Raw genomic sequence first — 121,896 nt, 5'->3', positions numbered from 1 at the left:
TCTCTTCTACAGAGCAGAAATTTTTAATTTTTATTAAGTCTAGTTTATCAATCATTTCTTTCAGTGGTCACACCTTTGATGTTATTTCCAAAAAGTCATAACCACACACAAAGCCATTTAGATTTTCTCACTTTATCTTCAAGAAGTTTTATAGTTTTGCAGTTTATACTTAACTCTGTAATCTACCTGGGATTAATTTTTGTGAAAAGTGTAAGGTCTATCTGTGCCTAGATTCATTTGTGTGTGTGTGTGTGTGTGTGTGTGTGTGTATGTGTACAGCTGTTCCAACCTCATTTGTTGTAAATCAGGCCATCTGGTCACTGTATTGTTTATTCCTTTATCAAAGAGCAGTTGACTATATTTGTACAGGTCTTTCTGAGCTCTTTATTCTGTTCCATTGGTCTGTTTTTCTACTCTTGCCAATATTACACTGTCTTGATTACTGTATATTTGTAATCAGTCTTCTTGCATAAATTCTCCAGCTTTCTTCACTTTCAATATCGAGTTTGTTATTTCTTCTTTGTATAACCATTAGGATCAGTTTGCCAATGTCAACAAAACAACTTGCTGAGATATTGGTTGGAATTATGTTGAATCTATAGATCAAATTGGTCAGAACTTCACAGTATTGTTTTCCCATCAGAAACATGGACCAGCTCTCCATTTATTTAGTTCTTCATAGATGTATTTCATCAGAGTTTTTTCAGCTTTCCACATACAGATTTTGTTAGATTTATACCTAAGTATATGATTTTTGGGTGTTAGTATAAACGGCAGTGTGTTGTTAGTTTCAAATTCTACTAGCTCATTGCTTGTGTATAGGAAAACAATTGACTTTACTATATTAACCTTGTATCCTGCTGCCTTGCTATCACTGCTTATTCATCCCATGAAGTTTCTAGTTGTTGCTGCTGATTCTTTTATATTTTCTACATATATAGCCAGGTCATCTGTCATCAATAACAATTTTTTTCTCTTACTCAATCTGTATACCTTTTATTTCCTTTTCTTGTCTTATTGCATTAGCCTGTATCCCCAGTACAATGTTAAAAAGCAATGGTAAGGTATGCCCTTGCCTTGTTCTTGATCTTAGCAGAAAAGTTTCAAGTTTCTCACTGTTACATATAATGATAGCTATTAGGGGTTATTTGTAAATATTCTTTGTCAAGTTGAGGAAATTTCCCTCTATACCTAGATTGGTGAGGTTTTTTTTAAATCATGAATGGGTATTTGGTTCTGCCAAGTGCTTTCTCTGTATTATTAACATGCTCATGTGATTTTATTCTTTAGTCTATTACTATTGCATGAATTGACTTGTGAACAATGAAATAGCTTTTGCATACCTGGGATAAATCCCACTTAGTTGTGGTATATAATTCCTTTTATCCATTGCTGGCTTCAACTTACTAACATTTTGTTAAGGATTTTTACATCTATGTTCATGAAAGATGGTGGCCTATAGAATTCTACTTCTTTGTAATCTCTGTTTGATTTTGGTATTATGGTAATGTTGAACTCATAGAATGAGTTAGGAAGTATTTCCTCTTGCTTCTATCTTCCTGGAAGAGAATTGATATTTATTTTCATTAAAAATTCACCAGTGAACCCACCTGGGCCCTCTTTTTAAGGAAAATTTCACTAAGATAATTGTAGATTTGAATACAGGTGTAAATAATAATACCAGGAGATTTCAAGTACTCTTTACTCAGTTTTCTCCAATGGTAACATCTTGCAATACTATGGTGTAATATCACAACTATGATATTGACATTGATTCAGTCTTCTTGTCTTATTTAAATTTCCTTACTCTTACATGTACCCATTTATGCATATGTATTTAGTTCTATCCTATTTTAATAAGAGTACTGGGTTTTGGGGTTTTTTTTTTTTTTCAATCTACAACCATAGTCAAGATACAGGAAAGTCCAGATTCCTACTTATCCTTTCTGTAGCAGTCTGGATACATTGGTAAGTGACAAAATCTCAGTAAATATTTGTCAACATATTTTCATTTGCTGTAATCCAGGAATGATTCCAAGGATTTTCTATATTCTGTTTTCCAAAAGTTGTCCAATAGGCCATTACAAAGGACTATAGTTGGTGAGGTTACTTTTGCATCAGAATTGCTAAATTTAGCATCTTGTTCATATACTGTGTCACATTTTAATTGTTAGAAGCAATCTTCTTTCCCCAAGTGAGACATAACCTATCTGATGTTACAGAGCTGAGCAATGGTACTTCACATCTATGATAGTCAGCAGGATGAGTATCATGTTTCACCTGACTTCTAAGAGTCTAAGGTACTGTATGTCTGCATAGTGCTTTGATGGCTTGAAGGAAAAGGACCACATAATATAACTTATTTATTCATTAAACAAGTTTTGAGAGACAATTATGTGCCACTTTTAATTGGGAATCAAAGATGAATTGAGCAAATATTTTGACAAATGAAACTTACATACTAGCCAGGAAAATGACATGTAAATATAATTAGTCATCTTCTCCACTATTCCTCTTCACAGTCCTGTGCCCAAACCAGGAAAATACACACTCACTAGTTACTAAACCTCATGCTTTTCCTGCCTCTGCCATTTTTCATGGTATTTCCTCTGATTTATATCCTTTTCCATTTTATCACCTTTTGTTTCCTAAAGTCAAACTCAAGTTCAACCTTCTTCATGAAGACTTTCATGACATCTCCCAAATTGGTGTTCTCTCCCCACTGATATCCTTATTATTGGCTTTAAAATGTCATACTTTGTACATGAGTTATTCATATCCATGTCTGAGTCTGAGCTCCCTAGTAGATAAGTACTTCGATGGCAAGATCTATATCAATGAAGCTAGGGATCCAATCAAACCCCCCACATGATTAATGTTAAATGCAATAACATTCTGACATAGCATGGTTAATTTCTACAATGATCATTACTCCTGTTTCCCCTATCTACTTCTCTACACATGAAAAGTAAGATGTGGTTATGTTGTGAACATTTTGTATAGACCTTAGAAAATGTGAGCCAAAAGTACAGGACAACAAAATATGCTTAGGGTTCTTTTCTAATATTTGTTTATAATCCCAAAGTCTACAAGCATTCCCAGATTTCCTGTGGTGAATAGCATTCTCCTACTTTCTAAGTTAAATTCCCCAAGGAATAGAAAGATTGGGAAATATTCTGCTGTGGAATGTCAGAACTGGAAGGTACCTTAGGGATCATCCATTTCAACCAACTTGTTTTAAATATAAGGAAACTGAGGCTCAGAAAGGGATGAGGCTTTTTCAATGACTCATGTGTGAATGAATGACTTCCTGTGTCACAAAGTGATTCAAAGCCAAGTTGTCAAACTGACCTTGTCCTTGCCCAAAAAACTTGTCTGGAGTTTCTGTCTGAAATAACCTTGGATGATCACAAGCATTACAGCAGTTCCTCTAGAAGCTTTGCTAAGTAGATCATTTGCCTGGGGTTACATGAAGTTGACTACCCTATATTGAGGGAAGTAGTTGGACACAATGTTTCATCAAAAGTCCCAAAGAGAGCTGGGTACGTTGGTGCAAGGCTTTAATCCCAGCTACTCAGGAGGCAGAAACAGGAAGACCAAGGTTCCAAACCAGTCATGGCCAAAAGACAGTGAGACCCTTTCTTAAAAAATAAGCCAGGCATGATGATTTACACTTATGGACTCAGCTACTTGGGAGATGGAGGTAAGAGAGTTCAGCTAGGGCAAAGTTACCATGAAATGTATGTGAAAAGCAAATTAAAAAGCAAAAGGACTGGAAGCATGGGTCAAGTGGTAAAGCATTTGCCCAGCAAGCTTGAGGCTCTGAGTTCAATGCCCGGTACTGCAAAAGAAAGAAAGAGAGAGAGAGAGAGAGAGAGAGAGAGAGAGGAAAAGGACAGAGGGACAGGAAGGAAGGAAGACAGAAGGAAGGAAGATGGAAGGAAAGAGGGAAGGAAGGGTGGAAGAAAAGAAGGAAGGAAGGAAGGAAGGAAGGAGCTGTTAGGAATAAGTCCACAAACAACAGCTAGCACTGATGGAAGACTACATCTTTAGAGTATAGATTCCTGGAGCTGGGGAAAATCTTGGGGATCATCTAGAAGGGAATGCAGGACTTGAACATGAGGGAGGGGTCTTGTCTTCTAGAAATGACCATGCTATTTACTGCCATATTAACATTGGGCAAGTTACTCTCCATCTCTGGCACTGCTTCCAAGTATATAAAATGAACAGGTGATAAATGATACCAAAGGTACTTTTCAAGTGCAATACTTTTCTATCTACAAAGTATCTGTTTCCTAGTTTGACAGGTGAGGAAATGGAGGCTTAAGTCTCTTTAGGTGAGTTGGTGGCTCAGTTGTGATCAGAGCCCAGGCTAGCTTTTAATCCACTGTCCATGTGGCTAAAACCATGCCTTCCACATTGCCCTATAGCCTTGTGGTTAATTGTGCAATTTCTGTCCCAAGACTGTTGTACTTGACCTCTTCTTTACCCCCGGGGACTGCTGGCAGCACTCAGAGTTTGAGCAGTCTTTGCCCTGAAAGTAGGGCGTGGGTCAGAGCACTGTCTTTCCTCTCCCTGTTAAAATGAAAGCAAAACAAAACTTCTCGATCTGGGGGACAGAGACTGAAAAGGAGTTGCCTCTCAACCTCTGCATATGAGACCTTGGCATTGCTTGCCCTTCTCCAGAGTTCTCAGGTTTCTGTCTGAGTTCTGCAAAATGAAGCCAGGTGACAAAGTTAGGACCTGAGTAAGGTGGCAGGACCCTGGAGAAGCAACACAGGGCCTAATGTAGAAAGACTACATCCAGCGTGGCTCAGAGAATGACTTCCTATGGGAGTTGGGTCACTTCAGATCTCATCTAGGGGTAAGGAAGGAGATGTACAGAAGAAAAAAAGAATTATGCTTTAAACAAAATATTACATTTAAGACTAATAACTGTTCTTGGGTCCAGAGACAGAAAGCATTTTCCTTACCTACTTCCTTTGAAATGCAGCAGAAAAGCTGTTTTAAAAGGCAATTGAAATGGACTAGCCCTGAATAGTTTTTCAATTGCTACCAAATCTGATGATGTTCTTATCTTTAAGTCATGTATAAGCTAGGTCTTTCATTTTTCTCTCAAGAGGAAGTCACATGGCTTCATAGACCCTCAAGTCAGGATAGTCTTTATTGATAATCTTCAATTTTTTGAGGTGACTTGCCCAGCATAACACAGAAAGGCAGCATCAGAGACAAGAATTACATGGACATTGCTACCACCTCTCAGTTTCCCTTCTTGATCATTGGAGACACATAAAAGGGTAGGAAAGGAAGCTATCTCCAGAGAGATATAGTAACAATTCCTAAGCCATTTTTAAAATAGGCTTCAGATAATCAGAACTTTGAGGTCAAAGGGTAACTTAAGGCCATCTGAAGTTGGCCAGATTGCACGCAGGTCCTCCAGAGAATTCTCTCCTTTTGGCAGTCCGAGGCAATGATGAACTCCCAGCCAGGCCTGTGATTTGGGCACAGCTCCAGCTCCAGTCCCCTCTAAATCTGGGCCCAAGCAGGGTCTATGCCCAAACATACGTTTTTCATCAGCGACCCTGGGACCTAGAGGAGACCTTAGACATAATTTAATTCAGCCCTTTCAGTTTGCAGTTGTAGAAAACGAAGGCCAAATTAAAGGACGAGACGTGGAACACTCACACAAGGTCACTTGGCAATTTAGGAAACACATGTCAGGGTGAAAGATGTAGCTTTGCTGTGACTGGGTTCCAAATACTGACTTTACTACTTATCAGCTAAGAAACCCCAGACAAGCCACATGACCTCCCTGAGAGTGAATGTTTTAATCTGTAAAAGAGGTAATCGTAATTACATTGCCCCAACCACAGTATCATCTTGATCATTAAACAAAATTGATTTGAAATAGGAAGCTCACTCTTCATGAAACAGTTAATGATAGCTATAATATTGCAATAATACTTACAATATGAGATCATTAGCCTGGTGGTGTGGTACACTCTGGCTATTCAGGAGGCTGAGGCAAGAGGATCACTTATTGATCCCATGAGTTTGAGATCAGCCCGGGTAACACAGTGAGAAAGCATCTCACATGATGATAATAATCATATTAGGCACGGTGGACTATACCTATAATCCCAGCTCCTCAGTAGCAGAGGTAGAAGGATCACAGCATAAATCCAGCCCAGAAAAAAGTTAGAGACCCCATCTGATAAACAAACTAAAGCAAAAGGACTGCGGGCATGGCCCAAGTGACAGAGCACTTGTTGAGCAAGCAGGAGGCCATGAATTCAATCCTCAGTGCTACTACTACTACTATAATAATAATAAAATTTAGTCTGATGACAACAATATTACACTTTCCTGAATGCCCCCCCCATGCCAAGTTTTTAACATGTATCATTTCTTTTTTCATACAGTGACTCCAGGAGGACTTTCAACTAACAGGCACATATTTAGAGCAAGTTTTAAGCCTGGTCAGATATACAGCAGGATTCAATACCATCTCTCACATGGTTTCTTCAACCAGAAGACGACCAGAAGTTTTCGATACGGACAGCTGGGCCTAGGCTTCTATTCTCAGGCTACTCTTGGCTCTCCACCCTGTCTTACTCTCTTCCTCTTATTGAGTGCATGGCCCTTGACTATTGAGAGCAAGAAACGATGATCCTAGTTACTAGAAGTGCACCCTTCCCTAAGATCTATTCTATCTTTGCCTTCTGCTTCCAATTACCCTTTTCTCTGTCTTTAGTTCTACCCATTGGTAAATACTCAGTCTATCACAGTCAGATTGTGTCTTCATGGATTGTTCTCAAAGGAACATGGAGTGCTTTCTCTTGGGAAATGGTGCTGGATTATTCTGAAATCTCTGTGAATAAACAAGAGCTTAGATTTCAGATGATCAAAGCCAAACCCATTGAGAGTTTCCCTTCAACAACCACATATTCTTGAGATTTCAACCAACCTTATCAAACTGATATCCTAGAAATGAGAAATAAGACTTTGAAGTCATCCAGTCCCACTCTTAGCTGGCCCCCATCACAGAGGCAAATAATAGCTAAGCCAGGTCTTGAACTCCTGTGTTGTGGCTTCAAAGACAATACTTGTTTTACTCCTTGCCTTGGGCACAGGAAAGGATTTTGCAAAAGTTCTGCTCACTACTTCCAGTGGGTACAGGTTGTCACAAAGCAAAACTTGGCAAATAGTTAAGGAAAGGACTTAAGCCTCCCATGAAAGCCATGGGCCTCAGCACACCCAGAACCCTAGAGAAAGCACCCAAGAAGTGCCAAATCTGAGGAATGAAGATGAATGCCCTGATGAGTCTCTTGGGTTTGCAAGGACCTTAAGTTGTTTCAAAGAAGAAAATCAAAACCAATCCTTTAGTAAACCCAGATTTTAGAACTCAAAAGAGCACAAGTAAGTGTATGACCTCAGGACAATCAACTCCTCTTACTTTTCTTCTTTTATGAAAGGGTGAACAGGAGTAGTATGGAAGGCCGTTTATATTACCTTGTGCTATGATCTTCTGTAGTTACCTAATGTCTCTGATACAAACTTCCTGATTTCTAAAATGAGAATTAATAGCTGCATGATAGGGTTGTTATGATAGTTAAATTAAATAGTAAGTGTGGAGAAAGGTAGTCTTTCATCTTGAACTAAGTATTTGATAGATGTTATTTGCTTCTACCAACTACTTTCCTTATCATTCTAATATTTTCTGCTCATCTGACCAAACTTCCCAGATAATTGATTGATTTTTTCAGATTCTAACCAAATTGGAGAAGGTTACTGAAGTCAGATGCACAAACATTCTGAGGATTGAGAGTGAGTTTTGAGTAAATTCTACCTTAAATGTTTGAGAAACAACCTGTAACTAGCAGGAGTTTCCATTTTTCAATGGCAAGACTCATGAGTTTGCAGTAATGTAGAGTTTGGCAATCTGTGGCCAAAAGATATTCTTAAAGCCCCTGCTTTCAAATGAACTTGTGACTAATTAGCAATGTATCATTTCTATTTTTTTATTCCACAATGAGAAAAAACAAGAGAAATTTGCCCCACCCCCTTCACTTACAAGTGGGTGATCTTACTAAACAATTGTTTCATGTCCTCATTGCATTGAGTTTTTGTGTTTGGGGGTCCATATGCCAATAGAGTTCAAGCTCAAGGATAATCCATATATCCAAAATCCAACACTCAACTTTATATTCTTCTTACACAAGATTTCTTTTGCCTAGAATCAAAGTATTTGCCACTTTGTGTTAAGTGGAGGAGGACGGAGGACTTGGGTACAGCCCACCAGCCTGTGCAGAAGCTGAATACAAGGTGGTAGGAAGAAAATAGGAGCCAGAATGTGTGTGGACTGGAGACCTTAAGACAGAGGTGGTGAGTGAGCTTCCAGTTGCCAGTATAAGGAACTACGCAAAATTTGTGACTTAAAAAAAACAAAATTAGTTCTCTTACAGTTCTCTCTTCCTAGCTTCACTTTTTCTGTGAGACCATTTGCATAATGCTTTAAAGTTTATAATGCTCCTTTTATATATATATCTATATAGACCCCTACATTTAAATCCCTGCAATAACTCTGCAATTCTGGAAAGCAGAAGTCTAAAAGTAGCTTCTTCTGGACTTTTAAGTCAAGTTGTCAGCAGGAAGGGTCCTTCTGGAGACTCTGGAGAATATTTTCTTTGTCTTCTTCGAGGCACTTATATTCTATGATTCATGGCCTCTTCCTCTATCTGCAAAATACATTATTCAAATCTTTCTTCCACTGTCATGTAACTCTTGATTCTTCCTATATAGCTCTTGTAAAGAGCATGGTGATTACCTGGCCCTTCTGGATAATCTAGGATGAACTTCCCACCTCCAGATCCTTAATTTAATCATATCTGCAAACTCCCTTCATTCTGTAGGGCAACGCATTCACGGGTTCTTGGAATTAGGACATGGACATCATTGGGGCCATCACTTAGCTATCACAGTAACAAGGTGACAGGTGGATGATGGCTGCCATTTTTTGTTGTTTTTTACTAGCAAAGCATCCCATGCATGGCTGTGTTTGCCTGTCTGAAAGCCAAACTCTTCATTGCCACCTGACACGAGGGGCCAAAATAGGACCTCTATCTTCTGATTCCAAGTGAAGTGCTCTTTCAGGCACATTGCACCCACCATGTCACAACTAAATTTACATTCATTTTTGCAAATAACCCATTCTTGTATAGATGGTAATTAATATTTGCATAATGCTTTAGAGTTTGTAATGTCCTTTTTATTTACATGAAATCATCTAAAGCCCTACAATAACCCTCTGAGACAGTTATTATTAACACGTTTTTACATATGAAGAAGCTAAAGCTCAAAGGAGTAAAGTGGTTTGACCAAGGTCACCCAGCTGGTAAGGGCAAGACCACAATGCAAATCTCCAAAGTTCCACTGTGTTCAGCTCTAAATAATGAAGCTACTTGTAAGTCCACTGTACTGGAGATGGTAGCTAATCTTTTGGGGTCCTCTGAAGATAATTGGAATCTCCATGTGCTTTTGAGAGAAAATGCATTTTTAAATGTGAAAGTGTTTGTAGCAGGATAACTCACTACTGTAGAAAGTTATTGACTGCATCACCATCGTCAACATCATCATCATTGTCATTATCATCATCTAGCCAGGAAATCAAGAGAATTCAACAGGTCAGCCCCTCTGATTTCTGTTTGCCTAGAACGTTGACCCCACTCTATTACAATCCCTGGGGACAATGTTGTAATAACACATTTCAGTGCTCTGTGGTTTGTTGGCCACCATGCAGGTGTGGTAGGTGGGAGCAGGGCCCTGAATGGGTAAGCCAAGCTCTTTGCCCTTGCAAACACAGTGGCCCTTTGCTTGGCAAAGCTGGAATTCCCACGCAAATTCACTTTGTGTGGAACAGCACTCACCCTTTTCTGGTGATATTGTGAAGTTCTAATTGTTTCCTTTCTCTTCTGTCTTTTCACTTTTTCTGTGAGACTATTTGCTGTACATGGCAAATCTATCTAATTGGGTGGGGGAAAGGGGGTAGGGACTAATAGGATGCAGACCAGTGAGGTGCAGACACTATATCTGAGTCCTGGCTGCTCTCTGACAGGTGGAGCTACACTTCACCACCCCTCCTAGTCCTCACCTTTTTTTAAGAGTAACCCCAGTCTTTTGAAATTTGCAACTTCAAAACCAGACCAGAGAATTACCGAGAGGAATAGCCAAGCTGCCCACCATATGTGGCTGAGCAGTCAGCCGGCCCCCACCTCATTTGAGTGAGACCGCCAAAAGCCTGCACGTGGGGCCTAGGCCACAGGACCATGATTAGGAAGTGCTCCCTGCCTCTTACAACGGCCACCCTCACCAGGCAGGGGTGACAGAAGAGAGACAGGTGCATTCAAATCGTCCTGGTTTGACCAAAGGAAATGAAGCCTTAAACTCAGTTCAGTCCCACAATGAGTCAGAATGGGGTTGGAGAGGGCGCCAAAGCCCTCTGGCCTTCTTCTTGGGAACTGTTACTGCTTTGGCCACCAGCCTTAGGAATCATGGCAGTTGACAAGGATCTCAGTTCTTGTGTTGGAGCTATGAGAGGCACTAAACTTCTTGGGGTCTCTCTTAATAGTTGGCTTTACCTGTGAACTCAGTTGCTTATCAGACAAGTCTTGTCTATCAGAAATGTGCACTTGTCACTAAAACTCTCACTTCTGTTAGCCAAGTACTACCCATGCTTCATGGTCACATCCAATCTCTTCTAAGAAGCCTTCCCTCCTGCCTGTAGATAAATCTAGGAATCTCCTTTTATCAGAACCACTTTTAAATCCCTTCTCTCCATTATTTATGTATATCATTTCAAAAATGAAAATAATTTCTCACCTATTAAGTGGGGCACCCTGCTAAGCACTTTCACACTTGCTGTTTAATTTGCTGTTTAGCTCCCTAATATTAGACAGAAACTCCTTGAAGACAGAGACTGTGTCTGACTCATCGCTCCATCCCCCTCCAGGCACTGTGCTCTCAATAGTTACTGGATTAATGATTTTAGAAAACAGCTTGAAACAATTGTAAATTGTAAATTGTAGAGAATTTTGAGTTAGCAAGAAATGAATTCCACAATTCCACTTCACAATCACCCCCAACCCACTACATCCTTAAACTCATACCTTCATACACCACTGAAATCTTCTTTCTGAGGTCCCTGTGACCTCCTCATTGCCAAATCAAAAGATCTTTTAGCAATCTTTATCCTTTTCATACTCATTGTGATCTTTGTACTGAAAATTAACTGCTTCATCAGTCTTAAAAGTCTCTCCTGGTTTCCACTGTCTGTTTTCTGATGTCCATACTGATACTTTAGATACTTTAAGATCTACCTTAAATCTCTATCTATTCCTCCTTAGATGAAAACATTCCTGGGGACTCATTTGGTTGGAGAACTTTCAGTACTATTCATTTCCTGTCTCCTGAATCCCTAGAAGTTCCACCTAAATCACCTATTTAGGTGGAGAACGTTAAGTACCACTCATATCCTAATGTCTCCTGAATCCATGGCTCCAACCCCTGCTTTTCTCCCAAACATCACCAATGTCTCCCCAAATTCCTACTTATATCTCTGATAGAGTGTTTTTTTTGCAGATCCTTTACCTAGCTCAAAAGAGAATTCATTTTTTCCATACCTCTTACTTTAGCATTACTAGTCTGCTCTGTGTCCTTTGCATTCAGCCCTGAATAGCTAAGATTACAGGCGGGAGCCACCAGCGCCAGGCTTGCATTCAGCCCTGCTCAAGAGTATTAGCATCTACTCCATTTATAAAGCTAGAAATCATGTGTGCCCACAGACACTTCCTTTCCTTCACTTTCCAATGCCAGTTAGATTCCTCTTGCTTAGGAATCACCATTGATGATCCACTGAGGCGAAATGCCATGGCTGGGGAACATAACACTGAGCTCAAGCTTCAACTCCATCCTCACTCACCCCTTACAACTACTCTAAACTTCTTATTTCAACATATCATTTCCTCCCACAATTCAAGGCCTTTGCATGAGCTGTTACCTTTTTCTAGAATGTTCTTCTGCCCTTCTCTGATGAACAAACTAAGTGTTATTTCTAGATCCCACTCACATTTCACAATTTGAATAAGTAAAGTGTATAGCACGAAGCTGATACATAACAGTCATGATCCTTACAAATAATTAGCTGTATTATTAGGCAGGTGCTCTACAACTTAATCCATGCCTCCAACCCTTTTTTGCTCTGGTTACTTTGGAGATCTGTCATGCCTTTTGCCTAGGCCAGCCTGGACTGTGATCCTACTATTTTACTCTCCCCCATTGTCCCCGAGATGATAGATGTGTGCACCATGCCCAGCTATTGCTTAAGATGGAATCTCATGAACAAATGTTTGCCCTTGCTGGCCTTGAACCATAATCTTCCTGATCTTTGCTTCCCAAGTAGCTAGGATTACAGGCATGTAATCAGCACTCAGTGGAATCTCTTTCTGTAAGGTGAGAGTTTTCACCATTATACCTAAGGTTTTCCCAACCTCTAACAAAATGAGGTTTTACTGCAGTCTGAATCTGCAGCCTCAGCCATTCAGCCCTGAAATTTACTCTGCCTGGAATTATTAACTCTAAAACTACCTTGGTCATAATCTCTGTTCACTGTAACCAAAGTCTAATTTGTCAATCACACAGAACTCCCTAAGAGCAAGAACTATTTCCTCCAATCCCTGTTGTGTATCTGGCTCAGGGCAGGCCTGGAGAAGGTACTCCAGCCTACTCATCTATAGAAACAGTGGAAAGAAGGCCTGTCTCCAGGGCTCAGTGTGAATGACAGGGACAGGGCAGGACACATTTCCAATCACAATGTGTTCTAATTTTAATGACTTTGTGAACTTATTTGCAATCCCATATTTATCCCCAGCTCCTTAGTATTATTATCCTATTAACAGCTTCATTTGAATTGTGGCCACTGCATTTCACACAAAGAGCACACATGTGTCTATTTAAATTTCTTTGGATTCTCTTGGAGAAGAGGTGTCTTTCTCCCACATTTGCACATTTAAAACTTATTTTTGACATCTTAATATGATTATTTTTGTTCATGTAAAGTAATGGAGCAAAAAAGAAAAATAACTGGTTGGGTTTCTTCCCCAAGCATTAAAAATAGGGAAAAGAGCCAATTCTTTGGAAGCCAGTTGTTTGGAGTAATATTTGAGGTCTTTCTAAGTGAAATGATCAGTCACTTCTGAAGAATAAAGAGTGGAGGATTATGGGGAAACCATGAACTCAGACCCTTCAGTGCACTGGGGCAGCTTTCCCAAACCAACATAATGAATGAAGGAACAGGAATGCAAATGTCAGTCAGACCTGACTTTACCCTGTCCCTTCCAGTTGTGTCATCTGGCAATTTCACTTCTAGAGAACTTAGTTTCCCATTTGTAAAATGAAGCTAATAGTGTTTACCTTATGGTGATGTTGAGAGAATTAAAAGGAGAAATGTATATAAGCCATACTGTATGTTTACTAAATGTAAGTTCTAGTCTGTGGTGAGGGTATGTTATAAGAGGATCAAAGCTACTTAGGTCCTTTCTACCCTATCTCATTCCACAAAGAATTTAAGATAAGTATGCTGATGCTTCTAATATGACAAGTTGAGATTAATGCCAAAAAAGAAAATGAGGCAAGAAAAGGTAAAGATGATGCAGTAAAATAGACTAAAAGATAAGATTGACTTACAAAATACACAAGAGTTCTGTGACCATGCCACAGGTATGTGACAAGGGTTCAGCAGGTGGAAGATAACCTGTCATCCAAGAAAAGGCCTGCTCTTCCTATTTGAAAAAACAAAACAATTTTTTTTCTGATAAGAAATGAGCATTAAGAGACAAAAAAAAAAAAACCTAATTCCCATTCCCTCCCTAATATTTATTTCACTGTGTGACCTTATGCAAATCTTGTCATCACTCTGGGCCCCCACATCTTAGTCTGTACACACAGAGGATTGGACAAGATGAACTCCAAAGACCTTCCTAGCTCCTAAATTTTATAACTCCTTTTCTGCAAAATAGCTACAGCTCCCTCCTCCAAGTATTTGCAATTCAAGTGACATTCTCATTGAAATTCTTCCGTATAATCTAACAAAACTAGTTCTTCATTTGGAAATACAGGTTTATTTCTTTCTGTCCTGCCGTGGGTTCCCCACAGAATTTAAGAAGCCAGCGTTCTCAGTGTAATAACCATTCATTAAACAAATCCTACAATGGGACCATTACAAGTAATTAATGCTAATTTGGGCAGATACGGTTATTCAGATAAAGGTATTTTGTTCTTAGCATTGAATTCTTCATACTCAATTCCTAATTCTGTTGACCTTTCATTATACAGTTGACATGCAATTCTTTCTCAATTTCCTTTGTTCTCATTGGGATTGTCTAAAGGCTGAGTAATGTTGAACATTCCAAGAGCAGCTGATGAAGAGGCTCCCACACTCTTCTCAAGAAAATCATTTAGTCAGAACATGATTCTGGTCTAGCTCATATGACATCGTTTCTTGATTTGTATTTTAGTTCATAGCAGGAACTCAATGAAACCGCCTTTTATCTGGGTGACAGGGATGGATGTAGAGAAGAGATTTGGGGGAACTGGAAACATCTATCCTCTGTTGGATCTACCTCATCTACTACTTTCTATCTCTGCAGAGCCTGCCCTCTTGCGAACCTCCCTCCCCTTTTCTCAGGAAAAATTATGAGTTCTCCTGACTTCCCATTGCATCTTTCATGTGCCCTTTATTTTCTAGACTCTCTGTGCCCTTGCTCATGGCAGCTCTTCAAACAGGAGCACATAGCCACGAAGACAGAGCTGAGGTTCAATTCCAATATGTATAGCTGCAAAGCTAGCAACTTAACCTTTACCAGTAAACTGAACCTCTAATAGTTTTTTTTACTGAACTCTGCCAACAAATTTTTTTTTAATTTCTTTAATAAAATATCTTTTTTATTTTTTGTATTTTCCAGACTTTCTATTATACCAGTGGTTCCCAAAGTGGTTTGCACATTAGGGTCATCTGGCAATTTTCTAAAACTTTCAAAGGATTTCAAGGCATACCCCAAAGCAATTAAATTAGAATCTCTAAGGATGAGATATAGCCACTGATATTTTGTTAAGTTACCCAATGTGCAGAAAAAGTTCTGGAACCACTAGCTTATCCTAGTGTTATAACTCAACATAATTAAACACTGTGTTATAATTACTCATTTGCCCCACTTTACAAATTATAAGTTACTTGATCAGAAATCCTATTTAATTAAATTTCTGTTCCCCCCAGCACCAAGCCTAAAAGCAGTAGCATAATGAATATTAGTAAATGATCACATTTGTTCAATTTAGTTTCTATCAATTAAATGAACATGACAAATTAAAAAAGAGTCCAAATGACAGAACTGGAGATACCTAATGTTTGGATATGGGAGCCCTGAAGTAGAAAAGGGAAAGAATTCGGACTGCATAGGATAAAAGTAAGGCATGTTAATAAGCTCTTTAAAATTTGTCCCGTCACAAGGAAAGTTAACCGAGGATAAGGAATCTTTGCTGTAATTCTGAAAATAAAATGGGTCTACGCTGTCAATAGTTAGTGGGTTAGACTTTAGGAACCAATTCCTGATGATCCTGAAGGGAATATTCTAGAATAGTAACCAAAGAAAGCCACAGAATCACATCCTCAACAGAAATTTAAGAAAGGATAAAACTACATATTGCTTTTAGTTCTTAACTAAAGAGGTTGGATAAAACTTCCACTAGGAACTACAAAGAGAATTTTATTTTTTCAAGCTGGCAATGTGGTAAGTTCCTGATTCTTTCTTGGGATTACAAAACAATCCATTATATCGAGTACAGGCTATAAATTCCAGCTTTCAGATTGCTCAGAAGATGATTTGAAAAAGCAGAAGGTAGATTGTCCAATCTGGCTGCTCCATGTGCCAGGAGTTATTAATTATGTCTGTTCTAATAACAAGAGCTGGGAAGCAGCAAACTCAAAACATGCAGGGAAAACAAAACAAAATAAGATGGTGGTTTGCCTTAATGAAAGGAAGTAAGAGGCAGTAGTTATAGCACCAGGCTCAGTAAGCTGAGTACAAATCCTGCCAGCAACAGATTTTAGCTACAATTGGGCATGATCACTATAATAGCTACAGAGCACATGAAATCCCAAAGGGCTCTCTAACATCTGCCCATGACCAATGAGGTCACTTTTTCTGGGCTTTTCTGTGTGGGTGAGGGAGGATTGGAGAAGTCAAGAGGAACTAATTAGGATTTACTGTGTGTGGATCATAGACTATGAGAGATGGATGGTACATTATAGACCAAATAAACAATTTGACCCTATCATTTCTATGCACCAATAAACTGAGTACTAGAACAGTTAACTAACATAACCCAGGTCACCAAACAATGGCAGAGTAAGACTTGAGTTTTCTCCATTTATCTTCTCTTTGACTACTCACTATCAGCCTCCTTTTCTTCCTTCTTAACAAAATGGCCTTCCTTAGACTCCCACCAGCTACCAGAATAGCCAGGAATCTCGCATAAGGAGATATCTAGAAGTGTTACTCTCCATTTGAGGCATGAGCCTGGATTAGCTCAGCTCAATGGATGGCCATCATTATCCATCTTTCTTAGAACTCTTCTCCTTATCTAAGCCTCAGAAATTCAGTTTCTGGGACAGTATGTCATCTCATTCATATGGTAGCTTCTACTTGGAAGGACAGCCATCATTTTACCAATGAAACATAGGTAGAGTTGGTCAAACAAGGGAGACCATCAAATTTGCCTGAGGCTGTCATCCCTGATCTACTAAAACACTAAACAGCCTGTTGCCTGAGGACAAAGCCTTGGAGGGCTGTGCTCCTCTCTGACCCTTTGGACTCCAAGTACATGGAAGCCAAGAACTGGATCTTATTCACCTTTATATCCTGACTGTCACTTAGATGACATTCACTGAATTATAATAAATGAGTGGGCTTGACACTTAAAAGAAATTAACAAGCTAAAACTCACAGAGAAGCAAGTTGGACTGTGAGAAGATGAGAATTTGAATGCAATAAGGGATGGTTTGAGAAAATCCAGCTTGAGGAAGAAAAACTCACTAGAGAAGTGAGCATAATCTTCAAATAGCCAGAGGGCTATCTTTGGAATGATGAAGAATAGAAGATACCTCAGGGAGGGAGAATTCAGATGGACCTAAGAAGCTTCGGGAAAAAGCAGAGAGCACTTCATTTTTACTGAAGATCCTTTTGGTAAAGATGTAAAGGAGGAAAAGGTCTGCAAGGGAGAGATGTTTACCCAAGACTTCTAAGTCTAAGGAACCTTAGCCATCTTGGAACAGAGGACATTGGTGGCACTTTCACAAGAGGAAACATTTAAAGTAAGGAGTAAATATTTGCACAAAGCCAAACTGGAGATAGTGGGTAGAAGAAATTAAGTTCAAGGGTAGAGCAAGCCCCTCCTACATTCCCTCTTCATTTAATAACAGTACTGATTATTGAGTTCTTCTATTTGCCAAGCACTGTATTATAACTTTAGCCTGACTGATGATAATCCTGGTACAGTAACAACAAGGAAGTCCCGTTTCATACAAGTTCAACTTGGAAAAATAAAGGAAATTGATTTTTTAAAGCATGCTGGCAAGGTTTCTTTGAAACTGGAATATTCATGCATAGAACACAAATTGAATACAAATTGAAACAATCCTTTTGGAGAGCCATTTGGCAATACTTTTCAAGAGCCATAAAACTCATCTAGTAATCTCACTCCTAGGGATTTACCCTAAGGAAAATAACACTAAAAAAAGAAAACTACCTATATGTTCAAAACTCTTAAAATAGCAAAACCTGAAAGAATCTAAATACCCAACAATTTGGGGATAGTTAAATAATTTATGATATATTAACTCCATGGAAAATTATGTAGCCATTAAAATGAGAAATGAGAAGACTTTGTGGCATGAAAAGCATATAACAAATAATGTTCAAGGATAAGAGTGGAACACAAACCCATACATATGTTCTGATTATAACTGTAAAAATACTTATGGTTAGAAATTAAGATACAATAAAGATATAAAAATTATTGTTTCAAAAAATTTGGTGTTTGGTCATTGTATATATTTTTTAAAATTGAAAACAGTGACAAACTCTTACCCTAGACAGATAAAAGTTGATACTTATAGCATGTAAGTTAGACAGCATCTTTTAGGTTCTTGGCTAACACTCTCATTTTACAGTTATGCAAACTAAAGTCACTAGTTTGTTTGTACCATAACAGTCAATGGCAGAGATGGGACTAGAATACAGAAGCTCAAAGTAGAGGATCCCTCGGAATCCTCCATTATGGGGACAGACAATGTATGGAAACACATGGAATGGAAGGCAAAAGGAAAAACATGGCTGCCTGTCATATAAATTCTTAAATATGGATAGCAAATGAAGTTAGTTGAGAATCCTCATCATGTCTTCACTGAAGACCAGCTACCTCATAGTAACCCTGGAAAGAAAAAATCTGGTTGTCTGCCTTTAAAATCTGGTTTATCTGCTCATTGTCCTCATTACCTCTACCCAAGGACACTGTCTTACCAATCATTCTGAAAACACTTTGTAGGCACTTGCTAAGCCTGGAGATGCAATGGTGAATAGAACACACAGAGCTCTTCCTCTAATGGCAGCTCTTATTTTATGATTAGGACAGATGAAGAGCCCACAAACAAATTATTGACTTAATCCAATAATGAGTATTATTTAAAAAACACCAGGAGAGGGGGCAGGGAGTATGGAGGGTAATAGGCAAGAGGGTGCCATGATCTGATGTGTGTGTTTGAAAGCTTACTCTGGCTGCCTTTGTTTCTAGGACAACTGCAACAGCATATCCTACCCCTACCTCCCCAAGGCTCCCTGCCTCTTCTTACTGTGGCTGAAGAGGTCTTTACAAAGTGTAAATCTGATATGACACTGCTCTCTCTGAAGACTTTCAAAAACTCCTTGCCAGCAGCACTAAGCTAAAGCCCAAGCACTCAATGCAGCTGAGGAGCTCTCTATAGTAGGCTTCCATATCACCTCCCTCCCAGCTGTAGAACACATCCTCCATCCCATACCACAGACCTTTTCATCAGACCCTCTTGAGATGCTTCACACTTTCCAAGGTTGGACATTTTTTGTTTTCATTTTTGTTTTCCCCAGTGGAGAGGATGAAACCCAGGGCCTCGTGCATGCTTGGCAAATGCTTAGGCCTTAGCTGTATCCTCAGCCCCAAGGGTGGGCATTTGAAAAGGCTATTCTTCTCTGCTATCCCCTTCTTCCCTCTTTGTTTATAGAACTCTCCATCTTTCTTTGAGGTTTTGTTTCCATGTTACTTCTTCTTAAAAGTCTTTCCTCATCTTCCAGGAATACAGATTAGTCACTGCCTTCTATGTGCTCATAACATGCTTGGTTCACATTTGTATTATAATATCTCATACTGAATCACAAGATTTGTATATGTATGCATATAGGATAATAAACTCTTGGAGAACAGAGACCATGTCATGTTCATGTTTTTATATTTAGAGCCAAATCTAAGTGGGGTACCTAACATTAGTGGATATTTAAGAATTTGTTGGTAGATCATTGGACAAAAGGATGGGTAAGTGGATGAATTTATTACTAAATGAATGAAATAAAAGCAAAACAAAAATGATTAGGTTTCTCTTCTTTGATAAGAAGAATTGGATGTAGTGATCTTTAAGGTTACTTCTAACTTTGATGTCCAGAGTCCAAGAGTCAATAAATCATAATAGAATTAGAATCAGAAATCTTTCTTGGCCTGGCCTCTTGTGATAACTCAAAGGGCTCCCAGGTTCATGATTAAGGATGAAAAAGTGTGTGGAGCCCAGCCTGCAGGCCTGCTGCACTGGAATAAATAAAACTTGGGCATAGGCTGGGTGTCCTCCTGTCCCAGTTGGCAACATTCACAATACCCCAACATACCTCCTAAGGGAAGAAACTTCCAGAAAAACAGGTTTTGAGCCAGCTCAGCAACAGCACAGCTATACATTCCTGTAAATTTCCAGGGCCACATGAAGTTCTGGGCAGGCATACGTAAGCCGCTATATTACACAGCTCCTGTGGCCATTTTTGCTTACCCCATCGTCCTATGGGTGTGGTGGTCAGGATAGACTTGTGCAGATTTAGTTCAGAGGTCAGGACAGAAATAATCCCTAACTCAGTTTTCAGTAAAGGAAAAGAGTGAAGAAATACTATTTCTTCTCTATCGGGCTAGAGGAGAAGGTCAATCTGAGGTTCAGTTCAAGCCAAGCTGTCTTCATGCCAAGGACATGCTCAGCCCTATGTTAGATACTATGAAGAAGAGAACGAAGAGTATAATGGTTTCTGTCCTCATGGAATCTAATGAGAAAAATCAGTAATGTGCCTACATAATGCAGGTAAGTTATATAATGCAGGCAGTTAAGAAAGAGAAATCCATGTGGAAGAAGGTGGAATGTTAGATAAGAAAGGAGGGAATATTTTATGAGGAAGTAAGTGTGTTCAACAGACAGAAATGGGAATTGAACATGAAAGTTAGGAAAAATGCTTGAACAACCATATGGAGGGAACAAAATATAAACAGAGGAGGTAAGTAGAGTGTTTGCAGCAAAAGGTAGGAAAGAGAAAGGAGGGAGATTTTTCACCATGTTGGAAGACATGAGATAGAAAGAGTCAGCCACATCTAGAAACCTGCCTCATTATTTAATTAAAAAATTATTCCATGCCAGTTTTTTGCCAGGCCTTGTTTCTACCTCTGGATGCCAATCTCCATTATTTAGAATGTATCCTGTGGGGAACAGGGGCCATTGGAGGGTCTTAGGAAGGGGACAAGATGGAAAGTATAGAGAGACTGGCTTCCTGACTGCTTCCCTTTCTTACTTGGATGATCAGTGGTGGGAGGAGCTTGAAGAGACTCAGGTTTTGTGAAGGGCTGGATGACCTATGATCTCTTCCTAGGAGATTCTGTGATTAACTGTCTATTTATAATCAGCAAAAGACATTTGCAGAAAATAGAAAAACATGCACCCACAGAGAGAGAGAGAGACTCCTAGAGCTAAAAAAATACAATCTAGAAGTCCAGACATCAAATGCACTGTTCTGGCAACAGTGGTAGAGGAGTTGGGTCCCTCAGACCCTAGGAATTCATGAGAGACTTCTGCCTTTACTCTGGAAGGGAACAGAGATCCTAGACCTATAGTCTCTTGTGCAAACAGCAGATTTTCAGGTCCAGGATCAATGGCAAGAGTGGAGGAAAAGAGGTGAATCAGAATCTGAAACTAAGAAAGAGAAATACTTCTAAACCAACATAGAAAAATTTTTTTAAGAGACTGAACCCTACCTTTCAAAAATGCAATCAGCATTAAAATTGTAATTTCCTTCTTCCCCTTCCTTCAGATGGAGGAGTTTACAGTAAATTAACTGGGAAATTCAGTGAGTACAGACATACCTTTAAAAGTACCCAAGAGGCAGAGATAGGAATGATCCAAGCTTTCAAACATAGACAAAGCAGAGAAAGAAGCCAGAAATTTAAACCTGCCTGGGAGGCTTTTTAAAAAATTTCTCTTGCAGATGTGTGGAGTTGTGTGGCTCTTTGCTATTTTTGAAAGGTTTTCATTTTGACTGAATCCTGGGGACTTTACTAGTCCTTTACCCTGAGAACTGTTCCAGGGCCTGGACCAGGACTTTCACATAGAAGAGTGATGGCCTTTAAACAGAATTGATATGGTAAGGTGGAGGGTGTGGCTTAAGTGGTGGATTGATTGCAGACCCTGAACTCAATCCCCAGTCAGAGGGTAGGGGGCTGATATGGTGAGTTCCTGTAGCTTCTGAGCAGACAGCCCACTTCTCCTCTACTTCAGCATTTGGTGGGAGTCATTCTGCTAACCACAGCCCTGTCCTGAGCTCCAGCAGACGTAGGTTCTCCTATCAACTACAGGCCATAGACTGTAGAGGAGTCATGTTCCCTGTCTGGGTATGAGTTTTGTTCTGTAAGAGATGATGAAGTTAGATACATTATCTCTGTGGCCCCTGCCAGAACTAATGCTCTGTGAAATGAATTTGTTCAAACACCAAACTGAGTAATTACATGAATCAGATTCTTTGCTTTTTCCTTTTTCTTCTTCTTTCCTTTTTTCCTCCTTCCCTCCCTCCCTCCCTCCCTCTCTTCCATCCTTCCTTCCTGTCTTTCCTCTTTGTTTCCCTGATACTCTTGAGGGAAAAATATTGCTCAAATGATAACTTTATTGTATACCAGACCCCATGCTAATATGTCTATGTTTATTTCTTCACTTTCCAGAAAACTGAAAGCAAGGATTAAAATGCTTCCATTCCCCCAGCAACTCCAATGGCCTAATTGGGAGTTTCTACAGATGTAGCCCAATTTTCTTCACCTTCTGCATTTCCACCCTGGATCTTAGAAAATGAGAGGCTGTAATCTTAATGATGGTATTAGGTGCTAATAGAGCCTGAAGTGCCTTATGAATCATCAAAGAAAGCTTAAATCATACTCAGTATCATTTCAGTGTTTAGCAAAGTGTGTTGTAATTTACTTATTTGGAAACCAAGAATCAGTAAATGATATGAATGGTATCCAGATGAACCAGAATTTTCCATTGCCTAGAATACGCCATTCTGTAGCCATTTTATGTAAATAGGAATTTACTTTGGCATTAGACTAATAATAGCCTTCAAGGATAGATTCTGCTAGTCTGGGGCTTGCCAACTGTCCAGCAATGTGTCAACTGCAGAGATTGTTGTCCACTCCAGTCAGGCATTGCAAGGGCCCAATCAGACTTCATTTCATAAATCACGGGCGGTGTTTCCATGGAGCTCTGCCCGAAAAGAGGTGATCTAAATCTTGCATGAGAGATGTACATCAACAGGGAGCTTTGCCTAGAACACTGTGACCTAAAAAATCATATTAAGGAACTCAGAATGCAGAATCAGTTTCAGAGACATCAAGTGACCTTGTGCAAGACACCTTGCATATTGCCTTGCCTACTGGACACCCCTGAAGAATGGCGACTGCCTCTATAAAAACCCTGGCCAGAGGCATGCCCCAGCCAGCAGCAAGCATGCTGCTTTTCACTGCCCTGTTTCTCTTTCTTCTCTTTCCTTTCCTTTCCTTTTTTTCCTTTTCGCCTGCTCCTTCTATTAATCAGCTTGCTGTTTGTTTAATTCTAGAAAGACACACACTGATTGGCAAAGGGAAATATCACCTAGTGGTTAGACTGGAACAATAACCTCACTGCATCTCCTTTTAAAGATCCTGTCCATTTTATTTTTTGATATTATTTAAATGAGTATGCTCATGATACATTTCTTGTGGCGTTTAGGGCCAGGAAGGATTTGACTGACTCTGATCCATAACTAATCTTCTTTTACTAGATAAAGAGGGCTGCATAATATAACACATTTCCTTTTTATTTTTTGTCTAAGCAGCTGGGAAGCTCAGAATCATGTTGTATGCTTCATTAAAATTATTCTTATCCTGGGTTTTCCTCCTCTAGCTGTCCTCTTCTTCCATGTCAGGGTCTTACTTTTATCTGTGTTTTAATTTTCCTCTTATATCTATGTCTAATATTATAAGTTACTTCAAATCCTTTTTGAAGTGAGTAACATGCAAATAAATTTTAAAAATGTGAACTCTTACAATTTATAGAAACTTTCTAGATAAGAAAATTGGTAAGATTAATGCTATTCTATGATGAAGTCTATAATTTCACTTTTAATGCAAATTAATCATTAATTTTTAAAAGCTTATATGTAATAGAAATGATGAACCTTTGCATAGTTCTCATCATTTATGAAGTAAATACTTTCCCATATATGATCTTATTTTTTAATTAGTGTTCACACCTTACAGCTGTGATTCCCACCTTGCCAGAGGTGACAAGCTCAGCAGTTTGGAGTTGAGCTAAGCCAGGTCTTGGTTGGTTTTATCTCTCAACATCATTTGTCTCTCATTGACTTCTTATTTAAACCAGCACTCCTCTCATTATCCCTAGGTAAGGTTTTTTGTTTTTGTTTTTGTTTTTACTGTTTCAATCAGAATTAAGGAAAGAGGCTGGTTTTACAGTTATTTCCCTTGCTGAGATGGCTACAGAAAGTCTAGAAACTACTGGTCTCAGCCTAAAGGATCAAGCTTGGCATGGTCACTCTTGGAAATGCTGAACTCCTTGTCATCCAAGGTTTCATTCTTCAGTTTAATGGGCAAAATACAGTTTCTAACGTATTTTTTCCTAGTAAGTAAATATAAAATATCTCTTGGATATTTGCCTAATATCCAAGTGACTTACAGAACATCAGAACAAGAGGTGTTTGGGACTGTCAAGGGGAAGACTGGATCACTGATTCTTAGGGCTCTATTTAGTGAGAAAACATATGATGTCCCTTACATTTAAAATATTAGGGTCATGTGTTTCCACCACATAGGTCAATTGGCTAACTTCCTTTAATGTGAATCTCAAAATAAGATGTTGGACAGCACTGCATTTGTATTTTTGTTTTCTGCCATTTCAGGCCACTCACCTACTTCCAAGTGCAAACAGAAAATCTTTGGAGATAGCTAATCCAGAAGGTCCATTACCTACAGAACCTTCTGGAAAGCTATATACCCTAAAAGAGATGTGCCTTGGTGATGATGATCCTCGTTCTCCAAGTTAGGCCAGAACCCATTCTGGTTTCCCATTAGGCCCCAGATCCTGCCTACAGTCTGGGGGCTGGAGAGGCTAATCTCAAAGGGCCAGAAATGAGTCAGTTTCCACGCTCAACATCAGGCGTGCGGCTTCCTGAAGCACAGACAAGGAAGTGCTGAATTTCAAAGAGCAAGTTTTTTTTTTCTTTGCATACCATATCCGGAACTGAAACCACCAATTCATTTCACTTAAGATCTCACACCACACTCAGATCATCAATAACATTCCAAAGATAAGATACCAAGGCTTTACCAATCCAGTAGTTCTGTCTCTCTCCTCTCTCATCTCTCTCATCTCTCTCATCTCATCTCTCTCATCTCTCTCTCTCTCTCTCTTTCTCTCTCCCCCCCCCTCTTTCTTTTCAGTGATGTTATTGAGATACTTCTTCTTTTTTGACTTATTTTTAGTCCTGACAATATAGAATCTGGATGTCTTTGTTTTCTTTGTCACTGTTTATGAGTACAAGGAATCAAACATCTGCTGAGGATATGACCATGCTCATAACTTTCTACTTTCCCTTGCCAGTTGCCTTAAATGTGTGAGTTACAGTCATAGACTCCAGGTCCCATCCCCGGGGCAACTGTACTGCTGAGAGCTTCCACACCAACGTGGCAGATCACCTCACTAACCCATGACAGCGGTTATAAGATGAAGTCTGTGGACAGATTCATGCAAACTACCCTCACAAACAGAAAAGCAACAGAAAATAGACACATTCTCCTGATGCTGTCTGCAGCATCAACCTATTAGGAGAAAGAAGGATCCCCACCACTTAAATAGCAGTACAACTTATAAACCACTTTCACATCCTTTCTCTCTCTTGATTCTTACCAGAACTTGTGAGATCAGTCACACAAGCATTATCCTCCCCATTTTAGAAATGAGGTGACCCAGTGCTAATGAAAGTGGAGAGGTGGGCCTGTTCAGTGATGATGAAAAAGTCAGATTAGACCCCAGATCTGTGAATTCCAAGTCCAGCATTCTGGATCCAAGTTCAACTGCCATTGAACTTTATATATAATGTAATATTACACCATGATCCATTTGTTGGAATTTTTAAATTTCAGGTTCTTGTAGGTCAGGGTCATTTTATTGGCATAACCCTGCCAGGCCTCTGCTTTCTCAATTCAAAAAATATAGAAATAACATTAATTTTAGCATAGCTTTCAGTTCTAACATTCTGTGAGTTCATGTATTAGTGACCACAGAATTCATGGGATTATCCAAAGTGCTTGCTAGGTAACATTAATTCCCAGGATGGTAGGAGTGTCAGACAAAACTGGTTGCATAGATACTGTGATCAAGCAAGTTAGTGAAAAGCAGAATTATTAAAAATCGAATGGTTGTTTTGCCTTATCCCTTTTCAGAGGCTTTGTCTACAAATCTTCAAGGCTATGAATATGCAACATTCCTTCAACTTGGCCCTAGAACATGGATCTCATGGGATGAGCATTCCATGGTGCCCATTTTGATAAAAGGGAACTTCTCCGATGATCTTATTGGTCTTTCAAAGCAGCAGCACAAATTCCAAGAGAAATTTTACAACCGTCCCAGCACCACAAATCCTTACCCCTTACCTCCAATCAGTGCTACACATGCTAGGCCATGCCATGTGGTCTTTCAAATCCAGTGCCACCTAAAGTTGAGCAATTCCAGCTGTACAATCTGGATCCCATCACTTCGGCTACAGAAGCTTTTTTGTTTAAAAACTCCCCACAATCCATCTGCAAGCAAGGACTTCCATATGTTTCCTGACTACAGGACTGGAGACAGTACCTTTTATTGCCTTGGAAATTTATGGCCTTTTCATGTCCCCAAGTGTAGAATCCCATCATTCTCCTATGAAGGGCAAATGCCCAAGGATTTTTCATTCTGCCTATTGTCATTGTGTTTACCATGGCCCTTCTATCATCCTTCCTTTTTAGATAAAGGAATTCTAGACTCTCAGAGAGATTTTTGGCAAACTGAAGGGAGTAGTTCCTCAAACTGCAGCAACCTCTTAGCTTGATTCTTCAATGTTAGCATCCTTATCATGACTTCTGTGGAACAACTTCTGTGATGAGGTGCTCACTGCTATCAGAGGTTTCCTGGCTCCAGGTTTTATCAGCTTAGATTATTTGGAAGTTCTTTTTTCTTTCTTTTATTTTATCATTTTTATATTTACTTACATGTGTATACATTGTTTGGGTCACATCCCTACTCCTCCTGTCCCCCCATTCAGAAGTTCTTAACCACACTGTCTCATGGGAATGTCCTCTTACAGTTGGTTCCAAACAACTCTGATCCTATATCCACAGGCATGAAATGGGTCTTCTCCAATCTGATAGGTGACTGTATTTATCTTAAACCTATGTGTTAAATGTCCCATGGGCTGGTTTTCCTTCAATTTCTTGAGCCTAACATAGCTTTGTATTGAATTCATCTTCAGTCATTTCTTCCAGTCTCAGTTGCTCTAGATGGCAAGTCTTTGGGATGTCATAGATATCATTTACCTCTTTCATTGTAGATTCTTCACTCAATGGCTAGACTTCCTGACTCAGGTTTAGGTCAACAAATGCCACAGAAAAATTTAGTGCTCCTACTTTTAACTTCAGCCATAATTTGTGCTTGGTTGCAGATTCCCAGCTGTATAATAGGCTAAGACAAATTATCTCTAGTTTTAGAATGACATGAAACTTCCTAGTACTGAATTATGCAAAGGAAACTTCAGAATGAAAGAAGGCATATAGGCAAACAGACATTTAAAATGGCCTTGGGAACGCTATTTTATTTGCAAGAAGAAAACGATTCTCATTTTTCCCTTGACTTCAGTAGATATTGTGCAGTGTTTATCAACCATTTAGTGGCCGTAAAATTTAACATGAACATTTCACCTTTATTGTCTTATTTATCCCCATAACAGTCCTGTCAGATCAGATATCATCGTACCGTGTCATTACATTGATTATTTTATGAGCACACTGGTATTTCTGAGGCCATAATGATGGGTTAGAATTTTCATCTTTTGTCTTATTATTGGAATCCTGGGTTGTGATTCAAAAGTTCTGGGTTCTAACCTCAGTGTGACCTTAGGCAAATCTCTTCCTCTCTTTGACCTTCAGTTACTCCATCTGTAATATGAAAGAGGTATGGGGCAAGCTAGATAATCCCTGAGAACCTGATTCTTGGCTAACCTCTGCCCTTATTTACCAAGAGAATAAAAGAAACAAAAACACAGCTAGATCCAGAAGGGCCAACTTATATTATTCACCATCCTCACAGTGTTTAAGATCTTTACATCCAAAAAAACAACACACCCATAATCCTTCAACACACCTCACACAGTGATGATGACTTTTTAATGTAGAAACCCTGTTTTGTTCAAGTAAAGAAATGTTTGAGAGAAAGTTCAAGTCCTGAAACTGCTAATGTCTTCCTGTGATGATATGTGGGACAGTGTGGGGGTGGGGAGCAATAAGCCAGACAGTTCACCTTAGGGGTAACCTCTTTGGTTTATGTAAAATACATGACTCAAAGCAAATTCAATCTTGTAGGCTGCCTTGCCTGAAAGAGGACACAGCCTCACTTAAAAAAATATTTGAGCCTTTCTTACTTAATCAGCTACATCTCTGTGTTCTATGTTGCGATGTCTAATTTCCAGAGGAAAGATCATTCTCAAACCACATAAATGATGATACTTTTGGGAAAAAAAGCAACCAAGAAGAAAACCCACTTTTGAAAGTGAAGATTTTGATATGAACTTGCCTATTGTTTGTGTTTTACACCCACATTCTTGATACCTATTATCTCTGAAATCATTTCAGTTTCCAAAAATCATTTGAAACACTCCTACACCTGGGGTTTTTGATAAACAGTCCATCTTCTACAGAGAGAATCGTGTGTGTGTATGTGTGTGTGTGTGTGTGACCAAAAAACAGAGAAAGATAAGTTGTGGGGCAGAGGAAGAGAAAGCAGGAGCACAGTTGGCCTATACACCAGGACCTACAAAGACCTGAACATACAAAGGAATTCTCAGCACAGGTCTTCTTCCATCTTTCTCTCTTTTGAGACTAAAAGAAACTTTTGGGTAACTTCACTCAGATGCCAAGAATAAAAATAATGATTAATATTTTTGAGCACTTACAATATCCTGGGAACCTTTCTAAGTGGTTTACTATATATGAATTTACATATCACACAAATTCTATGAGATTGATACTACTGTCCTGTTTTACAGATGAAAAAACTGAACTACAGAGAAGTAAGTTCCCCAGTTCTTGATCTGAATTAAATTCTGCCTATCATCAAGACTCAAGACTTCATTCTTTCAGTAAAATAGAATGTGGCTTTTTTTCTGAAAATCCCAGAGCTTTCTTATAGCACCGAAGCCTTTGTCCTACACTATAGAAATCTATCAAATCATTACTGCAAGACTTATGGTCATGGTGGAATTGACTCTACCCTGTTTTCCCACATCATAACAAAGTGCTTAGCACTGTGTGAAACTAGGGAAATATCAGTTGAAGAAATGAATGAAGAAACTCAGGTTTTAGGCCCAAGTTCTGTACCCATTGAATCTTGTGACAACTATGAATAACTTTTAAAGTAAAATGCCCCACTTACTTTTAGCCTCATGGGCTTTTTTTCCTGAATTCATCTTTGTCTCTTGGTTTATTATGGAAGTTGGCCTGTCCATCTGTCCTGTAAATAAGCTTGTAAATAGTGCAAGAGAAGGAATTGAAATCACATCAGTTCTGAAGTTTGTGTACTTATTATTGCCGAAAGTTAACTGCACTCAGGTTAACTTGATGTAGCTCATCTTAGCTTTCACAGAATTCCTTATCTTTTTAGAAACAGAGCAGAAACCTTAAGACCAGTGCCCAGACCTCATCCCTAAACCATAGTAAGACCTTACAGAAAACTCAAGATGCTTTGGATAAAGCTGTAATCTTTTAAGGAGTCCATCGTAATCATCCAAAGGTCATCTACTTTAATACTTTCTGACAGATGGTGAGAAAGTCTATCTGGCTATATTTGGGCTAAAGGTTTGATTTGGGTTGCAGTGCATCCTCAGGTTTAAAGACTACCAGTGTCAAGGTAGTAGACAACAGGGAGACTCTATTTTTGATCACATACTAGACATTTGTGTCTACCAAGCTATGGCAGGTTAAATTGATTGGTTAGCATCAGAAGAGCATGAGTCACCATTATCACCAGGAACAAATCCATCTGCTGGCACAGACTAGATTAAATGAAAATGACAACTGAGATTGGAGCATGCTGGCCTCCTTCCACCCAGAGTTCTTTAGTTCATGCCCAAACTGGCAGAAAATGTTGCATTGTGCTTACAATGATTGCCTAGAGTTTTCAAGTAGTTTGATCTCTTAATATTGCTGGTGGATGAAAGAGAGCAAAAAATGAACAATGTTTGAGCAGATGACAATAACAAGCAGGTGAAAGCAGGAGATACATGTCTGAAGGTCAAAGATAGGTGATACTTCCATGGTTTGAAAAGACAGAGGAGGGATGGTGGTAACTAAGAAAAGGATTAAACTTGATTCTGTGTATGACTTTAGATGTGCCACATGCCTCTAAGGGTTCCATTTCTCCTTTCTGAAAATTGAAGGGGTTGGGTCAGGGGTTCTGTAGGATTCCTTATACTTCTACGATTCATTGAACCCATGAATTTATCAATTCTTTCTCTGCCTAGTGTGGTTCTGTGGGTTTTCAGGTGAGCAGCAACTCTGAAACTTCTCAACTCAGCTAACAGTTTTGACATCATCAGGTAAAGGTCATTTGGGACCAGGAAAAGTATATCAATCTTAAAGTTCAAAGAGCAAGCTCACTTCCAGCCTCTGCTCTACACCTAAGGGATTATGGACAAGTTACTTCTCTGTCTAAATCTCTAATTCTTTCTCTAAAAACTACAAGTAGCAGTCCTGGCCCAGTGGCCAAAGCCTGTAATCCTAACCACCTGGGAGGCAAAAATCAGGAGGATTACAGTTTGAGGCCAGCTCCGGCAAAAAGTTTATGAAACCCCCATCTCAATCAGTGGCTAGGTGCAATGGTACACACCTGTCATCCCAGCTACATGGGAAACATAAATAGGAAGATAATGGTCCAGGAAGGCTTGGACATAAAGTCAGACCTTATCTCAAAATATAACCAAAGCAAAAAGGGCTAGCAGTGATACAGCACCGCCTAAACAGCGTAAGGCCCTAAGTTCAACCCCCAATACTGCCAAAAAATAATAATAATACCTATTTCATAGAGTCATCTGTGGGTCAAATGAGATTATCAATAGCCAAAGTGCTTTGTGAAATCTGGAAAATAAAAGGAGCTGAGTGGATAAGGATATTTTTCATAAAAATACAAATAATCTGTAGCTTCAGGGTCAATCAATAGGTATGTCAAAGGTAAGGAGAGACTGAGATGCTGTGCTCATCCCACCATGACAACTGCACTAGAAGCTCCCGAATCATTCCTTTCCTTAGTTACCATCATTGCTCCTGTCTTCCCAATCCAATAGAAAATATCACCTTTTTTTACATCTTTCCCTATCTCTAAGATCCAACTGGAATACCAAATCAAAACTCTTATGCAGATTTCACCATCCCTTTGTTAGTCTTCTAGATTTTCTAAAGGAAACAGCAGAGAAGACTTCCTACTCATGCGCTTCCCTTTGACTCAAGGGCTAGCCTGGAGGCAATTAGAGCTCCTAGCCAAAAAAACCCTGCTCCATCTCTAAGTCCTTTTTTGGCATCAGAGTTCTGGGTGCTCAGAAGGTGACCTGGCATTTTTCTAATGGCAAATTGTGAAGCTATCTGATAAGAATGGCACAACCAGTAGAAAACATGGCCTTTCATAAGGACTCAAAAACTTAAGGAACTGCCAGGAACTTTATCAAGTTCAGTTTCCCACAGTTTATAGATGCAGAAACTGAGCTCTAAAGAAGAGGAGCAATAATAGTGTCATTTAGAAATTGAGACATGTAGGACATCTAGAGAAATTTGTGAAGAGTCAGATGAAGAAACTAAGGCCCAATTAGTGCTGAGACCCATAATCTCTGATTCCAAGTTTAGATCTCAGTTCATGAGATCACACAGAGTGTACACAGTATGAACACTATGTATGTGAAATCTAGGTTGTGAGGATATGCAGGTAAACCAATAAGATATTACACTGATGCAAATTTGGGAGAGAATAAGTTTATATCTACATTGTGCAATTCCCACTTGACATTGTAAGAGCTACATCATATATCCCTGTATACAGGATGTAATGAAGTACGTAATTAAATTTATGATAGAGGTTTAAGATAACAACCAAGAAATACTTTTATTCCAACCCTGAAACCCAAAGGAGCCTTGTAAAGATCAGTTTTCTGTTATCAGGAGCTCATCTGTGAGGGTCCAAAGTTAGGCTCTTCTGAGTGCAGGAAACGGAAGAGTCCACATGAGCCTTTGGCCCAAACCTGTTGCTAACAACTGATTCTTAGGTAGGAAGCCCTCATTTGTCGTGCTTTCCAATTCCTTTGGTGTAAATTCTTCCACCGTGGCCAATTTCAAACTACCAATGCAACATCACTTAACATGGCGTTTGGAAGAGATACACAGCTGCACACCATTGTGTAATGTTTCTTACATACAACTATAAGAAGCATAAATAACTTTAAGACCACATCTAGTAATAAAATGTCAAAATTATGAAGTAGTGAGTTTTATATATTTATCAAAATTATTTTTAAAAAAATTTATTTTATTGTATTGTCTGTATGGCTTAATTTACAACAAGGCTTTCCAACCAGTTTGTAAAATTTCTGAACTTTAACAGTCAGCTCTTATAAACTGGAGCAAGCCAGCTTCCAGAACATCTTTGGGTTTGAATCTATCCATCAGCTACTTACGTGACACTGGATGAGGTTTTGAACTTTAGTTCTTTCAGTTGTTGAAGGTGACAATAATAACAACCTCATGGGTTACTGATGTCAATGAAATTGCTTTGCCCTCAAGGAGATCATGGTCTACACAATGGAATAGAAGACACGGACTGCAGAAGTAGAATCCCGAGCAAATTACGATCAGCTCAGTGGAAACAAAGAGCTTGGAAAGGATGGGAAAGGGAAAGAAGGAAGGATTCACAGAGATGATTGCGGTTGACTCACATAGTTGAGAATAGGTGTGGATGTACAAAGAGGTTCAGGAAATGATATTCCTTTTAAAAAGTCAGAGTAAGGAAAGCAACAGCAAAGTCAAAAGTACATGTAGTTGCCAACGACTTGAGATTTGGTGGAACAAAGAACATAGAAAGGGGTACTGAGGAGATTGTTGCAAAGGTGGAGACTTCTAGTTTGTGTTGAATGCTAAGGAATTTGCTTTATGCTTGCTAGGTAACAATGACCTGGGGAAATGTTTCTCTTTAATAAATGACACAAATCACCTTTTTGATTGCCTCTCATATCATCTTTATTCCCATTGCAGGAATAGTTAAGAATTACCCAGAAAGCAAAATACATTTTTAAATTAAGTAAATTTCCCCTGGGAAGAGGGGTGGGCAGGAATCCTGTGTTCAGGGATGGAGAGTTGGCATTCTAATTCCCCACTGAAAACAAAGTCATTATTTAAAGACTGATAAATATTAGGGAGGTTCAAGCCAAAGGCAGTATTTCATGTGTTTTGAATTGTCTGCTGCACCCTCTTGCATTATGCTTCACATACAAAAAAAGTCATTTGACCTACATCTTTATCTGCTTCAGTCTGAAGTTTCTATATATAGGCATCGGTTACAAATGTTGTTTTTTTTTTTTTCCTATGAAAAGGTCAAACCTTGCACATGTACTGTCAATGCAAAGCCCTGCTTATTAAAAAGCAGGCAGGCAAGGGTACAAAAGTCATTGAAATATTACTGCTGTGGCAACAAAACTTGACACTTTTCTGAAAAAGATATGGCCTCCAAACTTTCTCAGAGAAAAGACGGGGAAACCTCTATCTTATGATTACAGAGCATTTTCCTTCTGGGTAACACACTCTGCAGCTGCTGGCCCACATTTACAGCAGCAAGCTGGGACACTCCCACCCCCAGCTCTCTCGTGCATGTGGGTGCATGTACTTACCCCTATCAGAGAGATACTAAGCTCCGTGAACTCCTCCTCCTCCTCACCTCAACCCCCCATGGAACATCTGGAGGTGGAGCTGGGGAAGGTACCTTGGCCAGATAGATGCAAACCCAATTTGGGGTTTCCGGTTGTACACAGTCTGCAGCAACCACCCTTGACCAAGACTGCAACACCAGAGAGAGTTGAACTCTTACTTTTAAGCAAAAAGTGCGGAGGTTCAACTATCCCTCTGGTTGTCAAGTCCTCCCTGGGACTAATGCTTCAGTCTGAATGCCATGAAAACCCTGAGCTGCATCACGGAACAGACCTGCAGACTCAGTTGGGTCCTCTCTTAACAAGGCCACACTCTTTCCCAGAATGAAATTACTTAATAACTATATAAAATAGATGTGATATTCCCTTTTTTATTAACAGACAAGGAATTGAAGTTCGAAGAGAAGAAGCAACTTACTCATGTTCACTTGGTAGCTAAGGAAATGAACAGGGTTTGTGATAGTCTCCCTCTAAAATCAGACTCCTGTTGTTGGCAGCACTAAGGTGGTCAGTGTTGGCATATAAAACAGTAGATGACATCATGGGTACCTTTGGTTTAGTTAATGTCTTCCTGTTAAGATCAGCCTCACACAAGGACCGTTACGAAATGGGTATCTCTAAGCTGTAGTGAGTAAAGTATTAGATTGAAGGTCTGAAGAACCTGGTTCTGGTTTTAGATCAAATTCTATCAGTAATTTATTCATTCACTCACTCATCAATCCATTCAAAATGTATTTATTGACAATGTTCCAGGCCTCATTCTGGGCAAGAGGGACACAGTGTTGTGAATGAAACCTGGCACTTAGATAAGCTGGTCACTGCCTATGTACACATTGCAGATTATATCATTCTAGTATAGAGTAAGATTCTGATCCCTTAGAGTGTGACCCCCTCGAAGACAGGAGCTATATCTAATCAGATTATGAACTTCATTGCTTGGAACCAAGAATGTATTGGATTTTTTTTTTTTTTGGTGGTACTAGAGTTTGAATTCAGAGCTTTGCTCTTGCTAGACAGATACTCTACTGCTTGAGCTACACCTCCAGCCCTCTAATACTGTATTGGTTGCAGGAATGATCTGTTAGGTCTCCCAGTTAATCATTTATGAAAGTAAAAGATGCTTAATAGAAAGTACAGTTGATTTAGGTTACTTCTCTTTCATTCATTCTCTCTCTCTCTGTCTCTCTCCCTTTCTCTTTCTTTCTCTCCCTCCCTCCCTTTTTACCTTTCTTCCCTTTTACCTTTCTTCCCTTTTTAACATGGTCTTGCTATGATGAGCCCAGGCTGGCCTTGAACTCATAGTCCTCCTGCCTCCACCTCCTCAGTGCTGGGATTACTAGTGTGTACCATCATACCTGACTTGCTTCTATTTTTTTGACTAACAAAGCTATTGATGAAGCCCTGTTTTGGGGATCACATGTGCAGCAACTCCCTTATAGTTTCCACACGTAAACCTCAGGAGTCAGCCTCCTAATTGGCCTTGCTTCCCCCAATCTACCTTAGTCTGTCCTTCCTGAAGATCTTTGTCTCCTCTCCAAATCCTGAGCCTCTAAGACCTGGTCCTGTCTGATTCTACAAAGATCCATGGCTGACAACTAGGGAAGGACTGAGGCCTGTGGAGGTTGTCAATAGTGTGATTCTGAGATAAAGACAAGCTTAGATTTGGATAAAACAAAGACTGAGCACTTGTAACTAAATAAGAAAGAAAACTCACTCTAGCAGTTAGAGCTCTCCAGGGATAGTGAACTTCTTCATCAGGTAAAGACTTTTCCATCACAGGAGAAGTTCTCCAGAAGTGAAGCCATCACCCCAATGATTCAAAGGGGTTGAGCTTGGGTGAGGGCCACTCCTGACAATCCCTTCAACACCCACCTTCTATGACTCTCTTTCCATTCTTCATCATTTTAAGTATTAATGATGTAGCAAATCTTCAAAATTGCATTTCCCTTTCTCCCAGATGAGGGGTAAAACTTGAAGAATTAAATTTCTTTCTACTTTAATCTTCACCAGTCCTGAGGTTATGGTTATAGTGTTGGCACAAAATGGCTTTCTTCTTATTTAACTTTTAAAATTCCACTTGGGTACACTATTCAACCACTCCAAAGCCTTTCATAATTCCCTACCAACTCCAGGCTAAAGCCTCATCTCTTTTACCTGGCACTCAAGACCTTTCACTAGCAGGCTACAAAGTACCACCTTTTCAGCCTTGAACTACTCTTTAGCCACATCCTTGGTTCCCTGGTCTGTTAAATGCACAGCCTCTGGAATACTCCTCATTTTTTCCACCTCCACAATCTTCTCTACATTGTTTTGGTACCAGTCACATTTCTAATATCTATTTCCTTATTCCTTGGAGTATATTCTTATTTTCTCATGCTCTTCGAGATCACTGTCTGTGTCTTCACAACACTGAGTGCTCAGTCCAGCAGTCAGGTTATATTTATTCACTACAATTAAATTGAGTTGTAAAACATTTTTCCTTGCAGGGAAGCAGAAGAACATATTGTTTAAGAGGGCTGCAGTTAAACTAACTTAATGTGAATCCCACCTTTTCCAGTTACTGGTTACTGCTCAAGTTATTTATGCATCTTTGAAACTCAGTTTCCTCATCTGCAGGATTAAAGTAATAATAGTCCCTATCTCATATTTTGAGGCTTGCCCTGAGTTAATTTTTATGCTACTTCTGTGCTTGATATACAGCTATCCACTTGGGTGGTGCCTATTTATTTATTTTTCCCATCTCCTGGAATATGATTCTATTTTCCATATATGAATCATTTTAGAGTTTATAAAGGCCTCTCATAGGAGTTTTCACATTTAATCATCGCTGTGATATATGAGGTAGGTATTGCTATCCCCTGAGAGTTTTGGTGACACAGGTAAAGTAGGGGGAGCATGGTGATAGGAGCCTAAAGATTCTGGTTTTTAATCCACAATGTGATCAGCTGCAACAAGTTGGTCCCAGGTAGACCAATGCAACAGCCGGAGTACTGTCCAGCATATCTCCAGATAAGCTTTATCTTCACCTAAAGGGTCCCCTACAGGTTCACCCAGACCCAAAGCCTATGTTCTTGTTCCTGCTAAGCCCAAGAACGCTAATTGCTTTCTGCACCAGGTGTCCTCTCACAGATAGCTCAGTGAGGGAGATTAACTGGTCCACACACTCCCTGGAGGCTTTGCGGTTTCCTTTCACCTCTGCTGCTGAATGTTCTATGACCTTTGTTCCATCTCTTTGTGCAGACCTTCTTACTGCAAGACACCAGATAACAGTAGAACAGAACCTCTAAGTTAGAAGGAATGTTGGATATCATTAAGGAAAAAAATGACTTCCCCAAAGATCCCAATAGTTTATGTGCTCATCAAGACAGGGCCATATTCAGGCACTAAATAAGCAAGGACAGGACATTTGTTTTCTAGAAGCACACAGTATAGTCAACTTCATTCCACTTACTATCTCTAGTGTCTAACCCAGAGCCTAACACACATAGAAGGTGGTCCATAAATTCTTTGTGAATAAATGAGTGGATGAATGAATACCACCTGCCAGTCACTAGCTGAACTGACTTAGACCCTGAACTCTAGATGACAGTGCTGGAACCCAGCATGGCTCACTTTTCACCTCCTCCATTCAGACTCATAGTATGACTTGAGAAACAGCTTACTTGTTGCAAGGCTGGAAAAACTACCTGACACACAGTAAGGTTTGAGAAACAGCTAATAAGCATGACCAAAAGGAACTGCAAATATTCCATATTCACCTTGTCTATTCATGACTCACACATGGATTCCCAGTTGTCTGGTAGGTACTTCCTCCCTACTTCTATCCTGAGGTGACAGAAGCTAAGTGGAGAAGCAGAGTATGCAGCAGAAGATCAGCACTGATAAGACCCAGGAACTGCCTCTTGGGTTACTAGGGCTGTCCAAAAGGTTCCCATGTCCTTGCTGTACAAAAGGGAACAACACATCATACATATTGATTTCTGGTGAAAATCTTAATGTTTCAATATTTTTTCCTCATTTTAGCTCATTTCATAGAATGCCCAAAGTGGAAGATAATTGGTCTTAATAAGCTCTTTACAAGATAGTTGGAAAACTGAGAGGCAGAGAGAGAAAGTGAGTTCTCATGGTCACACAGCACGTAAGTAGCCAAGACAGACCTGGAACACATGCTTTCTGGATTCTGGTTAATAGTTCTTTCTGAGTCCAATGCTGCTGAGCTCAGCATTAAGACAGCAGACTAATCAAGTGTAAGTGTCTCAAGTGTGCTCACTGTGTATGACATTCCTTTCTCTCTTATGCTACTACTCAGTGTCTTGACTTCATAGAAATCCCTTCCCTCCTGACACTGTGGGATTCTCAGAGAGCTTTTATGTTCACCATGAGCCCCATGTGGTTCAAAGGGGCAAATGGTTGTGGCCTCAGAAAAATGGCAGCAGAACTTGAACCCTGGTCTTCTGACCACTAGTCCATTCCTTTTTCTACTCTGCATAACCAATCCAAATACATGTGATGGCCAAGTGAATGGTGATGATGGCATGGATGAATGAATAAAAGACTGACAAAGACATAATCAGTCATTCTCAGGTAACAGATTTTTACAAGTAACTCCAAACCCTTATTCAGGGAAAGTCCTTGCTTTTATGTTGCCATGATGTTCTACTTTAACTCCCTGTACTTGACACATGAAGGGTATATTTGGGGAGAAAGAAAAGCTAAGAACACCTAACTTCTATGTTCTTTATCAATTGTTGATCATATCCAACATGGATGCCTCACAGAAGCATAAAGAAAGATATGTAAATAATCCAAATGTCACCATCCAGAGATTGCCAGTACTTAACATTTTAGTGAACACCCATCCTTTTTCAGTCTTCTTTTTTTCAAAGCTTATATATAATTTTAATACATTTATTCTAAACCAGCTCTTTGGTAATCTGTTTTTGTCACAAATGTCTAGTAGCAACTATGAGTTTATATTTTGCTAATCTGCTAATCTCTCTCAAAGGACACACACACACACACACACACACTATTACCTGTCAAGCACTGTGCTTGGTAGGTAGATGGGAACCATTATACATCTCATGCTTTCCTTGCAGCAAGCCTGGAAGAGAGCAGTGCTCATGTCATTATTTTACAGAAGAAGGTAGCAAGGCTCAAGGAGATTATGTGGCATGATTATTTTTCTTTGTGTATGTGTTTGTGTGTGTATGTGAGTGTGGGTTTTTGTTTTTATAACTAACATCTTCAGAAATGAAATAGGTAAGCAAAATGAACCAATGTTCAAAGGGAAGTTTTCTTTTTAAAAATTTTTTTCATTAACATTACAAGGGAATTACATTGTGAAAATTTCATAGCTGCACTTAGCCTACTCTGAACAAGTTGAAGGGGAGTTTCTTATGGTTGAAAATTCGTAGGTTTTATTTATTTGTGATAGAGTGGAGTCTGGAACACATTGTTGTTATTGCATTTCAGACTATTTTCTGTACAATGCCTTCCTGACTTTGCACATGCTTGAAAGTTTTGGTATTTTGAGCTCATCCGATAACATAAAAGATACACATATATGAGCATGCCAAGTTCTGTTCTGCCCCACCTCTATTGGCACAAGCGCTGACAGTGCATTCTGTGGCCTCCATAGATGGGATGAGTGCTTGTCAGGCCTGTGGATGAGGTTTAATTTGATTAATGTGGGCCACCAGTCAGGACACCCTCTCTTGCTCAGCGAGGCAAGGGCTGCTGGGCATGGCTGGCTGGAGGGCCAGAGAGAGAGGTTGTGATTCATTTCTGCCCCAGGCTCCCACCTGGCAGGCCTGGTGCAAGTGTTGTGGGACCAGGGGAAAGTGAGAGGCTGCAGGCACCCGCCTGTGAGCTGGGCCTTGGGAGTAATAGCGAGAAGAGGGGTGAGAGTAGCAGCTGCTGAGGTCGATATTTATATAATGACTCTCTGGGTTTGAGGCAGGAAGTGAAACTGAGGTTGTGCTGAGACACTTTCCTTCCCCCACACCTCTGCCCACGGCAGCTCCAGAGAGGCTTGGGGAGAGCCTCAGCAGGTTAGGCCTAATCATGAACACACTCAGGTTTCAGCCTCTTCACTGAGGTGCTGGAGTCAAGGATCCACAAGGCCCCAGAGGTTCACCTCTCTCAGTGTTCTTGGGCTTAGTCCCTTCTTTCTCCCCCAGCTAGTTCCCCCTCACGGTAGGGAGATCCCTACTGTTCTCCACAGCTTTGTAGGAATGGTGTGAGGGTACATAGGAAAATAACTATAAAAGGTAGAGCTAGTCGCACATCTCTTCAGAATTCACATCAGTGTCTTTATTGCTTTTCTATGACCACTTCCAACATAGCTGTGGTTTCTACAGATGGTTGTTCCCTGACCTATGAACCTGCCTAAAGCAAACTTCCTGCCTCATTGCCCTTCTTTCTTTTCAAACATTAATACCTCTTCAAATTGTCTCATACTTACAAAGAATGTACCCTTGAGTGCCTGCCTACTGCCTTGCTTAAACTCAGGTTTGGGAATTCTATTCGTATTACTACTCTAAATCAAAAGGGTGTTTTACCATGATGATGCAACATCTCTATAGGCTTTCCTATAGGTTTCCCACCTTAGTATGGCATGTTCACAGCTAAAAATGTCCTTAAAATTTATCCAGTCCCTGTTTCTCAATGAGGGAAGAACCAACAGCAGCAGGAAGGAGTTTGTTATACCTGCAGAGTCAGAGGCTACACTCCAGACCTTCTAAATCAGAATCCTTATTTTAACAAGATGTCCAGACAAGTCACTGCTCCTTCCACTCTGAGAAGCACTAACTTAGCCCAAATGGAGGAAATAAAGGCCCAAAGAGGAAATTAGGCTTACTCAGGTCACCACCAGAGAATGCCTAGTGTTCTCCACAGCTTAGCAGAATGTCTAGTACACATCCTTGTCTTCCACATAAGACCTTCATAAAGATATAGTTCCAATGTCAATGCCAGCATTGTGAAATAACCAAGGTAATCTCTCTCTCTCTCTCCTTTTTACTTTTACTCTAAATTTCATTAATGGGTATTTTTTCAATTTATTTGCCTATTAGAAAATCAATGATTTTCCATTGTCTCCTTTGAACTCATATCTGCTATGCAGAGTTTCAGAGTCTAGTGTGCTTTATCAGGGATCCTTTCTCCACAGTTTCTTTGAAGGGGAGCTTCTGAGTGCTGGCAAGAAAGGAGAAATATGTTATCAGGTGTTTCAGCTACCCCTGACCTTGTCTAGGAACTTGCCAGGAAGTCTCTGAATGACAGCATATTTTAGAATCATAAAATGATAAAATTGGAAGTGATATCAGAGATCATTTCACTCAAAGCCTTCAAGTCTCAGATGGGAGAAACCAAGTCAAAAAGGTAAATAATTTGCTGGGGTTCATCCAACAGAGCATTTAAGGCAATTGTTCCAATGGCCTGTCAAGTCAGGACTCCAGGCTGTGTACCCCTCTGCCAACAAAATGCAATAAGCAAACTAAATAAGTAAGTCACATGGACCAGATGACATACACTCCAGAACTTTGGAGTAAGTCGTGAGTAAACCTATGGAGCCATCGTCTAGAACACATAGACCATCACAAATGGTTACTGAGTCGGAGGGAATGTCATATTGCCAAAGGAATTCCATCCATATGAAGGGCTACCTGGAAATTGTAAGCTATTAAATCTCACTTCCATATCTGAAATCTGTAGTAAAGAGTGTTGTCACAATGTAACAAATAAACAACAGAAGGGTTTTAACAGATCAATGTTCTTTAAAACTTGGTCTTGAGAGAGTCTAAGTAAGTTTCCATAGGAAACTCAACGATATCAATGTTCAGAGATTCAAAGTATCTGTGATTGGATTTTTACATCAAAGGGCAGCTTGGATGAAGAATTTGGCATGGTACTATGCCATCTTTGAAAAGGATCATGGAATCAATATAGTAATATATCTTTCACCTTCCTTGAATAGAAGATACTAACATAAAGATCTCTGGAAATCAGAAATCTAGGATCAATAAGACCATGTGACTTGGGTCTAATTTCATATTGTAGTGTACCTACAAAGTCCTGAAATATCCACTTTTTCGAGTGTCACTGAACATTCCTAATCATCACAGTGTCTTGTTTTTAGGTTACATTGATGGTTTCACCATCAGTGATGGTCAGGGAACCCTGTGAGGTAACAGAGAAAGGTTCCTCATTTCATACAAGGAACCCAAGCCCCAAGGAGCAGTGTCTCTCCAAAGCGTATAGCATTTGAATTCCAATTGGATTCCAGATCTACCTTCTACTACACGACATGGACAGACAGTAATTCTTGATAACTGCATATCCGTTCAGACGTTATAAAGCATCCATGACATAGGGACAAGCCAACTAATTGCTTCTGACAACCCACTGTGAGTGACCGGGGGCTATATTAGCGTTATCCCACTGAATTATAACAAGGACTGTCTGTGAGGAGAGTGACTTTTTTTCTTTCTGCATATTAGGAAAATGAAAAGGGCTTGGAACTTGTATATTGGCATGAAGCTAGAAACACATAGAGTTAAGACTTGAATTCTGAATCGATTTTACTTTAAAGCCTGTGTTACAGGTCAAGTATTTCTATTTTCTCAATGCTACAGTTAAGGAAAGGGACTTAGAGATGTTAGTGAACCAAGACTGTAAAGCTAATAAATCATAGACTTAGGGTCCAGATTGGAGTCACCTGGACTCCAATGGACTCTCTGGAACATAGAGACCTCAGAATAAGCAGGAAAAAAGGAAACAACTGAGCTTCCATTGGGACAAATATAAAGCAGTTCCCTTACGTAAAATATATCCGATTCTCTATTTACAAAACTATGGACTCCAGTTTATCACAACTCAGGAATTGCATTTAAGTTTATTTCATTTCCTTCCCATAAAAAAAAAATTAAGTTCAGAAACAGTAGTACTAGGTACAAGACATTTGCATGGATCATCTTTTTTGTCTCTTAATTTTTTTAAGTATTGATTTTCCTTTTATATAAGAAAAAATTAGTGACTTGTACAGTAACACACATCTAATAGTGACAGAGATCAGCTCTGACAAATATGAATTCCAGGGGCTGCTAAGCCACAAACTCACAGGAATGGTGAATTTCATCGAAAAGATTATAGATGCTAGATAGAAAAGTTGTGATCCCCTGTTCACAACTTTTTGAGCAGTATGTAGACTCAGGAAAATTGTGGCCATTCTTTCACAGACTTTCAACAAAAATTTAGTGAAAGCTGAGGATATGGAAAAAGAACAGGGAACTATTCAACTTATTAATTTGATGGAAGTCAGTTGATATAAAAATAAATTTAACAAAATTAGATTTCCTCAATCAAGAAAGAGCAGACTGACAGAAGATGTGACAATGCTTGGTAGTATAGAACTATGCACTTAATCAGCAAATCTCAGAAAAACAGAACTATTCCAGCCTCCCTTACCCCAAAGTTTGCAAGAGTTAATTCTAGAGTAAATAAAAGGAAGTACTACTTTGCATAGTAGATGGCAAATTCAGTGAGCATGAGAGATAGTAACTGGCCTGCAGCACAGATGCACAAATAGGATTATTTAAATACCGGGATCTCACTAATTCCATATGGGTTTATGTTGAGATCTTTAGTGTCACCTAGCCTAACCTACTACCTCATAATCATCTGGCATCTCCTTGGTCACCTCCAATGGCAAAGAGCTCACTCTCTTCCAAGGCAGAGCATACCAATTTTGACAGCTCTGTGTGTCAAGAAGTTCTTCCAACTTGGCAAGGTGGCTGGCCCCGGTAATCCCAGCTACTTGGGAGGTGAAGATCAGGAGGATCAACGCAAAAAGTTAGCAAGATCTCATCTTAATCAATAAGCTTGGCATGGTGGCACATGCCTGTGATTCCAGCTATGCAGGAGGGAGGCATCGGTAGGAGGACAAGGGTCTGAGGCCAACTCTGGATGAAAAATTGAAAAATAACTAAAGCAAAAAGGGCTGGAAGGATGGCTGAAGTGATCGAGCACCTGCCTAGTAATCACAAGGCTCTGAGTTAAAACCCCAATACTGCTCCCCTCAAAGGCCGTCCTTAGGTTTCAACAAAACCTAACTACATTTTTAAACTTATATCCATTTCTATATTTGAGATGCCAATCAACAAATCTAACTGTTTTCACTTTTATATGGATTTGGGTATTTATAACGGTTCTCAGTCATATTTATTGAAGACAATGTCCTGAACAGAAATCAAATATACCAAGTGGTTGTTTAGGTGGATTTCAAAACTCTTAAGAGTAATAGGTGTCCTTTCTAGTTTTGTAAGGCAAAAGAAATAAGCATTGGACCAGGGTTCAAGAGACCATGGTGCTAGATGGTTTCTGTGACTCTCTTGTCCATGTCATTGCTTCTGCCATTAATTAGCAAGTAAATCTCAGAGGGCAGGACCTGTAGGATTTCTGGACCACAGTTCTGATGACTGTAAAACAAAGGGGCTGAACAAAATAGTGTTTATTCTCCCTTCTGTCCATAATTCTCTCACTTGAACTTGATTAACCAGTGTAGTTCTGAGACCCACACCCAATTCTTCTGATACCTCCCTCAATATACCATCACTGGAAAGGAGTAATCTCAATCCTTTAAGGTGAATCAACATCTTAAAAGTGGAAATTTCCTTGACCTTGATGACTGGTCACTATCTCCTGCTCCTCCATTTCCTATTAAAGCAGGTTCATCTAGAGACAGAGCAGATTTCATCAGATTTTCATTTGTTTCAGTTAAGTTACTGACTAACAGCCAGAGAAAGGTAAATAAGTAGAAATCACTCAACAATCACTCAGAACAGTTAGAATTTCAGTTTTAGATCTTGAAACGAATCCATGTTTAGGGCCAGTGACCTTGGTCTTGTCCCTACGTGAATGGGATTTACATGAGCAAAGGTGGTTTCTATCTGTGGAAACTCTGTAAAACTGGTGAAACATGGGAGGAACCTCAATAGTTTTGGTAGAAGAAGATCAAGTAGCCAAGGGAAAGTACTTCTGTGTTTGGAGAGTTCCAAGTTCTCCAGCTGGTAGATGCCACACTTGAGACTAAAGCAGCTGTCTCAGGTGATCGTTTTGTGAGAATCTTACCTTCATGATTGGTTAAGCAGCTGCTACATGCCAGGTACTGTGCTAAGTTCTTCAATACATGCTTTATATCCCTTTTAGTATCTGTTACAATCTCTGAGGGGGCAGGGATTTCAGCCATCTTGTCCCTAATTTTATCTGATATTATGCATACCCTCATTTTTAAAATGAGGAAATTGAGACCAAGAAAGATAAATTGACTTGACCAAAGTTTTTTAAAAGGTGTGGAAATAGCAGAAGCAGCATTTGAGCCCAGGTTTTCTGATGTCAAGTTTATGTTCTTCCCAAAAAAGCTCAGATGCCTCTCAGCTTATCCACTTTAAAAACCTAAAATAAAATCGAGTTTCTTTCTAACAATATAAAATAAACTTTGTGGAACCAACATAAATATTTTATTGCTCCTCTTTTCTACTATTCAAAGCCTTCAGAAAGAATTAGTGACTATAAATTCTCTGCCCTCAAAAGTAACATTGATGAGATTTAAAAGGATTCCACTAAAAGTTAAACAAACAGCAACAAAAAAACTTGCCAATTTCATGGAAATTGTGAAAGTCTTTCTTAAAGAATATATTTCCCCAAAATTTCCTATGGTCCCAGAGATTGGCAGTTTGGAATGTGAGCAAAGTAAAAGACAGAAGATGACCTGTACGAAGGGAGTGCCAGCCCGTCTCCTAGTGTCTTCAGAGGCTCTTTGCCCCTCCTTCCTAGTTGTCTACCTTTCTGTCCCTCTCTCCTCCATCCCAGTTTTGCAAGAATCCAGAACACACCACTAGCTTCAAGTCAGGAAATGGGATTTCTACTCAATTTCACTGGCTCTAACTGGACAAGATCCTCTTCAATTCCCCAGTGCGTAAAATAGAGGTGTTCACAAAAATGACACCAGGACCCCTTTCCTGTCTGACACAGTCCCTCATTCTCTCATTTTTATTCCTTCTCTTCTTGCACCCAGCCCCAAGCAATGTGGCCCAGAGTTGAATCGGGGACTCCCCACCGCTGCGCTCTGGAGACTCGCCATGCAGCTGCAGGGCCACAACCCTGCTCCAATTTACCTATGCAGATGAGGCAATGAATAAGCAAGGTCTGCTAAAGAGAAAAGGACTCTTACCTCACGTTTTTTTGTTAGTATTTGCTTTTCCTAAGCCAAAGAATGATGAGTGACTAAGACAGTACCTTCTTCCCAATCCTCTCCTCCCTAGGGACTCAACCCTGCATCCTACCCGCCCAGATAAGATTGAGTTTAGATGAGAGAATTGCTTTCCATTTTCAGTGGGGTTTTCTATTCTATAGTTTTGGTTGGTCTTCATATTCAACACACAAACACACACACACACACACACACACACACACACATGCATATGAACTTATGTACACATGCATGCACATACAAACCCTCTGGGCTTCCCAGTCACTCTAATACTTAAACTGTGGTCAGTCAGTGCCCAGTGGTCTTGGAAAAGATAGCCCAGCATTGCTGCCCACTTGTGCCCTGCTACAGTCAGGTTTGCTCTCCTCAGCCACTCCCCTACTTTAACTGTCCTATTACTCTTCACAGTCCATTTCTGGACACTGGTGGGAGTTGGATCCACTTTTGAAGCTGCTGCTTCTAAAACATGTTCTCCATAAAGTCTTCCCTCATTGCCCCCTGCCCCTATTTAGAATTCCTGTGGCTTGTTCTAGACAGCTCATGTTTGATACAACCCAAAGGCACATTGGACAGTGTGCTTGGGCAGGCTGTTTGGAACCATACCATCTTTTTCCAAGTAGGCTGTGAGCTTTTTTGGGTGAGAACTGTGCCTGGTCCATCTTGATGTTCATCACTGGCCTGACTCAAGGCAAACACAAAATGTGAATGAATTTAATAACTTCAGGGGCCCAATAACATACAGGCACTTTTCCTTTCTATGGCTTCCACCTTGGGGAAGATATAGAGAGCTCTTTAAGGGTTAAATGAAAGCTTTATGATTCATTCTGGTACCACCCTAGGAAGCTTCTCCAGCTTCTGTTGACTTCTCTTGTTACCAAGCATAAAACAAACACTGACATCTCCCTTATACCTATTTTCTTGGTCCCCTAGGTTGCACTCCCTTGCTGCACTTTTTTCTTTCTGAACCACCATTCCTTGAATGTATTTATTTGCATTTCCCTCAACATGTGCCTCAATGAGTTTAATTTGTTTTTTTATAGTTGGCCTTATTGGAAGCTTAGATGCTAGAGCTCTTCTGACTCCTCCTTCATTTATGTGCTTATCAATTCATCAACTAACTAAGTGGCAGCCTAGACACAGAGGAATTCAAACATGAACGTGATCCCCTTTCCTAACTATAAAGTGATCCTACTGTCTAATAGAGGAAAAACAGTTATGACATCAGGTAAAATACCAAAAAAAAAAAAAAAAAAAACCTAAAGAGGAAACCAAACTATCAAAATATCATGTAGTTTGGGGAATTCTAATTGGTAACTATTCTCAAGAAAGGCATGACACATACCGTACAACCTCAATTACCTAAAATGAATTGTACATGCAGGATCTAGGACATGTACAACGGAACTATCTGTGGCTATAGATGACTTTGTTCTTTTCTTCTTGTGTGTTTACTTACTGTAATATACATTTTAACTTAAAAAAAGATTATTTTTAAAAACCAGTAAAGAAAAAAAAAGAAGAAACCTAATAATTACAATATTATACACCTGAGGAGTAAGGGTAGTCACTCCCAGGTAGGAAAAATAAACATATCACAGGAGAGGTGGCATTTGAAGCGGGCCTTAAAGAATAAAGCTGCATTTGCACTTGCTGGGCTAGAAGAGTTGGGCAGAGGGACAGAACACAAGCGAGGGCCAGAAATGGAAAAGTACAGGACCAGGAAGAGTGAGTAGCTCACCTGGGCTACAGTGCTGCATGCTCAGACTGGGAGCACAGAGGGAAACAGGAAGGTTGGGATCCAGATGGGGGTGGAGAGGAGCAGGAGGAGACTGGAGCAGGGAGACCAGTCAGGAGGCTTTTGCAACCTCCTGGGTGAGAAGCCAGAGGGCGGTGGCAGTGAAAACTGTAGGGAAGCAATGGGTGTGAGAACTGTTTCAACAGAGATGCCTAAATTCTTCCAAATCTCCTTGACTAATTCTCAATAACTCATATGCCTTATTTTCACTGCAGGCGCCACACTACCTTTCCCTGCCCCCTCTTTGGAAACTTATCTTTTTATCTTCCAGGTGCATGACTTTCTGCCCAATTACTTGTCTTCAACCCCTCAGAGCAGGTCAACCGTGTAGCTCAGAAGTCTCACTGTCACACTTGGCCTAGGTTGCTCCCGGGCACAGTCTCTGTCGTCAGTACTCTGTGTCTGCATCTCCAGAGAACAACAGCTCTAAGCCTCTCATAAGGTATAACCTGAACAAAGACGTTAGCACAGTGGCAGAGGGCATGAAACAATCCTCATCAGACTTCATCGTGAGCTAGTCCTGGATTCAACTCTACTACATCCCACTTTTACGGGTAGGTAAAGCAAGAGGGATAAAGATGACCGTAGCTTGTGCAGGGGAGGCAGAGGAGAAGGAGAAAGGGACTTCACTTTGGCTCAGGGAACCAACCCAGCTATAACCAGCACCAGTCATGAGACTCACAGGCCAAGAAAATCAGAACAGAGAAAGCAAAAGCACCGTTCTGCCTCTACTGAGCAATGTGATCTCAGGTCTCCTATCCTCTCCGGACCTCGGTTTTTATCTTCCATAAAATGAGGATTATGATATCTGCCTTCTCTGCCTTGCTGGAAAAAGGTAGGGGGGCACTTTGAAGATACAAAGCACTAAATTTCAGGTTGTTCTCATTCAACTCCCACCCCATTCATTAGATAGCTAGACATGGACAGCAGAGACTGTAGAGGTCCCCCTGTTTCCACAATAGACTCATCATGACTGACTTTATGAAGCTTCTGGTTCAGTCTCCTCAGCTGACAGACAAGGAAGCTGATGCCCAATTCCCATAGGGAAATGAATGGTCCATGGTCATTAGGTGAGTTGGAGAAAAAATCCAGGTGCTGAGGATCCCAGCCTAATCCTTTTGCTATCCCACACCCCTGGATTTCCAAACTGAAAATCTTCAGAGCAGAGTCTGTGGCCCAGAGGCTGGACTCATTTGATTCTTGAATTACTGGTGAATAGGTGCAGAATTTGAATGAAGGAAGAGCTTAGCCGAAGGCTGGATCAGACACCATTTCTTTCAATGAGTGTGTTTAGAATCCTATGTAACCATTTCCTAAGACCCAGAGCATTCATGTGCTTCCAAATTTGGGGTTTCCTATCACTCTTCTCTCTTCTGTCCTCAGGCACTATTTGGCTCCAGGACAGAAGAAAGGGTGATTCCCTCCTAATAGCTAGTTGCTAACAAGCATCAAAGGCTTTGTAGGTGCCAACCCTCCAATAAATATTTTATGTGGACCTCACCTTATTTCATCTTTATAACAACCCTGGGTGGTAAATTATCTCAGTACACTCATTTTTACAGGTTAAAAACTAAAACTAAAACTCAGAGACTCAAGTATCTTGAGTCACAAGCCAGTGCCAGGTTGTACCTCATGAGATCTACCTAATCACAGCACGAGTTTTCATAGGGACCTACAGCTTCCACTGCACATCTTGTTAGAATGGGCTCTCCACCCTCCCTAGATTCAGAGTTGTTGAAAGACATGGCCCTTTCACCCATTAAAATCTATAAACATAGATTCTCTGCTTCATCCACTACTTCATATGTTTTGGTCTTCTGGTTGACTCATCATTACACAAGCATTTTCTGGGGACAGCACTGTGCTGGGATCCAAAATGTGGAACCATGCCCTGCCTTCAAAATTTTGAAGCCTAGGCAGGTGTCACAAGGAGAGGTAATGATGTGAATATGGAGGTAGGAGAGCAGAGAAAGGGACTATCCACAAGAGGATCCAGAATGTCCAGGGCAGACAAGTCAGGTGGATGGTCTGGGCAGAGGGACATAGGAGGAAGAGAGGCTGGAGTTCAGGCCAGAAAAAGTCTGGGGCCAGCATTTGGGCATTTGGAGGCCCTAAGATTGCACTAAGGCTTTCAATTCTTCCCAGAGTTCTCCAGTCCTACTTCAACCCACTTGCAAGTGGCAGCTTTGCATGGTTTCTTGGAGCCTCAGTTTCTCTTTCTGTAAAACAGAAGCCAAGAATGTTGCCCATAAGGAAACCAATGTGAGGTTAGGCTAGGGAGATTGAATAGCAAATGCTTTAAGCTCCTCTAGGTTAGGATGCAAAAAGAATGCAAATCACAGTTATTTATAATGGCAGCAAACTGAGGCTTTGAAAAGACATTACTGTGGGCCGCCAAGCACTTTCTCTGGAAATCCTGAAAACCTGCTGCCTGCCGTAGGGCTGTGCCCAGATCCCAGCTGGAAGCAGGCTTATCTCTTCTCAGCTCCTGGCACTCCTTCCGATCCTGCCAGGATGTTCCTCATACAACAAACACTAAGCTCGCTACATAATTCCACCTACAGAGGAGGAAGCTTCACACCCTTCTTCCCCGCCCTCTCAGAGAACTGAGCTCAGTCCTAAACTCCTAGTTCATGACAGGCTCCTTTTTGTGTCATTAGCATCTCACCAGGTAGCCCCATCAAGGCTGGACCCTGGGAGCTATGAATGGCATGGCATAGGAAACAATCCAATGTCCCACTGGTCTAACACAGCCCTTCTCTGATAGAGTAGCCCCTTCCTACATCAGGCTTGTACTAGGCATGAAAGACTCAAACATCCAAGGAGTTCATGCGCAAGGCCAGACTATGGGGGCAGATGGGGTGGAAATGGGGGTGGGGGTGGGGGGTGTGTGGAGTGCTGACTCCAGAATGAGAGACCAGGACCAGGGTTCTAACGTCAGTAGAATTTCCTTTTCTAACAAAAGTTTGTTTCAACTTTTAAATCTTTTTCTAAATGCAAATGAAACCCTTTTTTCACATGTAATCTTTTATTGGAACCTATATATTCATCTGGAGCCCATTCACTGGTGATCGACCCCCTCAGGGACTTTAGAGAGATTTTAGAACAGTGCTTCTCAAATGGGCTCATGAATCCACAATAGACCTGGTTAAATGCAGATCTGGTTATGATTTAGAGGTGCAGGATAGGACCTGAAATACTGAATTTCTAGTAAGTTCCTAGTTGATGTGGATGCCACCAATCCATGAACCAAATTTTTAGTACCAAGGGCCTGAGCCACACAAAGTCTACTTTGAAAGTCACTGGTTTTCAGGATAGGAGGTGATGATCCTCCCCATCCCTGGAGATAATGAACCAAGGCTCCTGGATTAGATTCTCTTTCCCTAGGCTAAAGTCAGCTTCTCCCATCAATTTCAAACTAAGATCCTAGGTTATCTCTTTTTTTACCTCCTTCTGGCTATGGGTATCTGTCATCTACACTGGCAGGCTGGGGAAATGCCTAAGAGGCTGGCCATGGGGAAGAGCTTCCAAGCATGGCCAATAGAAATGTACAAAAGGTTCAGGTCAGTCCTTCTCCCCACCCCCACCCCCCACCTCCACCTGCCACTACAACACACACAGAGGAGAGGGGGGGAAAGAGAGGGAGGGAGAGACAGAGAGATCTAACTAGCAATTTGAAAGGAAGTCCTTATGACATCCACCTTCTCCCTTCCATCTCCTAACCCCAGTGGATAGAGGTCATTTTCTTCACATACCCTCTGTCTGCCAGGTCCACCCCTTTGGGGCCTGAGATGCTCCCACTGAGGTTGAGTATTTTTAGCTACACCATGTGGCTCATGCTTAGCCAATTCTCCCTGGACATTAATCTTGGATTCTACAAATGCCAGGTTTCCTGATCTAGGAGGCCCTGAGGTGATGGGGAAATCTGAGTGCACTGGAAAATGCAGTGCATGGCCTTTTGAGGATTTTGTTTGAATGCTGTGTATGATAAAAACAACAACAGTAACACCTAATACTCAGAAAATGTTTCAGGTTTACATAGTACTTTTCTCTGGCATTGTGGTATTTGATCTTCCCAAAAGGCATATGGGGAAAAATAAGGCAAAGACTGTCTTTACTTACATTTAATGGAAGAACCAGATAACTCGGCAACATGATCTAACTAGTAAGTGGTACACTTGGGCCTTCAGTTTCTAGGTGCAAACTTAGTGCCCTCTACTATACCCTCATGCAACCCTCTTATGGTTTGGATCTGATATGTCCTGCAAAGGACTCATATGTTGGAGACCTGTGTTCAGAGGTTTGGCTTTAAGGAAATGTCTGGATCATGAGTGCTCTGACCTCATTAATGGATAAATCCACTGATGGTTTCATAATCTGATGGACTATTGGGAGGTGATGGAAACTTAGGATGTGGGTTAAAGCAAGTGGATCTTGGGGATATGCCCTTTTCTTCTCCTCCTCTTCCTCCTCCTCCTCCTCCTTCTTCTTTTCTTTCTCTCTCTCCCCCTTTTTGAATCTCTCCTCACAATAAGATAAGTAGATTTGTTCCACTACACACTTGCTTCCATGATGTTTTGCCTCAACACAAGCCAGAAACAATGTACCCAAGTGATCATGGTCTGAAACTTCTGAAACTGTGGGCCAAAATGAATCTTTTCTCCTTTAAATTGTTTACCTCAAGTATTTTGTCAAAGATACAGAAAGCCAACTAACACAAATCCCAACCTTTTGCTTCTCCCTCTGTCTAGGTTTTGGTTTTGGTTAAATATTTCAAGAAGCAGTATCTATAGACTTGCATATGAAAAATCTGGGGTCATAATATTCTTAACAAATGGAAGACTAGGATGGGTAGTATGGCTCTGCTTGTAATCCAAGCTATTCAGAAAGCAAAGATCAGAAGGATCATAGTTTGAGCCCAGCCCAGGCAAAAAGTTAATGTGAACCCATCTCAACCAATAAGCTAGGCCTGGTGGCATGCGCCTGTCATCCAAGCTATGCAGGATGGATCATGGTCTGAGCCAAAATTGGGCAAAAACATGTGAGATCCTGCCTGAAAAATAACTAAAGGAAACAAGGCTTGAGGAATGCACGACTCAAGTGGTACAGCATCTGCCTAGCAAGCACTAGGATTTGAGTTCAAACCTCAGTATCACACACACAAAAAGTGGAAGACTAAAAACAAGGAAGAATGAAATAGCTTGTGTTAGTTAAAGTCCTGGCAAGAAGCAGAGAACACACTCAAAGCAGGTGAGGGAAGAGAGGGTGTCTATAATTTACACAGGTGCAGTCAGGCTGCACCCTGAGGCTTACAAGAACTGGAAGGACCTACCATCCCTCGGCCTGAAAGGACAAAGGAAAGGCAGTTACGAGAGTCCAGAAAGTGCTGATAAACTGTAATAGTAGCTATGGGCTTTGGCAGAGGAAGTGGCCATTGCCAGCCTAGATGATCCAACACCAGGCCAGCAACATCTCTATTATATCTATTGCCTTCCTACAAGGGAGTTTATAATGTGAATTCAGCTTTATCCCACTGAATTCTTACCCAAAGTAGGAAATTTTGAGGTTGTATACCATACAGAGCTTTTCTCATTTGGCCACTAAAGCAGTTACATTTCTTTTACTCAAGTAACCTGTTGGTAGCAATGGGTTGCCTCACCCTCCTTGCTAAGAAAACAGAAGGCTCTGGTCTCTTACTTATACTTAGCACTCAGAGCTAAGTATTATCTCCCATTCTTAATCTCACTGAATCACTATACTCTTGCTTCCCATCTCACTTTTCATTGCTTAACTATTTTTAGAACCTCATCAGGTAGAAGGCTGCAAATTGGTATGAAAGCTGTGAGCTCCCCAAGTGAGGGTCTACAGACCCACCCAATTCTCCACAAGGGAGGGAAGGTGGCAAGTCAGTGCTAGACCTCAGTGAAATTAACAGCTCCAGGTTATTTGTGTCACACCAAAGCATATTTAACAGCCCACTGAAAACTCACAGCTGAAACTCTAACCACTTACTGATTCCACTGAATCACAAAGAATTCAAGATTCTAAAGTAGGTGCAACTTTAGAAATGAATTGATTTGCTCTTCCTTTCTGTAGGGGTGCCAGTCCTAGAGTGGAAATCAAAATAAAGAATAACAGAGAACAGGAGTTCAGAATTTTCGCTCTGTAACCAAACTTTTTGAACTCAAATCTTGGTTCTAACCAATTATTGTGAGGCCTTGGCCAAGTCACTTCACATATCTGTGCTTCAGTTTTTTCATCTGCATGAGAGTGGTAAGGTACTTACTTGCCTTGTAGGGTTGAATAAGTTATAAAATGCTTAGAACATGCCTGGCAAGTAACAAGCTGTGTAACTAAGAAGACAGGAGCTGAATGTCAGTTACTTGCACACCCTGGGCATTCACAGGCTGAATTATGTTCTTGAGAAACCCTTTCTTTTACTATCCTGATGATGACACTTCTTGCTGGGAGAAGTAGGCCTGGAAATCCACTCTGGACTGCTTTTTGGTGTCTAAGTAGCCTCTTGGCAGTACCAAGGAAGAACATATCACCAGTGGCTAAACTCTTCTGACTGAGTGAAAAAAAAAAAAAAAAAACTCTGCAGACTTTGTTTTTGCCATGGCTCTTAGCATCTGTCATGGTACAGGGCTCCTTAGGATCTTGGAAACAGAGTCTGCCATACAACCTCAGATTCATGTCAGATATCTCTGCACCAGGCAGTCACTGGTCTCTCATTTCCTCTCGTCCTCTCTCTCCATCTCTGTGATCTACCTTCTGTTTGATCTCCTGAGGGTGTCTGATGATTCAGAGCATCTTCTCTTTGGTTCCACCCAGGTATTTTCCTTCAGACCCTGATCCCATTAAAAGAATTCAGTGAATCATTTGGCTCTGCTTTTCTGGGGCTTTGGGAGTGGGGAGACAAGAATGGCTGAGAAAAGGTACAAACTGCATGGGTACAAAAGGTTCTAATTTAGAGGATGAATTGCACACTGAAGATGAGGAAAGAAAGGCAGTCACCTCTTGACCTGAGATGGACAGAAATGCTCCCAGGACACCTGTGGAACCTCACCAGAGTAAGGATTGTCTTTAAGCACTTTATTCACTGCTTCCCATGCATTTGGTGCTCAACCAACAGTTGCTACTCTGACTTCTTCCTGCATGTGCCCTTAGAACAAATCCTTATCATCCTCTGGCCTAGGTTATACTCTAGCCCCTGCACCCACCCCTCATCTTCAGTTCTCCTTGCAATCCTTCCTGCATTGGCAGATAAGTTACCCCTCTGAGAGCCAGCTTCCATTTTCATTTCTGTCCTGTTTGAATACTCCCAGGTTTTCTGCAGGACAAAGTTGAACCCCTGGCTGGTCTTAATATCCATAGCTCCCCTGCTCAATCCAATTGCTGCTGTAATTCCTAACCCCCCACTAAGAATATCTCACCTCCAATCCCTGCATGGAGATCATGGACACTGAGCATTTATTCTCTGGGTAGCATTGTGAAAGTTACTTAACCTCTCAGAGCTTCACTTTGTCAGATGAGAGAATTTTCACAAAAAGAAAGGCATAGCATAGTATCTTGCACTCAAAGAGCTCAATAAAAAAATCAGCTTTAATTATAATCATTAAAATAAGAATGATGTCAATGATTGTCCTATCTCATGTCATCTCCACAAAGCCCTCTCTGATCTCCCATCTACGCCCCATTCCTTCTTTTAACATTTCCTTGCATTTGTGGCTATTCCCATAGACCACAGGTTATTACAGTGACTTGCTCACTTATGCTGTCTCCCTCTTTAGAAGTGAGGACTGTGTCTGGTTCACCTCTGGATCCTTTGCCTCATCTAAAAGTGGGTCTGGCACTTAGTAGATGTTCTGGAAAGCATCATTTCATTTGAATGTTACTCTGGACACTGCAGAGAGGGCCAGAATAATTTAATGGTGATACTGAACTTCTTTGGGGAATGGGGCCCCTCTTCAGAAATAGGATGGAGCAGCCCATTGTGAAACCTCACTGACCATGTGGACTCACAGCCCTAACTGGGCCACCTGAGGGACCAACTACCCAGCATTGTGAACTTTGCCCTGTGCTCCAACACCCTACTTCCCAAAGACAGCTCTTTCTGTTTACCAGAAAGACTGAGGGCAAGTGAGTCCAAGAAAGAAAATGAATTTATCACTGAGAATCTGCTTGGGAAATGGGAGAAGGGAAGGGAAGAGGTCCTATTTGCAAAGACTGGAGGAGGAAGAGGAAAGTGGGAGTCGGAGAGAAATGATCTGTGGCTTATGATTCCAGGTTCAAAAAGAAGATGCTGCCCCTGGACACAATTGGTCATATGGAGCTCCATAGCAAAGTGAACTTGAACTTACAGGGGTCCCAGATTTCTGACTCATCTGATCCCCAAGCCTTGGCCAACAGGCTCATGGCTGTCTCTGTCCTAAAATGACCTCATTTGAAATTCCCTATATTGCTATATAGCCAGAGCTAAAGCCTGGTCTCAAAACTGAGTTGCTCTAGGGTGTGTAAGTCAGTTCACTCACAGTAGCTGTGTTCTCTACATTCCAAACTAAAAAGACAGACTGGGCCTGCTGCATTATCTCCCGCTTTCCCCACTCCCCCGCCTCTGGGGTCTAGATCTAAAAGGAGCCCCGGGGATCATCCAGTCTAGTCTAACCCTGACCCAGAGAGGAAGAGTCACACCACCAGGCAGTGTCAGAGGCAGGCCTGAAACACAATATTCTGGCTCTGAGTCCCGTGCGTTTTCCACTACCCCAGGATGCTCCCACTGGCTATTTAATCCAAAGACATAACCCATGGAGAAAGGCAGTTGTGAAATGCTTCCACTTGAAGCCCAGGGCTGGCTGCAAGCCCAACTTCTTCTCTCTCAACCCTCCTAACCTAGTCTCAGTCCAGCAATTTTCATTCTCCTAGTTTGTGTTAACCCTTCTCCTGCATAAGATCAAAGCCTGCCTTCCCCTGGTCAATCCCGTAGGATGGCTTTTTGGCTCTTGTTCACACCTTCCCACACACCTCCACTGGCAGGACCTATTCACTGAGCTACTTCCTTGTACAAACTGACTCTTCCTTGCCCTTCACAATTACTTGTTAGCTCAGCAAACCAGTAGACCAGCTGTTTATTTTGATTTCAAGTTGATGCTTGAAGAGTTAAGTTTGTATTTTTTTTTTCCTTCCCTTGAGAAAGTTACTAGAGACCTCAGAGATTTCTGGTCTTTGACACTTGATTACTAGTTCACTGTGTCTCCATCTTCTGCTAGCTCCCAGTCTGTCCCAAGTGACACTGGGATGTACTGAAAAGAAAATGGAATGTTTTTCCAGAGGGAATATGTTCTCCAAATGGAGACTTGGGATTCACTAACCTTTCCCCAACCACCCATCCTCAGGACTACCAAAGCTTCCCTTATACCTGCTAGCCTGAATCATTAGCTCTCATGTTTGTTCTGCAGTTTTCTAGTTTACAAAGCGTTTTCATCTACCTCATTGTGTCCCCCCTGAAGGGTAGAAAGGACATATTAGAAAGGAAAAATCACATATTTCTGCTTATATTTGAAACTGATTTGACCAAGGTCATACAGTTAGAAAGCAATACAGTCAACCTGACTCAAAGCTCAATGCTCCTTATGATCTTTCTACTGCCAGCTTCTTCTTTTTTTAATCCATCTTGCAAATCCAGCTGAAAGGAGCTTACTAAAACACCATTTTGCTCAGACTACTCCCCTATTCACACAACTTCAGCAACTCCTAAATACCCACAGAATAAAATCCCAATAATTCATCTTATCTTTTAAAGACCTCCACAGTGGGACTCAAAAAGTACCTTACCATCATTATTTCCACTTCTCCAGTTTGTTGGAACACAGTATGTTTAAACCTCTGGGCCTTTATCCTGTGGCTTCTGAATGCCTTGACAGGGATCTATCATTCATTAAGTACTCTCTCCTATAGAAAATTCCCAGATATCCCCAAGCTCACAGAACTCTGCATTCTGAAATTCCACTGCTGTGCCAGCCCTACCCCTCACTGGGCCTAGAGAGAGACTGAGCACTACACAGGGGTAAGACTCACCTTTACCTGTCATGTCTCACCTCAGCCCAGGGATGGGCTTGATGTGTCAGAAAAGGGTTGATCACAAGTATCTTTTGGTGATGATCTACAGCAATTTTCAAGTTCAAGAAGAGTTTGATTAGACAAGTAAGAAACACAGAAAAAATGTATTGGTACAAAAATTTTGTTCCATCACTAAAATATTAAATGTACCCTTCTTTACTAAAGGAAGAGGAAGAGGTTGGAGGACCTCAAAATCACAGTGAGAGTCTCATTCTTATCTCTAATTCCTCGGGACTCCATAAGAACACTCAGCACTGTGGGTCACTCATGGTAACCTTGGACCATTTCTCCTTGGAGCATCAGTTTTCTCAACTGGAAAATGTTGATGACGAGCCCTTCCCAGGCCATCTCACTGGATAATAGAAGCAAAAGTGCTTTGTAAATAGAAATGCGAGACCTATATGAGAGAGGATTAATTTCCAAAACCACCCCTCTACCACCACTACCTCACCTCATCCCTGTGTATTTCTTCTGTTAAAATTCATGAGGCCAGTGGGATCTGTAGAGAGCAAATGTTCTCTTTTGTACCCGTGCTGTTGACTGATGGCTTTCTGATACCTGAAATGTTCCATGATCCTTGGACTATAATTAGGATTGGTTAAATTGGCAGAAGGAGTCTAAGAACAGCCAGCACAGCCATCACTAACCTTTTGGTTTCCCATTTCAGGAAACGGTTTCAAAATAAAACCTTTTTCCTTTAAAGAGAGAGCATTTGTGCAGTTCTTCACAACACACTGAAAGGAAAGAGAATTTCTCACTAAAAGATTGGGGAGTTTGTCTTTCCTGAGTTTGCTCAGCCCTTAACCCTGGAACATTCGTTCCAAATTGGAACTTGAGCCTTAAGGTTAAGCCAAGTTGGGTGGACTTCCTGGTGCCTCCCAGTACTGGACTGCCTGAACCTAAATGCCCTGGCCTGGGACAAATGTCCATGGCTGCAAATGGAGCAGAACCTCAGGGAACAGAAAGAGGTTTGAGAGGGAAGAATTTGGGGCTGAGGGACTCCCAAGTTCTTGTTCCCATGTCCTATCTGCCTCTAAGCTGGCCATAGAAATTTATACCATCCACATTTGCCTTATTTATCTATTTATTTTTAAACTAGCAAATTCAAAGTGCATATATTTATGGCATACAGCATGATATTTTGATATAGGTACACACTGTAGAATGATTAAATCAGGCTAGTTAAAATATGCATAACCATGTCATTTTATAAAAATGAAAACTATTCTTTACAATTTTCAAGAATACAATATATTGTTATTAACTATAGTCACCATACTGTATAATAGTTCTCTTGCACTTACTCTTCTATCTGAAGTTCTGTGTTCTTTGATCAACATTTCCCCTGTCCTCTCATCCTCTGGTGAGGATCATTCTATTCTTCATTCATTTCTCTGAGTCCAATTTCTCTACCTTCCACATCTCAATGCCATATTTTCACCTGAAATATACCCTTGCATTTCAGGGTTCTCATGGCCTGGCAGGCTACAGTGAACCATCTACCTCACCATCCCCTCCCCCAACACATTTGCAATCTTGCTTCGTTTGCCACCCCCACCTCCTCTAAAGCAGCCAAGATATTTTAAAACCCTTGTTTTGATCTTCTTTGCATATCAGTTACACTATTTCTGAGTGTGTTTATTTTTATTTTTTTTTCCGGTGGTGAGCACATCGCTTTAAGCACTTTGCTCACACGTTTCCACTTCCTCTCACTTTCCTGCATGCTTCTGTGGCCTCCAGGCATATGGCTCAAAGCAGGCTGGATGGTTCTCCTAGGTCTGTGAACTTTAATGGAGCCAGGGGAAGCAGGTGTTCCATTGCTCCTGACATCTGCAGAGGCCAGATGAAATTTCAGTTATGTTTCCATTGCCCCATTTCCCAAGGAAATAGCTCTGGTTACAAGTGTAGTGGTCAGAAAGGCCCTGGACTATACAAGACAGAGACCAGGGATTTAATCCTAACTCTGATACTGATCTTCAGCTAACCTCATTGGGCTGGACTTAAATTCTTCAAAGCCCCTATGGCTCTAACTTTCTAAGATACTAATCAAAATAAAAATGCAGCTCTATGAAATAGCAAAATAATTTATGTATTGAGGATCAGCATAGGGCCAGGACTTGGGATCAACATGTTGGAGATACAGGGATAATTGAGAAACACTGCTTTTAACAAATAATGAGTGAAATTTGTGGGATTAGTTATTCCTTTTTAAAAGAATCTTATGAAATTTGTGTGATATGGCTTGTGGGAAAATTCATGCTAAGCCCTGCTGGTGAGTCATGTCATACATCTAGGTTCACATGCTTCCCAAGATTTTTCATATCATGTCATACTTAGGAAGTGGTGTTCCTTGTACAGCACAGTGGGCAAATGGATAAGTCTGCACTTACCTGGTGGCAACCTACCTACTAATTCTGCTTGTGATACTAAGCCTTTCCTGGCCACTCCAAAGACTGAGAAGACAATTTGGAATGCATTGATTTGAAAGATTAAGGTAACTCCTTGTCTAACCAGGAAAACAATGGCCTTCTGGACTATAAAAAGCCCAAAACTCTGGGGAGGAAGAACAGATAAGAAGGTGACTCCTAAGTTTAGATCATGGGATTTAGATAGGGACTCAACCATTTAACAACTGTGTGTCTTTAGGAAACAATAAAACTCAGTTTTTTCTGTTTTTGAAATGGAAATTCCCATGTGGTACCAACAGGTATACATCTATTTAAATTTAAATTAATTATAATTAAATAAGATTTAAAATTTAATTCTTCAGTCTCACTACACATTTTAAGAGCTTAGTAAACATTAGTTACATGTGGCTTTAAAAAAAATTTATTGAATATTACAGACTATTGCCATAATTGTAGACAGTTTTGTCGGGTAGTGCTGTCTAGACAGACAACCAAGCCATACAATCTTACATATTTGCAATAAATCAGTCAGAATTTTGGCTCTAAAATTCATGTTAATAAAGCCAAAAAAATCAAAATCAGTTGTGTCATTCTCAATTCCTTGAGGGAAACAAAACTTTTCTAGTACTTATGCCTAAAAGAATTCCCCATATGGGGCTTTATAGAAAAGGTCACTCAGTGACACAGCAAAGAATGTCTTCAGAAACTACAAAAGACAGTGTAGTCGTCTCTTGAATTTAAAAACAAATTTCAAATTCAGTTTTCATATTGACTAACTAAAAACACTGAGAGTATTATTCACTAAAATTCAACTCTCTGAAACCACTTCTCTGGTGAAAGTTGGATACATACTTACCTGGTACTAGAGAGGAATAACTTAGGAATACCTTACCCCACTTGACATTGGTTAAGTGAATTTGCTCTAAGGGAGTGACATTTGTAATGAGGCCTGAGTGACAAGATGAAGTTGCCATTATAGATCTGAAAGCAGAGCAACCAAACAGAAGGAAAAGCAAGCACAGCTCCTCAGATTGGAAAGTCTGAGGGTGAGAAAGGCCAGCAAACATTATGGATGAAGAAGAAGGTAAAGGAAGATGAGGTTGGACGGGCAGTCAGGCCAGATCATATAAGCCTTTATAGTTCATGGTGAGAGATCTAGCAGAGAGATGGCTTTATAATTTATGGCTTTAAAAAAATTCGTCTGGCTGCTACCTGAAAAGCTGACAATAGGGGGCAAAAGTGTAGACAGAAGAACATGATGGTGGATTGAATTAAGATAGTCACTAGTGGAGATGGTGAGAAATAGTCTAACCTGATGATTATTTTAGATATAAAATCATTAGGATTTTAGGAACTATTAAACATGAGGTTTGAGGAAAATAAAGGAAAGTAGAGTGATTCTTAGTTATTTGCCTTGAACAAATATCTGGAGGACTAAGAACTACTTCCTGTGATAGGGAAGACTTGAGAAGAAGAATTGGGAATGGGAAAGGAGTAAATCATTAGCACTGTCTGGGTCATGATTTGTATGAAATGCATATTATCTTTTACCTTCTTCCTAAAACTAGAGTTATCAAGTCTGGAGCTCAAGGGAAAAGTCAGTTAAAGATAGAGATTTGGAGCTATCTGCATATAGATGGTATTTTTAAGTGGTGGGACTCAGAGAGTTTATCCAGGAGCATACAGACAGAGCATAGGCAAGCACCCCAGACCACTCCAAAATGTGATGTGGAGGAGGAAGTGCTACACAAGAGACAGAAAGGTAAGGACAATCCAGGTGAGCATAGAATCACAGAAGTCTAGAGTAGAAAGTGTTAATGAAGTGTGAAGGAGCAACCATGTCAAATTAAGCTGAAAAATCCAGTTAGTTGGGTACATTTTGGCTTTGGAAACATGTATGTCATTGGTGACCTTGATAAAGGCTATTTAAGTGGTGTTATGGGCCAGATGAAAATTAGAGCAGAGTTGAAGAGAAAAGGGGAGCTGAAGTAAAGACAGAAATTATAGATCTTACTTTAAAAAAATTTGTGACAGCATTAAAGAATCAGGGTATATGCTGATAGGACAGACATGACAGAAGAAAAGAAACTGATGTTAAAGGAAAGAAATAGAGAAAAGGAGATCGGATCCAGAAGATAAGTGGGAGGGTAGCTGTTAGAAACCATGACATTTCCTCTCTGTAATAAGAGGGAGATGGTGTAAATGGTATAGCTGTAGGCAGATTAAGGAGCTGGAGGTAGAAAAATGAAATAATTCTCCTCTGATAGTAACAAAGAAGCATCATTATCCCGAAGAATGGGAAGAGTACAGCACAGTAGAAGCCAAGATTGAAAAAGTTGATCTAGAGACTGAAAAGACAAAATTTTCTAGAAGTGTTATAGGGCCCTATATGAGAGGTTTATGACTACAAATGTACAATAAGCTGACCTGCATGGTCTGCAGTGGTTTTAACGCATTCTGCTGCTTAGGTGCAAACAGAGAAGGAATGAGAGTCATTACGTTTTGCCAGGATTGGTATTCAGCCAGGTACAATAAAAGGGAAACTCTCAAAGGAATTGAGCATGTTAGAGAGACTGGCGATGGCACAGAACTGAGGGAGCTTGCGTTGGAATAGGGATTAAGCCTAGCCAATCATGAATCACTGGGCTACCCATATGTCCACACTCTCTTCTGTGACTCATTCCTATGCCGTGAGTTTCCCTATAAGAGAGTTCATAACCAACTTTGCCTGGTTCCTGTCACATCCAGAACCCCCTTCAGGGTTACATAACCAGTTGGAAACTGAGTATCGGGCACCAAAGTAGTGGTGGAATTGCTCCGGAGTACATACACTCTGCGGCCAACTCTAACACGTTACTTTGTCCTAAGATGCAGTGTGGCCTGCAGGAAATAACTCAAGTATGCAGAGCAAAGACCTGGTTTGTGGTCACTTTCTGTGGCACTCAGCTGATGGGAAGGTTCTCTCACACTGTGAGCCCCTGTTCCCTCTCATTATACCTCTGCCAGCCTAATGCAACTTGGTACACAACTCTAATGAGATGGTGAATGTAAAATCACTTTCAAGTACACAGAATTAGGAGATGTGAAAATTTACATTATTACTATGACTCTGTAAGTGGCACCAAATGCAAATCTAAGGCATTTACCGATGTGAGATTTTGATTTCAAATGTCAGCAAATATAGGTCACCCTGGCTTATAAGCAATTTGTCTTAAAATTAGAAACTGATGAAATGCTTACAATGAAAGGCAGTGCATTTCAAAACAGAGGCAATGGAAAGCAACCTTTTCTCTTTTTTGTGCAACATCCTATGAACCCGTGGCTCTCACAGGCCCTGGAGATTGCTGCACGTGGCCACCCCGGGCATTTGAACAGCACAGAAAAGTCCCTAACTGCTCTACAATCTTGTGAGTGCCTTTACCTTTGCATACATCAGCCATCATCTCTGGAAAGTGGGAAGAATTGAACCATCTTTTACTCAACTTACAAGGCTATTAGGAAGTTTAGATCTTTAAAAAAAGAATATAATAGTAACTGAAAATTAGTCTTGGTGATTCTGAAAAAAGGCTAGTTATAGAAGTGAAGTGTCACTATTATTAAGTGTGAGGCAATCCTTCCCACTCCCATGGTGCACCAGGGCTAACATTGTGAGCTGTGTGACAGGCTATTTTTAAATTCCCATCTCTGGAAGCATATGGTCCTGCACAGTGCCAAAAAGAGAAAAATGGCCTGCTTCTGTCTGTTTGCCTGTTTGTTTTGATCTGCTGGAGCGTTGTCTATGTTCTTGTTAAAGATGATCACTTCTATTCTAAACTTGCAAGGTGAATCTTAAAGGTTTTCTACATTGTCTGAAACACACCAAGGCAATTCACCATTGCTTAGGTAATGATGAATTCTCTCCTAGGACAGTGGTATATTTACATATATTGTCTCCTGTGTTTCCTCAGTATCAATTAAGATGTTTCAAAAACAGTAGGATGATTCCTTTTCTCACGATTCTTTCTCTGCTTTGTGGTAATTTGGTGTTCAGTGGCAGCATTTTTAGGCATAATAATTTTTTTTTTTTGCAAATGTTAGAGCATTTAAATATCTCATGAAATGAAGAAGGGTTCTATGCTTTAATGTTACCTACAAAAAGAAAAGTTGCCTCAGGGCTTTCCTGGTTGTTCATTATTATTTTTTCTTTTGTTTTATTAACATCAGCTCCTACTGGCTGAAGCCCTTTTCCATGCTGAATACATAGTATGTCCATTATAAAATGTCTGCTGCCCTTTGCAACCAATCTAACTTTGCTCCTCTGTTTTTGGTATGTGGCAAGACTATTCTGAATCTTACCAAGCTTCCCACTCGCTGGATTTGATTTCTGTCACCAAACCCTTGGAAAGATGTCCAATTGATCAGGAAAGAGATGAAAACACTTATTTCACAGTTTCATGAGGCCTGAAATATGTGCAAGAGCAAAATCACTACATAAAAAACAAATAAATTCCCCAGTTGAAGTAAATAAGGATTCTACAATCCCTTCATTTTTTCTTTTTTTTTCTTTAAGAGCCAGGATCCAACTATCTTGTCTTTGGGTCAAGAGATAAATGAAAGTGAAATTGAAGAAGTTTCAGGGGACTTTACTTATTCAATGAAAAGGATGATGAGGATAACTTAGGAAGACAAGGCCTGTATCTTCAACTAGATGATGGTGGAATCAAGACCTTATAAGAGGAGCTTGAAGGATTGGTATGATACTGGGGGCCAAAAAGAAAGCCAGTCAGACTGAGTGTGATGGCTCATGCCTATAATCTCAGCATTTAGGAGGTAGAGTTGGGAGTGTCAGGAGGTCAGCCTGGGCTATATAGCAAGAGCCTATAAAAAAGAAGAAGTGGGGAGGAGGAGGGAAAGGGAGAAGAGGAACAGGGAGGGAGGGAAGGAAAACCTAGGCAGGAAAATTCAAAAGACCCAAAATTAAAATTTATGAAGCCAAAGACACACCCAACACCCAGAAGAGCTTCTTCCAATGACAGTGAAGCCCTTCATTAGACAGGTTCAAGAAGAAGGAAGAAGAGTACTGCTGCTGGGGTTGTTGAGCAGAAATTCTTAAATTAGCCCTACACATGACCAGGTGGCCTTCAGGATCCTATCTAGCTCTGATAATCTCTGATTACAGATCAGCCAGAAACTTCACATACTTTCTGATAAATAGACAAATAGACATGATGAGAACAATTTGGGTTTTCAAGGATTTTCCAATGTTGTATAAAGAAACTCCTGACTTTTTTGTTTTCCCTACTTGCCCAATTTAACTCAAATCTCAAATTTAGTCACCATGAGAGGAGGAGGGCTAATAATATGACTTGTCCTTCACTGCAATCAGAATGACCTTCCACTTACATGTAGTTCTTCATTTCCATTGGTCTAGTCCAAAAGCTCATTATCTCCAGCCTGGATTCCTACAGCAGCCCTTTTCCCTCTTGTATCTCTCTACTCATCACCTTTACATCTTCCCACATCATCATTACAACATCAGCTGTCATTAGTCTGAAATCTGCTTTGACTCTCCCTTGCCTGTAACTTACCTTAAATTTATAAACACACAACTCAAGCCTGACCAGAAGCTCTAACTCCAAGTAGATTGGTCTATCCAAAGTCTCCAGAGAAAATCCTGTACCAGTTGACTCAATTGAGCCACACCATAAAGTTGTCCTTTATCTTCTTTGTCCACTTCATCATCTGGCCACAGTTGCACCTCCTCCAGGAGGCATTCCTGGCTTCTCTACCTTACTGATGATCTCACTCTTCTCTGTACTCCTAGTGGGCTCAGAGTCTTTAATCATTAATTAAGTAGGAAATATTTCACAGCCTTGAGGTGATTATGTGTGTGTGTGTGTGTGTGTGTGTGTGTGTGTGTGTATGTGTTTCTCTTGGGTGTGACTTGGTTTCCCAACACTGGGCTGTAAGTTCCTAGAGGGTAGGGACAATCTCTTATGTTATTTTAAAATCCCTTAGAAGAAGAGTAACACTCCTTCACAGTCATAGTAGGCTTTAGAGCTTACAAAACATTTCCACATGTTCTCCACTCATTGCTCCCAACAACTCTGTGACATCTGTGAGACAGATAACGAATAGTATCTTATGGGTAAGGAATCAGGTTCAAAGAGCTCATCATGCCTGCAAGTGTGACAAGGTTTTTAGTCCGATGCTCTCCCAATAATAACTATTAAATGAGTAAATAAAATAACAGATCTTACAGTTCAGAAATGTGTGGGTTGTCAGTGGGAAGTACCCATGTATTTTGGATGATGTAGATTGACTTGGAAATCAGGCCATCATCTTTGTATGGATGGGCTCAGTTTGACATACAAATGGTCCATGACTCCGACTCCTCTTGTGTTCTGCTAATGAGAAGAGATTCCACGGAGAACCAAGACTTCTTAGGGATGCATTTGTTTAGGAGGCTAGATGGAGATCAGTAACCTGACATTGCTCTGGGCTACCTCTGGGTCTGCCATCTCCGGGCTTCTATAACCAAGGCAGACAGAAAGGATAGGAGCCTGGTGGCCTTAGGCACCTATTGGTTCTCAGTATTTTTCACTCCTTTAACTACTCAATTCACCCGAGCACATTTAAATAAATTAAAAAAGACTTTGAAAATATGTTTCTGTTCCTCTAGAAATTACCTCTGAATTTTCTAGTAAAAACATCTGCCAGCTTTGTTCAGCCAAGTTCCTTTCTCCCCTCTTTTCTTTGACAATGAAAGCAGCTTTGGTGCCAACACTCAGATCTGGCAGGTGTTTGATGACACATGTTCTGTGATAAATGTTGATTACATAAGTTCATTCAAGCTAGAACCTTAGCTTTTGAGGCATCATTGCTATCCTTAAAAACTATCCTTGAAAACCAGATGCCCAAGACACTCCACAAAGATCTATTTTATTCTTTCTTCTTCTGGGTTCTCTGTGTTCTCTCAATGTCTGGTGTAGTGGAGAAGTCAGGAGCCTGGTACCTGAATCTGACTCTGCCACAAGTAGGCTGTTTGGCTCTGGGGAAGCCACTTCTCTGCTCTGAGCTTTAGGTGTCTCATTTGTAAAATGAAGAGGTGGGAGCTGTGACTGCCAAAGTCTCCCTAAGTTCTGACATGTCCTGATGAGAGGACAGGCTGGTGGGGTGGGGTGGGAGAAAGCAATTTTAAGGAAGCAGAAACACATGCTTGTCTTTCCTCAGCCAGAATGTTCTTTACATAATGGAATTTGATTCCTTTCTTACTGGCTCCTCCTTCAGTGAGGAGAGAGGGTAAAGATGCAAGATGCAGGCAGGGCAGGGAAGCTGAGGAAGACTAGGCTGGCAGTAAAGAGGTACAGGCAACACTCATAGCCTTGACTTCATTGCACCTCCTATTTCTTTGTTAGAAATATTGTGTTAGACTAAAAGGAACTTCAAGATATCTGAAGTATGAAAACTTAAGGGGGAACCACTAAGAAACTTCCAGTCCCATGATTGTTCTAGTTAGAAATGGCATTCAGAAGCTTTAATTCTGTACATTAGATTATAGTTTTAGGGAAAAAAAAAATCAGAAAAAAATTTGCATATGGAAAATAAAAACAAGATCATCTTCCTGTTCTTCCCCCCCACCCAAAACATTCTACTAGTCCAAGGAGAATCACACAGTAGGCCTTTCTGTGTATTAAGGTTTATGCCCAAAGACACTCACACACATGCTATCAATTGATCTTCCAAACAACCCCGTGAAAGAAAACACTGTCAACATCTTCCTTTCCCAGATGAAAAAACTGAAGTGTTAACAGGTCAAGCTACTTGTCAGAATATTCAGGTTGTAGGTGGAAAGGCTGAGCATCAGCCCAGATTCCTCGCTCCTGGTATGGAACTCTGTCTGCTACTGCACTTCCAGGCATTCTTCCCTGCTCCCCCTTAGGTCTCCTGAGCCTCAGGCAGACAGCTGAGTCATGATCTTTAAGCCTGGATCAGAGGTCACATCTATGAGCTCAAAAGGACTAATACAGAATCACAGATTATCAGAGCAGCAAACACCCCCCAATATCACCTGAGCTATTGTCCTCAGCTGAGTACCTCTAGTGCTCTGGGATAAGGTGGCAACAAAATCAACGTGGAAATTCCATCTTGTACTCTTCAAGAGACTTGGCATTAAAAGCCCAAGTGATTCAGCAGGCTAATTCCTATGTAGAAGATCAGGAGGTACTTTTCAAATTAGACAGTTAACTTTTGCCTCTGTTTCTTCACAGATGTCTATTATCCGACCTAACCAATAAAATTTTGAGGGACTGAGGCAAAAAGAAATGTGACTACCCATGAGTCATTCATTCTTGACCTTCGGCATGTTTTGAAAATGTGTTGTGAAATGCTTTCCAATCAATACAAAACTGGGCAGAAGCAAGGCTGGGGGTTGTGCAAGAGGAGAAGCAGAACATTAATGCTGGGTCATTCAAGAGGCTCCAAACTCCCACTGAGAACAGAACCCCAAAACATAAAATCCCCATAACTAGTTTTAATGGAATCAAAGAGAGGACCAAGGTCAAAGAGGGGATTCCTTCCCTTGAACCAGGTCAGTAAATAGGAAAGAGCCCCAAAGTATAGCTACTCTCCAGCTAGCATGTCTATGCTTTTCTGTCAAGAGCCAAATCCATCATTAACCCCAGATTGCTGCTGAGCACCTCTTCTGTGTGCCAGACAGCTGCCTGCTTCCAGGCATTGCAAGTATCCTAGGTGGAGGCAACTGGCACAAGGGAAAGGTATGCAGAACAAGGAATCTGAAGACCCAGTTCAAGCCCCATCTGTCACTTGTAAGACCTGTGACCCTGGTAGTGGTCACGTCACCTGTTGGATCTCCAGTCCATTCCTTTCTACCAAGCAAAGACATCTTCTGCCCCATAGATCAAATGAACCTCAGGAATAATAAAGAATATGAAAACACTTTGTAAACTATACAAAGGTAAGGACTATTTATAGAAACTCATCAGTCTGATTTTGCAAACTCAACTGGAAAGAGTCTCCTATTTAAGGAATGCCTCTAGGGTTTTACTTGTGATTACAGGCAAAATTAGCACTGGAGATGGTTCCATGCAGATGACCAAGGTGAACATTTGAACTCTGATTTGTGCCAGTCATTGTTAGCAGCAGCTCTGGTGGTTGGTAAATGTTTAACAATTGGTTCTATGATGGTAAAAACACTCTGAAATATAAAATTTGCTGATTTCTGTTGTGTAAGTACTTGTACCATGGCCTATTGATTTCAAACCATCAATATGACATCAATAATGATGGAGATACCCACAGCTGGCTCCCAAAAGTGAGCTCCAGCCCTAGCTCACCACTGGAAATCTCTCTGAAAGTTAAGGTTGTTATAACAAACTCTGGATGTCTTGTTGATGTATGGGATCAAGTATTAACAGAAGTCACTGAGTTGTTCTCATCTAATAATTCAGAAATGGCTATTCTTACATTTACCTACATTTATAATTGGCATTTTGTAGCAAATCAAAATTGTACACGTCTTTATGGGCATTGTTGACTCCTCAAATATAGTTCTATAATCCTAAGAAGTGACTCTCAACTTTCAAATCTGATGACCTGAAAGCAGCAAGTAATGTGAGTAAAACAGAGCCAGATAACAAGAGTCAAAAAATTGGGGATCAGGTGTTAGCATCCCATCTATATGACCTTGTTCAAGTCACCTGTTTTCTCTGAGAGTCTCAGAGTCTTCATCCATAAAATAGTATCAGCCCTGGCTTTGCCTGCTCCGCAAGGCTGCTCTGAAATCAAAGGAAATAATGTAATTGCAAGAGTTTCAAGAAGAGCAAAATCCTATTTGCCTTTGAGTTGCTATTATTTACTTCAAACATTGATTACTAGGATTTGTGCTTCACAATAATCATCAATCTATACTGCTCTGGCCAAGCCCTGCAAGGAACTCAGATCCTCTCTGGAGTGTCTCTGCTAAGTATAGCCATGCTCAAGCATGGCTATGTGGCATGAAGTGAACACCACTGCGGCCTGTTGGGTAGCTCTATTGTACAAAGCAGAAGGACACTGGATACTTCTTTTGCCTGTAAACCTTCACTTCAATGATCCATGGAGGTTAAAACCAAGAACTAGCCCAGGCTCCATCAGATTAGCACTGCATCATCACCACTGGGAAGCTGGGCAGTGGAGTCTACTTAAAAGACCCAGCCAACGTTGAGGCCATCTTTGAAGCCAGGGTCTATTGGAGTGACATAGGGAATCTGCACTTTAAACAAGTGCTCCAGTTTAGTGAGTTACCGACAGGACTAGACAAAAAAAACCTCTGCATGATATGAAAGTTGATGGATTCTCTATTAATTCTATGCCAGGTATTTGATAGAAAGAAATGCTTCTTGAGGGAATTCTGGCTATACAGGGAGATAACCTTATAACCCACTTCCTATGCAGGTTTCTTCTTTCCCTTAATAAAATTTTACTTCTCCTACCCACCCACACATAGGATGGTACAGATACATATCTGTGCCTAGGGCAGGCATACAGAAGTCTGCTGAGGCCACTGTGAACAGAAAAACACTTCATATCTGCCACCTGGCACCTACCAAAAGCCAACAGAGACATGATTTCAGCCAGGTTTATATAAAGCACTGTCTAGCTATACTCTCCTCTAGATATCCTGAAGGTAAGTTCTATTGATCAACACAACACCTATTATCCCCATACCACTCATCAACATATTCTAAACTCGAATTTACTGAGCCATGTAAAACAGTGTGTTTTATCTCTGCATTCATCCATTTAGTTAGCAAATACTCATCAGGCTTCAACTATGTCAGATGCATGTATACAGTTGGAAATCTACAATAAGTAAGATTACAAAAGTCTTTTAGTCATTTAGTCTTGGAACTCAGCAGTCACAGAAGCATGCAGTAAGTATGACAGAAATACTTACTAAAGTATTTCACTAAATAATTACTAAAGTATTGCACTAAAGCAAACAGAGGAAGGAGAACATAATTAATTATGGTGGCCACTGAAAGGAGATCAGGAAAACTTCCCAGAATAGGAGAACATCAGGTTTGTAAAAGAGGAAGGATTTCCAGGCAGAGGGATACTCTGTACAAAGCATGCTCTATGTCCAAAACATGAAGGGGGGGAGCAGTGATGTGCACTGAGGGCACAGCAGCCATTGCTACTGGAGCAAAGCAGTTGCAAGGAATGAGACTGGAATAAGACAGGTGGAATTCCTCATTTGCCAGGATATGAGTGTAATTTCACCTTAAAAGCAATGGACAGCCTTTGGAAGATTCTCAAAAAAGATTAGATTTTAATTTTTTATGATGAGTTTCTAAAGAAGCAGTGTGGAAACAGGTTGAAATAACAAGAAGTTAAGTTTAGAAGCCATAGCAATTGTCTAGGTGAAAGATGACAAGGTCATGAATTAAAGCAGTGGTGATGGAGTTGAGGGCAGAGGAAGGATTTTAAAGAAACCAAGCAAATAGAGTCTCTAGGATAGATTGAGTGTGAGCTGGAGGTAGGGTGGAGCTATCTAAATTACCCAAAACTTTCTGATAAGGGCAGCTTTTATATGCAATGCTTTATCCCAGATAATGAACAATTTCAGAGAAAAGTTTGGAGTATGTTCAGTTTGAGATGACTCTGGAATCTAGGTGAAGAAAATTAATCAGAAGCTTATAGATGATTACAGACAACTGGAAGCATTGACTCAAAAATAGCAACCAAAAGGTATGTGAAGCAAAACCCAAAGCAGTTGAGTTCCAGCCTAGCCTCTCCTGCTTTGCAGCCAAGGGGCGCACTTTAGTCTCAAGATGAGGGAGCTCTAAGACAAAAATAGTGTCATAGAGGAGTTGGGTAAACTCCTTTGAGGTTATTCAGGGATACTCTTAGCCTCGGAGGCAAAAGAATGTGTCATAATAATAGCCACTTTTATGATTGAGAAATGCCCTGACATCCATTATCTTCCTAACCCTTCTCAACATTTTGACAAGTAGGTTAGGCCAGGGCCTGTGGTTATTCATCCTTTATAGGTATTTGGAATCTTACCAAGTGTTTCTTGGGAGAATACAGGCTAGGGTTACTTCCCTCCACTAGATAGACAGTAGGATAACAAGAGTGAAATGATGCTCCCCGGTTTTCACCCAGATCCTAGGGCACTGTCACCCCCATCATAATACTTGACCTTTACAACTGTCCTCTGAAGCAAGTGCATTTCATAGACACAAAACTGAGCCTCAGAGAGAGCACTGATAAGTTGTAGTCCTTCTTGCTGTCTTTGTAGACTTAAGAAGGAGAGCTCTCCTGGGATGGATCCCACAGTGCTTTATGGCTTGGAATCTTAAGCTCTCAGAAGGAGGCCCTATTTCAGGCTTCGACAACTCATTTACTGGCATAGTGAGATGCTAATGATAGAAACCACCAAATGGACAGTTTTAACTAATCTGATTTCCCCCTTCACTAATGCATGCAGCTACTTTCTCCCACAAAATCAGTAGTAGGTTAGAACTCCTTTTTCTTTCAATAGAATTCATCTGCTTCTGGCTTTACCAGACACAAGACCAAAGTCAGCCAGTTAATAAAACAGCAATCTAAATAATTTTTTAATGAGTCATGAAATTCAGAACAACTGAGAATCAAGGGGCCTCATTAGAGTGGGCTCAGATTCTCTTAGCCATGTGACCTCTTCCAAGACACTTCACCTTTTAGAGTGTTAGTGCAAAGTGGGTCAAAAAATATCCCTGCCCTGTCTTATCTCCTGGACTGGGTATGACGTTCTAAGATCATAGTTGCGTACTTTTTAGCACCTTGTGAGTATGAGGGATACTCAGTGCTCTCTGTGTAGGAAATTCCAAACTATAGCTCAAGGGGAAGAGAGGAGTGTAGGGAGAACTCAGGCTTCATGGGACAGCACTACTGGATCTTATACATGCATAGTGGCAGAGAGATGCAGGAGTGACACACACAGCTACACAGTGATGCCCTTCCACATATCCAGGTTGACAAGTCATCCAAAAATACAGCCAGAAACACCATTCAAAGAGTCAATTAGTCCAACAATTTTCTTCCCTAGGGAACATAAAGCTTACACACTTTCCATAACCAATCAATCCCACAAACCTCTTGAAACTTTAGTCATAGAATTTGCAAACTGCTAATACACATTTTTTGAAAGGTGACAGACTAGAGGTAGGAGGGAAACAATAGGCTGTTTGATATATGTAAGTGAAATATCATCGTGGTCTTTAAAGAATTATGATGAACTCTCAGTTTTCCACTAGGAAAGTAGAATTTTTAAATCATAGACAGTAAGATCAGAAAACTTCTGAGAGGCCATTTTTATAATCTATCCTCACCCCCACCCATTTTACAGAAACAGAAACTAAAACTCAGAGAGACATGACCTGCTTCCAGTTACACCACAAGGTAGAATCATATAAAATTATGAGTTGAATTCATCACTGCACTTAATTCAGCGAACACTTGCTGAGAGCCCACCAGATTCTGACTGGGAAAACAAAGATGAATAAGCCACAGAATCCACCATCAAGGAATTCAGAGTCCATTAGGAGAGAGAGAAGAATATGTCAATAATGGTCCCAGCACAGAATGGTATGTGCTATGTTACCAATACAAAGCATATAGGAATATATAGAATTTAGGATGGTTAATTCTGCCCAGGGTTATCGAGAAGGTTCCACCAAGGAGTGGCTATTTAAGTATACTGAGCAGACAAAAGTAGAAAAGCATCCCAGACAAAGGGAACAGAGTGAGCAGGGTATGGCGACAGACACTGTATATACAAAGAGCCCCTCACAAATAGTTGGGAGGGTTTATTGAAAATGCCACAGAACAATCTTGGGGGATGGCAATTGGTCTCAGCTGCCATTCTCCACTTCATTTGTCATGCTTCCAGGGGCTATGGCCCATGTCCACCTAATGGGCCAGTACAACACCTGGCCAAGTGCCGATGGCATGGTGGGGCTTAATGAATTCCCTTTGAAGATGAGAGGATTGTGAGGTAGAAAAGAATTTGCCACTCAAGTGAGTCAACTGGAACGGAAGGTGTGTCTTAGCTCCTGAGGCCCAACATTCTGGCTTGTTGACCAGACAGCTGGGGTCACCTCCCCTGGGGCCACAGGGTTCTATTTGGGAGTATCAAGTCTTTTTTTCAGAAGCATTCCTAAGCCACAACACTCTGGTTTACGCCTTGCCTTAGTTTTACCAACATAATTGATCCCAGAGCTCAGCATTTGTGGTACCTATTGGTTTCCTAGGGAGTGATGGTACTGCATTCAGTCCCCCTTGGAGCACCTGCACAGCCAAGCCCTCTGGGGAATAGCATAGAGGGACACGTAAGAGGAGACATAAATAGTGCTACACTCTGTAGTCATCCTTTTGGGTGCTCTGAGCTTCCTGTCCTGAGCTAAGATTTTCCTTTGGGGTTAGCTAAGGCACTGAGAGATAAACAAAGCTTTAAAGTGACTCTCCCACTAGCAGGCTAAAAGGATTTTCAAGTCCCTGGTTATTCTCACCTTCTGATATGTGTGTGTGTTTGTCCCAAACTTCCCATCAATGATACTCTTGTGCAGACTTTTCAAGGAACATGTAGGGAGAAGAGGAACCACTTGAATCTGAAACCTCTCTCAGGTATCTTCCCACTTATAGCAGGTCAACAAAATGTCAAAACAGCCAGGCAAACCATGCCAGGACTCACTGTGACAGGGGAAATCAGTCACCTTTGATATAGTCACCATTGAGCAGCAGCCCAAACAACCCTCAGTGACTAAGGTTTTTTCCACTTACACCTGGTTCTTTTGCTTTCACTACACAATTGTGTTAGCAAATGAGAGTCCTGAGTAAGCAAAACAGGTTCTTCACAGATTCTCCTGTAAGTACACATTCCTTAACCTACTACGGATATTGAGCCAGGGAACATTTATTAACCTAGGCTTTTCAAAACACACCTCCAAGCAATGTTCACCAAGGAGTTGCTATGATCTGAAGAGTCAAGTGTGTACAGAAGGAGGCAGCTGGCGGCTTGTAAGCAAATGAGAACTGGGCAATGAACAAAATTAAAAACAAGTCACAGATGCAGAAAATATATTTGGAATTTATATATCTCACAAGGATTAGTACCCAGAGTACAGGAGGAAAAATATCAACACATCCATAGAAAGGAAAAAATAGAAATAAATTGACAGACTATATCTACATGCAAAGCTCAGAAAAGGAAATGGTCCTTAAACAAATTGGAAAGATACAAAACTTCACTAATCATCAAAGAAATGAACATTTGAAAGCCAAGAAGATGCTATTTCACACATATCAAATTGGCCAAAAATTTGAAAGTCTAACAATATGAAGTGTTTGACAATATAAAGCAGCAGCAAAAGCAAGTACAAACTGACGATAGAACTATAAATGGATACAACCATTGTGGAAAGAAATTTGGCCATATCTACTAAATTTGAGGCTAAATATGCCTTATATACCAGCAGTTCTACTCCCAGAAATACAACCAAGAAAATTTGTTACATAAATACAAAGAGCCTTATATAAGGATTTTCACAGCATCATTGCTTCTAAGAGGGAAATGAAATTTAAAAGTTTATCAGCACAGAAATGCTTAATAAATTGTGACATACCTCTGTAAAGGGATATTATGTAGATGTTAAAATGAATGAACTCAAACTAATGTACCAACACTGGAACATCTAAAATTCTAACGTTGAAAGAAAAAAAAAGCAATTTTCAAGATAAATCAGTATTATATCATTCCTGAAATTTTTAGAAACACAAAACAATAGTATACACTGTCCTGGACACATACTTAAAGAATAAATGTATCAAATATTGACAGGACAGAAACATACCATCTTTAGGATGTTATTGTACTGGGGAGAAAGAGAAAGAGCTGGGAAGAGGTGAGCTACAAAGGAATTCAGTTTTGGAATTTTTTGTTTCTTTAAAAGCTTTTATGGGTATAAAGAAATGTAAACATTCTTTAAAAGTAAGGGTGGTGGAATATGAATGTAAGGGTGAGGATAGGTAGTTTTGCTGCAGTAACAGAACCCCTGAATCTCAGTGGCTTAAAGTAACAAAGTTTTGTTTTGTTTTGATTTGGGAGGGTAGTTATTTAGTTTTTTTTTTTTTTTAGGGGAGACTTGCTCAAACGTGACGGGCTGGCAAAGAGGCACTGCTTATTGTCACTCGGAGACCAGTACTGACAGAGGTCACCACCTCCTTCCTGATGGCTATGATGGTGGGAAAGAGAGCAATCACATGCTCTAAACTTGAGGTAATACAGTCACCTCCTTTCACAGCCTGGTGCCCAGAACTAGTTACATGGCTTTAGCCTGTTCAAGTGGCAATTTAATCACATGCATAGAAGGGAAGAACTTGAAATGTTTACCTAACAACACCAAAGTTGACTGCAATGAGTGTTTGCTACAGTATTCAGTCTCCTTTTTTAGATGTTTGAATTAAGCTTCCTACTTTAAAAAATAGGAGGGAAAGCCCTGGTTTTCAAATCAGGAGGCTTGAGATTCAGTCCATGGAACAGAAGATGATAGATGCTGGAGATGGTGGATGGGGGGGGTAGACAGGTTTGGACAGAAGCTGTCTGCCCTGTCTGCACCATAGGTCTGTTTCCAGGCCATTGCCACGATTGTCATATGTATATGGATACCACAATTGTCCCTTCTTCAAAAGTGAGCTCCACATAAATAGCCCCAAATATATTGACCTTCCTTGCTTTTGTTTATATTTTCAGAGACTGAGCAAGGCAATAGGGGAAACCTGATGCAAAGAGATGTGGTAAATACATAAATTATAAAATCCAAAACCTTAACTAAGTCCCAGGTCTACCACTCAACTTTTCTGTGACCTTGAGCATGCTACCATATCTTCAGAGTTTATTTTCCTCTTCTGTAAAATAGGCAGAACAATAACATTTACATCTCTGAATAGTTGTGATAAGCAAATGAAGTATGTAAAGTGCTTTGTAACTGCAGCATGCTGTACAGATGGTCACTATTATTAATGACCTGAATTTCGCTGCAAAGGAAGCTTCAGGCCAGATTTACATTTCTGGCCGACAATGACTCATACAACTTCCTTCATAAGAGCACCTGGTTGACAAATTGGACCTAGGCATCATTCTGTGGTCCAACTGTTTGAAGAGTCTATTGCTTTCCCCTTGTGAAAGTGGGTTTGGTAGCAGGGAATACACATTTCTGCAGAGTCCCCTGGGGACAATAAAGGGAGAAGGCATAATTCCTATGAGCACAGCCTGGGTAAGAACATATTCTAGGCCTAGATTGAAGCCTGGGATCCTGGGCCCCATCAATGGTTGGAGCTGGAAGAGTATTGTCAGGAGACAGCAGCTCTTCTCCTGATTATCCAAATCAAGGCACCAAGGCCAGGAGAGACAAAAAGGATGACCCTTCTCAAACAGCAAGAAACAGATAAGAGATTTGGGATTTATCCTGGGGTCTTTTATTAATTCAAGGTGACCCAAGTGAGCCTCTTTCTGACAAATGCCTAAGTTTCTGTATGTACAAAGTTAAAGGATCTATGGTTATTTCTAATGCTTGTTATTAAAAGAATACCCAGTTCTATTAATTATGAAATGCAATAGAATTCTCCCCAAGAGTTATCTTCCTGGTCCAAGTATTGAAGATTTGGCAGGTTTGGCTCTCAGGAGTTATGTTTTTGTCTCCCTACACATATCTTGAATGCCATCTATTTTCCTGCCAAAAGACAGTTTGTGGATGTCTTGTTTGTTTTCTGTTAGATCTTGGAGTCCTGATGCTCTTGTCCCTATCTTCACCTAGCAAATATTCCTACCTGCCTGCGTGACCTAATCTGGAGGTGTGGCCAAAAAAACTTTCAGTAGGCATCAGAAAACACAGGACATAACTCAGGAAACAGCTCAGGGCATGTGAGTCTAGCCCCCAAATCACTCCCAGGGGATGCTCTGCACGGCAATATTGCTGCTGATAACATTTCCCCAGAGATCACCGGAAGCTGCACAGCCAGATGCAAGGGTAAGTGTAACCCGCCAGTCACAGGTGCATCCTGCCCTGATGGGGGATGCAAACTCCTCAGGAGGATCTCTGCTGCCATGTTACCTACAGCCTTGCCCCTGAGGATGTCGCACACCCTTCCCAATGGTTACTAGCACTCTGTCAGCCATTCCTAGGAGGAGAGAAAAGATTTATGTCTCTACCTGTAATAATTAAAGAGGGGCATTACACATGCAAGATATTTCTTGGTCTACTTTCCTCCCCGTTAGTTCATTTGACCTCATGAAGAACCTAGAGGCAGTAGGGAAAGGATGATTCATTCTCTCGTGCTATGTGAAGTGCAGAGAGGCAGCAAAACATAAAGATCTATCTTCTGATTCTAATCCCACCTTTCCCCTGGTGCAACTAAAGTGTTATCATCTTATTATAAAATTTTATTAGTGATCAAGCCAGAGGCCCAGTATTTAAATCACTGTCAAATATATAGGGGTTTGTCAGCTCACTTCTGCCCTTTAAGAGGAGAAACCATTTCTGAAATCCAAACAGCATTCACGTTGTGGTTTGTATTGTGTCTGGTTTCTGGAATCCATGTTTTAGTGTCTTTTCATCCCTTTCACCCTCTAACTGGATTATTTTGGATGGCACAAGTGGAGAAAGGAGGATACAATGCAAGTGCTCACAGAAACTCTGCTTGCTATACTAATTGTAGTGTGTGTCCACTCAGAATGTCTCGTTAAAGGCAGGTGTAAGGCTGAAGGTTATAGCAGGAATTCTCCAATTTTCTAAAACCATCAACGATTCCCTGTTGTTTAGAGGAATCCTTGGACTCGTAACCTCAGCTCCACCTGGGAATTGGTTAGAAATATAAAATGTCAGGACCCACTCAGACCTGCTACATCAGGAACTATATTTTAAGGGGATCCCCAAGGGTCTATAGTAAAGTCTTTTACTTACTGCCTGAAGGCGACATTCACCAGTTCCACATCCTCATGCTTCTTCTCTTGCCTTTGTTCCTGCAATTATTTCTCACCATTTTTGTCCCTGAAGCAAATCCTTCCCATGCTTTAAAGTCAGGATCAAAAATCCCACCTCCTCCAGGAAGACAAATCAGGTATTCCCAGCAGCGAATGGTCCAGTGGTTTGGTGCCACAGGCCCTGAACTTTCTATTTTGGATTATGATTTTAAGATCATGATTTATCTCCCTCTCTAAATTATGAGTTCTCCAAGGTCAAGGTCTGATTCATTTCTATATTTTCTAAAGCCAAACACTTTGCAACGTTTCTGTCACAAACTAGCTTCTCAATACGTTTGTCTATGTTTCTCTTTGTCTCTAATTGAGGTATCAACAGAGATTAAGAAATTCATATTATTTTTGTTATTTTAAACAACCATTCTAATAATCACATATGATTAGGATATAGATCTGGAAATACTTGCCTCAAATATTTAACCTCCTCATCAAGGTTATATAGACATCCTCTGTCCCAAACACATACACACACACTTTATTTTTTTCATTTGTATTTCACTGTTAGAATAACTATTGGTAAGAATTTATCGAAAGTATGTGGAAAATGACTGCTATTCACATTTCATAATCTTACTAGGAAAGAAGAAAGAACTTGATCCTATTATAGAATGGAACATAATGATAGCCAGATCCCAAAGTCTCCATCAGGATCTGCATTTGGGACAAGCAAAGGTCCCCTGGCCCTTGTTCAGTCACTTAATGGAGAAGACTCCAAAGACAGAATGCCACTGGTGTTCTTCCAATTATAGAATCATCTGATTAGAATTACAGTAAATGCATAGCTCAGTTTGCATTGTCCTGAGGTGAACCATAGACCGAGCTGCTCTCACTGGAGCATTTGAGGGTACTGAACTCTGGAAGTCCACTGCCATCAGAGTGGGACCCTCATGCCAAAATGACTTAGAGAAGGGACACACGCAAGTCAGGTCATTCCATTTCTGGGGACCCTGTAGCTCTAGGGGCCAGAACTAGATAGATTGTTTCATTAATGCATGGGAGAAAACTCAAATAGCAAACGCACAAACATTAAACCAATCCAGACATTTGGAAGGAAGGTTTTTTGGGAGGATTATTTTAAAATTAATGATTCTAACTTATTTCCAGCCTGTCAGTATTAAATCTTGAGAGGTGGTCTATGGGGCACAAGTTTTTCCAGTCGTGTGGTACTAGTTGGTCCGTGACCAAATAAGTTTTCTTGTTCTGTCAACTGCAGAAGAACAAAGCAGGAATTCTACAGAAGAATCCCAAATGTATCCCTCCCTTTCTACCTATTCTACTTTCAATTTGAGGATTGGGACTCACCAGGGTGTCGAAACCAAACCTGACTCTTGTGTTATTATTGTTTCTCATTTAATTACCAGACTGTTAAACATTACTGCCTGAAACCCTGCCAGGAGTTTCAAAGTGGGCACTGCACTTTGAAGCCACCAAGTCAAAAGCACTATTGGATGAAACTCTGCTCTATTGGACCATGAAATGGGTTTTCAAAGGGACAGAGAATGACAGACATATAAGCCATGAGTAAAACTGTCTCACCAGAGTAGTAATATTCATAATGAAGCAAAAAGAAGGACTGCCATGCGACAGGCACCTTTCCAAGTCACCCACGGAGTCAAGCCAAATCACAACCCAGAAGGTGCTTTGAAGCTTAGCTTGGAGTCTTTGGTTCTTCATCTGTAAGACTGCAGTGCTACTCTGTATGAGAAAAGATTTATACGATTATACCATATTATTATTTTTTTCAGGTAGTGATTGTCTTCCAGTGCTGAACTTGCTAGCTCAGTAACTTCCTGAGCCTATATTTCTTCATCCAGTCCTTTGTACCTTACAAGGTTATCATGAACAGTTAAGGAAATCATATGAACTAGAGGTTACCCTGATTCAAGTTGGGAAGATGAAATCTACTTTCTTCTTCTCTATACAAGAATCAAATTATAGATATATACTTTAAATACACACATCACTGTGAATATATAGAAAAGAAATGCTTAATAAGTTTCACAAGAAAACTCATAGCTGTCAGGGAAATTCACTCTTAGTTGGGAGCCTGGAGGGACATCGTTGGCTCGTGGAGGTGACCAAGTCAATCTGCCTATCCTTACCTTGACTAGTCCCCATCATACTATCCATCACCTTTCACTTGGTTTACACTGGCTGAAAGTTGTGCTGCCTGTATTACAAATCAAATTTCACTTGGCATCAGTTCGGACCTACTGGGACCTCATAAATAGAAAATCTTGAAACTATGTTGAATCATCCATGAAATGCTAGTACTGAAAGTGTTGGAGAGAAAACTAACTTGCAGTTTAGGCTTAGGTGACAGGACATCAGCAAGAAAGAGAGAAAGCCCTTCCAGACAACAAACAGGCAAATTGTGATTCAAATCCTGGTTAAGTGTTCCCAGGATCCGCCAGTGAGAACTTCAAGTCCTAGAAACATACCACATTACAACTTCAAAGTTTAAATCATCATGTACCAACTACTTTGCTTTAGAAATGTGGAAACAGTCTGTAGATTGAGGAAGTGGCCATGTCCAAGGTCATACAAACAATATGTGGTAAAAACCAGGGCCAAAATGCTAAGCTCCAACTTGAAGACTCTTCTCCCTATAGCACATTGACACTCAGAGAACCTTCACAGTCCAGCATGCTCTCAGGGATGAGGACTTATTGAATAACATGGAAACATTTTCTCACTTGTCTCTGAAGGTTGCAGAATCTAAGCATTCTTACTTAGGCTCTTATAAAACAAAGAAGAAAACCCTGCCAGGATTTTGGCTTTCAGAAAGTGGCAGTCCAGTTCTGTGGAAATCTGGATTCTCATCCCAGCTCAGACACTAATCCTTGTGTGTGATGTGCTTTGGCTCCAAACTGAAGCGCCTTTGTAACTGTAGGAAGAAAAAGAGTGCCTAGAAATTAAGACAAATGAAGGCAATTTTCTCTTTTTAGGAGTGTTCCACAGAGCACAGTGGAGCGTCAGCACCCTGCTTCTATTCAAAGCCCACCTCTTCACTTAGAGATATATGAGTATAGAATGAAAAGTCATACCTGTCTACTAGAGGCTGGCAGGATTAACCCTGGGCTGTGTGTGTATGTGGACGTACGTGTCCAGGGGAAGCTACAGAGCCTTTTATGACTTTAAACATCAACTCTAAAGTGTTTTCAAGCGAATGTCTATAGACCATTGATAGGATGTCATTTCTTATTAGTACCACCCCAGTATTGTGAAAAGTACATAGTTATGTTTTATTCTACTCTACAGATAAAGGCATTGAACACAAGGGTCCTAGGCACAGAGAAAATTCAGGAAGACTCAAGATTAGGGCTCTACAGCTATTTCCCAGGATGAGGACAGGGGCATGACCACAATAACTGAGTTCAGAGAAGTCAACAAGATACCATCAGCTTCCAGACCATCTTCTCCTGTTATTTTACTAGAGTGTTTGCTATAGCATTAACGCCATCTTTCTAGAACAGTGTTCCCTACCCCTATTCCCTGTCGCTACAACCCTCTCAACATACATACACATGAGCTAACTACTCCTATTCATGTATCAGATTCAGTTTAAATGCTATTTCTTCAAAAACCCCTTCCTTACCACTCCCCCAAACCCTATTACCTGGTCTCTCCCACCATCTGTTTCAACTACCTGACTGACAACTACCTTGTCTGACAACTACCTGACAACCCATCCTGCTCTCCATTCCTACCTGACATTTCCTGATTTCCCCACCTTAGTGAGCTTGTAGTTTTTACAATCCTGGTTTTTGATAGACTTTTTGTTATCAAATGCCTCACTCTTCAAAGTCTGTCTAAAAGAAGTGAGATATCTTCCTTGAAGATACCTTCTTCTGTCTTACCATAGCATCCTGTGCTCAGTATTATAATGGGACAGAGGCCAGAGCTGAAACTCTGTGTTATTCATATCTCCCATGAGGGCTCTGCTTATAGGTGGTGCTCAGATAGTATTCAGTATGTAAATAAAAAGATCAAGGGTTTCTACTAAGGAATGCCCAGCTTCTCAAAAACATGGACCCTTTATTAACCACTCTGGCACAATGTTTTGTACATAGTAAGTACTCAAGTATGAGTTACCTAAAAAGTGATGTAGTGAGGCAGAGCAACGTGGTAGAAATAGTATGAGCTTTGAAATTCTTCAGGCATCCCTGGCGAGATCCTGGGAAAATGGTTTAAGTTCACTGAACCTCTTGTTCCACACCTGAGAACAGTGCTACAGCTTAAGACCACTGTGAAAAGGAGTGAATGCTGATGAGTCTGTCATTTGCTGTGCACATAGGAAGAGCTCAATTCCCATCAGCTCTTTTTTTTTTTCTCTAATTCCTTCTTTCCTAAGTGTAATAAAGATTGGCCATTCTCATTTCTCCTTTTTTCTCCTGGGCACTGAACAGTGGTAAAGGGATTGGAACCCAGAGTCTGGGAGCCTTCCCATTGTTCCCATCTGGCCATCAGATGGCAATGACTATGCCCAGTGGCTCCAGCCCAAATTTTTTCTACACTGATAGAGGGAAAGGCAACAGGAATAGGCTCAAAGGATGATTCAGTTCCAGTGACTAAGGCAAGGACGTGGTAATGGTGGAAAAGGGGTGGAGGCTAAAGAGGAAATGAGTGAACACTGTATCTGATGAAGGAAGGCTTCAAGATCAAGAGATTTGGCTTTGCTGGGTTCCTGGCTCTGACATGGTGCAGGCAAACAGGGACCTGAATGCTTTCCTCCACCTCACTTCATGCTGAACTTCCTGACTACCCAGGGAGGTACTTTAGAGCAAATGATGGGCATCCTGTATCCTCTGGAACCTTTCAACCAAGTATCGAGGCACTAGACTACCACTTTGGATGGACTGGCTTTTAAAAAGTGTCCTATGTCACTCAAATCAGGTTCTAATCCTGACAGCTAGCTAGGCTCAGCACTATCAGTTCCACCCATATTCCTGAGCGTTGCTCACGCCATGTTTGCAACTGAACTTATTATGTCCACCCCACCCATCCCCACTCAGCTCCTGTCTTGGTTGGCTGTGCCACCATCCACCCAATCACCTATATTAGAACACAGGGACATTCCAGATCCATCTTCCACCCATATTCCCAATCACTCTAACATCCAACATTCCAATTCTGAATTTCTCACATTTATTTTTAACTTCCAGGACAGCTGGCTCTGGTTAGGCCTTTACCACAATTCATGATGACTTTCTAGCATCTTCTAACTGGTCTCCATTTCCCTAGTCTTTCCAAGCCCATTTTCCAGACTATACAAGGGATGGTATGTTCAAAATTCATTTATGATCTTGTTATGACTCAGTTTATTGTCCTTCAAGACCTTTCCAGCTTTCACAGGATGTCCAGACTCTAGTCTAGTGTTTAAAGAAAGCCCTTCATGATCCATCAACTACCTATCTTTGGGCTTTTCCTGCTGACCCCACCCTATAAACTCACACATACAGAGACATGCCTTAGATTCCAGCCAGCCCTCAGAGTCCTGTATCACATTTCACTCTTCCTGCCTCTGAGTCTTTGAACATGCCACTCCCTCCCACAGGTATGTGTTTCTTTGCTAAAATGTATATCTTTACAAATTTGGCTTGAACGTCATCTCTTCTCTGTGACCCTCTCACGTGCTCATTGAATCACCTACTAACATGGGACTACTTGGTTATATCTGTCTCCCTCCCCTGGACTGAGATCCTTGAAGGCAGATCCTTCTTCCAAATAGCTACTCAAACAAGTGTTTGTTAAGTAAGTGAAATATCAAAGACAAGCATGAAGTAATAAAGTTATTTCTATCCTCTGATCCCCAGTGCTTCCCTCCATAAAAATAGCTATCTGATCTAGGTACCTCTAGTAGGCTCAGATTTTATACTGTATTGTTTTTCAAACATATAGGTCACACCCATGACCCACTGATTAGCAGGACATATTGCTGAATTATATTTCCTAAGGAAGGAGTGGGACTACAGGTCTACCCACACAGCAAAATAGTTGAATGCAGAAATTAAGGGTGAATCACAAAACTGCTCAAAAACAGTATTCTTCATAGGGACCCAAAACCCAAGACCAGGCCACCTCAGGCCAGGATGCTAGCCATGTCACCAGCATAATCATGGGTGTCCTCTACCCACATGGGTACTCTTTTGTGGGCACTCACACAACATTGCCATGGTCCTCAGGCTGGCAAGGGGTGACACATCTGTGAAAAGGAAGCCACCCACACAGTCTCACATCTTCTAGGTCATCTCTTCACTATCCCTTTACCTTCCAGTATCACCCACACACCCAACTGCCACCCACATACCCACACACCCAGTGTCAGGTTGTCTATCTGCAAATCTGGAGTTCTACGCATCAGACCCCAGCATCTTTCAGCAGGGAGGCATGCACAAATATATTCAGATGGCTCTCACCATCCCCCTCCAATCGTGACCATCAGCATGCCCCTTGCTGAACAGCTTCTGCCATTGTCCTGGCATGAGAAGACCTGAGATAACCCTCCAACTTTCTCTGTTTAACTTCCCAGAGCCTCTGTTTTTCCATCTATAAGATGAGACTAACAATACCTTCCTTTCTAGGTATTGCCAAGATGCATTGACCTGCTTGCAAATGTGTCTCATAAATAGTCACAATGCAAACATATGAGATTCGTAGAAATCATAATGTTGGTAGATTCTAGGTTCAGTCTCTAAGGAAGAGTATCTTTTCAAATAAAAAGGAACAACTCAAACTCAAATAATTAAGTACATAGTATGGAAAAGAGATTGCCACCAACCATAAATATAACTGCTTCAGAGTTGTATTTGATAGTACTCTAGTTAAATATTTATGTCTAAAGTCAAATGGTTTATGTTTCAAGGTTTTAATATGTGTGCATGTTAGTGTATTTTACTTTTATGGGAATAAAAATAATATTTGCATATGTACAGATGTGTGTGTTTGAAGGAAAAAATACTTGTCTAGGAGTCAGGAATGAAGTATAATGAATAAAAGATGACTTTTAGAATAAAACATACATACATAGATTCAAATCTTGATTATTACTTGTTAGGTTTTTGACTTGGGACAATTTTAAATTCACTGAAGTCCCAATTTCTCCATATTGAAAATAAAAATAATGAAACTAATCTGATTGGTCTAGGTAAATTATACAAAACCATATGCACAAAAATGTCTAAGACAAAGAGAGCTTGATAATGTCACTGTCCCTTATCTTATGTTTTCTGTCTCATTAACATGCAGTGTCACCTGAGGCAAGTCACTCTACTACTTCAAGAATGCTTTCTCATCCAGAGAATGAGAAGGATGAACTTGATGGCTCCATGAATTCTTTCCAGCTGTACGATGTCATAATATCGTATATCAAATATCAGTTTTATGCACATACACGAGTTTTAATAATGAGCATAGACAAGGGGAAGCCCCTTCAGCCTGGTGTTTGCTCCATTTCCAAAGCATTTCCTTTCTCAGAGCGTGCCAGTTGCTCACTCTCGTGTTTTCAATACAGGGCCTATTGATGACCACAAAAAGGAATGTCCAGTGCAGCTGCGGGTCCACTTGAGCCCTGCAAGCAGGCTCAAGCCCCCTGTCTGTGAGCTCTGTGTTCTCTGAGCCTGTTGTCGCAGTGATGTCTGGAATCCTCAACACCTGCACACCAGCTTCCTGGGCATTTCTACCACCTCCCCTTCTCCCCTCCCTCATCTCCCATTTGCAGCTGCTCTGGGCCTGAAAAAGGGGAGCCAAATGGACAGGACATCTCCTTGTTTGGTCTCCTTCCCCTGAGTCAAACCCAGTCTGAAGCTCCTCTGTGCAAGGCCTTTGTGGCCTTGTCATTATGTTTAAATGAGCCTCATCTGCAAGAAAATTTTTTTTAATAAAATAAAATAAAAGCATCACAAAAGACCAAAGCAGATGACATCTGTTCTTTCCATGAAAGCTTTTTTTGTTCTGAATTAGACTTAAAAAAGAAAAGAAAAGAGAAAGAATGGGGCTGGGCCTCATCTACTGTTCCTCCCCCCCAACAAAACAAAACAAACAAAATTAGTGTATGCTGGAAGCAAAGGGGTGTGGAACAGATAGAATGAAAAAGAGAAGGAGATGGGAAGAAATAACAGGAGCCCTTCCCACTTCTCCAGCAGTGCTCTTACTCATTCCTCACCAGGAATATTCAGGCACCATTACTTAAAGGGCCACTTGTTCTAAAGGAATGTCCCAATTTATATTCTTTGTGTCCATCTCATAGATAAAACAAGTAACAACTTTTTAGCCACTATTGACCCCTTCCCTGATAATCTCTCTGTCTATCAAGTACCACAGGTGAGTCTGATGCAGGTGGTACCTGGAAAGTAATTTGAGAAACATTGATCTATGTGCTGATAACTCCCAAATCTTTATCTCCACCCTGAACTCACCACCTGTCTACAAACACCTGCCTCTTGCTCTGGGTTCCCATCTCAATGAACACCCGCACACATGCCAAATTCCTGGGTATCATTCAACAGCTCATTCCTCATTCAAGCACCCCCACATCCAACCCATTGCCAAGTTCTGTCAATGTTCTGTCTAAATCTCTCTTAATCCCAGCCCTTCTCTCCTTCCCCATCACCACCACCTGGGTCCAGGCCACCTTATTCTGTTATTTGACATGTGTTAGACAAGCCAGCATTGCTGATCACAACCACTCTTTGATCAAGACACTTAATAGTTCTAAGATGGAGGATAATCCCTCAAGTTGATTTCCCAGATGTTCATGAACTGGTTCCTACCTACCTCTTTGACTCACCGCTACCTACTATCCTCTACTACAACCCAACTAAACTTCCTTCAGTCCTTTACCTGTCTTTGTACTCTTTCACCTGGGGCTTTTGCCAACAATAGTTTCTCTATCTGGAGCACTGTGGATTTCATTTACTCATACTTCAGATCTCACTTTAAATACCAAGCCTTCCTTGACTACGACTATCCCCCAAATCTCCCTGCTAGTTAGGCACTCATCCAATGTGTTCTCTGGAACTATGTACAGTTGCTCGATTTACTGTTTTTGTTCATTTAATGTTCCATCTTCTCTGCTGAAGAGTCAGTAACAATAGGTTAAGCATCTACTAGTAATCTGTAATATTAACACAACTCCAGCTTCTCAAAGGATAAACTCTATACTCCTGTTCCCTTGCTGAAAAAGACCATTTCAACATAAAGCAAAAAATATATACTTTTTAAATGGAATTCTTCCTCTGGGCTTTTAAGTATATTTTAAAATATAACTCTATTAGGAAATATGCCTACAGCTACAATTTCATTTCCAGCTCTTGGATACTATTCAGTTAAACATTCATACAAATTCCAAGCATGAGATTCCTTCATGTACAAAATTCACCTGATAAAGGGAATGCCTCACCTATCTCTGCTTTTTTGAGGTTTTGGGTTTTTTGTTTTTCCTTGGCAGTGCTAGGGGTTAAACTTAAGGCCTTTAGTTTGCTAGGCAGTTGCTCTACCACTTGAGCATGCCCCAAGACCCTTCACTTTTTTAGTTTGTTTTTCAGATAGGGACTTGCACGAACTTTGCCTGGGCTGTTCTTGAACAGTGATTCTCCTATCTCTGCCTCCCTAGTACCTGGGACTACAGGCATATGTTACCATGCCAGCTCATCTACCCCTTGAAGCCCTGAGACCATTCTGAGAAATTTTTCTCCTCTGTATTTTTCATTGTCTGTGATGTTTGAAAGATAGTAAAGGGCATGATAGAAAAAGGAAGGTGGGGCAAGGAAGGGAACCAACCAGCACTGGTTATTGACCTAGTATCAGGTACTCTATAGTCATCTTAAATAATGTCTTCTAACAACTTTGAGATGTAGATACCATCTTTCTCCATTTATCAGTGAGGAAAGTATAGAACATGTAGGTAAAGTGACTGGTTGCTTTCACACTCAATGCTGGTAATGCCCTCAGATCCTCAGACTCAAATGGACTAACTCTTTGTTTCTAGACTGACAACTTTCAAGAAGTAAAAATCCCAGAAGAGGAGCTTGCTAGAGCTAGAAGTTCTTTCATAGGTTGAGAACTTAGCAGAATCTTGTACAGCAGATACATAAAAAACAAAAAGCAAAGGCAACAGGACCAAAACCCTGGTTCTGTGGGCAGGCAGTAGAGAAAAATAGCTGGAGAACTAAGAGGTTCTCTTACCCCTTTTATTTACCTCCAGAGCAGGCATCTTCTTGTCCAAGGCAGATCCCTGATCTTCTCTAAGTGTTCTTTCAAATCTGCCATCCACACAGGTTCTTGGTCATAATGATCCTACTACTGTTTTAAGAGAACAAATTTTAAAAACAATGACAATAGCTACAACAGACACCTCCTTGGTTAAAAAAAACAACCAATTTTCACTGAGCAACATAAAAGGCTTAAAGTTCTATTTTGATAGTATGGGTTGCCAGTACTAGAGTGACATCTTTGTTTCTCTTCTGATTATCTCACATTCTTTCTAAGATTTTATTTCCTTGGGAAGTAGGATAGAGCATGTTTGCAAAACCAGATAGTGGGATGATTCTAACTAAAGATTCTTTGTCCACTAGATTGCTAGTTATGAATGAGTGGGGAGATTGAATTTGCTTACCACTAAAATCCCTCCACACACTGGAATTCTAGAAACTGAAATCCAGCACACACACAGAAAATCCAACATGGGGTCAATTCTCCTAACTGACTTATCTCCTAAATGACTTATCACTTATGATAACTGACTTATCATCTGAACTCAACCAACTTTCCTGACAACTTGGAGAACCCACTATAATTGATTTTCTCCACCCATCCTAAGCTGGATCACATGGATTCTGGAGTGGCCAAAGAAGAGCAGAGACAAATGAAAGTGGTAGATTAATAATCAGCTGATTTTTATTGAACATCAAGTACCAGACATTGTAAAAACACTATTGTACATGAAATTTAATTTAGTCTTAACTGTCCTGTAAGGTTGGTATATTTAACCTTTATTTTATAGATAAATCAAACTCCATAGATATTCATTGGTTTTCCTGAGAACATGTAGCTTTTCTGGCTCTAGAAACACTTTATTCTCACCTTCTTTTAGGTTTCTATGTCCATCATGGAAAAAATTTTTGGGTTAGAAAGAAATCAGAGCAATGGACTCTAAGAGAACACACCAGGAAAAACTCTAAGCTCTGGCATCTCAGGGCAGGGAGAGATGAAGTAAAGGGAAAGGGAAGAAAGCAGAGGAAACAAACCTTCATCCTTTTGAGAAAGGATAAGAGAGCAGTGAAACTTCACACTTAGTATCTTCTCCAACAGTTTCTGAGCATCTCCTTTAACCTCTCCAAGGTTATTTAGACAATAAGAAACTCCTATAGAAAGGGAAGATGGTTACAAATGTCCAACTGCTGACCTAAATGTTCTCTATAACTTATCTGGCTTGTTAAAGACAGAGACACTGACTGATAGGGCCGAAGAAGAGGAGATGCAGCAACGGTGTGGCTACCCTTGGCTGGCATGAGTTGAAAAACAAAGGCTGTGCCTAAACCCTGCCACATGAGCCAGTGTACTTTGAAGGGAGGAGAAAAAGAAAAAAACAAAAACTGTCTGACATGTCAGGGCACAAGGCCCTGAGTTCAAATGTCTTCCATGTCCAACTGATATCCCAACATCTCAAAGTTCAGTATAAAGCATAGCAAAATGAATTCCATAGCTAGTTGTAGAACAAGGATGACATAACTATTATATGGCTAAAGAATCTTAAGTATTATGAAACTCAAGGTGTTGCCCATTTTTTTCAGTAAATATTAAGTTCCTACTACACACCCAGAACTGGATAGAGGCAAACAAAGCAGACATAAAGTTTATCAACTAGAGGATTAACAAATGTTAAATAAAAATTAAGCACAGAAACACATAAAATCGTAAATTATGATGCAATGATGAGGAAAATATATAGGGTAGAAGAAAGAAATGTGGTGGAAGGAATGGCATAGTTTATAATGGTGGGTCAGAGAAGTCCTGTCTGAAGAGGTGGCTCATACTAGGAGCCAAGAATGGAACAGAGGAGTGAGCATGCTGGAGGATTGAATAGCTTATATGGAAGGCAGTGTCAGTGTCAAAAGTGAGGAGTCATTGGGTAAGGCAGGAGTGAGATATACAAGTGCTTCTAAGCCCTGGCAAGAACTCTGAACTTTCTCTAAATGCTCAGAAGAGTTGGAAGTCATCAAAGTGTTTCAAATAAAGAAGTAATTTGATATAGTTAGCATTATTTTTAAATTATTGCACTAGTTGTACAAAATAGGTTCAACGAGAATTGGAAGCAGTTGCCAAAGTCTCTATAGAAAGTTGGTGAGTACAGACCAGAGATACCTCAATAGTTACCTTGACTGAGACCACAAAGGCCTCTTTTTTTAACATATCATTACTTAGGGCTGGAGGTGGGAATTAGGTGGTAGAGCTTTTGCTTAGCAAGCACAAGGCCCTGAGTTCAAACACCATTATTACAAAATCATTATTTATTATTTAATCTTAATGTATGCACATTACTTTACTAAACTAACTCATAATTTTCAAATGTCTTATCAACTAAGATGACCTACTTATAGAGGGGTGTTTTGGGGGAGCCCAGTTTCTAGATGACCTTCCTGGTTACCTTTTTCTACTTTCCAGGTTTTCCAAGAATGGTGGTTGCGAGGGGAAGTAACAATTGGCACTTAAATATATAGGTCATGTGCATTTGATTCTCCTACACAGCCCCAATCTCATTACATAGCAGCACCAGCAAATGTCAGTGGCAGGAAGTACACAACAAGAATTAGCCACAATTCTTTTTCATCCAAACTTACACCCAGTCACACACACACACAGTTGGTTTGAAGTGGGTTGAGGGAGGTAGCCAGCCTTTTCACATTTTTAACCAATAGGATTTCATGTCAGCCATCAAAACAACAGGCTTTCAGCAGTTGACCTTTCATGATAGAGGTTTTTAAAAGGACAAGAGAAAGAAAGGAAAGAGAAAAGTTGGGCTTCGTATTATTTGTCATTCTAATAGTTGAGAACTGAATCAGTCTTATGTTGCAGACACATTAATTTGATTAAGATATAATCCATGGGTCATTCAGGCATATAAAGTACTCTTGCTTAATTGCAAAATTAACAATGGAAAAGGATAAATCATTACCAAACTGGAGGTTATTCTGGGACTCATGGATTTTTTTTTCCCCCACTCAATTTATTTTCTCCATCTAAAGTTGTTTTGACACTTGGTTAAGGGAAGAATCTGGGCTGAAGCAACAGTGCATGGCACACCAGTATTCAGTTCTGAGGGCATCAGTTAAGGGAGCTCATGCTCACATAGAACAGGAAATACTGGTAGACCCATCTTCCAAAGAGGTCCCAAGAGTTCCTTAGCCTCCAAAGCATTCATAAATCATCTCATGATTCACAGCCTTCAGGAAGCTATCCAGAGCCTCAAGAATTCTACTCTGAAATCTGAAGACTGAAAATCTAGTTTCCATTTTTTACTACATTATTGCTTGCCTGCCACCTTACTTTCCTTTAGGAGCAGCCTAGTTTTCAGGCTCTAGGGCAACTTGTAGTCAAATACATATTGAATATGCAGTACATTCCAGATACTTTGTTAAAGTACGAAAATATAAAAACAAAAACTGGACTTGGGATCTCAACAAGTTTCCCTTCTATTTGGTCTCTGTCTTCTTTCCCTTCTGTCACTCCATAAGAAACATCTACCTCTGGATTAGTGTCCACAGTGCTTTGCACCCCTCTGCTACAGGACAAATTTACAAAGCACCGTGAAGACATGAAGAAGAAAATCAGAGAGTGGATGTAATTTAAGTTAGCCTTAATCAGAAATAGAAGCAGTTGGCCATTTTGAGAAGGGGAGGGGAGAACATTCTAGTAGAGGGAATAATAACAGAGAACCATGGCCATTACTGTGGTATGGCAAGCAGAAGTCAGGTGTTTTTCCCATTTTCAGAAGAGGTGACCAAACATATGCTCAAAATCTTGGAGAGTTAAGAACTTATCACACACAAAATGAATGAAAGAATTTTGTGTTAAAATTCAGATCAATTATTCCTATACCTAGCACACTGTGTGACCTTGAGCTGGTCATTTCATCTGCTTGTACCTGAGTTTCCTCACCTGTAAAATAGTAATAAAGATCCCTTTCCGTCTACTTTGTAGTTTCTTTTGAAAGTCAAGTAGAATGATGCACGTAAGTTTCACTCACACCATTCAGGAAGTGCCTAGGTTCAAACCTTTTTTTTTTTTTTTTGGTGAATATAAAACATTGACATAAAATTTAAGAAGCTGTTAGTAGTATTATTTTAAACGGGAATAAAGATGATATACTAAGGAACACACAAGCCATCCTGTGGGTGCGTGTAGGGAGCATCACTAAGACTAGTTTGAGAGACCCCTTGATGTATATGGATTTTACATTTCATTCAGTTTAAAACATCAGCCAGTAATAAAACCATGATTTAATTAACTTAGGACATAAATAAACCTGGTTCACAAAGAGCATTTAAGGTGAAAAATAGTGTTTAAACCATTTATTCCGTGCCCTTACAAGTGACCTTGATTGTCACTGTAGCAACAGGCTTACCATCTAAGAACTTCTCAGGGCCAATGGTCAGATGAAAAACAGGTAGCCTTTGACTCAGAAAATAAGACTTTAAAGTCATTTCCAACACCCTTTTCAGCCCTGAAGTTTCTTAACCATTCCACACAGGGTTCTGCAGCCAAATTCCAGAATGTGTTGCCATTTCTGATTTCTGATATGTCAATTCAAGACAATCCTATAAGTTGCTCCAAAGGACTGGTGTTTATCTTCTGGCTGAGAATATAAACCATCTACTCTCTAGACATTTGCCAGATTAGTCAAGGACACTTCTAGAGGAGCTTTGTTCTAAAACTTCAGTTTGGAGAAAATACAGGAACTAAAGAAGCAAACTCATCACTATTTTAAAGAGAAGATTCAGCACCGTCTGACACTAAATATCAAAAGATGAAATTTAGAAAATACAAAACATTTTTCTCTCCCATACCTTCCAAGCAGCTTAAAATATTCAGTCAGGGATGCACATTTTTATCATTGGAAAGTTACTTTATCTTCATGGCTTCAAAGCTTCCCCTTCATTCATTTCTAAGTGAGAAGGACTTCCACGTCTATGGTGATCATTGCTTAGAGCCAGAACCAGAGTAGGGTGTGACATTTGTTCCATCTATCTTAGGTGGCAATTTCATCTCTTTGTTCTCCTGAGGTTAAATGAAGAAGAAAAGACTGCTCCACATTGAAGAAAAAGCCCAGAGGTCTGGATGAATATATCAGCTCTGCTCTAGGTCCTTGATCAGATTAATTTTCATTTCTGGCTTGGGATCTCTTTTATCATTATCCTCAAGAGATAGACATGACCTCTGATACCCCTTCTAGTTCTAATAGTTTGAAAAGCTAGGATTCTTCCTATCATGATCCATTAACTTAGCAAGGGCCAAGAGCCATAAAGAAGATCATAGTTGGACCTCTGCTTCTTCACCTCCAAAGTGAGGGTGACACCTGCCTGTAGGGTCCTTGGGAGCATCAGATATAACATATGCCAAACTACTTGCACAGTGCTTGACCCCATAAATGGGTTTTTAGTTAAAACTAAAAGATTCCAGTCTAAGCCTCTGCTGGCCTATTTTTTGCGTTCCCAGTTTTCAAGCATCTTCATGCTTTGAGCACATGGCCCCTGACTTGCCATTGGCCACTGTGAACTCAAAGTTCAAACATTAAAGCAATCTTTTAGACTTTTTATTCCACTCAGAGGCCACACAGAAAGTCTATGAACTTTTCTGCTTCATGTGACCTGGCATTGGGTGCCCATGAGTTCTAGTTTGCTCTAGGTATCTGAGAAAGAGCCCCCAGTGGCCTAAGAACAACCGTTTGCTCCACTGCACTTGAGCCTGCAAATGTTTTCTCCACCCCTGACATTGCAGGGGGTGGAGTGCAGGAGATATGGAGCCTGGAGCCTAGAGCCAACAATGTGATCTTCTTCTGTCTCTGCAATGCCCAGTGGTCACACTCTCAGAGTGATAAGCTCTTGAGAAATGTAAGTCTTCCTCAGCAACACCAAAGTGTAGGCTTTGCAGGCTGGAAACCCTAGAAACACATCTCACTTACTCAGACTCTCCACCCCCTGCAGAACCTGAGAAAAAAATCAGAAAATTCCACTTGCTTTTTCCTATTTAATGAGGTCGAACATTCTTATGGAATGAAAAGTGCGACTCCAGCCTAGCTTTTAATTAGTTTCAGGAGTCCTTGTTTCAAACTAGCCTTGTTCCCAAAGCTATTCTTTCTCTGCTCTGAATGAGATGGAAATTCAATTGCATTTGCCTTGTCAAGTCACAATAAGATGCTCCCCGCTACCGCCAAGGTCACATGGGGAAAGACACTCAGTAGTCAAGCAGGCACTGCAATTTCTGACCCCAGCAGAACACTAGAACCTGAAAAGAGCAATTTAAAAAAATTTTAAATTTAATTTGATGTTGTTTTTTGATGATACTATGTGAACATGGGACAGTTTCTCCACATGTACAGTGGGGAAAAAATATGGACTTTAGAGTTAAATAGACCCAGGGTTGAATCTTGCCTTCTTATCTGAGTGCCTGTGTAAGTTAACTAAGCCCTCATGACTCTGTTCTCTCATTTGTGAGACAGATATTCATGTCTACCTTGTGGGACCAAACAGGTCACAAATGCCCCCAACAGCCTAGATACTTAGTAAAAATGTTGTCCCTCTCATTTGTAAAACAAAACTAGTCTTCCCCACTTTGCCCGGTTTATTGGGTTAAACTAATGGTCCAAAGGGATAATGTGACATTGGTTTCATAGCCTGAAGCCAAGTTCAGATTCCAATCCTGTTCCTTTCTGACTGCTCTCATGGCAAGTTCCGGAGACTTTCAGTTGTTTTGTATGGAAAGTGGGACTAATATGAATAGCTCCTCCATAGGATTACTGTAAGGACTAAATATGATAGTGTACAAAAAAGCTCTTGCCCAGTGCCTGGCACAGGGTGAGTACACGATAAATTATTTGCTAGTAGCAGCAGCAATAGCAGCTGAGAGTGCATTGTAAAATTTAAAAATCCTCTAAGATGTCCATCCTAAATCCCTTCTGGAAAGAATGCGCCAATGTTACCGGTGCTTATGTAAATGTAAGTGGTTATTATTTATGTAGGAGAGCATTACTGAGTATTATGCAGGAAGAGGGAGAGAACAATGTAGAGGAAGAAAAAAATTTATGATGGGCTTCAAAGGGGAAAGAGAAGAAAATAACATCACACCCAGCAATATAGAAGCAACTCCACATAATAACTCAGAGCTGTTCAGACTGCAAAAAAAATTCTATCAATAGAGTCTCCTCTAAAGAAAAGAAAAGAAGAAAGGAGAAGAAAAATCTCCTTCTATTTCCTCTAAAATTAATCCTGAAGTTGCATTTATCCAACAGAATCTTACTAAACACCCAGCCCATGGGAGCTGCAGAAACATAGCAAGTGCAGCTCTGCCCTCAGGGAACCCGCAGTCTGATGGGGACCTTACAACAAGTACATAAATAACTAATTAAAGGTAGAAAGTGGAGTGTCAGGAATCATTATCATCATCATTAGTAGAAGTCATTCTTACAGTTCTCCTTTATTTTACCATCCATTTCCACAAAAAAGAACGTTGGACAATTTTTCACATAAAATAAGTTACACACTGAGTTTAAAAAAATAACTAGAAATTTAGACTGAAGCAAAAAGAAATGGCAAAGGTTAATATCAGTGTTGGATTGAACATTAGATTTAATTCTGAGCATCCTGGAAGTCAGGGCAAAATGGGAAAAGCATTATTATAATTTAATTTTCATTAAATGTCCATGATCTCTTAAGCAATATACAAAAACATAGGCAAGGCCTAATTTAGGAATCTTGCATTTTTGAGTCAATTAACAAATGCAAAAGCCTTTGAGACATTCAAGTAGACACTGATGATTGTCAATAGGTAAGACCATATTTGGGAAAAACTCATCTGTATGAATCACTAAACTTGTTATTCTTGCTGTTGTTTTTCATTTCTGTTAGGACTGTTTCTTAGGTAGCAGCTTTGAAGAATGCAAAGTGTTTTACTTCTTATGTTTATAAGAAAAAATACATATAATTTAAAACCTGAACAATCTTCATATCATTATGCGAGACCTGCTAATTTTATTTTCAACAAGATTTCAGTGCTGCAGAGGGCTTTGATCTGTCACAGGGCTCTCTTGGGTTAATTGCTGCTGTTCTCAAGTCATCCTCACTTAGACAGGTAGGTGGGAGTGAGAAGAATTAGCCAATTGTACAGAAAATTAAAGATGCTTGCCTGCAAGGGAAGATGAAGTTGCATGCCACTAACGAATGAAAGAAGGAAGGAAGGAAGGAAAGAAGAAAGGAAGGAAGGAAGGCAGGGAGGGAGGGAGAGAGGGAGGGAGGAAGGAATGAAAGATCTTTAAGAACCTGGGCTTGGAGAGGTGTGGCGAAGACCAGCTGTTATTATTCTCCTGACTGGTTTCTTGCTTATTGTGATATCTTTTATAAATGTGGAAGAACTTGAGTTTTAAAGACTATTTTTTTCTACTTTTTGAAAATACAATCCTTAAAATGTTCATGAGCTTGATTAATGAGGAAGAGTTTAAAATAAATAAAAATGAAAAGAGTAAACAAAGTAGGAAGAGGTACTGAACTGAAAGAAATAAAAAGAGAATTAAAGGCAAAGAGGAGAGAGACGAGGACATCAGAAGGCCGTGGCACCTGACTGTTGCCCTGCCCCAGGCCCTGCAGTGTTCCTGAAAGGGATAGTTGAGAGAAAGCACTCATCAGGCACAGGCTGAACAGACAAGCAGATTACACGTGCCAGCCAATATTGCACACATCTGTTTGATTTGGCACGGCTCACTGGTCAGCTGCTGGCACAGAATCAGAGGAGGCAAGTGGGAGTGTTCAAGAAGGGGAAAGGAAGAAGAGAGGGGATTATACACAGTTGTTCCAGAAAGAGGAAGAAGTAGAGGCCAGGAGGAATGAGGCTGAGAGGGGCAGCAGGGCAGGAAGTCCACAGAGAGGTGGTGGGCCTTGTGCTAATCACCCTCTGCAGCAGGTGAAGCGTGAGTCAAAGTGCAGAGGCAGTGGGGTGAGGCTTCAGCACATGTGTTGGCAGTGCACCAGGTTTGGGCAAAGGGTCAGGAGTGCTTTCCCACTTTCCCTTTGGACCATCTACTGCACCCCCCACACACACATACACATACCCATAGTGAGCCTTTCAGGAATTCCAAACTAGCCATTGCTTTCCTCTTTTTCCTACAAGATTAAACATTTTACTTCACACCTCAAAAATGTTTTTGTTTTTGCTTTCTTTCTAAACTCACAAAGATCTCAAAGCTGTTAGGATTCTCCAACTATCTAAAGAGAACATTGGAAAGAACAAGCCCACTCGCTTAACAGAGGCACTAGGAAGTAAAACCCACATTCCTAAAGCCACCTGGCTCAGTCAATGGAAGAATGATTCAAGCAAGTGCAAACTCTTTCACCCCAGCACCATTTGCTCTGCCAAAATTTGCTCTTCTCCAAAATTTCAACCATGGGCCAAGACATGGGTTGGGAATGGTGAATGCACTCAGCAAAGGAGAGCTGTATTAAGATGTCATCTGTGTGTGAAATTTTATTCAGCAAACCATGCTGGCTTCTCAGGTGGCTGGTGGCTGGCTGGTCCCTTTCTATGTCTCTGTCCAGTTGTCCATTCCCTGAAGGGAATGCATTCCAGTCACATGTGCTTGCTTGAAAATGTCACCAATTCATCATTTCTGCTTCTGAAAAAGTTCCTTTTCCACTGCTGGCATCACCTGTGACAAAGTAAAAAGGTCTCCACATTGCCACTGAGGCTGACCCCTGGTTCTGACCATGAGAGCAACAATGCCAGAGGTCAAGAGCCAGCAGTCAAAACAACATTGTGTGGACTTACCAATACTCCATCTCAAAAAACTAAGGAAGAAAAGAAAGACCATTTCACATTGCTTGCCCTAATGATATAGGTTCAGGCTCTGAAGAGTGTCTGAGGTCCTCCCTCTCCCACTTATTAGCAAGGTGATTTAGAATGAGGAAACTAACAGAACCTACAATATAAGGTGGTTTTAGCCAATAAAATCCCTACGTAAGCAGCTAGCACAGATTTTGGCTACAAGCACTGAATGAAAAAGGAAGTTTGTCACAAATTTTAAAAGATGTGGCCATCTGCAATGACAACATCCCACCTTCAATCTCCCACTGACTTTTCTTTCACTAAGACCCTAATTTCCCCCCTGTGCCACTGCAGTTCAGCACACAAAATACTGAAAGTTAAGAGATACAATTAAATTCTTCTGTTCAGGAAAGGGACTACAGAGCATAAATTATCTACAGATAAAAAAAAAACCCAAGAAGTAAATCTGATTTCCTAGCAACTTATTACTTATTACATCCCTTTTCAGCCAGCCTCACACCAAGTCCCCAGGAGGCTTTCAATGGAATTTTGTCATTTGTAGGTAAATGGGTGGAACTTGAGAACATTGTAAGTGAAGTTAGCCAGGTTCAGAGGGCCAAAAGTGCATGTTCTCTCTCATATGTAGAATATAGACCTAATACAAATACAGTAATATTACGAAAAACAGGTCACGCTAAGGGGAGGTCATATATAAGAGGGGGAGGGTAAAAGAAGGAAGTTAAGAAGGTGAATAAAGTTGATGTACTCTCGATATAAGGGTGAATATAAAATTTTTAAACCTGTTGAAGCCACCGTAAGACAGGGACTAAGGTAGAAAGAAGAAAAATAGAGAGCCAATTCAGGTTATAATACATATATACACAGAAATGTCACAAGGAAACTCTGTGTAGCTATCTTAAACAAACAAAAATGTCATTTTTTCTGTTTTACAAAATTGGAGAACAGGAGGGTAGAACAGGGCCTGCCTGGGAGGGTTGGTACCAGTGGGAGGAGGAAGAAGATGGGGAAAGGGCATGGAAGGGTGAATATGATACAAATTCTATACACACATGTACATAAGTGGGAAAACAATACCTGTTGAAACTATTCCAGGAATGGGGGAAAGGGGTGTAAAAGAGAATGATGGAGGAGGTCAATTCAAGTCTGATATATTTGATACATTGTAAGAACATTTGTAAATGCCACAATGTACCCTCACCTAGCACAAGAATTAAAAAAAAAAGATCTCATCTTGGGACTTTTTGATCAACATCCACCTGGAAATAGTCTTCCCCTAGTTTTCTTAAACATGATTCCCAGTCTTCTTTCTCCCATTCCTCATCTCATCCTTAGTCTTTTTGGGCACTTTGATGCATACTCTCCTGATACCTCACTTACCTGTGTCCATAGCCACACAACTACCCACCTTCCTCCTCCTTCAACCTTCATGCCTTACAATGTTCACCACTATGGACCACTCTCAACTGTGCCTTGGAATGATGTTCAGTCATAGCAGTATATTAACTAGATACACATATGTATTTTCAAAGTGGCTTCCACAGACTACCTTACATTTTTTAAATACTGTAGACACCACATTGATAGAAAACACAGATATCCATAATCATCCAACATAGGGTCCTTCCTCAGAAGTCCCAACTGCTTCAACAAGGACTTGGTCATTGATACCCAGATTGACTGATACCTAGAGAGATCCCAACTTCATGCTTGGTTTCACTCCAGTGTTCATGGCCTTTACTTTATCTGAAGTCAGAGAGCATTTAATTAGTTTAGTAGCCCAGAGTCAAGTTCATCCCTTCCTGACTTGTACTCTGTGTCCAGTGCCTCAATCTTGAATCCCTGATTTCATAATCCATCCAATGTTCTCATTCCTACAAAGCTGTAGGTCCTCCTACTCTGGAAGAGAACTCGTTCTAGCCTCCTGGCTAGGTGGTAGAATGTAAAGAGTCTCCAGGGTTGAATTCTCTACCTTCTCCTTTGATGACTAGTCACTTTATCTCTGTGGGCCTCAGTTTCCCTATGGAGATGCTCTGAAAATTAATGACAATGCAAACAGAACACTTGCCACATCATATTGCTCAGTGAACAGTAGCTATTTTTCTTAAGATGACCTTTAATTACAGCAGGCTTAATGCTGGCTGCCAACTGGTCTGTCCTATGTGCTGCTGACACTTCCCGTACCCACACCTTCTTAACACTTCATCTTAGCTCCAACTCCTCTCCTCCTCTACATGAGTTCTCCTGTGTCTGTGACTGTTGGCCAGTGATGTGCTAGGACCCATAAGTATTGGCTCTCAAGTGCTGATTCTTGATACCTCTTCATGACTCCACATTCAGGGGCTGTCATATTGATAGTTTGAAAGCAGTCACAGTGGAAGTATATATACCACAGAAGTCAGAAAACACTACAAATTAGGGTTATTCCTTCCAGAGAGTGGTTTATTAAGCATGTACCAACCTGTCTTATTTTCCCTACCTTCTGTGGGCCTGAGCATCTATCCCCTACCCTCAAGGGTAGGTCTTTCAAGGGGAGACTTCAAAACTTTTCTTGTGTATACAGATTGGTTCTGTATTTCAGTGAGAATAAAGCTAAATCTATGTCAAAAATCTACAGAGCAACACTCAGTTTAAGAATTGAAATAGGGAGTGGGGGAGTTGTTCAGTGGTCAGTAAGTGCTTTGCATGTGTGAGGCCCTGGATTTCATGCCCAGCACAGAAAAACAAAAATGGAAACATTACACAAGGAAACAGAAAAGTCTAATGAATGTAATGAACCTCAGAATTAATTGTACCATTAATGAGATCAGCTTGGCACAGCCCAAGTGTTTTCTTCCTGCCAGGCTCCCTCCTGGTGATTCGGTTTCCAAGGGTGAGGACTTCACCTGAGCTCTTTGATGGAAATCTCCCAGGCTCTCAATGACATGCCCTCCATCCACTCCTAGAATGCCTCTACTCTGGCTTAGAAATGTCCTGAAGCAAAGAGGGTAGAGAAGAAGATAAATCCTTTATGGGTGAAATCCTGCCTTTCCTTCTTTGTTGGAAGGCTCTAAACCACACACATTTGCTAAGGTGAAGGAATTTTGAGGACTCAAACCCTGTTTCTATTTGTGACTGAGAGGATGAGCCAGAGCCCTGCCCCTCTGTGGTGACTAGTTCAGACTTGCTACACTGATGACCACATTTGGAGAGTCTATGGGATACTTAATGCCTGGTCATACTTACCTTCCTAATCCCTTGAAGAAATATTTCATTAAGCAAATAAATAGGTGCATTTTCATGTGAGTGGTGGGGAAGAAGGATGTTTTCCTAAGAGAAAGCCTTTTTCCATTGATGTGGAGGGCTAACAGTATCTGTAGCAGATTTAGTGAATCTCCTAGAAGTATTTTATTCTGCCTCTACTTGAAAGGACTCCCTACAGTCCAGTCGAGGGATATGCCCCATCTTTCTGCCCATTAAGTCTAAAATCCTACAGTCCAGTCGAGGGATATGCCCCATCTTTCTGCCCATTAAGTCTAAAATCCTACAGTCCAGTCGAGGGATATGCCCCATCTTTCTGCCCATTAAGTCTAAAATCCTCTCCCCACCTGCTCCCAACCATGAGGATCCACAAATCCTGCCCATTTTCCTCTCTTCATAACTGTGGATTGTCTACAGAATGCAAAACATTTCTCACCACCCCAATCCTCCCACATACCATGCCTGGACATACCACCCCCTAAGCTGGCACACAGGGCAAATTTACCCTTGGAGAGACTTCATTTTAATCTCCATAGGGATAACAACAGAAAGTGATAGATGCAGAGAAAGGCAAAAGTTCTAGGAGTCTCCCCAGCTTTCTCCTTGCCCAGGTGTGGCTCACACCGAAATATGCAATACAAGTCCCTCATTCTAACAATTCTCTATCTCCCTTGTCCTCCCCTCCTGCCTGACAATGTCTCCAGTCCTCACCTAATAATGACAGCTGTAAAGCAATTGGACTTACTGAAGCACTTCATAGGTTGCAAAGCCCTCTCTTGTCCACTATTTAAGTAACCTCAGACCCTCCCAGTGACCCAAGTATTCATGTGGCTACCATCTTTTAAATAAGATAATGAGACAAGACTGGCAGAATGCATGGTTGGAGGCCTAGTCAGCACCCTTTACTTTTTTCTAAACCTGTGTTTTAATTCCATTTTATGAAGAAAAACCACAGACATTCTCTGTTCCTCCCACACTTTCAACAGCTTCAGTTCTTGGCTGATGATCAGACCCCTCCTCCTCCACTGTGACACAGTAGAGTCAAGGCACCTCAGACTGAACTTTCAGATGACCTCTTGTTGTACCCATAAAGCATAGGCTTAAGCCAAGTCTGGATCAAGATGAAAAATTGCCATCCTTCCAGGATTGGCTTTCTATTTCTTGTTTTATCTTTCCAACTTTTTCTTCATGTCTTCCTCCCAAATCATCAAATGTACAAATGCTTCAAGACACAGAACTTCAGTCTCTTAATTTCTCTTATCTTCCTAGTAAGAAGTAACTCTGGACCATTTAGATTCTTCCAATACAAAATGCCTGCTTTCTACTCTATGTTGCAATCAGACAAGTTATTTCAGAATATTTATGAATTTAAACTTTTTACTAACTCATATTGGCCTTTATAATTAGATGGTTTTTCTTTCCATGTGAGTCATATATCTCTTTCAGCAGGTGGATGTCAGATAATAGAATGGACAGGACCAGCAGGCTACTCAGTGCCAAGCTTAAGTGGTCATTGTATTAATTAATTAGATAGAAGATTAATTTATTCATTCTACATACTTAAAAACCACCTAACCTGAACTCCTATAGTACTTGAGATCCTGTAGCATGTACTTGTTATAAGTATATTATCTAAGCCTCCCAGTTGGACTGTGAGGCCTTTCAGGAAAAAAAAAAATCTGGTATCAGCTTGCCACTACCTGTCTGATGACATTGGGCAGCTCACTTCAACTTCCCTTGGCCTCCATTTCTTCATCATGGGGGACGGGTAAGGAGAGTACTCAAAATTCATGGAATCACCTTTTTTCCCATTCACTTCAGCAACAGCACAACACCAGGGGAGCTTGAGGAAGGAGAGAGCAATAGCTATTGAAGGAGAATCAGGTAACTGCTGAAGTTGGTAAGGGTTCTGGAAAGTTCATCAGATATTTGAAAATACCCCTAGTAAGAAGAATATAAATAAATAGAAGGAAACTTAACAGGCTTCACATAGCAGGTAGCAGCTGTGCAGAACTGAAGCTTGGATAGGATTTCAATGAGCCGACACTGGGTCAGAGGCCAGTCCAGGCAGGGAACATCATGGGCCAAGGCACAGAGACTGGAAAATGCAAGGTGTTCACAAAGGACTGGGTGTAGTCATGTGTGGCAGCAGCTTGGGGTACAGCAGGGAGCAGGGGGATGGACTGGAAAGGTTTTGTGGGGTCAGAGAGAAGGGTTCAGAGAAGCTCCATAAGGAGCTGGACCATGGAAAGTGACCTCATTGGTTGGGCTTGAAGGGCCCCTGCCCTTTGCAGCCAGCCTGGGTGCAGGCCCAGAGCAAGGCATGTGGCAGAAACTGGCAGAGAAGGGTACTGGCAGCACCAGCAGGCTTGTTTCTTCACCAGGAAACAAGGTTTCCTGTAACTCAGACCCATGAATCAGCATTTCCTCTGTCAATAATACACAGAAAGAATCGCAACTGCACAGAGCTTGGGGGAATGGAAGAAAGGAAGGAATATTCCATGACATAGCTGGTCTCTGTTCTCCTTTCCCCTCATGAAACACTCTTGATAAGCTCCCAAACAACACTCAGGTTTCATAAGATAAATTTCTCAGAGAACCTCACAGTACCTTGTGAAGATTAGGTCTTACCGAACACTCAGCTCTCTTGTTGTATTATGTGTTTCTATCTCCATGAGGGGAAGTAAGATCGCTTTCTGAATTCCTCCTTCACTATGCAAGAGCCAAGCACTAACAACAGTGTTCCATCCTGGCAGAGATTTGAGAATATGTGTGATTTGCCTTTGAGTTTTTACACTTCCGTGTCCAATATTTTCTTTAGTTATCATGATAATCCTGCAAGGTACACAGGGAATTTTACATTCATTTCATAAGCACAGACTACAAGACAAGATGAAGTACAGTTCTGGCAGATCTGTTTTGAAGCCAGAACTGACCCTAACTCTTCAGAAACTTCATCCCAGGAGTCTTTTATATATAGATATAGATATATAAATATTTAATGTATTGATCTCAAATATATTTACTAATAGTAACTTTATCAACAAAATATTTAATGTACTTAATTTACTGTATTAAAGCATTATATATGTATGTATCTTATCTAGCACCAGAAAGAATCTTATTCACTCACTTATTCCATTCAATCACTTATCAAAAATATATTAACCAGCACCTGCCAGGCTCTGTTCTAGACATATTCAGTAGTGAAGAAAACACACAAAAGGTCCTGCCCCCATTAAACTTATATTTTATTTTTGAGGCTCTCAGACAATGAATAAGAGGAAAAGAGGAAAATAAATTGTGTTTCAAGATTTACATGTGTTTTGGAGAATAGAGAAAGCAGAAAAGAGGTTAAAGGTATTGGGAGGTAGCCGATGTAGTGTACGTAGGATGTTCACGGACAATCTCATTGAAACACAACATTTAAGGCAAGATCTAGAGAGGTAAGCAAGTTGTGTGGCTATATATGGTGTAAGGGGTCAGCAAAATAACCAACATGTACAAAGGCCTTAAGGCAGTACCTCCTGGCATGTTCAAGGAACAGTAATTACAGTCAGGCATGGCTGGACTGGGGAGAGACAGGGGTAAAAGTTAAAGAAGCAGAGAAGGGGATGGAGATTAGAACATGTAGGCCATTGTAAAGATCTGAAGTTGACTTAGAGAACTTGCTATCATTTACTAAGAACAAAAACAACAAAAGATAAAGCTAAAATGAATATTAAATATAGTAAAATACAAATAACCACAATGAGAAGGGAAGGTTAAAGTTGGTAAGGAATATAGGAGAATAAAAAGTAAATGAAGTAGTCATCCTCTCTCTCTCTCTCTCTCTCTCTCTCACACACACACACACACACAAACACGCACACACACACACACACATTTGCTATCCTGATCGAGGATCCAAATCCTCAAGCTAATTGCCAAGGCCACTTCTTATAGGAGCCATGGAGGCCAAGGTCAAGCAGAGAAAAGGTCACTTATTACTACTGCTTACACAGATTGGGCCCAGGCCTCAGGCGATCCTATTTACTGAGCCACAATAACTCACTAAGACTCTTGCCTAGGCTATAGACTGAAATCAGGGCAAATCCTCCTGAGATCCCACCTTAACCCTCCCCATATACAGTCACCTTCCAGGCATAGACCATTCCTAAGCAGCAGGGCAAGATGCTCTGGAAAAGGAAAAGAAGCTTGAACATCCAACCTATCAGCTTCGTCCTGCAGAGGCTCAGTTCCCCAGCATGGGTCCACACCCTTGCTTAGGACCTGACTCATCTCTGAGGGTGCAGCCTGTGCATAGGTGTGGGCATGCTGCGAAAGAGAAGGAAAGGAGCACCCGTGCCCTCCCCCTAGAAGCCAATGTCCCTCACTTTTGTTTCTTTTCTTTATTAATCCTATAGGTTTAACAAGCAAGCTTAGATTCAATCCATCCCCCTACTGCCTCACCCCCCCTCCCTCCTAGCTTGAAGAGGTTTAGAAAATCTTTGTGTGGTATCTCCAAACTTTGACACTAGCACCAATGAGAGGGCAGTTTAGTCCCTCAAAGTCTTCTTATCAGTGTCTCTTTGATTTGCCACCAGAAGCCACTGGTCTACATCAGCACAGCACAGTACTCCAGGTCAACAATGGACACTAGGTGAAGACCCTTACCATTCTTTTCATTAAGCAAGTGAGCAAAGACGAGAGATAATGTTATCCAGAGGCATATGAACAGCCCCAGTCAATCCAGACACATGGTCAGGATAGAGGAGTAAGAACAGCTAAAATAGTTCCTTAACTTTTTTTTCTCATTCATGCCTTTTCCCATCACCACCAGCTTCAGAGCACCTGCCCATCTGGTCATCATCATTCTGGCTAGGGTCTCCTCCAAACTTTCATTTAAATTAAATTTTTTATTTTGAGGTAATTGTAGATTCATATGGATTTGTAAGACACTCTACAGAGAGACCCTCTGTACTTTTTACCCAGTTTCCTCCAAAGCAAAACTATTGCACAGTATCATAATCAACACATTAATGTTAACAGAGTCAAGGTAAGAATACTTCTGTCACCACAGGATCCTTTGCCCTTTTAGGGTCTTCTCCCCCTCTCACCCACTCTTCTCCCCCTCTCACCCTTCCTTATCTTGGCAACTACTATTCTGTTCTTTTGATAATTTTATCAATTAAAAATGTAATATAAATAAAATCATACGAGTTATAACATTTTGGGATTGGCTCTTTCTAATTAAAAATAATTTCTACAGGAGATCCATCCAGGGTGTGTATAAATAGTTGTTTCCTGTTTATTGCTGAGTAATAGTCCATGAATGAATGTACCACAGTTTATTTACCCACTGAAAGCGATCTGAGTTATTTCCAGTTTGGGGTTATAATAATATTTTATGATGCTGTTGTAAACATTTTGTATGAGCACAATACTTCATTTTTCTGGGAAAAATACTTATGTATGTGATTGTTTCAGTATAGAATTTGTATGTTTCCTCCTTCTTTTTTAAGAAACTGCCAAACTGTTATCCAGAGAGACTTGCCATTTTATATTCTCATCAGCAATGTAAGGCGTTAGTGTCATCCAGAGTCTCTGCCGACTTGCCTGCACATGTCATCGTCACTATTTTTTTTATTTTCACCACTCTGATAAGTGTGTATAGATGTGAGTCTCACATTTTTTCATTTGCATCTGTCCAATCATTTATAACATTGAACACCATTCTATGAGTTTGCTTGCAATCTGTACATACTCTTTGGTAGACTGTCTCTTCATGTCGTTTATTGATTTACAGGTTGAACTGTTTGGTTTTTAACTGTTGGGTTTTGAAAGTTCTTTGTAAATGTGTATGTTAGTCATTTATTAGATATGTAACTTGCAAATGATTTCTTCCTAGGAGCTTATCTGCTAATAGGACCTTTCACGAAGAAAAAATTGATTTTTAAGTTGTGATAGAGCTCTATTTATCTATTTAAAAATTATTTTATGAATTGTACTTTTGGTGTCAAGTCTAAGAACCCTGGCTAAGCCTTCAATATCAGAGATTTACTCCCTATATAATTTTTCTGGAAGTTTTTCTCATTTCATAATTTACATTTAAGCCCATGATCCATTTTTATTTAATTTTTATATAAAGTATAAGACTTAGGATGAAATTGTGTGTGTTGTGGGGGGGGGTGAGGTCTATGGATGACCAATTGTTTCAGTACCAACACCATTTCTTGGAAAGGATATCTTTACCCCCATTGAATTGTTTTTGCAACTTTATCAAAAATAGATGGGTGTATTTGCTTATTTCTAGGCTCTCTTTATTTTGTTCCATGAATTAATTATTCAAAATTATTTTAGCGATTTGAATTTCTTTACCTTTCCATACAGATTTAGAAGATATTTCTGTGATTTTGAGAGAAATTATGATAAATCTACATATCAATTTGGAGAGAATTCACAACTCTACTATTGTGTGAGAATAATGGCCTCCCAAAGATGTGCAGATTCCAATCCATGGAAGCTATGAATATGTTAGTTTATATCAAAAGAGACTGCAGATATGGGATTCTGTTCTCCCCTTAGAGTCATCAGAGAGAATCTGCCTTACCAATACTTTGGTTTTAGCCCTGTGGGACTCAATGCCAGACTTCAAAAATCCAGAATCGTAAAGAAATAAAGTTGTGCCAATTTAAGCCACTAAATTTGTGGTAATTTGTCACAGATGCAATAGGAACCTAATACAACTATGTTGAGTCTTCCAAACACTAAATAGAAATGTATCTCTCCATTTATTTAGATTTTCTTTGATTTCTTTATTTAACATTTTGTGGTTTTCAGCATACAAGTCCTATAATAATTATTTTTCATTTTTGTTTTTGTTTTCTAGTTTTGGTTTTGGTTTTTTGTTTGTTTGAGAATGGATCTTGTTATGTTGCCTAAGATGGTCTGGAACTCCTGGCTTCAAGTGATCCTCCTTGCCTCAACCTCCCGAGTAGCTGGGATGACAGACATGTATCACTGAGCTAGACTTAATATTTCATTTTTTTGATGAATGGTAAGTGGCACTATATTTTTCATTTAAATGTCCATGTGTTCAATGCAAGTGTATAGAAATTTGAGTGAGTGTGTGTGTGTGTGTGTGTGTGTGTGTGTGTGTGTGTTGTATCCTAGAGACTTTACCTATTTGTTCTAAGAGGTTTGTTTTTTTTTTTTTTTTGTAAATTTTGTAGAATTTTCTATACAGTAGGCATATCATCTGCAAATCAAGGCAATTTTAATTCTTTTTTTACTGTCTTTATGCCCTGTATTTCCTTTTCTTCCTCATTGCATTGACTAGAACTTTCAAGACTATATCAGTGAAAATGATAACACTGAACAGCCTTGCCTCACTCTTGGTCTTAAGGCAAGAAGGATTCTTTCCCCATTTAGTATAATCTGAGTCAACTTTATCAAGTTGAGAGTTCTCTACTCCTTAAATTCAGAGTGTCTTTATCATGAATGAATATTGAATTTTGTCAAATACTTCTTCCAAATTAACTGATATGATGATCATGTGGTGTTTTTTCTTCCTTCTACTGTTATAATATTAACATTGATGTTTAAAAAATACATTGAACTGGCCTTATATCCCGAAATAAACTTTACTTGGTCATGGTATAGAATTTCTTTTATAATTGCTGAATTCTATATGATATTATCTTTTATTTTGCTCCATTTTATTTTTTTAAATGTTTTCCTTCTTATCTCCATGAGGGATGTTAATCTGTAGTTTCTTCATTTGTACTCTCTTTGGTTATAGAATCAGGGATACTACCTTAATAAAATGAACTGGGTGTTGTTCCTTCTCTTCTATTTTCTAGAAGATATATAGGATTGGTGGCAACTCTTCTTTAAATTTTTAAAAGAATTCTTCAGCAAACCATCTGAACTAGAGATTTCTTTTGGAGGAGTATTTTAAATTGTGGGTTAAATTTCCTTAATAATTATAGGGATATTCAAATTAGTTTTATTCAAACTAGTTAATATTAGGTAAGTTTGGAGGTTAATTTGTTTTTAAGGAATTAGTTTATTTTATCCAAGTCATCAATTTTTATGATGATGATGCAATGTTTGTAGCAATGTCCCCTGCTTCATTCCTAATATTATAAATTGTTTTCTCTTTTCCCCATCCCCTTTCTTTCTCTCATCGTGACAGAGAGTTGTCAATATTATTGATCTTTTTTTAAAAACCAGCTCTTTGTTTCATTGATTTTTAAATAAATTTTATTATATATATTTATTTTTTCATGGTATTGAGGAGTTGAACCGAGGGCCTCATACTTGCTAAGCAGGTAGGCACTCTACCACTTAAGCCATGCATCAGCTTTGCTTCGTTGATTCTCAATCTCTCTCTCTCTCTCTCTCTCTCTCTCTCTCTCTGACTCCTCTCACTTTGTCATTGTTTTCTGTGTTTTTATTCTTTCCTTCTACTTACTTTGAGTTTATTTTGCTTTACTACTTTGCTTAATTTTCTAGTGTTTAAAGATTTTTTTCTTATATTTCTTATTAATTTCTAGCTTAATTCTATTGTGGTCAGAAACATATTCTATATGATTTAACTATTTTAATCTTTGGAGTTTGTTTTATGGCCTAGTATATGGTCTGCTATATTTACGGACTAGTATATTCTGTGGCTTGTAAAGAATGTGTGTATAGCTGTTCTTGGGTATAGTATTCTACAAATGTGGATTAAATCCTATTGATTAATGATAGTATTGAGTCTTTCTATATCCTTGATGACTTTCTGTCTAGTCATTCTCTTAATTATTGAGAGTGGATTGTTGAAATCTCTAACTGTAATTGTAGATTTATCTAATTTCACATATATTCACATAATTTCACATATTTCATAGCATTGTAGTATGATGTATATGCATTTAAAATTGCTTCATCTTTTTGATAAAGTGACCCCTTTACCATTATTACTCCTCACTGTCTCTGGTAATTTTCTTTTCACTAAAGTGTAGGTTACCTACTGTAAACATATCCATTTATGCTTTCTTTTAATCAGTGTTTGCAAGATACATCTTTTTTTCTGCCCTTTTACTTTCAAATCATCATATTTGAAGTGAATTTCTTATGGTTAGAGTGTTTTCAATTACTTTGTCAATCTCTGTCTTCCAATTGTTATATTTAGACTATTAACATTTAATGTAATTATTAACATACTAGAATTTGTGTGACATTTCATTTTTTGTTTTCTGTTTGTTCTTTTTGGTTACTCTAATTTTTTTTTCTTGTCTTTCAAAAATGTTACTTGAACACTTTTTGTAATTCTATTTTAATTTATCGCTGGTGTTCTTAAGTGTATCATTTTATAAAGCATTTAAGTTGTTTTTTTCTAGGTATTATATTATGTGTGTGTATCACAATCTGCTAGTATTATCATTTTACCAGTTTACTTGAGATATTGAAAACTTACTATCTTTACTTCTCCTTATCCTCCCCCATTTTAATATAATTATCTTAGATATTTTCTCTGTATACATTTGGGCCCCTATTAGACAAGGTTGTGCTTTGCTTCAATCATCAAGTACAATTTAGAAGACTCAAAAGAAGAAGAAAAGTCATTTGTCTTTGCTCCTACTTTTGTTTGCTACATTTTTCTTCTTTCTTGATTCTACAAAATTTTTTTATTATTCCTTTCTGTTTAAAGAATGTTTATTGACCTTTCTTGTAGGGGCAGTCTGCCGGTGATATTCCTTTTACTTTTCCTACATCTGAGAATATCTTGATTTCCCCTTCACTCCTGAAGCACATTTTTACTGGATTCAGTGTTCTAGACTGACTTTAGGTTTTTGCTTTCAGAACTTGGAAAATGTGCCACTTTCTTTTGGCATAGATAGTTTCTATGAGAAATCTGCTGCCATCTGTATTATTTTTCTCCTGTAGGCAAGATGTCATTTCTCTCTGGTTTCTTTAAATTACTTTCTTCATTTCTAGTTTTCAGAAATCTGTGGTTGATATGAATTTCTTTGACTTCATCCTGTTTAAAGTTTATTCAAAGTTTATCTTTGGGGAAGTTAGGGAAGTTTTCTGGCATCATTTGTCAGAAAAAGTGGTGCATCTCATTACTTCAAGGTAGAAGCTGAAGTCCAGGTTCTTAGCTTCTGTTGACAGTGAGGAGTAGCTCCTCCTTACTGCTGGGCAGGAGCCTGGCTGGTAGGGGCAGGGATTCCTCATTGCTGTGCCTCACTGTTACCACAGAGAATTTGGTCTTACTATATTGGGTGGTAATGGCCTGACTCTCCAGTGGAGGAGGGATGAAATGCCTCCTTACTACAAGGTGGAAGTAAAGATCTTAGATATTCATGTGGTCTCCAATTAGGTGAAGATGAAAATACCAACTCATTGCTCAGCTTTCTCGGACATCATCACAGGGAGAGGACATGTTTGGGGGTATACCATAATACCCTGAGGAGGGTAGAAGTCGAGGCTTCCTAGTTGGCTGTGTGGGAGAAAGGTCATGTATTTTGCAGTGTTCAGCTGAGATAAAGTAGTTAGCTAAGAGTTTTCTGTTTTGATTCATTGCCCCTTTCCTGATCTCTGCTAGAAAGAGTAGATTTTTTGAGGATTTTTTTTGACTGCATGCATAGCACTTCCAGTTGCTAGCATCCTTAGATCCAAATTGAGGATGGTGAGGCTGGGCATGGTGACATACTCCTGTAACCCCAGCACTCGGGAGGCTGAAGCAGGAAGATCATGAGTTCAAGGGCAGCCTGGGCTACATAGCGAGACTCTGTCTGAAGAAATAAATGAATGATGGGGGTTGGGGGCATGGTCCAAATGGAAGAAATAAATGAATGAATGAAGGGAAGAAAAAAGAAAGAGGGAGAGAGGGAGAAAAGGAGAGAGGGGGGAAGGGAGGGAGGGAGGGAGGAAGGAAGGAAAGAAGGAAGGAAGGAAGGAAGGAAGGAAGGAAGGAAGGAAGGAAGGAAGGAAGGAAGGAAGGAAGGAAATTGAAAGAGAAATGAAGGAACTCACACAATTATGTTGTCTCTTGGGTCTTGAGGTAACCAGGTAGTCAACCTCTTTCCTGTTATCAGAATATCCTTATATTTACTGTATACACAGCATCCAGGCTTTTTAGTTGTGCCTAACAGGAGGAATAGAGAAAACTATGGCTACTCCATCTTTCTAGAAATGTAATTTCTCAGTGAACTTTTGATACCTTTTTTTGTGGGGACTTTTTTTTGGTGGTGGTACTGGAATTTGAACTCAGGGCCTCATGCCCGTGGCTCTCTACCACTTGAGCCATACCTTCAGCCCTTTTGCTGTAGTTATTTTGCAGATAGGATCTTGTCCTTTTTACCTAGACCAGCGGTAGACCTGTGCCCTCCCTCGTAGCTGGGTTTACAGACGAAACCCTGATCCTTCTGCTCTCCACCTCCTGAGTTGCTGGGATTAGAGGCATGCACCACTACACCTAGCCCTTGAAATAGTATTATAACCAGAGTTTTTACTCCACTTTGTAATTTTTGGGGGGTTGAACTCAGGGTTTCATACTTGCTAAGCAGCCATTCTACCAGTCTTCTTACTCCACTTTGTAGACAGAGTATTATGTCACTTTTAAAGTGATCCTGTCATTTTCTTTTTTTGTAGAACTCCAGTTAAGCCTGACTGGCTCTGGACTAATATGCAAATCTATCTGCCTGGTATTTAATGTCTTCACTATCTAACTGTAACTCATCTCTTCAGTCTCTTAAACCTCCCTTCCTAGTTCCTGGAGCCTCAGTGAATTGGACTTCTTCCTCTCTAGGATTCCCTGAGTCTTTGTGCTTTCTTGCTGCCTTATCTTAATTTCATCATTCTGTGTACCTAGAATAGCCCCCAAATCTCTATTTTTTCTTTCCCAAGGACTACTCAAAAACCGCAACAAATCTTTTCTACTCTTCTTCGAATTCTCAGGGCCTGTATTATCTCTGGAACTTCTGTGATGTGGGCTGCAAACTGCTTAGTTAGAAGTTATGTGTGAATATGAATTTGTCTCCGCTAATAGACCTCCTCGCTAGCCTTGGAACCAGGCATGACACAAAATATGTGCAAAAAGAATATCCAAAGAAATTAACTCACATGGTTGCCACATGGTAATTCATCCAAGAAGTTTTTTTGACTCACCATCTTCAGGTATTTAAGGGCAATTTTCTAGTACTGGCTCTTGAAATGGAGATTAACTTGGCAGCTAAGCAGTTGGAGGAAAAGTGTTGCTCTCAGCACCAAGCCAGATACCAAAGGAAAGGTTTTCTTTGGCTTTCAAGACCATGAAGACTGTCTCACAAAACTAGAGGATCATTATGTAGAGATGGGACATGGCCAGAGAATCAGAAATCTCCTGATTTCTGGAATAACGCCTTTTCCCACCATCCAAATTAATAACTCAAATTCTCCTTAGTGGTGCCACACTAAATGGAGATACATGAAGGGAGCAGAATGGGAAAGTAAGCTCCATCTAGTCCCAGCCCAGCAGGCAGCTGTATCTAAAATATCATTAAGGTTGGCTTTGCAGAGAGGCCCCAGCTGAAAATGGTAATTCACCACCACAAAACAGAAGAAGGCAAGAAAGTGGGGACAGAGGAGAGGATGAGAAAAAAGAGGAGAGAAGGGCAAAATTTTTCTACTTTTTGACTGTCAAGAGCTACCTCTTATAGGAGAGTGGAACAGGTCCTCCATGGGGCAGTGGATACCAATGGGAGGGGGAAGGAGGTGGAGAAAGTGTGCAAAAGGTTGAATATGATCCAAATTCTGTGTACGCATGAATGTAAATGGGAAAAAAGGTAACTGTTGAAACTATTTCTTGAATGGGGGAGGGGAAGATAAAGGAGAATGGTGGAGGGGTGAATTTAGCTATGGTATATTTGATGTATTGTAAGAACCTTTATAAATGCCACAATGTACCCTCACCCAGAACAACACTAAAATAAAATAGAATAAAAATAAATAAATAAGAGTTACTTCTTTGTGATTCCATTACCCCTGCCTATCTGAGCCTCTTTCCTCCCCACCATATCTGCTGCCATATCCTTTTATATGGTGTCCCAGCCTGTATGTCTGCCTACATCAATTCATCCTTAGCACAAGAACCTAGGTGACTTCCCTAAAACTGAACTGTAATTGCGCTTGCTACATTTTAAAATAAACCTTAACTAGCTGAGCACAATGGTTCACCCCTGTAATACCAGCTACTAGGAGGTGGACATTGGGAAGATCAGGTTCAAGGTTAACCCAGGCAAAAATTAGTAAGACCCCATCTCACCAAACAAGTTGTTTGCTCACATTTATAATCTCAGCTAAATAGGAAGCATATGTTAGAGGATTACAGTCCAGACTGGCCCAGACAAAAGCAAGACCCTACCTGAAAAAAAATAATTAAAAAGCAAAAAGGGCTGGAGGCATGTTCAAATGATAGAGTGCTCTCTTGGCAAACCTAAGGCCCTAAGTTTAAACCCCAGTACCATCAAAATTAATTACTTAGTTAATCAAAAATAAATCTTCATTCATTCTTTATTTCATAGCAATAATGTTCAGATGCCTTTATAGACATTCAAGGGTCTTTGCATATTATAACTTTGCCTCCCATCAAACCCAAGCAGGCAAAAGAATAACAGATACAGAACCTAAAACAGATCTGAGTTCCAAACCAGCTTACTCTAGTAATAGCTTCATGATCTTAAGTAGCACAACTTATCTTGACAAGGTTCAGATTCCTTTAAAAAGACTTAAAGCAAACCATAATTCAAAGGGTTGATTTGAGGAATAAATGAGGTAGTGAGTAATAGGTGCTTGATAAGTAGTAGCTATTTTACTATGCCAAAGACCATCAAACAATTTCTCTTTTCCCAAAGCACCACTGAGTCTTTTCTCAAGCTCAACAGCACTGGTAAGATTGCCAAATGCCCTTGCGTGAGGAATATATTATGCCAAGGAGAGGGGATTAGCAGAGGATGAAGGATGGGAGTGAGGGAGTACCCACATAAGGCAAGCTACACATTGTTAGAAAGAGATGCTGAAGGGAGCTCAGAGGAAAACTGTGAGGCACAGGTAATAGAGCAGGTCCAGAAATTCAGAGTGGCCAAGCAGGGTCTGGTAGTTTCAACATGGCATTTTGTTCTCTGAGCATCAGATCAAGCCTGGGCTTGTCTTTCCACACCTGAGAACATGCCCCCATCTGTTCATGAAGATTAACTGTCTTTGCTCCTTTAATAGAGAAGACTTACTCAAATGTTATGTCCAGCACAGAACAGAGGTTGGCAGGGGCCAACCAGGCTTGGGGTTTAAATTTGAAGTGTATTCACCATGGCTTATTCAGCTATCATACCCATTAGGTATATGTGTTATTATAAGGGGCTCTAGGAAATAGAGTCAGAAGACCCACTTCATAAGTATGTTTATTATTATCTCCGCTGTTCAAGCCACACAAAATAAATGTCTGGCATTTCCAGAAATTGCTATTGATTCAGCAGCAGATTTTACAAGGCCAATCAATAACAGTTTCCTCCTTTCCTCTCTCCCCCAGTGTATATTTATTTGTGATCAAGCTTTCTGTCCCTCCTGTGCTTTCTAGTGCTTATAACTGGCACAAAATAAATTGATGATTTCATCTTTTTTCCAGGAAAAACAGAAAGGGCTAAAAACCTAATATTAAAAATATCTCCCTCTCCCACACAAAAACAAAGCTGTGTGCATATGTATATGTGTAAGAGATAGAAAGAGATGGAGGATAGATAGATAGATGTGGACATGGAGATAGAGATCTTTAGAGGAGAGAATGAATTCAATCATATCTGACAGAATGAGACCCTCAGCTCATAAGCTACATTGTGCCTTTTCTTGCCCCTGTACCAAAATCATGCTGTAGTGGACTATGAGCCCAGAAAGTCACACAGACCCTTTCAGTTATGAGTTCTGCTATTATGATGCTTTTTAATTTTAATGCCACCTGCTGTCTAACAGAGGCTCAAAGTAGACTAGAATTTCAAAGTCCACCAGCCCAACCCACTTAGAAACTCAAAAAGGAACTTCAGGTCTTTTGCCTCTCTGTCCAAACATTCCCTTGCTATCCTCATACACCCACCAGGATGCTGTCACCAGAGAGAACAGATTCTCAAAAGCAATTGTTATGAGGAAATTCACCGTGAAAGAGGTGATGCAGGGCTCCCTTGCCCAGCACTCACTACACAGTCACAACAACTAACCATTCATTCTTTGGCCTTTGGGGTAAAAACAGGGGCTGGCCTTCTTTACCTCTTAGGGTCTACTGACTGCCATCCCCCATCTCCCTGACTACACATGGCCCTGATCCACAACCAGAGCAGAATGTCACCAGCCAGCAAATGGGTGTGGGAGCATGTGGGAGCTAGGGCAGCCTGAGCTGCTGGTCAGAAGTCTATTCCCAGAACACAGCATCCTCTCTGTCATGGGTTGAAATGTGTGCCCACATGAAAGATGTTGAAGTTCTAACCACCAAGACCTCAGAATACGACCTTAGTTTGAGATAGAGTCTTTACTGAGGTGGTCAAGTTAAAATGAGGTCATTAGTGTGGTCTCTCATCCAATATGCTTGGTGTTCTTATAAAAAGAAGAAATTTGGACACTGAGAAAGACACACACACACACACACACAGGGAGAACACCATATGAAGATGAAGGCAGAGATCTGGGTTTTTTTCTTCTGCAAGCCAAGAAATACCAAAGATTGTTATCAAACCATCATAAGCTAGTAAAGAAGCCTGGAACAGATTCCCCCTCACGGTCCTCAAAGAGAACCAATCCTGCTAACACCTTGAATTTAGATTTCTGACATCTAAAACTGGGAAATGAAAACTTTACCCTAGCTAAGTAATACAATCCTCTTCCTCAACAGTGAGTATTCATGGGGCCCAGCTAAGGAATCTTGAGCTTAAAGTCAGAAAAATGCTAAAACTAGACTTGAAACTTAGAAACACCTTTGATAACCCCACCTCCAGAAAATATAGTATCAACAGAGAGGATGTAGATGCTTGTGAGGATGCATACACTCCCAATGTCCCAGAAAAAAAATTTCCAACTATAGAGAAAGTAAAATATTGCCCAAATTACATAAAATCATTTGTCTAGGTGATAAAGTATAAGTCATGGCACAATTTGTTCCATGATGGGGTAAAGTTCACATGTTTTCCACCAAGGTAGAATGTAAAAGAACATCCTGGCAAAAATAATCCTCAGGGTTCCTAAGAACTATTTCATGATTCTCTTTATGAGTGCACAAGAAAACTACATTTCCCACTCTCCCTTGTGACCAGCATGGACCATGTGACTATTTCTAGCCAACAGACATGGGTAGAAGTGACCTAAGTAGAAGCATAGAAAAGTGGGTGTGAATCTTCTATGCTCTCTCTTCCCCTGCCATGGAGACCCTGGAAATTTTATGTTGAGAGTGTAAAGGTGCAAATTAAAATAGACTGGATTCTTAAGTCACTGATTGAAAGGAAGCTACCATGGAGAATGATCTGGCTCCCAAGAAGTTTTTCTAAAATGTCTTTTGAGATTTGGGAAGAACAATCTAACCTGAATCTTTACCTTAACTCAACCAAATATAGTGTAAAGGCAAACAAGACATTTGGAAATAGCACCTTAGAATTTCTTATGGTTCTTTGTTGCTTAGTTCACAGCCAACGATGAACATTCTGCTATGACTATATCCACGTGATCCCCAGAGACTCTGGGCCACAGAATAAAGGGCATGTCTCTTTAGCATTCTTAGTTCTCCAGGGGAGGCTTGGATCCTTATAGGAAAAGGTGTTCTTTCTAACTTTTGGCACAACTACGACTGTTAGAAATGTATTTCTTTAGACCATCTATCCAATGACATTTTAATTCTACCCTTGAGAGCTCTGGAACAAAACAAGTCCATACTTTTTCCAAACATTTCTCCTCCAGGATGACACTTTAATCAAAGGAGATTTCTTTCCAAGACACTTGTTAATCAAGCTACCTCTAACAAGTCAAATCCCAACAGAATGTCAGTAAAAGCATTGTCCCAATTATTTTGTTGTGTTAGGTTTGTATGATATCAAAAAATTATTTCTAGTAAATGAAATTCCACCTGGGGTCTAGCAACCTTGCAGTTATAGAAAGATTTGCATCACAGCAATATTTGGTTTTTTTGAAGATTTAACTTCACAATTGTGCTGCTAAGTGTCTGAGTTTGTGGGAAGTAGCTTTCTATCACCATAACCTCAGGAAAAAAAAGTCAGTGAAGTGCAGGCAAATAGACTGTGATTGCATCGACAGCCCTTTTCATAAGTTAATGGGCTGTCTAACCTATTCATGACTGCTGTCCCCTATAGGGTCTTGTAAGCAGATTGCCAAGGAGTTTGTTGAATTTGGCAAATTGATACTCAGGGCTTGTTTGACTTCCCATTTCTATAAATGATTGTTAAGTATTTTAGCAATACATGAATGTGCTTAGAACACCTAATGGGGCATTAGTTAGGCAAATAAGTGATTCAATTGGGAACTGCAATGCTAACAGACAAAATCTACTCTCCTGCCTTTCAATAGAGGATTTCCTCCATGTTTTGAGTGGAAATTTTTTTAAATATGTGCAGACATGTGAGTCTTCTGAGCCTCTAATTCCTGTTTGATCATTAAAACTTCTGCAGGAGAGATAATACAACTTTACTTGAAGGACTAAATGAATCGAATTGAAATAAAGGCTAAAAATGAAAAAATTAACCTTACTATTAGAAAATTTGTTATTTAAATTAGAATATTTGGTATTGGCATGGCTGAAGAAAAACTTTTATACACTCTCGTGGAAGTATAAATTGAGGCTATCTTTCTGAAAAGCAATTTGGCAAATGTTATCAAAAGACTTTAAAGTCTATATGCTCTTCTGTCCAGATTCAGTGATTTTTACCTCTAGGAATTTATTCTAAGGAAATTGTAATGGGTGTGTGTGAAGCTGTATTTATAAATATGCTTATTGCAATATTATTTATAATAACAGCAACTGGAAAAACAAACAGCCAACAAAAGGAAATTGGCTCTTTTAAAAATCTGTACACTTGTGTATACAATAAAGGCATTAAAAACTGTGTTATCAAAGAATTAATAATATGAGAAAATATTCACAATATGCTTCTTTGAGTTTAAAAAAGCAAGTTTCAAACAGTATTTTTAGGATATTGGTTTTATAAACACTCATACAAACATTGACAAAGCATGTCAATGTTTACCTCTGAGGGTTGGGATTCTAGTTGGTTTTATGCTCTTCTTTATCTCTTCTGAATTTTCTAAATGTTTTTACAGTTAACATATATTTAGCATAGAAAAAACATTATAATAAAATTTAATCTTATATATAAAAGATTCTAATTTCTCAAGATGATGTTGTTACTAAGAAATCAGATATACATCTTTCCCCCTGGCTTAAATTACAATGCTAAGCAAATTAATTTTTTTTACATTTCTAAATATTATAGAGCTAAGCATATTTCATCTTTTTAAACAAGCTTCAAAATTAATGGACAATTATACAAGTATCCCAGATATCCAAACTCAATTGCCTTCACAATAAAGAAGTATGCTGTATTTTTTAAGCTGAGAAGGGATATTAATATCACCACTCAAGAGCACTCCGTGTGGAGCAGGAACAGGTGTACACTCAAGTTCTAACTCCGACATTGCTAGCAGGTGACTTGAGCAAGTCTCTCAGTCCTTCCCTGAGGCGCCCAGACTGGAACAATACAGGTACACAGATATCTTCAGTAATTAAGTGACATGAATGACCAGTACATATTTACCTAAAATAATACCAAGGCAGTTACATGTTATATATATTGCATTGCTTTAAGTCATCTCTAACCTAGAATTGCAATAATTAATGACCAATCTTGGTTGTGATAACACAAAAAAACTAATTTTTTTCTTCCTTCTTTTTCTTTTGATTCTTTGTTGTGCATGTGAAGTAAAACACACACTCACACACTAAAGGGCACACGTCATAAATATGCAGTTTAACAAATGATTGCAAAACAAATGTCTGCTTAAACCCT

General features: G+C 40.1%; 1 long non-coding RNA gene across 2 annotated transcripts; it reads right to left on the bottom strand.

The window, feature by feature from the left end:
- Positions 1-24,006: 24,006 nt before the first annotated feature.
- Positions 24,007-68,751, bottom strand: LOC141423269 (uncharacterized). 2 transcript variants are annotated; one of them, XR_012447993.1, is made up of 3 exons: positions 58,536-68,751; positions 58,235-58,436; positions 24,007-58,127 (listed from the first exon to the last, which is right to left on the bottom strand). It is a non-coding gene; the product is annotated as an uncharacterized lncRNA (long non-coding RNA). The 2 variants fall into 2 exon arrangements; XR_012447992.1 differs by lacking the exon at positions 24,007-58,127 and having other exon boundaries at positions 58,170-58,436.
- Positions 68,752-121,896: the final 53,145 nt, after the last annotated feature.

The sequence above is a fragment of the Castor canadensis genome, chromosome 5 (genome assembly GCF_047511655.1).
Source record: "Castor canadensis chromosome 5, mCasCan1.hap1v2, whole genome shotgun sequence".
Lineage (NCBI taxonomy): Eukaryota > Metazoa > Chordata > Mammalia > Rodentia > Castoridae > Castor > Castor canadensis.
Note: the sequence above shows the minus strand (reverse complement) of the source record. Positions and strands in the feature narration are given on the sequence as shown.